The following is a 127,420-nucleotide window of genomic DNA, read 5'->3' on the forward strand; positions in this document are numbered from 1 at the left end:
TGGTCGGTTCCCACCTGAAACACATGTGACGGGCCTGTTAACAAAAGTCCAGCTACCTTTCTTTTAGTTTTGTTTTTTAGCCATGGAGACATGTTTTTTTTGTGTGTGTGTGTGTGTGTGCGTGGGACAACAGGAATTTCCTCCACAGAGACCTGATATCAATCTGTTCACATTAACTGGAATACAGACTGTGATTGTTGTTATTGTTCGTGTGCCTCTCTAGGAGCAAATCCCAGCAGCCAAAACTACAACTAGAGTAATGCTCGAGAACGTCCCCTGCACTGCAGATTTTTGTAAAATGATCAGCAATCACGTGGGTGCAATGTCCATATGTTTGACTGTACTGTATAGACACAAAAGATAGAAACTGAACATCATGATGAAACATACAGAATGCTGCTGTTCATGTACAATGAGCTACAACTATCTGTTTAAACACATGCAGCCTAACACGTCCTACATGTCATATGAGGTGTTCTATTTGTGGATTAATAATAATAATAGCTTATTGCATTGTGTCACAATAATAGGTGGGATATACATTTTTAATAGTTAGGTACACAAGTATTTCCACTTTTAAATTAGTTTATGCGTTTACTACTATTAATATTAAGATTTTAAGTGGTCAGAACAATTAGACTGAACTGTGCAACATTTTGTAAAACTGCTTAAATTTAGTTGCATCTTCAAAACAACAATTTTGTAAAACTGCTTAAATTTAGTTGCATCTTCAAAACAAAACAGGCAGCTTAGAAATAACTGAGGGCTTGTGCATTTAATGTAACTACCTCTTGTCTTTCATTCCTTTCAGTTGTAATGGAGTATTATCACACAGTTATAAATAATAGCTATAGCCTATGTATTTAGTTTCTTCCACTACGTTAGACCCCTGGATATAAAGGAGTGTTTTTAAAAATGGTTGCCCTACATCCTTTCACCAATTTGGATGGACCATCAATATTCATATTATATAAAATATTATATATTATGTGCAAAAGATGTGTCAGATACATCTTTTCAGATACATTGACCTAATGGTATATTAAAATAATAATAGGCATACATAAACTGCTGTTGAAAACGTGAACATATTAATTAACTTTTTCAAATGTTACACTGAAACCGCCGCCAACAGACTTTATTTTGAAATACACAACCGGAAACCTCTGTTTTGACAGAGGCGGTGAACTTCCGGTGTCAGAAACCAGGGAGGAGGAGCCAAACATCATCAGAGACGAAGAAGAATAAGAGGTCGATTCTAGTGGCGGTGCAAGTGAACTGATGGCACCGTAACAAAGAAAAAAAGCCGAATATATGTTGCACCTGCCCTCTTATTGGTAAGTCCCAAACATTTATAGCTTTATCGCAATTTTTCTACCGCGGCTTTCCCGCTCAAACGCCGCTTATTTAAGTGAAAGCAGAAGTAATGAAGTTTACAGGCCAGGAGTTTGCTAGTTAATGTGGCAGCTAGAGCTCTGTTGTATGTAGCAGGAAGAAGGTGACACAACTTCTGCTAAACACAGATGGGCAATTTTCATATGGAAATACAAGAAATGTTGAACTAATGCTTTGGTTCCTCAGCTCTGACCTATATACATTCAGCTAGCTAGCAAATAAGCATGACTGAGTGAACATCTGATGAACCTGTTAAGGGAGGATGCGGTTATCTTTGAGCATCATCATGTCCAAACTTTTTATTTTCTGAAAACTAATCTCATCAAGTAAATGAGACCCATAATATTAGCTGATGAATGTATTAGTTAAAAGGAAATAACTCAAGTGGTAGACCTGTCATTGAGCTATTTATTTGTTTTCTGTTTTTTTTACAGTGTGAAACTGAATATTTGAGCTTTGACTAAAAAATGTTAACAAAAACAAAATGTTAACTTGGTATTTGGGTACAAAGTGATCATCAAATGAATCATTAATTAAGGTTATATTTACCAAGAGAATATTTGCAAAGCTGTCTTAATAAAAATGCTTTAATCTCCCGATTGTTGTTAATATTATTAAATAAAACCGAGGTTTGAACTTCTGTATGTGCTGAATGTCTTCAGTTTTCCTTTAATACATTTTACATGATCATGACCTTATATTAGCTCTCAGCATTCACTGGCGTCTGACTGTACGCACATCATTGTGATCTGCTGTATCATCAGGCCGCGTCTGGCATGTTACACCGAAGTCCCCAGTGACCAGAGCTCGCTGTCCTCAGACCAGCCTTGACGGGACAGCAGGACGCAGATCAGGCTGCATCATCATGGCCGCCAGACAGAAGAAACATGTGGCTGCTTCAGACGGTTCAACTGAGGCCAAAAGGACGGACCTGAGAGTCAATGAGAAGAAATGCTGTGAGTGGTTTTGTTTTTCTGTTCTATGCTCTAAAGGTGAAATGTGAAAAGTAAGCCTCCGACCTGACGTCTATTAATGATTTAATCTTTTGCTTATTAACTGTTATTTAATATGATGCAGCAACTCTGGCGACACTGGGTTACAAATTAAAACGGTTCAGTCCCTACCCTTGTTGGCCACGAGTTAAGAAACATGATAAGGTGTCACCGTAACACCTGTCAGCAGGCACTGATTGACTTAGATAGGTGACATTGTTAAACCTTTGACGCACGTTCTGTAATTATTAGTGTATACACAGTGTGTGGGTATATTTTTTAAAAGGAAGGGACTACAACATACACTTGTAGACGTAGAGTAGTACTGTATGAGAAAAATGTCAGTGAGCTGGGTTTAGTTTTATCTTCTCAGTCAGGCTGTGAGGAATCTTTAATCAGGAACGTGGGACGGCTCTAAAATTCATGAACCTGCTCTTGGCAGCTGAGCCTAAAAATCTCTTTTAAGAATCTAGAGTCAAGTCTGTTCTCGCCAGGTCTTTGTTTTGTCAGATTTCTCTTCCCCGAGCTAAAGATGGTCTTCCGTAAACACAGAAAGAAAAGGGAGAAGAAACCCTGTCAGGATATTTTCCATTTCTTCTACCAGCAAACAAGGTCACACTGGATTACTAAACTGTGTTGCTAAGCAGCAGAACTTTGAGAAACATTAACCAGAAGCCCAGAGGTGACGATGGCATGACAGAAATGTTAGAAATTCACCAGCTAGTGGACGCTGCAGAGGTGACATTGGATTATTACACAACAGTCCCACGCCTTGCTGTCAGTGTATACAAATGTGTGTATACAGTATTCCTATCTGCCCTTTTATTCAGAATGTGACATTTTAGAAAAGACAGACTGGTGTTAAAGGATCCTTGCCTCCTTAGATTCTCAAATCACGATGGTGTGTGTCTGTGTTTTTGTGTGCTTGCTTCTTGTGTGCGTGTGTAAACTGCAGCCTGGGCCTCCTACATGACCAACTCTCCGACTGTGATTGTGATGATTGGGTTGCCGGCCAGGGGGAAAACCTACATGTCTAAGAAACTGACTCGCTACCTCAACTGGATTGGAGTGCCAACGAAGGGTCAGTATGGAGCCGAGATGGGTTTGAGCTTCATGCTCATTTGATTTGTCCACATGAAGACATCTCAGGGGTATTTCGTGTGTAAGCTACAATCATGCATGTGCAGGTTGATTAAATCAGGGTGGTGCTTTTTGAACAATGCAGTAGCTCTAAAGACACACAGTTCTATTCATAATTGTGAGCTCATGGAAAAAGCGATTGTATTTGTAGTTATGTTTGCGCCAACGCCTTACTACATAGCTCAATTAGAGGTTTCATGTCACACAGGAGAACTGGTTTGGCAGGTGCAGCTCAAATAAGCTGCACCTGACAGAGCATATTCTGTATGTCTGTCTTTTGTTAGTGTCGTTTCATGTCTTTCTCTGACTCTCTCTCTTGGTTCTTTTGCAGTCTTTAATCTTGGCGTTTATAGGAGAGAAGCAGTGAAGTCATATAAGTCTTATGACTTCTTCAGACATGACAATAAAGAGGCGATGGAAATTAGAAAGTGAGTAAGAGAGTTGCACTTTGTGTGACACTGGTTAGGAGCAGCAGACTCATTCTTCCTCTTCCATTAGCAAACACCTGGTTCCTCTCATATTGGTCAGTCATGCAAATTCCTTTTTTTATATTTTGACATGCATTTTTTATTTTTTTTCATATAATGTTTCCAGACAGTGTGCCTTGGTGGCGCTGAAAGATGTCAAGGCCTATCTGAGCAAGGAGGGAGGCCAGATCGCTGTAAGGACATGAATAATAACCAGTGTGTGTGTGCGGTCTTTGTTGATGCATCTTCCACTACAATGTGATTTATGCCGTGTTGTCTGTCAGGTCTTTGATGCCACCAACACAACCAGAGAGAGGAGGGAACTCATCCTTAATTTTGCAAAGGAGAATGCCTACAAGGTCAGAATTATACTGACGTCTTTGTTATCTGAAGTAAATGTATTCATTCATGTTCTGGTAACGGGAAACTCTGCACGTCAGAAAAACAACCCAACAGATGTTTGTTTTACCTTTTAATTCAGGAATTAAACATTCAAAATAATTAGATTCACAACAATTTGTTATTTCAGTATTTTAAGCTGAATATAGATTTCTCTCGATTTCTGTCTTCCATCAGGTGTTTTTCGTTGAGTCAATATGTGACGATCCAGACGTCATTGCTGAAAATATTATGGTAAGTGATATATTTTTGTGTTTTAATCGTCGACAAACTTTTGCCTTTTGAATTAAAAAACAAAAAAAACTCACGGTGAGTCTTCCCTGCAAATGTCTCGAAGGATGTGAAGGTGTCCAGCCCAGACTACCCAGAGAGGGACAGAGAGAGCGTCATGGAGGATTTTCTGAAGCGAATAGAGTGTTATAAAGTGACCTATCAACCTTTAGATCCAGACGAACATGACAAGTAAGAAGATATAAATACTTCTCACCACTATTATACTAATATACTTTCATCTGTTTGAAGTCGGTGTGGATCCTTGTGTGAAAGAACATGTACTTCCAGAAGTTGTCCAGCAGGTGGAAACAGGAGCTCATTTGTAATCCAAGCCAATGATTCAAAGGTCATAACTCTTTGAACTCATGCCAGCTGATTTACCTGTGGGTGGATTATTTGCTTATTTTATTGATTAACTAAAATAATTTGTAGATTTGTAGTAACTGTACAGAGACTTCAGATCATAAACTTCACTTTTATTTGGAATGAGAAGTAACAGCTGTGGACTTTGTAATGTCTCTAACTCGTGACCTCATGAACAAGCTACTGACACAGAATGTCCCGAGGTGTTTAGACTGCACCAAATGTACAAGATATCCCTTCTTTACCCTTGAGTTGCTTTTCAGTGTCTTCCGTTAAGTGCTCCTGGTAATAATATTGTCTAATTTTCTCTTATCTTTTCACCCTGACCTACAGAAACCTGTCCTTCATCCAGGTTATCAATGTGGGCCGCCGTTTCTTGGTCAATAGGGTGCAGGACTACATCCAAAGCAAGATAGTCTACTACCTCATGAACATCCACGTGCACTCCCACTCCATCTACCTCTGTCGACACGGAGAGAGCCATCACAATATGGAGGGGCGACTCGGGGGTGACTCGGAGCTGTCAGAGAGAGGGAAACAGGTGGTTAATTCATGTCCTTGAAAATCTTTTCTGCTGAAGTTAGAAGATTTAAATATGAAGCTAGCTGGTTAGCTCAGCGGTAGCTAACGGACTCTGGTAAATCCACCAATCAGCACCTCTAAAGCTGGCTAATGAACATGTTATGTCTCAAACTATTCCTTTAATATGAAGTTACAAATTGATGTTGTTCTACAACATATAACAGAGCTCATGCAACACACTGCAGAATCTCATTTTCAGTCATAAGTCATGTGGCTTCAGTAAAATTCTGTTGCATTAAACAGATTTCTTGGCCTTTTTGGAAGAATTATTTTATTTAATGCACTGTAACTTCAGATCAGTGTTGAGGTTTCAGTTCTCAAGCATGAAAGTCTTTTTCATGTATTGTGTTTGACAGTTTGCCGCAGCACTGGGGGGTTTTGTGGAAGAGCACCGGCTGACGGACCTGAAAGTTTGGACCAGCCAGCTGAGACGCACCATTCAGACAGCAGAGGAGCTGCGCGTTCCCTACGAGCAGTGGAAGATCCTTAATGAAATAGATGCTGTAAGTCTTCTGCTATGTCACTGATAGATAGATGAACCCGGTGAATCCTGTCGTTAGTCTCTCTGTTATTTCTTTGCGCTTCAGGGAGTGTGTGAAGAGATGACGTATAAGACGATTGAGGAGAAGTACCCAGAGGAGTTTGCCATGAGAGACCAGGACAAGTATCATTACCGCTACCCTGGTGGAGAGGTAAAAGGCTTCTCTCTCACAGAGAGTGACGTTTGACTGATCAAGTAGTTTTATAGATTTCTGAGCTACATAGAGCTGTGTGATTTTTTGATGACTTAAACAGTGAGTCTGTCTCGTTAAATAGGAGAATTCACAAGTTAGAGCCTGTTACAGAAGTTTAGTGTGAGTCAGCTGTAACCTGAGGCCATTAATAATACATTCTTGATAATTATTGCTAAGGGGTTTTGGAAATGACAATGCGGAGAGAAATGAGGGGAAGAGATGGCAAGGATAGGACACATTTATATTCAGGTCCAGCTCCTTGTTTATTTTTTTATGTAACTGAGAGAGTGATGCAACCAACCAAATAGTGAATGAACCTTCCCCTTGCTCTGTTGTTTCACAATATCATTTCTCTATCTCTAGTCCTACCAGGACCTGGTGCAGCGGCTGGAGCCAGTTATCATGGAGCTGGAGCGACAGGGCAACGTTCTGGTCATCTGTCATCAGGCCGTCATGCGCTGCTTACTCGCATATTTCCTGGACAAAGGCGCAGGTACAGAAACATGACACATTACAAATTTACAGTGCTGTGGGCTCCCAGATGACTGATGCCACTGCTGACTGTTCATATTGTTCATATTGAGTAAACGTAAAATATTTTTGCTCCTGTAGCGCTACATTTAGGTAATGTTGTGACCTTGGAATATGTTTTTCAAATGCACCAGCTACTGCTGTACTCTGTGGATGTGGTACGGTCTAAATGGCTCAGCAATGAAACGAGACCTTGCACCCAAATGACAGGAGGTGTTTGTACTTTGTGAAACATAAATAACAAGTTAAATGTCAGATTAAGGATTGTATGGTTTAGTAACAGTCTTTCAAAGCAAAACGCAGCTGCACAAGCCTTGTCCAGCCTGCATATCTTTTCTAAACCGTGCACAAGCGGCACCAGACTATTGCAGAACAATCACCAAACTTTTTTTACGGATGACGACCAAACTTGTTCTGTATTCCTGAGTCCTCTATCCGGATTATGCGTTCAGGCTTAACTGAGTGGTTTGTTAGCTGAATGTTAGTCTGTGTTTCTTCACCCTAAGCCTTAAGCTGCTGCAAAGACCCTCTAAAAATAGAGGAGTTTTAACAGCATTAGCTATTTGTCTGTCTCTACCTGCAGTAAACTATGGATAAAATGTGTCAATGCAGAATCACAGATGCTAATATTTTTGTTAAATTTGTTCATGGACGGCAAGAAAACAATCAGTTGCTTCAATACCACAGTCTCATTTGTTAACTCCACCACACGGGGGAGCCAAATTCAAAAAAAGTTGAATTCCATTTCTGTCATCATCTGCGCAGCAAAAAAAGCACAGACTTCCCATCACTGTGCCAGTGAGGCTGGGATTCCCAGAAATAATCAGACAGTTGTTTCATTGGTTTTTATCGTGATAAACGTGTGTGGGGTGGAGAGTCTCGAGAGAGCTGAGTTACTGTGGGTTATTGCTCCAGAGGTGATGAGCACATATCCGTCACCGACCACCAATTATACTCCAGGACCATTACAGCAAATGGCCAAAATGAGGCCCGGCACTGCTGACTAACATGCTAAATATCAAGGACCAGATGATTGGGTGAGGGATCGGAAATTGTTATGGTGCGTGTATTGTAGAGCTGTCAAATAAGTGCCCTATCGAGTTCATCATATTCGGCTGAATTATTATTATTTTTATATTATAACTTTCACAGCAGTGTCTTCAACAGCTGTTTCATTTAGTCATGTAGACATGACGGTGCCACTTTGGGTCAGTTGTTTTGCGCCACATTCACAATGACCTTCCACTGTCATATTCGCTCAAATAAAGCTGTAATCTGCCCGTTCAGAATAGACAATTCTTCCACTGGTCATTTGGATAAGTGTAGCTGTAAGACACAATTGAACTGTTATGAAGGTGCACTGTACTAGGATTATATATTAAAGATCAGGACGGGTATGCTTCAACCTAATGAGCACCAACTCAATGTGCTACAGCAGTCAATGATAGAAATGTCAAATAGACTGTAAAATATAAATCGCAAATCTTTCTTTTTTTCCTTAATAGAGAATTGTCTTATTTTGGTGCTACACCAACAGTATAATTACAACAGATCTGTGTTAGTCTGTGTAAAATAATGAAACAAATGTGTGTATAAATGTGTGAGAAACAACAAACATGAGCAGTAAACACTGGGTGTTCAGAGCAGAATACACTGTTATAAATCAAAGCCTTAATTGGGCATGGGCAGACAGCAGACGAAGTGGGCGCTGCTGCAGCGTCTGTGGGATGACTACAGAAACCAAAGTGTGGGTGCTGCTCTGACTGGCATTTCGTCCCACTGCGCCCCCTCCCATTGGGGCATGAAGCAGTGCAGACTTAACAGAGCAACATGTCCTCTACCTCAACCAGCAAAGCATAAGCTTTCCAGCTGTCCACAGGCGTGGACCTCTAACATCAGAGAAAAATCCACAAACATTTAAGAGAATTCAAAAACATGACTGAGTAAAACCACAGCACAGAAAGCCTCAGTAGTCATTCTTTATTTTTGTTGGCACAGATGATCTACCCTATTTGAAGTGTCCCCTGCACACTGTACTGAAACTCACCCCTGTGGCTTATGGTAAGTCCCCACTCAGCATAGAGTCCTAAACCTCTTCCTTTGTTTTTTGTTTCCTTGATGTGATGTGTTTTTGCCATGTCGCCCTCTCCTAGGTTGTAAAGTGGACATGTTTGACCTGAAGGTGGAGGCTGTCAACACTCACAGGGACAGACCATTAGTAAGATTCTGATCTTTTTAATGTGCAGCGTCACGCAAATGCTGTCGCTTTTCTCAGAGGTCGTCACCGTCCAGCCAGCTCAGTGTAATGTCCATTGTGTGGATCAGTTAAACTATTTTTAAGAACTCAGGCCCAAATTATATGTTACAGTTTTTTTTTTCAGTTTTCAGCAGCTACATCGCTAACATAGCAACAGTATCCACATGACTCCTTGCAGCTCCATGTCTAAAACTCTTTTGAAGGACTTTTTTTGTTTTCAAAATCTCAATTGGCTACACTTCCACAACCTCTGATTTCCATCCATAAATTGACAGTAATTCAGTATTAGAGCATTCTGTGAAACATTTTGGCAAGATTAGTTTCTAACAGGAAGAGAGTAGGCTGGATATAAGCCCCTTTGTGCTACACTACGTCTGTGACTAAATCTATGCCTACACACAGACATACAGCTGTAAAGTGAAATGTCTTGACCAGTTTTCATGGTTAAAATAAAAAAATGTAGAAACAATGCTGCCTGTATTATACAGCTTTCATGATCAGCAGGTATTCATGTGCCGAAGAGTAATGAGAGGCCGCCTTCACATGGAGATGGAACTTACTCAGAGATGTTTTTTTCAGGTTGCGTGCAATGTAGAAACGAACTGATGTTCAAGGAAAAATAGTGTAGCTATAGCTTTTATTAACTGACTGTTCCTGGCAGCTCTAGTTGCTTTGGCAACACCCTCTGCATCATCATCAGTTGCCAGATCTTTAAATTGTGGTGATGTAATTTACAGTGTTCGTATCAAAAGAGACCTTCCTTCACAACCAAGTCAAACATGAACACAACATAAAAATGGAAATGAAAGCCTCCAGCTGCAGAGGGAGCATATGAAAAACCTAAATATTTTTATGTTTACAGTCCATCTCTCACTTTACAAACCACTTGTACTTGTGTAGAGTACATATGAGATTGGTTCCTTATCATTACAGGTTTTGTTTTTACAAATACAGACCTTGTGTTTTTCTTCAGGACCAAACGTTGTCTTCCCTTGAGGGACTGTTGCTGCCCAGAAATCTCAGTTTCAAAAAATAAACCGATGCCTTTTGTTTTCATTTCCTAATCAGTGAGCTCCATATCTGTTCTCTGTTCGTAGAGTTTGTCCTGATTAGTGACAAAGATTTAAACCCAGACAGAGTGGGTGTGAACACATAAACACATTTACTGACAAACCCCTTGTTAACTGTGGGGAGGAATATCCTGTCTGCAGAGACCAACACGACAATGGCTTTTCTATTTATGGCTTTTGTTTCATTGGTTGTTTTTGTGTCGTATTCACACACACACATGGGACACCCTGATCTCAGACAGAGCAGAGGTTTATGTAGTGTAACTTAACAAATGTCTTAATCAGTCCACCTTCCCCCGTCTGTTTTTTTCTGCCAGAATAAGGTCCGAACAGACAATGTGCCGCCAGCTTTCCTCCGAAGGAACAGCTTCACTCCGCTGTCCAGCCAAGACCAGATTAAACGGCCTCGTCTTTACAGCATGGGCAACGTTTTACATGCCCGCATGTCTCAGCCCCCCACTTTACCCAGCATGCAATGCTTTGAGGCGTCCGAGGGGGCAGAACTGCTACAAAACGAGGTCAGTGTCTGTCACATTTGTGATAGAAGCGAAGACGCACGTAACAAAGCTTTCCTTGGAAATTTAGCCCCACACAACACACGACGACAAAAGTAAAGTTCATTAATCCACCTGTTTTATGTTGTTCTTTCATCTCGAATTAGTTTTTAATATTTGCATCTGAACATCGTGTAATGTACAATAACACAATTGAAGACATACAGAAAGCTCAGTACCCCTTTAAAATGTGACTTTACATTTACTATGAATGTCCAGTAAAAATAAATAAAAAAATAATGATAATCTTTGCTACTTTTTGATCGAGCCTTGCAGGTTGTAGCTGTCCGTTAACTCTTTTCCATTGACTATATATAAAAGATCGACGTAGCCTCAGTGACGTCACCACTCTGGATTCTGGATTACCATTTTGAAGCTTGTAGTTTAGATAGCTGTCACTATTGTTTATTTATTTATTTGTTTGGCAGCCAGAAGTGACTAAATTTGGACGAAAGGCAGACATACCTCTTTTTGGAACTGATATCTAATTACGGAATTATTTTTAAAACCGCTCTGGGACGCTGATCAGACGAATTGAATTTACGTAGCTAAACAAATCGCAACGACTTGCGGAAACACACTGACTTGGCATTTAATCAGAGAAGACGATTTCTGAATGAGTGTCTTTTGCACCTTGAGAGTTTTTGGAGGTATTGTCTATGGTATCAGACTTTAAACCACTCTGCATTGGCTACATTCATCTTTCGTCTAGTTTGAATCTGTATTCACATAAAGATCACTTGTATGTAGTACACACCCATGTCATTATATATATGAGGGCAAATTATTGTGTCTTTTTTTATTAATTGGTTGGCGGTTAAAAGAAAAGTGAAAATTAGAATGTATGTTTACACGCTACTTTAAATTATTTCCTTATGTTTGACTCACTCGGTCACATATTTATTTTACTTTCTCATCGTTTCTTTGAGGATCAGAGGCCACTTTAAAAAAAAAAAAAAAAAGGTTGTTCATGGCAAAATTCCCTGCACAAGCATCTTGGAGGTTCACGGTTTTTTCAAGTGTTTTTCCTTGTGCTGTCTACCATAAGGTGACCTTTATTAACATCACTGCACTTTGAAACCTGGAAAGAGACATAAAAAGAGTGTTTCACTCCAGCTCGTGACCTCAGATTTCAATATTAGCTCGGCTTCGGTCACTGCCAGTGAAAACAAATGCCTCATTCCTGTTTTGGTTTGGTATTTCCTTTTCCATTCTGCAGGACTCTCTGAACGGATTCAGTGCTGTGGACTCAGATGACTCTGTTCAGATTTGAGAAAGAAAGAGGTACTTTACTCTTCTTCCTCTTATCTGTCACGTGGAACATTTTTGGTCTTCCCTTTAAATCATCTGACTCTTTTGTTTCGCTGTTTGATCCAGGCTTTTCTCCACACTCCAGCACTCCTGAGGACCAGCAGTGAAACACCAACCAGCTTCAGCCATTAAGTTCATAAGAACTGTATTACACACCGCACCTGTGTATCCTTGTGTGTTGTTTGTTTTTTTTGTTTGTTTGTTGGATAGGGTTTGTACGTGCACATACAGTTAGGTCCACACACGTTTGGACAGTGACACATTGTTTTGCTGGTTTAAACTCTCTGCTTTCATTTGGGTTTAGTTTTAGCAATTACATTTGAGCCCCTGACAATAGGGGTCTGTGTATAAAAATGGTTGTAATTCCTACACCTTTCCTCCGGTTTGGATGTGAATACCCTCAAACTAAAGCTGAGAGTCTATATCTTCTTCAGGAACAAATTATTTTATTTTTTTTGTAAACGGCTAAAATAACAAAACTTGCCAGTGTCCAAACATATGTCCATTTCATTCTGGGCTGTGACATGTATGAATGACAGATTTATAGTGAAGACGCTCTGACCGTCCGTCCATTAGTTCTAACACACTCCACGTGATTATGATGGGTTCCAGTCGTATTTAGCTGTAGATGTAGAACATGTTGATTGTGATTAGTATACCTCAGTGGAAGCTACTGCCTTCATCTTCAGTGAATGAGTGCCTCTCATGAAGGAAGCCTTAAATTGTTCTGAGATTGTTTGCTTATCTCAAATTTAAACATTCCCCGGTAATGTGCATCGTTCCTCTGGTGATAATGACAAATGTTGTTTTGAAGTGTAATTTAGGCATATAATAATAATTGCAATTTAGCTTGCAGCCAAATTGTGGAACTGTAAAGATTAAGCCCTTTCAAAGGTCTTTGCTCTGTGATAATTATTTCTTTCTTCTCTTATAAGATGTCTACTTTAGTCTGTTGTTTTCTTCTTAAATAATATTAAATGATATATTCTGCCTCCTGCTATGATAATGTAAAGCAAACTTTACCTCCACAGCACTGATGCCAGCAGTCCACAGTGCGGAAATGTTCAACATAGAGAAAATATGTTGGTGTGATTTAATGCTTCAGTTTCCTCCCAAGAAAAAGCTAATCAGTTTGTGTATTGATACAACAAAGACGCTGTAGTGCTACCTTGTGCACAGTACCCAAATTGATCACATTCATTTACACGACTTTGATTTTAGGACCAGGAATAAAGAAGTGCCTTTTATTTAAAGGAATGATTCCCCTGACTCAAAGTATTGTAAATGCATTTGGACGTCTTGAAAAGGCTTTTTTGTTATTGCACACCCGTGTAATTGAATAAAGTAAAATTTGCACAGTCTTCCTGACTATTTAAGATTATTTTTGGCCTTTAATTTGATGTGAGCTCACTGGGAGTATCCTTCCTGTCTGCTAAACTCCAGAGCCAGACGCTCATCATCAGACACAAATGAGTGACTTCAAATCATCTGACAAAAAAAATGTTAAAGATGTAATATTAAATATATATATATATATATATATAATATCTAACAGTTTTTTTTTGTCATTCAGGCATTAAGTGATGTAACATGTGTAACCTTTCACCACACCCTGTTCCGTGTGTAATGATTTGTTAACATTATTCCGTCTGAGTTCTATACAAAAAAATGAAACAGACACGCACTTAAAGTTCAGAATTGTTTTCTCTTTAAATGGAAGTGATTTGCTGCTTCTGAGTCATCATGGAAATGGAAGAGGAAAGAGGGAAAATAATTGTCAGTATTTCAGAGAACTTAATCTTGAGTTGCGTTGGCGCTTGTTACCGTCCTTGAACGAAGATAACAAGCTCTGGATAAGATACACTGATTACAGTGACTGCAGATATTTGAAAGCTCAAATCATCACGAATCAGGTAGTCCTTCTGATGTTTTACTAGGAAAAAAAAGAAAATCAAATAATATTACAACTACACTAATCAGGCATATCATTATGACCCAATATTGTGTAGGTCTCTCTTGTGCCTCCAAAACAGTTGTGACACATCAGAGAATGGACATGGACCTTCTGAGGGTGTCCTGTGGTGTCTGACAACAGAATGTTGTTAGTGGGGGCCTTTGGGTCCTATGGTTTGAGGGGAGGGGCCTCTGTGGATCATCCCACAGATACTTGATCAGTTTTGGATCTAGTGAATTTGGAGGCCAGGTCAACACCTTCTGCTGGTTATAATGTTTTGCCAGGTCCAAAAGTTTCCCAGCAGAACATTGAATTGCCACAAGATAGTCAATGTTATTTACTTCTCCTGTCAGTGGTTTTATTGTTGTGGCTAATCAGTGTGTATTTTTAGCGAATGCTTCAGCTGCCATGATATTTTCCTACTTAATTAAATCACATTGACTCTGTGGCTGGCATTTAGTTCTAATGCTCTCAGACAGGACTACTGTTAATGAGATATTGTCTTTTTACATGCTGTGTTTAACATTCATTTACTTAGATTTCAGGTCGTTTATACTCGCACTGCATTACAAGGGTACTTTTCCACTCTGTAATGATCTGTCTAATGATCAGTTATTTGTGGATATTAATTGTGTACACTTCTAACATGAGGAACTCACGAAACACTGGTATCAAGCCTTTATGGTTAGCTTGACTTGTTAGTCTTATTATTTAAAAGCCACACTTCGTTTGTCCACAAGCTGTGAGCACTTCAGCCACAAACACTCAGACCGTTAATTAAATAGCATTTTAATAAATCTGAGAGGGTGTGTGTTGCAACAAAAAGAAAGAATAGAGAGGAGTCATAACTCTGAGTTACGCGTTGACCCTTCTGAGACTTGTTGACTCAACTGTGATGAAAGATGGAAGAATTTAAAAGATGTGAATGCTGCTTCCATCATCACTGGTGGGATGTACAGTCAGTCACAAAACTATGAGCTGTTATGGCTCTGCGACCAAAAAAATCATAACAACTTTGATGGAAGAGGCTGGAAACTCTGATCCGGACAAATTAGTCTACAAAAACCAAAAAAAACATGTTCCAGACAAATGAAATATAAATAGAAAATACAGATTCAGGGGAGAAGTCCAGACCATACAGGTTCTACATGCAGCTGACAGTTTATTGGTTAAAGACAGCTAATATATAATAGTCAAACTCAACAATACAGTTTTCCTGAAACAGTTTTAAGTTAACAGTTTTGTTGAGTCGCTGTTGAACTGTATTGTGTTATTTAGCCAACCCTCACTGACTTAAATGTGTTAAAATAGTAGATACAGGTATCATTATAATGAACGTTCAGCTATATTCACCATCATGAAGATTTGCTGCAGGTTTGTTTCATTCAACGGTGTTGGTATTTGCACAGTGTACCTAACAATAAACTGGTGACTGTCTCTTACAGCCCAGTTTGTACAATCAGTCTTGTGGAAGGTATAAATTAGACTGGATCAAGACATATCAAAGGACCAAATTAACAAAACTCTTACATAGGAAGTAACCTGTTAGAGTGGTTAGTGACAGAACAGTAAGGAAGACGTCTATTAATGGGCACACATGTCCTGCAGGATCCTCAGCCTTTCTAATCTTTGAAGGTTTCCTATTTCTGACATTTATAGGAAACCTTGAAAGATTAGAAAGGCTGAAAAAAAATGATGAGACTTCATCTCGATTAAAAAAAAATAAATAAAAAAAAAAGCTTGGTTAATATTAAGGTTGATTTCACTCCTGATTAAAAAATATATATCCTCCTGACTACCATGATTTTTATTTTTTTTTAAATTCCCCAATATTTGTAAGGTAATTAGAATACTGAAAAATATATATATATTTTTAAGATATAATACAACTGATGGGCCACATTTTCCTTAATGAGAAAGACAAAAGTTACCAAAGCCCCATCCCTTCACGTTTGGCATCCATGAAGAGCTCTAAATGTTCTCTGTAGATCAGGGATGGGCAACCTAAATGATGGAGGGGGCCACAATTTTTCATTGACACTACCAGAGGGCCACATAGGACCACGCACTTAACCAGATATGATAAAACTGCCATTTTAATTTTAAATTATAAGTATGATTATATATACACTATATTACCAAAAGTATTCGCTCACCTGCCTTTACTCATTCTATGAACTGAAGTGCCATCCCATTCCTAACTCATAGAATTCAATATGATGTCGGTCCACCTTTTGCAGCTATTACAGCTTCAACTCTTCTGGGAAGACTGTCCACAAGGTTGAGGAGAGTGTTTATAGGAATTTTTGACCATTCTTCCAAAAGCGCATTGGTGAGGTCACACACTGATGTTGGTCGAGAAGGCCTGGCTCTCAGTCTCCGCTCTAATTCATCCCAAAGGTGTTCTATCGGGTTCAGGTCAGGACTCTGTGCAGGCCAGTCAAGTTCATCCACACCAGACTCTGTCATCCACGTCTTTATGGACCTTGCTTTGTGCACTGGTGCACAGTCATGTTGGAAGAGGAAGGGGCCCGCTCCAAACTGTTCCCACAAGGTTGGGAGCATGGAATTGTCCAAAATGTTTTGGTATCCTGAAGCATTCAATGTTCCTTTCACTGGAACTAAGGGGCCAAGCCCAGCTCCTGAAAAACAACCCCATACCATAATTCCTCCTCCACCAAATTTCACAGTTGGCACAATGCAATCTGAAATGTACCGTTCTCCTGGCAACCTCCAAACCCAGACTCGTCCATCAGATTGCCAGATGGAAAAGCGTGATTCATCACTCCAGAGAACGCGTCTCCACTGCTCTAGAGGCCAGTGGCGGCGTGCTTTACACCATTGCATCCGACGCCTTGCATTGCACTTGGTGATGTGTGGCTTGGCTGCAGCTGCTCGGCCATGGAAACCCATTCCATGAAGCTCTCTGCGTACTGTACTTGGGCTAATCTGAAGGTCACATGAAGTTTGTAGCTCTGTAGCAATTGACTGTGCAGAAAGTCGGCGACCTCTTTGCACTATGCGCTTCAGCATCCGCTGACCCCTCTCCGTCACTTTACGTGGCCTACCACTTCGTGGCTGAGTTGCTGTTTTTCCCAAACGCTTCCATTTTGTTATAATAGAGCTGACAGTTAACTGTGGAATATTTAGGAGCGAGGAAATTTCACGACTGGATTTGTTGCACAAGTGGCATCCTATGACAGTTCCACGCTGGAATTCACTGAGCTCCTGAGAGCGGCCCATTCTTTCACAAATGTCTTGTTTCACAGTCTGCATGCCTGAGTGCTTGAATTTATACACCTGGGGCCAGGCCAAGTGATTAGAACACCTGATTCTGATCATTTGAATGGGTGAGCGAATACTTTTGGTAATATAGTGTATATATATATATATATATATATATATATATATATATATATTAATTTATTTATAATTGTATATATGTGTGTGTGTTTATTGAAGCAAACAAAAAATAACCACTTTCTGTGATTTTTTTTTTTTTAAATTATTAATTTGTGTATTTTTACACCAAGAAAGAGTTTAACATTTTCCCTGTGTACTCACTCTACCTCACCACTACCAGCAGTGGGCACTGGTAAAAAGCCGCCTTTGTTTGCGTACTTTTGATTTAAGGTCTGCTAGATAGCAGCCCTTGCAGCTTCAGTATACTTCTCGTAATTAGCTTTGTGCAACATGTTGTAGCGGCAACTTAAATTGAAATCTTTCATGGCAGATAGCGTCTCTAAACAGACTAAGCACACAGGTTTGCCTTTACATTCTTTCTCCTGAAAGACACGATTTTCTCGATTAAGCTTTCTCTCTCCTTCGCTCTTTGCCACGGCTCAACGCCTCTTCTTCACTGGTAGTGAAGACCAGGTGGAAGCGTGTGCGAGGCGGCGTCTGCATTAGAGGCGCCATCTAGTGGCCAACTGTGTCATTACAACTGATTCAGTGCCACAGAGGATACAGATTTATAATTTTCAAAAATGAATCTAAGGGCCACGACGAGTGAGGCAGCCCATCGAGTTGCCCATCCCTGCTGTAGATAGCAAAAAGAGTTCATTGAGTAGCATTAGGAAGCTAATGTTAGCAGTAGGGAGATGTTCAGGTTTACAAATGTCCTCCACAGACGACAAACTTGTGCCTTAAATTGCTCCCCAGGGACAAACAAAGTTTTCTGAATCTGAATCTGAATCTGAAATTTGAACTACTGATACTCAGGAGGACATAACATGATTATGTTTAATTCCTCAAAAATCACGTGCCACATCTAATGGTCTTTATTTGTCATATTAGGGATTTCATTTTATTTTACTGATTTAATAAATATTTGACACCTGTTCCTGAAGCAGCACTCTCAATCCCTTTATATGTTCTTGCAAAAAGGTTATTCTTGCTTAAGACCATCATACAGAACTATTCATGCCTCTGATGAAAACAACACCGGGTGATTTCAATCAGCTCCTGTCCTGGGCTGGGCCACCCCTCCTTTATATAATGCTTCCTCTCTTGTTGACTCGGAGGATTTCTTCGACGTTCAGATCAACACGGACCACAAACATGAGGACTATTCTAGTTTTATCGTTTGCATTACTCGCTTCAGGTAAATTTAAAAACATAAATATGAAATAAATCACTCCGATTTTCATGGTTTTGATATGTATTCTTTTTTTTATCTTAAAAACCAAACAAACAAACAAACACAGCTCAGGTACAGAAGGACTGCACTACGCCGACGGAGTATCCTCAAACCAGACTGGACACGAAATACACCTCCAGACAGAAATACAGCAGCGGAGAAAAGGTTTACTATGACTGCGCAGAGGACTTCACTCCATCCAGAGGCAGCCGAGCTGTGCAGTGTAAAGATGGAAAATGGACCAAACTGACTCTAAAATGCGAAAGTAAGAAGTCCACACATTTGCTTGTTTTATTATCTGAGGAATTAACGTCTAAAGAGGCGCTTTGAATGTTGTTTTGCAGCCAGAACATTAGATTTCACCAAGATATGAACGGATATAAAAGTGACTAAAATGGATTGGAAGCATAAGCACCATATCGCCCCCTACCGGACCCGTCGTGAATCGTATAAACAAGTATCTACCGGGATGTTTCAGAAATAGATTTTTATTTATGCAGCTTTTGTTTGGATTTCAATAAAACTAAATAGGTACACAGATTAAAGAGTGCTTTCACATTGTTCAAGTCTGTAAAACAATAATCCAACGTGCCTGTGTTCACATTGAAAGAGTTATTATAGGCGTCACCTAAACCGTTACAGCATGAAGTTTGCCCAGAAATAGGTGTCATGATACTGACATGATTTTTTATTGATAGTCTTCATCTAACTTTATAGTGTATGCCCATGTCTAAAATCTGAATTACATTGCACAGCTAATAGGCCTGTTAAATAAGGAAGCTTTTCTGTGATTATGAATAGGATTCGTCACATTGTCAGTGAAGGATGTAGACCATTTGCTGTAGACTTTTCTTTTTACAATAAATACTCTTTGGTTTATTTAGTTTCTTGTGTATTTTTCATGTTTTCATATGTAGTCCTTAATCAAACAGGCTGCTCTGTGGCCCAGTCTAATTGAATACTCCTGGAAAAGAGACCTGTTAAAACATACTGATATTCTTGGTATATACCTAAATATGTAAGGTCTCTGTGCCATGCGGCATAATGGAAAATCTTGTTTGTTCTTCCAGCCCTTTAGACCAGTGTTTGTCAAGGAGCATGGCATGGGGTCATTAACCTCCACCACCTATGTAGAAGAACACTACAGCCCCTTTAACTACACACTTTGTTGTTTTCCTCACCTGGAAATTCAAATTTCCCTCTTTATTCTTGTCCTGCTGACCCTTTACTTCCATTCTGACAGAGCAATCATGCGGCAACGCCGGTGAACTACTTAACGGGCAGTTCGAGTACGAGGGGAATACGTTTGTCGGGGAGAAGGTTTACGCTATATGCAATGAGGGGTAAGTTTTACAGATTAGCAGATTCCCTAGAATTTCAGAATGAGACACTGGATTTACATTTGCCTGTATATCCTTCACGACAGATACACCCTGAAAGGACTCAACTACATGATATGCAAGAAGTCTGGATGGACTGGAGAATTTCCATCTTGTGAAGGTGGGTAGTAATAAATTGGATTTAATACTATCCGTGGGCGGCACAGTGGCGAGGTGGTTAGCACTGACGCCACAGCGAGAAGGTCCCGGGTTCGAATCCATGGGCCGACTGGGCCTTTCTGTGTGGAGTTTGCATGTTCTCCCTGTGTCTGCGTGGGTTCTCTCCCACCATCCAAAGACATGCTCATTAGGTTCATTGGTGATTCTAAATTGGCCGTAGGTGTGAGTGTGAATGGTTGTCTGTCTCTCTCTATGTTGGCCCTGCGATAGACTGGCGACCTGTCCAGGGTGTACCCCGCCTCTCGCCCTTATGACAGCTGGGATAGGCTCCAGCAGACACTTAACAGGAATAAGCGGATACGGAAGATGAATGAATGAATACTATCCGTCTCTGAGTAATATTCCATAAAGTGCATCATTGCAATACCTGAAAAGGTGACGCAAGTGGGGAGTGTTGTGAAGAATGAGTAATTACCGTCTGAACTTGATGAACAATGAACTGTATCTCATTTAAATCCCCTTCAGCATATTTTTCAGTTTAGTAACAGGAAGAGCTGTTGTTCAGTGTAAAGTCATGCATATGTGGCAATATTGATCGAATGCATCAGAGTTAAGATTCCAGATTTCGTCACGTTTCTAGTGCGTCACCTGATGTCTTTTGAAGAAGTTTGCCAACAGCAGTAGTGGACCAAGTAATACAGATTTTAGGTGCTTGTGCTTTATCATTGACATACTGCATTAATTGACTGTGGTTACTTTACATATTATCGGTTTACAGTCAGAACTTAATGATGATAAATGTTATTTCTCAGTAGCATAAAATGGTTAAATTGCTTCACATCCACAACAGTAAAATATTCCATATGATACGATTTATTACATTTGCAGGCCCACCTTTGGTGCTCCATGAACATTTTGCTGACTTTTACTTTTACATTGTCATTGCTGTTTTTGTTTAAGTGTTGACAATATTGCAATTCGCCTCATGTTGAGGAGGAGGAGGAGAGGGGAAAAAGGCCTGTTTAATGAATTTGATCATTTTCTCCTCAGAGGGAGAGGCCACTTGCTCCCCTCCAGCAGTGGCCAACGCTGTGCTGCAAGGTGGAGATGTCTCGATGTATCGGGTTGGGGAGGAGGTGACCATCACCTGCAGCAAGGGTTTCCAGCTGGATGGAGCTCAGCAGATCAAGTGTGGCCCCAGTGGCCAGTGGCAGCCCCAACCCCCTCGATGCCTTCCCTCACCTGATGGTACTCGGCAATCATCTGGCAAAACAAGTGAGTTCCTAATTCTACTGGAAAGGCTGTCATGTAGTTTAGGCACGCTGACAAATGGTCGCCACCTCAGTTCTCGGCTGACCTGTTCCTCTCTGGGAAACCTGTGCAGCAGGTGGATGTGGCGTCCCGCTAGCTCCCGGGAACTCCAATGCCAGACTCGCTGACAAGTACATCACAAAGACCTCTTTTTCCTCTGGAGAAAAGGTCTACTACGCATGTGACATCGGACACGTCCCGGCAGGTGGCAGCAGGGCTCGACTTTGTAAAAATGGAAAATGGACACCACTGAGGCTAAAATGCGAAAGTAATGACATTTCAATTGCTTCTGTACATTTCGAAGTATTCAAAGATATTTGGCAAACAAATATTCGTCGCTATAGGTAACCGTCCCTACAGATAAAGGTGATACGCTGTACTTGAACAAGACAATGAAGACCATTTTTTTTAGTCACTTATTCAACAAGACTAAGTGACTAACAGATGTTATATTTCTGTCAAAAAAATCTTAAGACTTTTTCCTGGTACACCTCTCATTCCTGTGCAGATCCGGTTCATACTCCTCCTTTCAGATTGTAGACACGTGCACTTTGACCCCAACGAGTTTCCTGCAGATTCTGTGAGTTCTGGGTTCCTTTGAGGCTTCTCTTTGCATCAGGCAGTCTTCTCTTTGACTCCATTTGCAGGGTCAGCCAGTTGTTTGAAATCTATGCCACTTGCAGATAGATTTTTCCTTTCAGTAGAATGATTTGGAGATCTTTTTACATGCACTGGCAGACTCATAGATACCTCCAACCTTTTCTCTTAAGGCCTTAGAAGCCCTTTAGTTCTTGCCGTGATAACCCCACACACTGGATTCCACCTGTTGCTCTCTAGAGGTTCCACTCATTGGCACCGAATTGGACTCTAATTCAGTTTTTTTTCTTTTTCTTGAATTGAAGTTGTGATAAATATGAGGCTGTAATTACCTTTTCCACATGGCCTCTCAGATTATTTTTATTTATGAAAATTACAATAAAATGTCGATGTTGTGTGCCATTTGTTTGAGTCATCTTATCACCTTTTTATTTAGGGCATCAATTGACCAAATCGAGTAAAACCAGCCAACCATCAATGAGTTATACTTAACTTGGATTGTTAACTTAATGACTCGCATTGTTTTTAAATTGTGTTACAGTACAGACCTTTTAAATCAAACTGCACTCTCAGCTACATGAGGGTAGTTCAAAACCCTGGATTACCTAATCTGAGCAAGTTTTCAGTCTCATATAAATTGGTGAGAGAAAATGAATGGAGTGGTTGCGATGATATGCAGCATGATGTATGAGACTTGTGTTGGGTTGTGTCATTTCTGTTGCACTGGGCATAAATATTGAAACAGGTTTTTTTTGTGTGTGTGTCAAAAGGGAAGCTTTGTGGCTCTGCAGGAGAGATTCTAAATGGACATTTTGTTTATACTGGAGTGGAGTTTGGAGACACTGCTACAGCTGTCTGTGATGAAGGGTAAGGCATTTTAAATAAAAAGTTTTTGCACTCTGATTTCTTTTCAATCACTGAAAATGTGACTCTATACATTTCCTGCCATCAGGTACAATGTTGTAGGAAAGGCAACCAGACACTGCCTGAGTAACGGCTGGGACGGACGCGTTGCTGTTTGCGAGGGTACCATTATTTATTTTTTTTAAATACATGACTTATTATGTGGCTATTTGTTTTCCTGAATCACTTAGGCCAAAACTATTGTATTTCAGCTGTGGTGTGTGAAGAGCCTCCAGAGGTGACAAATGCAGAGAGAAGCGGCTTTGAGGAGCCTCCTTTCGCCTACAGGACTGTGCTTCAATACCAGTGTCGTGTGGGAACCCTCGTTGGACAAAAGCAGATTTGGTGCACCAAGGATGGCACATGGAGCGCACCTACTCCACAGTGCAAAGGTCAGAAATCCTCCGTCCAGTAACACGGTGACCTTTATACAACTTGTATTCTGCTTATGTCAGAAATGCTGAATAAAAGGTGGATTCTTTTTCTTCACAGAAATAACTTGTCCGCCACCAAATGTCCCCAACGCCTTCTGGATGGGAGCTCAGAATCGGGTATTTCAACACAGGGACGCCATAGCGATTGAATGTGCCAGGGGTTACACCCTGACGGGGCCGAGCACCATTACCTGTTATGAGGGACAATGGTCCCCTGGTCTTCCCCAATGTCGTCGCTCATGTAAGTAATAAATCTAATTTATTTTTAAGCAAGTTACTTAACTGAGTTTTTACTCACATAAAAATTGTCTTTTTTTTTTTTTTTTTTTTTCAGCACGTTACTGGAGGAGATATTAGTGAAAATATAAAAGCTCAGTATTCAGTTCAACCTGCGTAAACCAGCAACAGCAATGAGTGGAGGATGACAGTGATCTAAGCTAACTAGCAATGCAACACTAATATTCTTAAAACCAACCTTTAATAATGCACCGTGATATGTTGCTCCTAAAAACGTTTATATCATCGTATCATTATACAGACATTAAAATATGTTTGAAATGAAGCTGAAGTACAGTATGTTTATTTTGATAAGTGTTTTGGGCAGTGACAAGTAAAAACTTGTTTAATTCACCTCTGTACATAGTTTTTTTTTTTCTTTTCTTTTTTTTTTTTTTTAACAGTTGATAATGTTATGTGTATCATCTCTATAGACTAAACGGTGAGTGAGCATTTCATGAACAAACAAGCTACAAGAAAAATAAGAACACCAATTCCATTCATTTTAAAAAGACAATACAAAAAAAAAAAAAATCCAGACATTTCTTTACATGAGCATTAAACATTTCAAGTGCAAATATCATTATCAACTCCGATACATCATAGCAAACTCTCGTTTAAAAGGCAACAATTAAAAAAACAAATCAGGTTGCAGGAAAGAAGCCGATTCTGGTGAAAGAGGTGGCCGTTTCTTTTTTTCTTTTTCTTCAGAATTGGGGCACGTGGGTTGAGTAAACTTTTAGAATCACACTGAGACGTACACGGAGAATTTCTAGACACTTCCTTGGCCCTTTGTCATCCTAAAGTTTGAATTCTTAAAACACAATTTTTGTACACAAGACATAGTGAACCATCCCACTTATTTTTATTTACATGAGGGGACAACACCCCCTCTGATCATTTACATATAAAAGGGCAAGCACTGATTCAGTTTAGACGGTTGAATATACACGTTAAAAGTCACTGGCCCACTGACCATACAGTCTACACCAATCTGACTGCAGTGGTGGTGTCACTGACTTTAAAGGAATAGCCTGCAAATTATAGGGAAATGTGCTTATTCCCTTTCACGCCAGGAGTCCTGGTGTCACTGGCTTCGTTGGCACGGGCAATATTTCTTTAACACAGTTGAAACAATTCTGATTAGAGATTTCAATTAAACTGTTTTACACCGACTCCTGATTAAAATGATCTAATATATGTTTACATGTCACAAAACGGAGAAAGAACGAAGCCGAAATCAATGTGGGCAGAAACGCTGAGTTCGTCTTTGTCGCGTTTCACCTATTAAATAAATTCAAACACTTGTTTGAACAACTGGTTGTTTAGCGAATTCGGTGTTTATGTCCCCCCTTCAAACTCAACACGTCACCTGAAGTTTCGTCCATGTGGGGCAAACAGCATCTGCTCAAGCAAAGCACTGATTCCAAAAAGAAAGAAACATGATTACATGGTTATTAAGCACTTTTCTGTTCTTATTCAATAGATTACTCCACTTCAATCTGAACACTCTTTCCTATCGGGCCAGTCTGTTCTGTGACGTCTCTAGGAGGTTGTTTGCTGTTATTCTGATTGGGCCATTTTTCTTATTAGTGGAATAAGAGCATCCATGCAGTCAGATTGATGGGTGTGGTGTCAAACCTTGATACATTCAACAGGAAAATATTAGCACCTAAGTAAAAGCTTGATCCTATAGTTTTTCTGGTTGGAATAAATACATTCTTTCTGTCCATTTTTAAATATCAGGTGACAGGATTTTCATGATTCTGGGACAGATGGTAGCAGAACAAGTTGTTCAAACAAATGTACAAAGCCAGAATCTATGTGGGTAACGACACTAATGAAATGCGGATCCTTTGAAGGAATTTGGTGTCAATAAATTTGGGGGAAAACGTCTTTCTCTGCATTCATGTCAAAATGTCCATTTACATTCATCTAATTGGATAATTTTATTTAGCATCCATGTTATGTTGGAGTCTCTAATCAGGATTATTTTAATTCGTTTGGAAAAAAAAAAAAAATACCACATGCAAACGTAGCCACTGCACATGCTTAAATAGTCTGGCATCCAAAAGATCTGAAAACCAGAACTTGTTGTTTTTTTCCATGAAGCGGTTGGTGAGATTTAAAGATGCTGTAGACAGATTTTATTTTCTGGACAGAGACGGGCTACTTCCCACTCTTAACCGTCTTCATTGGATGCCAACACTCAACTGCCTCATACTTAAGAAGAGTTAGAACTATTTTCTCATTAATTCTCATTGAAAAAGCAAATAAGCAGATTTCCCAACATGTTGAAATATACTTTTATCTCAATTTAAATCACTTAATTTAAATTTTTTTACCCTGTTTTTTTTTTCTCCACACCAAATACCGTTCACTCTTTCTTTAACAGTAATCACGGTTAAGTTTTTTTTTTTTTTTTTTGCCTGTAGCGACTGATAAATATTTAATACAATGAGCCTCAACCAGACCGCAGCCCAAACCAAATCTCACAAGTTTCGTTGTGCGTCACAAATGAATTGTCATTCATTGCACTTCTATAAAAACGGATGACGCGTTCTAAATGTAGTGCACAAAACGACTTGACCCGCCTTCTCTGTGCGGTCTTTGGAAGAGCTGTCGTCATTTTGACAGAACTAAATGCGAGTGCAGGGGGTGGTGTTGGGCGTCTTTGGATTTGAGATGGGTGGGACATCTGGGGCAGAAAGTGATTTTAATTTTATTATTTTTTTCCTTTTCTTAAGGGGGTGGTGGGGGTCCTGCGTAAACAAATTAGGATTAAATAATTCAACCCTCGTCTAATTTATTTTCATTATTTACAAGACTGAAATAAAAAACAATAAAACTGATATTCCATAGACGGGCAAATGTGAGAATATTGACTTCCCGGGTGTAAGAACTAAAGTATTTCAGATTCGGAGCTTCCCTTTGTTTCAAACCTACAGATTATTAGTGTATAGAGTACATCAGAAAGACAATATGAGACTGAAGAATTAAAGTGACCTTTTAAAAGAAGCAGCAAACATAATGTCCCTCAAAGACATTTCTCTCTCTCTCTCTCGCTCTCTCTATGAGACATGTTCCACTAAACATCACATTATCTTATTTCTGTGGCTCTCACAACAATTAGTTTAATTATCTCCCAAATGTCCACTGTGTTCTCGGAATGATAAACCACCCTTTTGTATTTGCCTTAAGCTGAAAAGAGCAACAGAAATGATCTGAGGGCTGGAAAACGTTGGTACAGTCTAAACAGATGGAACAAAACATAGATTAACTGTTTTAACAGTGAAACCGCTCTAAGAGCTCAAATAATCAGGCTTTGAATGACCTGGAACGCAGCTGTGACGGGAACTTCACAACTGCTCCTCCTCGAGGACAGCACACAGACACCGAAGATGGAACCAGAGTTACACAACACTTGCACAATACGTACAGTCATACTTAATGGTAGGAGTTGGAGCTGGAACTCGGACCGCTCATTTAAGCAAACACAACAACAAGCTCTATCAAGCTCAAACCGCGCACACGCACACACACAAAACGTCAATCCTACCGTCTGAAATAGGAGTTCCTGTTGTTTCTCTCTGTGGTTTCTTTACACATCACAACAGAAACCAAACCCACTCACATACTTTACATCCCCACCTAATTGCTCGAGCTCGGGACTGCAGACCTGCGCTGAATGGAAACCGACAACAAATGGTGTAGAATATTTCTCAGGTCTGCATAGTGTTTATTGTCAAAGCCTATGGAAAATAAGAAGGTAAACATACTAGTATGTTCTGTGTTTTTAAGTCCTGCGAGTGTTAGGGGACTTGGCCTGTAAGGTGGAGGGGGATGTTGGGGGGAGGGGTCGCGATCCGGTGCGTCAGCAGCTGCGTGGTTTTTACTTGTATGGTCGCAGGAAAGCGGAGACTTTGCTGCTTATGAGTCGTATGAAGGAGCGGGGAAGCATCTCGTTGGACTCCCGAGTGGTGTACTTAAAGTAGTTGTTTGGGTGAGCCAGCACATCAAAAAGAGTCTTAATCAGTTTTTTGTCCTGTGGGGAAGAACAAACAGCGGTTAACCATTCAAACACATATTTGTGCTCTTAATAACTGTCTCAATTACGTTTGAACTTGTTACATAATACTGGAAAACAAGTTACACAACTGTAGGACAACAATTACAATATTAACGGACCATTTGACTCATACAAGTACAGATTTACTGGCTTTGTTTAGCCTTACAACGCCTTTGATGACCAATTATTGCTCAACTGAATCACCATTCTCAGGTTGTCTACCAGAGGACAGCGATACATGCTGTAGGAAGGGAGAAAAATGCTCACCTTGAGGATTTCTTGGTGGTTTTCTGAGGCGTAGAGTCTACCATCTCGCACGATGTCTTCTACGAGCTGTTCATAATCCTCTGAATTCAGGAAAAACACAAAGCGTAATTAGCGCTAGTCATCTTGAGTCGTTTGGAAGACACAACATGCACATCCAAAAACTAGGTACGTAGATTAATCAATACAATACACAGACATAGAACTGGAGAGGCACGGGCCTTTATTTGATAGCTAGGTTTTAAACCCGGGGTGTCAAACATCTGGCATGAATTTTCGTAAAGTGCAAAATTAACGTAGAAGACATTAACTGCAATTTTGCAATAAAAGTAACTGCTGTTCCTAATATGTCCACTGTTGTCCATTGTTATAGTAAGAGTAGCAGACACACAGCATCCAGAGCGAAACAGCAGACAGCAATGTGATTGAATTGTACTTATTTTTCTTAAGAAATTCCAAGTTGTTCATAAAATAAAAGGATAGTTCCTTAAATATAAATGTTTTCATAATGTACTTGTACTTCTTTGCACTAAAAACAAAAGGTGAATTTCTGAGTTGTTGTTATTTATAGGATATTTTGCTGTTTGCTGTTACTGGTCCGGCCCTCTTGAGATCAAATTTGAGCCTGACACCTTGGTGGTGAACTGTGTTGAGATTTAATTCAAACATTCCCTTGTTCCATCTTTTCAGATATGAATATAGGCAGTCTCTTTCTTCTAGATGGGCTCAGAAGCCAGGACTTTTATGCTAATTCATGCCCAGTAGGGCTGCATCGGCACATCAGTGCAATGACCGAGATGTAATGTATAAATACGTTGATTTGCTTTCCAACTATGGTGGCTGCCAGGAGTGATAAAACTTCATTCGACTCTATCCGGGTAGTATGGCAGCGCTGGTGTTCAGTGCTGTTTGCTCAAGCAGTTTGTTTATGTGCCTATAAACCTATAAAACTAAATAACGAGACGGATTTCCATCAATGTGACGTTCTAACTGGGTATTAAATCATAGCCAACACTACACTGCATAAATCTAAACTTTTGTTATGAATAGTCTCATCAGATAAAGAGTTAAAGTTTGAAAGGGTTTCTTCATTGATTAGATTTTATGTTATTACGAGAAACTCTTAGAATAAAAGGGTAATGGGGTAAGTTTAGGTTATCATTTAGTGCTACTCAGTAAATTATTCCAACAAATAACTGACAGATTGTTTGAAAATCCCACTGACAGAACAAACACACTGTGTCGACCACATCTGCCCAACCATTTCCTCGTCCACACTTTTTTGGCTCCTCTGCTTTGTTTAGTTTTTTTCTCACAGCAAACAATTATGAAGAAACGGCAACAAGAAACCGCTGTCTCTGCTCTGTTCACAGACACTTCCCGGTGAGATCGAGTGGTGTATTCAGTGCTCCCTGATCTTACACAATAATCTAAACAATATGTTGTGTTGTAAGTGTGTGTGTGTAAATTAGAGATTAGAGACGAGAATATATGAAATTTCTCCTTAAGTGTGAGATGAAGTCAGATTTAAAATCTTTAAGGATTTTATACTCTTGTAGTCTGCAGACAGTTGAAACTGAATATCTTTGTGTTTTAGACAAAACATTTTCCCTAATTTTATGAAATAGATTATTAAAAATAACAGTTTGTTGCAGATTCTTCGTATTTCTGCACAATATAAAACATATTTTTTATGTTATCCTTTAATGGAAAAAAAAAACAGCAATTGGCCGATGTACTGATGATAATTTATGAATTTTCAAATACTGATAGCAGTATCATTTTTCTATAGTTGTGAATATCATTTCCTCCAATTGGTTGCATGGATGGATATCTGAAGATCAGCTCAAATAAAACCAAAACAGATGTGTTGTTTTTCTTACAGTTCATAGTACAAGCTGTCTAATGAGATAACTGAGGACGTACCATCATAAGTAACGTAGGGGATCTGAAAGCCCCTGGCACTGTTGGCCTCATTGGACTTGAAGTTAATCCAGAGACGCCTGGAGCGAGCTGTGAAGGCGATGGGCCGCTCGTAGGTCTGACACGTCTCATAGGTGGTGATGGACGTAGCTGACCCTTGAAGGAGCACAGGAAGAGCAACAGTGGTCAGATTTACTGGTGCGCTTATAAATCAACACTAAATTCCACTGAAACATCAACCAGAAAGAGAGACACTCACAGTTCTTCCTCATGACCAGCACATCTCCACACTCATCCTCTGAAGGCAGGAAAATCTCTGGCACCACGATAAGGATTTTGCGTTTGCTGGGTGGATTGATGTTCCAAATACACTCCACGTTAGCAGGATAATTACCAGGATAGTTAGGTGACTCAATGTAACCCATGAACTCGCCCATCTCACCACCACAGTGCCTGTCTAGACGTACACAAGCACACCGGATTAGATTCAAGCTCACGTCAAGGAAATTTAACCACACGAAAACAGTAATTTTCATACTCACTCTTGCACTGTGAGACGCTCGTGGCACCATCAAAATCAGTGGTGGTGTTTCCCGGACAGGAGATGCAGTAGTTCTGTCTAAACTCTGTCTGATAGGTTCCCACAGGGCAGCGGATACACCGGTGCACTGTGGTATTGTAGTAATGACCTGGAGAACACTGAACTGTAGGGAAATAAAGAAAAAAAATATTTAAATCAAGAAGTTCAAGAAGAATCAAGAAGAAGTAGGAAGATTATTTGAGCATTATGTCAAAACAAAATCTGACCTTTGACTTCACAGTCATGGAAAGAGCTGGCACCTTCCCGCTTTGTGCTCAGTCCTCCCCCACAGGGGAAGCAGAGGGTCCGTCCCAAATCTGGCTGGTAGGAGCCTTGAGGGCACAGCTGACAGGGTTTGAACCCATCGCTGGAGAAGTACCCTGTTGGACATTGACCTGGATTTGATTTGAAAGAAAAAAAAACGATCAGGTTCGGTAAGGACAGCAGCCCCTCATCGGACTAGATATATATGTGCAACATCGTCCCTAGACTACCTGCACAGGATGAGATATTCCGTGCCCCAACAGGCCCATGGCCATCGCTGCCAGGGCAGAGGTCACAGGCCAGCTGTCCCTCCCTCTCCTGGAAAGTTCCGGGTGGACATTGAACGCAACGCTCCTGCTCGCCGTGGTAGTAAGACCCCGACAAACATCTGACTGAGAGAATATCCAAGACAATTCTGGTCAAAGACGAGCACACACTTAACTTTAATTGATCCAGTAACAACATAAAACAGGTGCATTACAAAACAGTCTTAAAAAACAGTCTTAATCTAAATTGCCCACACTGTATGCACACCATAAGATTACACTCCTTAAATCTAATGCCAGCTGCATTATGCCAGCTGCTCCCATCCGACACCCCCGGTCCAGCTCTCTGGTCTTACCACATCGCCCATTGTCCCTCTCCCAGCCAGGGCCACAGTTCTCCGGAACAGGAGCCGTTTGGGGAAGTTTTTGAGCCACCTCATACTCCAAACCAGCAACCCGGATCAGGAAGCGCTCCTGGTTGATGGACTTCTTCAGAGCCTTGATGTAAGTCTTAACCTGCTTCTCCATGCGCTGTCTCAGGCAACTGAGATTGCAACTCCCTGGTTATGGGTCAATAAATAACAACAATAATAATTAAAATCGCTCAACTGTAGAGTAACTGCACGAACAGCTGTCACAGTTTAGTTGGGATGGCTGACCTGTAGTGTCTCCAGGTTTGACCTCAGCTTCCAGCTCCAAAGTAATGCGCGTTACCTCTTTGTTAGAGGGGTTGCGAGCACGTCGCCCTTTGGCTCTCTTGGAGGAGTCACATTTGAGGTTAACAAACGTTACCAAGCAGTTGCTGCAGGGCTGCCCTCCCCCTGTAGACACAACATATCTCATAATGAATGAGGCATACCCCATTCTGACACCCAGGTCAGAACAACAAATTACGTATAAGGAGAGCAGCGGAGACAAAAGACAACAAGCTGCAGTCTGAGCAGCTTTGAAAGCTAGCAAGAAGTTAGTGTAGTGAGTTATATAGTTATTATGTAACTAGGTGATTCTGCTGTCATTACAGGAACATTACAAGGAAAGGACTGTCCTAAGAGACTGGCAAGATGAACTGATGAATCGTCTCGTAAGAATCCAGCTGCCTCACAAGGCAAATGTGACTTAGAAAAGCTCAAATTATACATTTATCTTTCAGAACTCGTATATGTATAACACAAATGACACAGATGAAGATTAACCTGGTCCTAGTGTGCGCCCCCTGTCCTCCGTCCGGCCAGTCACCTTAGGGTGCAGGTGACATTTGGCGTTTTTGATCTTGAAAGAAGCCGTCTGCTTCACCGGAGGGGCCAAAGTCTCTACAGACAAAGACAGCCAAGTGGGTAGGAGGACACTGAAACATCACAAGGACAAGCACTGCAAAGAAAGCTGTCTGTGCTGCCGTTATTGACACAGTAGTTTATCTGAAAATGATTTGAACCTAAAAAAATAAATAAAATAAAAGCACAAATGGCGGGTAACAAACCTATGCAGCTCTGACTGCTGCTGGAGTTGAGCCTGGCAGGAGACTTCCCTCTGAGTATAGGGATCCCGCAGCTGACAGAGTAGCTGTTATCAGACTCTGCACGAGCAAAATAACTTATTAATACACAGTATTTACACATTTGAATACACGGCGACCGGGGTCCACATACCTGCCAGATAGTGAGCCTTAGAAGCACAGGTAAGAGAGCAGCTCTCTTTCTTGCCCGTCTTGCTGCAAGTCAGAGTGGCCTTTGGTGCCACCAGACCAGGAGCACATTTCACCAGCTCTGAGAGAAAATAAACCCCACAGTGAGTCATACACTCCTTACAATGAGAGCTGAGAGGAACGTTATGCACTGTGTTGAGTGTGTGTCAGCGAATTAGCCACATGGGGGCAGTGCTGCTACATACCAACGCAGTCCTTCCTGTTCCAGTGCAGCTTGTGCCCTGGCGGACAGGTACACTCGTAGCTCCCCAGAGTGTTGATGCAGCCGTATTTGCAACCTCCTCGATTTATGCTGCACTCATCAATATCTGTGAAAAAGGGTGTCACAAAAGTTTTGTGAATAAGTCAACCAACTGCGCGTGCCTACACGGACTCTAAAATTTGAGAGAAGAACAGATTTTACTCAAAACTGGCATCAGAAACATCAAGAGAAAATCCAGTAAAATCACGTTGAGTTAAAGAGAAAACCAGCCTATAACAAAACAGTGCAGCTGTGAAAGGAGTTTCCGTGAGCTCAGTTCAATTGTTCCTGTCAGAGTCACATTCAAGGAAGATTAATGTGTTCGCGTGTAAACAGAAGTGATTTCTTGTTTTGAAGTCACCCACATTCAATTTCATGGTCAAAATTTCTCTGGTCTTCAGGGAGGAAGACTTGTGGTAAGCAGTAAAATATAATCACCTTTTCAAACACATGCTGAGCTAAAACCACTAAAAGCATCCGGGATCCAGATGCAGGCTGGCTGCAATCGATGCCAGACAGAAAATTAGTTTAACCGAGCAGAGCTGAGGATTCGGCAGGCTGCAGACAAGCGACGGAGACACCAGAAGAGAGACGGAGATAATGGCAGTGATAGATGATCTGGCCTGCTGATATGAAATGCTCTTCCTTGTCTGGTTCAATTATTCACCCTGAATAAAAAGAGTCTGCATGCCGCTGCACTCCCCTCAAGAAGATGATGACTTCATCAAGAGCGCTCAGGCGACGTGTAGCCAAAACTGCATGGAAATGTTGTGAGGGACGTGCAGCTTATCCTCCGCATCAAAGCACTCGATTTAAAGGACAAAGCACTCTAATGAATATCTGATGGAAGCGTAGCTCATCTGCCAGCACACTGTTGTTTTGAATTCTTTGTTCCTCCCATACTTGAAATGTAACCAAACAGACCCTCTCTAACATTTCTCCAGATCTCCTTTCCTCCGCATGCTCTTACAGACGAGCGCGGAGACGAGCCAAGCGAAGAAAAGGCTCAACAACTGCTTTGTGTCACGCGGAGGAATTTCAGGATGAGTTGGAGAGTTCGTGGAAATGTCGTCATCTTGAAATTTTAATCAGTTTTTCTGAGCTTATTCATCAACAACTCCCAGGCCAAACAATGAATCCTGATGGAGGTTTTTAAGAGGAATTTTCGCTGAGCGCAATCTGGGCAGCTTTTTCTATATTTTATTATTCCAATAAATCTTTAACTGTTAAGATATCAACTTGAGTCCTGTGTATGTTTTGGGGGATTAAAGAGTCTTTTTTCTTAGATCTATGTACACACATATTTCTCGGTACAACGAGAATCCGTTTCTGTTAAGCTGGTCGGATCAAATGATGTAAATAAAATAAAATAAAATAAAATAAAGTACTTGCATTGTAGTCGTAGTATTTAGTCGCAACGGCTCGGAGTCTATTTTCTTACCAGATAAGCAAAAATGAGCAGATTGTTTTGCTAGCTGAGAGGGAGAATGGCTGGATATACTCTCACTAGGGAAGAATGTTGACAGGCCTCGGCACAATGCTTGACAGCAGGTCAATGACCTAATTGGGTTTGTTTAGGGTGAGTCTATTGTTAAACACTGAACACAGCTTTCTGGGTTGTTTGGCAGCTATATTTCGGCTGATAAACCACACGGGGAATAACATAACCTTGCTTGTGGCCGGGAATGAAGAAAGTACAACGGGGAGCGCCATAAATCTCTGGGGTTATCCAACGGTTCCGACAGCGCTGATGAAAAGTGAGGGGGAAATCATTCATCACCGGCTCTCTCAACAATGGCACAGAGAGTCATTTACGCCTGACCATCCTCTTTCCTCTCAGCAGCTCAGTGTGGCCTGATCACAGTCCATCATGTGAGTAAAAGCCTTACAAATCCAATTCTCGCGCATTTATTCCCTCGGCTGACAGCTAATACAGCTGCCCATGTGGGGAATGGATGCCATGAACCTATTCAACTTTTCTGAAATACTGTATAGTGCTGTATGTAATTCAACAAATACATACAGCAGGTGGATGAAATGAAAGTAGCCCCATTAAATATATAATGAAATCCAACAGCACTGCAATTACCTCTCAGCAAAGCGTTCAAAAAGATGTTATTAAAAGCTGGTTCACTTGAATCAGTGGCATAATATTTTAAATGTCTAAAGACAGTGAGACAGTGAGAAAAAAAAAATATATAGTTGGTGGTAATTGAGATAATGGCAGTAAAGATTTGCATAATGAGCAAGAAAGCCGCTCAGTTATTAAAAACATGAAAGTATACCATATTACTGTCTGAGGGTGTAACCAAGGGCGCTGTTCTGTTTACATGTACAAGCTACCGCTCTCTAAATTCAGTCCATCCAGTTGCAACGTTCCTGATAAGCAGACCTGTCAAACTACACACAAAAACTACAGAGCAAATCACCAGCTCTGTATCTCGACTGCCTATGCCTCTCTATGTCTCAACTACTGTGAGTCCCCGAGGCGCTGGAGACAGCAGCAGATTCTAACTGGTGATACACACTCCATCAAAGCACCACCACAACACCATGATGTGCTCTGGCGGGCCTCTTGGCAGATCTGAAGCGCCCCCACACACGCCTCCTCCCGACACCAGAGGCTGTTTCTCTGCTCCAGAGTACAGTAGCTACCTGGTAATTTTTTGATGGACGTGGTCATACTCAGGCCTGACGAACCATAATTTTCATGACATTATTTCACATTTTAGTCCATTAAAGTGCAGCACAACCTGGCAACCTTTTACATTACTGCCCACTGTAGCGTTGGTCCTTAGATGAATTTCCTCCCTTCCAGGCAGCCACCTGTTTTAGCTCATTTGAGTCCATTTGAAAATCAACTTGCAGAGACTCAAAACTCACTTGTGATGGGCAATCCATCAGAGTGAGCATTTAGATCAATTTTGATTTAGAATGCAGCTGCACGCAGGGATTTTTGTGTTATTCCTAAAGGACGCTGTAGCATGCAGATTTAGGAGTCAGGTGGAGAAAAGATGAACTACACTGAGAAAATTAAGACATGTTAGCACTTACAGTGCTTGGACCCCTAAATATAGGCACATGTACTGGGTCTTGAAGGTTTTGTCATGGACAAATGTACACTTTAGTAAAGTTATAGAAGTCAAGAGCAATCTAAAATTACAGTTCATCCTGAGGGGAACATGAATGTCCTTACCTAATTCCACGGTAACCTACATAACAGTATTTAGGACATTTCAGTCAGAGTCACAAATGCGAACACTATGCCGGCAATATATGGAAAGTCCTATTCATTTTTCTGGAGATATTTTAGACGAGACAAAGTTGCAGACTGACCAGTATTGACATGCCTTGAGGTAAGATGCTATCATTAATACAAAATAACCAAAAAAACAAAATTAAAGTTACATGGACAGTTATTTCGTAAAGTATGGAAATAAAATCTACCATCAGTGCTTTATGTAAGCCTTCGCTACAAATTTAAATTATTTTAACCATCGATGAGCTTTCTAGTGTTGTGCTTTCCTGTTATACATAAGATTAATTAATGGAGGGTTAGCAAAGAGGAGTGGGGTGAATAGGAAGAGGGATTGATGGGTGATTTACAGCCATGGAGAAGGCGTGGGGGGTAAAAGACGTGCGTGCTCACCTCCGCAGTGTGCCAGGCCGTAGAGGACGTAGCCTTTGTGACAAAGGCACTGGAAACTGCCGGCAGAGTTGACACAGAAGTGGTCGCAAGCCCGGTCGAAGGAGCATTCATCAATATCTGTATAGACGGAAAGACAAACACAGTCAAGAACTTCTCAAACAGTCCAACACATCACAACAAAGACCTTTCAGTCTTCAATCAGGGCTCTCCTGTCGTCCTAGCATGGCGTGTTTTCCTGTTTTCGTCTTGTGCATTGTATTCATTGTTTGTAAAGAATTGCAGCGGGTCAAATCACGCTCTACAAAAGTGCCTGTTCAAAGGAAGATGTCTTCTATTTGGTGCTTGGTATAGCGATTGACCCACTGCAGTCACGCAGTTTTCCATTTCAATGCCCTGAAATGAAATTTTCCAAGCATTTTTGAAATAACGAGCGGCCACAGTAGGATTCAAAAGAAAGTCTTCTCTTCAGCTGATAATAGGAGCCGGGGGGCTTTTTTTCCCCCTCTCCCCATATAACCTGCCAATCATTTTCATTTTTCTCATCCATACCATAAGTGATACACACTTGTTAGAAACCCCATAATTATCACATTAAAACAACTGATCATTGTGATGTTTAAAAAATAATGAGAAATATGTCAGAGCGTGAGTGCAGATAGGAAGTCGTCAGTTTTCAGTGTCTGTGGTCTTTCTGATTAGCCTCATCACACCTGCAAATCTACATTTCAACAGCTCCTTCTTGCCTGTCAGCAGACTACTTCTCTTTTTTGGCTTTTCTCCTCTCATGCATCCTGATGGGTTGCTTAAATGTCATGGGCACGAAGACCATAACGACTGATACATGAAGCTGGAGGAGATTGATGACATTTGGTTTTGTTATGATCAAAGTTTCCTTTAATGTCAGTAATAATCTGTGTCAAGCCCGGGCAGCTCATGCTGGGAGAAAATGGGGATGTGCTTCAACTTTGTAGGATGTCTAATTGGCTAATTTAGGAAAGGTTCCCCTGGATTTTCCCAGGAATATCGTGCTTTCATCGGCTCCATCTGAACCTCCTCTGGGTTATGAGGTAGTGCCAGCTGCCATCAAACAGATGACGCAGGTTTTTCAGAGCAATTACAGGAGTTCAGTTAAATAATGGGCAGAAACCAAGAGGACGGACTGAGAGATGTCTGCGCAAACCTTGCATGGTTAAACAGGTTTTCACAAAAGATGCACACGTTCACACTGGGCATAATCCTTCATAGACAGCACAGGTGAACTCAGTCGCTGAGGTTAATACTTGGCAGGCGTGTTGTGTGAGCACCAAGAAGATGAAAATGTACGGAGATTAAAAACTTATTAATTTACAAAGTTGTGCTCGAGCTTTGAAGGAGATCCATACGCCCATGTTCAAAAGTTGGAAAAGCATCAAAATATCTCGATGCTCCACCTTTTTCTAGATAAACAGATCAACTTCTACAAAAATTAATACGATTTACAAGGAACTGCTAAAATGACCACAAATAGAATTTCTGAAATGTAAGAGAACAAGCTCATACAGTACTTGCGGTGTATCCCCTGTGGAGGCCTCTGGAGATTCCTGGGAGCGGTGGTAGATGAGTGCAACATGGGTTGGCACATGCTTTGTGAGGCATTATGAAAGTGACAGTTTGTTGGCATATTAAGGATAAACTTTACTCAAGCACACTTTTAAACGAAGAGTTTTAATACCCTCTGAGAATGAGGCGTGGTAGCCGAGTTTATCCTTCAGAAATGTGGCAATAAGTGACGCCAGGAGCAATTTTGCAACTGATCATTATATTGTTTTGCATTGTGCCATGCTGCAGATTAGATTATGTGCAGAGTGTCAAGACGTCTAGGACTCCTCTCCAGCCCTTATTTACAAGGTAGCCAAGGTGAGGTATGCAGTGGGTGGGCAAGATGACGCCATCATGAGGTGATGTACACTATGTACGAGCAAAGAGAAAACAGTCACGTCGCTGCCCTGCACTCTTAACCTGACTGACAAGGTAAGATGGAAATCACAAATCAGAGTTATCGCAAAGTGTTTCTTCTTTGCTGCCTTTCATTGCCTCCAACGTAACTCAAAACAAAATGGCAAGGCCTCCGGCACAGACGTTTCCACTGGAGAAAACAGTCAGCCACGTCAATGGAACATCTCAGTGGGTGCCTTACTCGGGATTAAAAAGATGAGAAGGAGACTGTGGAGGTTGTCGTGGGCGGAGGAATGCTGACAGGGTTCAGCAGACAAGTCCCATCCTGACGTCTGGGTCATGGTCCACTGAGAGCAGGGAAACACCATGACTATTTAAACCAAGATAAACCCAGAGTTCAGTTTACACATCTCAACACCTCGTGGAGATGGCAAGCGTCTATTTCAGTGTAACAGATACCCAAGAACGCCTTGACACCAAACCAAGAACCAGAAACTATTAACAAAACCATGGCTGTAAATTCGCAGCAGGTGCACCTAATCTGCTAAATCTTTCAACTCGGGATTTGTACTCATAAATAAAAGGCATGATGAAATTATTATAGAGTCTCTAGACGCAGTCATGTCTAGGAAGTTTAAAGGGTTATTTAAAAGGATTTTGCACAAGAAAATCGTTGTGTGAGGACAGGCTTACAATATCTACAGACTCCAATTTAAAAAAAAATTAATACTACTGAATGCTGGCTGCACTGTGTTGTTGCTGCAGCAGTGTAGTAGTGCAATTTCTAAACTATAGAAAATAAATGTAAGCATGTAATAAATTACAAATTATGATCACTATGAGCAGTTAAAGGGGAATTACGGTTTTTTACATAAAAAAAACGATAATTCGCATAAAATACCATCGTTTACTCACCCATATAACTTTGGTGTCATTTGGAGTCGTTCAGCCGATATTTCGATTCCACGTATATCCATATAGTGAGAGTGACTGGGGCACCGAAACGCAGTCTCTAAATAACGCATTATCTGCCGCAAAACTCATTCATTTCACCCATATTTTGTTATTGTACACTAGTGCTATTTCCCGTTGAGTCCGTAGTTACCTGGTATTATCATCCGGGGTCTGTAGATTGACCTACTAACCTCTGACCTGGATGATGTCATCTCTGAGCGCCGCGCACACCCGCGTCGGTTGGCTTGTTTACCTGTAATTTGCTACTGCTAGATTTTTGCAACATGGCTGAATATTTTTCCGATTCTGAGGTTGTAGACGACGACTTTGTTTATGATGGACGTCCTTACCGTTTTGAGCCAGAGTATACGGATGAGGAGCTCGTTGAAAGGAGGATGCGGAGGCAGAGAGAGGAACAGCTGGCCAAAGAACAACAAACCGCTGCACGTCAGCGAATAGATAACAGGTAACTCCGGACTCAACGGGGAATAGCACTAGCGTATCATAACAAAATATTGGTGAAATGAACGAGTTTGGTGGCAGATAACGCGTTATTTAGAGGCTGCGTTTCGGTGCCCCAGTCACTCACACTATATGGTTATATGCGGATCTAAATACCATCCGAACAACTCCAAATGACACCAAAGTTATATGGGTGAGTAAACGATCGTATTTTATGCCAGAAATAAGGTCCAGGTTGTAAAAAACGGTCTCAGATTTTAAATTCATATTAAAAGTAGGTGAGTTTCATGAACCTTTTTTTACTACTCAGACATATGACCTTTAATGACCTTGTTATCTTGCCTTGATTACTGAATTATGGGAAATGTAGGATCTAGAGCTTGCCCCACATTAAGAACTAAAAATAAGGATATATAGTCATAGTCCTTTCAGTATGTCTCTTATAGGTCCCCCAACTCTCAGGAAATGCATTTAAAAACCATGTATAACAATAACAGATGTGCATACTAGTACCAGGCGGCTATCAGAAGAGAAATAATTAAGTTTTACCTTTACCAAGAGGCATTTATTTTGCACTGCTCTTATTCCAAGAGTAAGAAAACAATGTCAGGAATGGGAAGAGAGTCAGACAGGTGACTTAGTAGTGCAGAGTGCGTGTGAACCTGGCAACACCTCACTCAACATTAAGTGAGCTTTATCTCAACCCTTCTCTCCAGACAAAACACACAGCACCAAACAAGGACAACCCTGACAACCCAGCACACGGCTGAGCTGGTTAAGGCACGGTGCCACAGAAAACAAGCGCAGATATACATTCCTACATGCACAGGCGACATTTTGTCAGCTATCCGTGGCATTTTGGCAAAGTAAACAGTTGCATTGTTTGCCTCCAAAAAAGCAAAAGAAAGGCACCACACCAAAAATAGATCTGAGGAGACAAGAAAGTGGTGGCGAAGCGCAGTGACACGGGGTATGTTTTCATTCAGCGCTCAGGCTGTTTGTGCACAGTGTAGAGAGTGGTGTGCTTCAGTGGAGCAATTCTAAACACATTGCATGACATTGATGTCTAGCAGGCTGGATATTGATTGACCACATCAATAAAAAAAAAAGAATAAAGAATTGCGAGTCATCTGTTTTTCCACTCGGAGAGAGGCTGAGCTCGGCTCCACAGTTCTCGCCCGCCTGTCTTCTTTCAGCAGATGTTTCTGTAGTGGCTTGATTTCATCCAAGAAACAGAAGTTTTAGAGTTGGAGCTTTAATTTTCCACACCTGTGTTCAGCCAGGGCAAACTCTTATTTGTTGTGGAGCTAGACCTCATACCTCCTGCTGAGCGATGGCTACCACCAAATATAACCGACAATCAAGCCAGGCCTGGTTTGGCTTCTCTGCAGGCAAGAAATCACTGGGAGCTTATTTTTGTGCCACTAGGAGGGCACAGCTGGTGTGCAGCTCCTACTAGTTCATGTAAAAAATGTCTCTCTATAAAGGTAGAAAAAAAAAAAAAGCAGCTTTGGAGCATTAGTTTTATTTAAGTGGCAAAAGCTAATGAAAGGGGTTACCTACCTTGACAAGTTCTCTCATTGGTTAGCAGCTTGTAGCCTTTCTTGCAGCTGCACTCAAAGCTACCCACTGTGTTTCGGCACACGTGATCACACCCCCCGTTGTTGAGGCGGCACTCATCAATGTCTGTGAACAGAAAGTCCTAATGAGTAGTGGGAACAATCAAATGAAAAATGAAAAGGACAAAAATTTTTATTTAAACCTGTGTGTGAGTTTTTTTGGGGGGGGGGGGGGGGGGTGGAGTGTGAGGTGTGGTGGAAACGAGCTGTGAACACAATTCTAAATAGTTTTCCTTGGTAGCACACAGTGGCCCATTTACAAATCAAGGAGACGTACAGCAACATTAATTTTTTCCTGCTTTTCCTGATCATTTTGAAGATGTTAAACCACTCTAGAGCTAAAAAGAACCGCAGCGTCAGGTCATTCGCTAGCGGTTCATCACCACGTTGAGCTGAAGTACAGCCACTTTTATATAACTTCATAAAAAAGCTGTTAAACCTGAACTGAGAGGTGGAGATATATGTGAACAGGGGTCGTTAGGCTAACGGTGCAAAGTAGTTCGGCTGTACTTGCAAAAACTGGAAATGAGCTTCAGGGAGTTCCTTACTGGCCCTTAGACGGACTAAACCCAGTTTGCGTGTGGCTTTAATGGGCTGCAGCTCTCGCACAATAAAGCCTCGCAGCGGTAAAGTTTCTGAATCATCATTGTCCACCTCCTCCTTCCGATTACTCTGCTTTTATTTCGTGGGGCCGATGCTCAATCGATATGTCATATGTTGGTCACATGTTGATCTTTGCTTTTGATGGTGCTCCCTTCAAAAGCCTTGCTGATTAATTCTTCATCATCATCATCATCATCATCATCATCATAATCACCAATGAGGCGTCTTTCTCTTGAGGGAGTCTTCATCATCTGGTTAAAATAACCGCATGAGAAATGGAATTAAATAATCTGTTCCTTGCTTCATCTTTGTATCCACTCCTCAGAAGTGTGTGGCCTGAAGCGAGCTCCTGTCTTCTTGTGCCAGTGCTGCCTGGGTTTGTTTTCCTCTCGTTTCCTCTCAGACCAAACTAATAGAAGCCAATGTACTTTTATCAGAGTTGTTAGTGCAACATTACGAGCCATAGAAAGCAGACAGATTTCTATCCCAGCTCTTCTGGAAACACAGATTGGCCTCATTCTCTCCCAATTCGCCTACTCCCCGTCAGTAGTGTCTTTGTTTCCCAAATCTGCTAACACGACACAGAGCAAGGTTTGGGAACGATTTAGAAGACAATAAATATAAAACTTTCTCCTGTAGGCAGGTTGCTTGTGAGGTGGATGCTGTGCTCACACTCTCAGAAAAGAGGATGACGATAATGCAGAGGAAACACTGTCAGGAAAAGTGGTGGCATGGCCAAATGTTGCTCAAAATATTCTGCTGGAAAACAGAAAGTAGAGGAGACTGGTGATGGATACAGACACTGTAAGAACAGTGGTGAGTGCAAACCAATCATAGTGTAGTTTATAGAGAGAATATAACTAGTGGAGAAAGATGATACTCTGGGGAAGCAGTGTAAATAACTATTTACTAATTTTATGTGAGATCCAGGCCGAGAAGGAAGCTCTAGTGTCCCTGGCAACACGACAAGCAGGAGATTAATTTGGTGACAGCCGGACAGGTGCAGCTTGAGCGCCGCTTGGAACCGTGGGCGATGGGCGGGTTACCTTTGCAGGTCTTGCGGTCCGGCTGCAGAGTGAAGCCAACAGGACAGCTGCATCGGACTCCTGTCACTGAATCATGACATGTGCTATCGCAGCCGCCATTGTTCACTGCGCAGGTCTCTGCAGGGAAACAAGCACTCATTCAGACAAACTCCACAGAAGAATGCACAGTGGATGGTGACCTAGTTATTTCTCCCAGTCGAAGCGGCATACATGCATACTGGCAACACTGGAAAAATTAGAAGACACACTATTATATGCACCCCATTACAGACCACTCTTGTTTGTGAGGAGATTAGAAGAACAGCAAGCTAATAGATGATCAGTGGTAGAGAGGAATAAAGAGGAAGTAAAGCCAGAACTGTCAGAAATGCAGCAGCTAAATGAGATTAACAGCAGGGGACTGAACAGTTGTTTATGACTAATAAAAGGAAACAGTCATTAGGAAATATTATAGTTAACACAGCCAAACATAGATTGTTCATTTGTACATGTGTAATAACCAGGTGAGCGGAAGCATGCTTCTCATTGGTCAAGGTGAATTTTGACCTCCAAACGTCTTCTGTGCTGTAGGACGTCCATCTCCCCTCCATTATGAAGGTACAGTTTTCACCTCCAGACACATGCAGACAAAGCCACCACATTTTCCCAGTTTTGACAAAACCTCCCAGGCATTTTGGGGGATAAAAAAGCAATTTCAGCTACCTGGCCCAGCGTTGGCTGACTGATCTGAAAAAGGGAGGTAGTCCGTCAAGACAGGAGAGCTGAGGTCTCTTCTCTGGACAGTGACAAATTTCACAGAGGCTTTCATTTTAAGCATCGGTACAGCAGGAATTTGCTCTCACATCAGAGAACAGTGCGTGCCTCACTAGCATTTGGCAGCTTTGAAGAAAGCCCCGAACACTTCAGGAAAAAAAACAAAAAACAAACACAAACAAAGAAAGTCTTTTGTGACCTGGAACAATCACTTTTATTTGCTGTAAAGCAACCGGTCATCTACACAGCTCATCACTTCTCTCTAATGGGCTGTAGGAGGCTGGCTGGCAGGCACCTCTAAAAAGAAGTCAGCGCAGCTGGGCTAGTCTACGACTTCACACTGGCAAGGGGATGGCAGCTCACACGTGGCACTGAAGAGGGAATGCAGCTGCACTGGTTTTTTTATAGACGAGGAACCCTTTGGGAAACACCTAATCCTCTTCACTTAAAACTAAAAGTGCCTGCAGGAGCCATAGGCAAACAAGCTCTTCCTCTCAAATACAGAACGTAACAGTAAAATTAAGTATCAAAGCAAAACAAGCGATGAAATATTATATTATATAGCTGTTTTATGATAGCAGCTCAAAACAGTCCAGTAGATGATGTTGCCTAAAGGCTAAACATGGTGTATCTTTATACCGGGACAAGCTTTTAAATGAAGAGGGAGCTAAAAAGCTAGGGTTACCTGGCCATGAAAAATTACTTTAGCCTGGAAATAACTCATAAACATTGCTTTAAAGGTTGTTTGCCATTAAGCTCTATTTGTGACACTCTTTTAAATCCAGCTGTATACATTTCTATATCATTGGCTTGTTCCAACATCTTCCTGCCGCTATACTGTACGCTGTCATGATTTAGACTGTTTTCCTGGATTTTTGTACCGCTGTTCCTGCAGATTAATTATTGACTTTAAAAGTCATCATTTATAGCAATTGTAAATACATGCTCCTAACCTTATACTCTACATGAGTATTTGTGTTTGAAGCGTGACTGTGCAACTTTTGGAAGAAGAACGACGTCAGCTCTGAAGGTACGGACGCAGCAAACCGCTATCAAAGGACTACTCAGAACAAAGGTCGCCTTCTGTGTCTGGACCAAAATGCTGCATTTGAACACATCGCAAGGATCTCGGCCAATGGCCAGCTGACACATACTGTATGCTCTGTGGCTAAGTGAAAGGAAATAGTTACTATCAGCCGAGAGGCTAGAATGCTAAGAAAACAAGAACCTTCTGTGTGATTCATCATTCATTTTTCTTCTCCTACACAGTTTCTCTAAGCTCAGCAGCCAATCAGTGTGATCTGCCTAACCAGCCACAGGTAGATGGTTAATCAGCTGAAAGCCGGTTTGACTAGCGCCATCAGTGCAGGACACAATACAGTATGACTACTGGATAAAAAAAAAATATTAGTCGGTATGCTGATTTCTGTCACTTTACGGTTCATCACACATAACATATTGAAGTAGCACCAAAAGGGGATTTTCAGATTTTAAAAAAACGAATTATCACATTGTTCACGTGAATTAAATATTGTAGTCATTTGTGACGGATAACAAGTTACACAGGTTCACTTTAATGTACTTCAAAGGTGATATCCTTTCTTTGTGAGCCGTCTCCAATATCCTGTCTGCTACCTGCAGTCTGCAGAACATAGTGATTCTGCCTCTGATCCTTCGCAGGAGAATAGTAGCTGGTGTGTGACACCCCAGCCCCAAACCAGACTTGCGAGTGTAGCACTGTGGGTTCACATAATTGCAAAGTGTGAGCAGAGACAGTTGGCAGACGAGACGATAAGACGGTGTCAGGACTTGCCTCCAAAACGCTTAGTCAGGCAGCCATCTCACCAAACTGTAATGATCATGTGTTAAGAGAGCAAAGAAACATTTTTGACATTATGGTTTTGTGAAGACAGGGGAGGGACGCGCGCTCTGGCATGTGCGTCAGCTTGTGTGTTTTGGATGCACACCAGCCACATCTACAGCACACTGGCTCGGGACGTGCAATTACAGCAACAGTGGGCCGACTTCTGTAAATATTCTCCGAAGTGACTCGCAGGACATTCGGTCTAATGCTGAGCCTCATAGTATGTGTTTCATACAGAGAGGTTCAGACAGTGTACATAATCTTTTAACAGAAGCCACATGATTTCTAGCTGCGGCACTTCTTGATTTACATCAGGACTGTTGACAAGCGGCTTGTCATCAGCCATTTATGACGACCGCAAACTAAATCCATGAAAGGGTGAGCGGACAGGATTCCCAAAAAGCCGCCAGACAGAGTCTCGCTGGGTGTGTTGATCGCTCGGAATAGATGAACTTGGTGGAAAACGTTTTAATATTTAAGGAAATACTGGATATACTTGACCAAAGAGCAAACATGCAGTTAGAATAAGTTCCCCAGAAGGAGTTACCAGATGAAAATCCAACTGAGGCACAGAGGTGAATGCTCTCTCATTAACATAAACCACACAATAAGAATATAAAGGTGCAAATACGATGCTGGATTTGGTAACAATAACAGTAAATCAGGAGACAAACCTGTTAGCAGCATACAGAATATATCTTCCTCCTTATGTTTCTATTTCTGACGTAAAAACAGAAACTAGGACATGAAATCTTGAAATAGGTCAGACTGTTTTATTGTAGCATGTGTGTAACTCAGTGTTCATGTACGTACAGTAGGACCAGCTAGTAACTTAAAACACTACTGTTTCACTTCTTACCTTGAACAGGCTACTCCTCTGAGAACAAGCCTCCTCCCTCAGTCTCTTACATGGTGTAATTAAATCGTAAATCTCTTTGATGTATCAGGGGTTTGATACGTCTTCACAGATTTATGAGCTTATTTTTCCTGGCATCTTTGCCATCTCTATTAAAACACGGCTCATCGTGAAAATTAGGCCGAACTCCATTAGCGATATTATCGAGTAAGGTTTCCACTGTTTCCGCCCCCCAAACACATGGGCTCCATTGTTCGTTTTACTGGAAATGTAGTGAAACTAATTACTTTTGGAAACAAAGTAGAAGGAGAAACTCCCCCGACTGATTATTTTCAGCCTTTCCTGACACAAGATTACATGCGTATGAAAAGGCATGTTGGGAGGGATTCTGTGTTTTATCTTTTGTATGCTGAATCACGGACACGTTATTGGCTCACTCAACGGCGCTAATAGGCCGTGACGATGGAGTTTAGGAACACCATGGCTAGAGTGTTTGAAACAGTGCAGGCTTAATTTCGCTCATTTCAGTCATGTCAAAACACAAATAAAGCCAAAAGTCTTTGGTCTGTCTCTTAAAAAGCCATCACAGTTAAACTGGTGATGTTTTGAAGCAGAGATAAAGACTACTTGAACTTATTCTAATACGTCCTTATTCAAACTGCAATTTCTTTTTATAGTATATTCATGTAAAAATAGTCCATTACAACTACAGCCCTGCATTGAAAGTCCTATTTAAGTGAAGTGTAAATTCTCAAATGTCAAATGACTGATTACGCGAGCGATTTATCATCATCTATCATAATATTAGATGTTTAATACAGATACACGCAGAAGCAGCATGTTTCTGCCTTTCCTGGTCAAGGTGAAGCGAGTTTCGACTCAATTTATGTTCATTACTTGGATTTGTTTTTGTACAAACATAGATAATTTAACATCTTTGAGCCTTGAACACTTATCTAAATGAAACCATCTGAGACGTTTAGAAGGGAAATGCCTCTATGTTGTAACCGCTCGTAACTCACAGACATCTGAAGTTTTTATGAGTCGTCTTAGCTGTCAGATAAATCTAGTCTTAGGGGAGAAAAAAACGTTACAATATTGCTTCTTAGAGTTGAAGAGTTAAATGCATTAATGAAAATACTGGAGCACAATCTATCCTTGAGTAGATGTGCTTAGTGACAAGATTAACTTCACCATTTGTCAGTATTAGATACAGTACATGTTCATCTCTTTAAATCACGCTCATACTGCGGGTCGGAGGCTCCCCGTTCACAGCTGTGTTTTGAAAAGGTGCGGTTTGACACGAGCAGTGGTTGTTATTGAGAGGGCATTCACAGAAGGAAGAGGAAGGTGGTGGAGGAGTCAGAGGTCGAGGGTCAGAAGGATGATGCCCCTGTGGGGAGGGGAAGGGCCTGATCAGTGTCTGCTAGGTTAGCTTCCTCTACTCCCCACACCCACAGACCCCCAGAGAGAGGAGTCAGAGCAACGCATATTTACCATTAGGGAACAGCTGTGGGGCAGCCTGGGACTGGACACTCCTCTCCCCTGCATGCACACACACACACACGCACGCACACATTGTAAAAACACCACTTTAGCTCTCCGTACACTTGAACCACACAGCATTCGTGTGTCATGTAAGAAAATAACTAATTCGATGTGTTACAGTGCGTGTCCACCTTATTCCCAGCGACATGGTGCTTTCTGTAGGACCACGTGCAGCTTCCCTTCTTAGAGATTTTTGGATAAATAAACAATGCATGAGCACAGATTCACACTTTAATGTGCACATACTTGACTTTTGCCATAGAAGAATGGGAGGACAACATGAAGAAGTGGCCTTAACACATTTAGAGCATGCAGCAACCGTCAGGGATGAAAAATAAAGCTAATGAAAAAGTGACAAATTTTGCAGTTCCTGAAGTGGCCACTTGAGGCTTGAACTCAAAGTGAGTCAATCCCTAAAGATCTTAATGTTAAAATGCTTTACAGCAGAAATAAATAAGTTTACAGGCTGGAAAAATAAATCAAAAATAAAAATCAGCTTTTGTCTCGAGCTCATGACACTTTAACGTTGGTCATATCAAAGCCTATTATTGTTAATAATTAAGGCTGGGGCTGCTTTCAGTGACAGGTGTGTATTGTGTCAAGTTTCCGGTTGGGTGCCTAGGTGTCACCAGCCAACTCATCTCTACCATCGCTACACCTCATTCTCTTCTGCTGTCGTTTCTTATGAATGTATGTACGTGTCCTTGAGTGCCAAGAAAGGCGCCTTTAAATAAAATGCATTATTATTATTACACATTTTTGAATTAGCCAGGAGTTAGGTGGAGTCGGGCACAGCCAAGATTGCAACGGCCCTGCAGGACGTCTGCAGGAAACCTGTACGAGACGTCACGGAGGCCTTGTCCATCATTATATACGGTTCACATTTAATTACCACTGTGATGAACAGTAAATCAAGAGTAGATCTGTGCCCATGGTAATATATTATTTAAATAATAATATCGTATTTATTTAAAACCAGACCTAGCAGTCACCGTTGCCTGAGCCACACGCTTAATTTAGCTTAATTGTTGGTGCAGCCACAACCAGCTCAGCTTGTACTTGATCTTCGTCATACTTTGGAAAATGCAAAGTTAGTTATCTTCAGCTCGGGCCACTTGTTCAGGTTGTCCACTCATCGCTCAGCTTCATCCCATTTATAGTGTGAAAAGCTGTATTTGCACATCATTTATTTCAGAGAAAGCTAAAAAAAGAAAAAAAGCTAAAAAAAGAAAAAGAAAAAACTGTGGCAGTGAAAAAAAAAAAAAAAAAAACATAATCCATGGGCAGGGAGTAAGGTGGACAGCATCGATAATAAGGGACTATTTCTCCTGCATTAAACAAATAATTAATGTTCATCTATGCCCGCAGGAGGTGATAATGACATGAGAGAACGACATTATGTAGTTGCAAAAGAAAAGAAAGCCTCTTACCCGTAACAACTGAACAGACAGCAGTAATTACTTTCCAAATCCTGACAACAAACTGGTAATGACAGTTCTTTGTCTAAATTGAAAAGGGTGACATCTCAAGACAAAAGTGTTACCTTGCAACATGCAGTCATGCAAATAGTCTGCACGCGGTGCAGGCAAAAGGGCAGTATTGTTGTTTGCGTGCGAGATGAGGCTTTCGCTAGTTAGTATGAGCACTGTGAGCCTCGACAGACAGAGCAAGTGGTGGTTAGTGCTGCAAGCGTAAAGTCAGGGACATTCATGTCTTTTATGGTCTCTTTTATGGTCAGATCATTTCAGAATTAATGTTGTTAGGTTGTTATGTCAAGTCTCTAAACACTGGCAGTGGCCCAGCAATGTAACTGATGAGCTGTCACTAAAAACCATCTCAGAAAGCATTTAGTGTCTCTTTTGTGTTCACCTTCTGTATAATTGATGTCAATTTGAGTCTGATTGACTGACTTTTAATTCAACAAATTGTACAAGTGAATCCTATTACTACGTACAGGCATACATTTTACTACACATGTCATGTACACTCAGAGATGACGTATTTAAGGTGGAGGTTTGGCCACATCGGTAAAACAGAAAATGGCCATTTGAGTGTCTTTAAAATACTATAAGGATCTTCCGTTGTTATCTGCTATATGACGCTTGAAAAAAATCATTTTAAAATAAAGACTGTAATTAAAGCATGTATTCTTTGCACTGGTCAGTCTGGCGTCCACGTCCGGCTCTTTTGAACGCGCCAGATGAGGAAGCAGATGCTCGAGTCAAACAGCAACACCACAAAGCATGCACAGTTTACCACCAACATGTCCCAATCCCAACATGCAGCATCCAGACGCAGCGATTCTCAGCAGATAGAGGACAGGGCACTGTGTGATACATGTGAGCACACCGGCATGAATGCAGAGACCACCCGAAATGAGAGCAATGTGTTTATGTTATGGGCATATGCCTAGACTACGTGTGTTTACATGCATGTGATGCATGCATGCGGGATATGTATGTCTGTGTGGTTGTTTGTATAGCTTTCAGTTTGTATTATAAAATGTAAGTTTGTGTGTATGTGTGTCTTGCATAGTGTGGCCAACTCTTCAGATGAATGAACTCCTGAGCATGTCTGCATCTGCCTGCTATTTGTGAATGTTTATGATTTGCTGTGCTAACAGCATGAATGCTTCCACATGAAGGCTGCTCCTTTCCGATATCTGAGCGTACTTGATACACACTCCATAAATAAACTTGATTTTTTTTTTTTTTTTAGAATTGTTTCAGTCAAGAAAATCTGAGTTTCAAGGGTGTGTGTTTATGTGTGTATGTTGACGGTCGATGTGCGCCACCAGTATAAGCCTTCCGGACACAAAAATGTCTACCGACAGTATGCACAGTATCAACAGAGGTGAGAGAGAGGAAGGGTAAAGAACAAACACTTCCAAACGTATAGGCATATGGCGCCTTATTATAAAATATATGCCCAAGCCTGGGTGAGGAGAATCACAACATAATGAATGAAAATGAAACACCCCGCAAGATGGACCGAAGAGTGAAGCTACAGCATACCCAATGATCCCAGCAGCCTAACGACAAAGCCACCGAAGAAGCAAAAGCTGTTTTGTAATCATGTGCCGTGTACCTTTTGGATGGAGTACGCTCAGACTAAATGAATCGTAACGGTTTCCAAATCAATACTGAGGCCTAAACAGGAGAGTGTTTTCACTTTGTGTTGTTTCTATGGATACCCTCAACACTCTATAGATCATTTACCGTTTCTGAATGCGTCAGCTGAGAGGTGATTATCACTACGTGTGTGTAAAAAGGCAGGGGCATATTTTTTTAAACTATGATGTCTTGGTTTCACAAGAGACCATGTGTTTTATGCACCAAAGTGTATATTTCTTTAGCGTCTGCATGTTGTTTGAGGAATGAAATCCCCATAATAAAATCTGGCATGCCAAATTAAAAGATCTGTTCTTCACAAAAGTTCCAGCATATATTGTTTTGGAATGATTTTCTTTTAACGGTGGAAACTTCTCAAGAGTTCGTCCTAGTTCACAGTAGTGGGGCCTAATTGAAGCTCCTACATCTTTCCTGTCAGTCACGCTCTCGTCAGTGGTTCATTTGGCAGAATGTTTGTTTTATTGAGGTTATATTAACTAGTCTGTGAGATGGAGCGCCCCCGCCTCAGCCACAGAGGAGTCCTCCTTCCACCACTGTAACCCCAGACTCTGCGGGGGGAAATCAGAGATCTTAACTGGCTGACTGCTTCCTAATCTGGCACACCAAGTGTACATTTGCTCTGCCTTGAATAGGACCGGAGAAGACATATAATTTGGTTGCGGTCGACTTTGTGGCATCGCCCTGACCTAGGAGGGTACAGCAATAATAACAGGTTAGCTGACCAGACCTTGACATAGGTCTGGCTCTCATCTCGGCTGCGGTTTCCAGAAACACTGAGCTAATCAGCCACTACCCAAACCAAGCTCTCAAACTTAACAGCCACCGAAACCAAGCAACCACCTCACCAGTCGGCTCTAAAAGCGCAGCTTCTAATTCTATTACCGTTTGTCTTCATGAAAATATGTCTTATCCAACTCACTTAGGCTCCCATTACAGGTTACTAAAGCCTTTAAAGTGCAGGGTAAATTGGTTTAAATGGGTTTGTACGGCAAACAGAAACTATTAATGACACTTTGTTCAAATAGGCGGATAAAATAAAAGCCTGTTGGCAATGCCCCTCTGTCCCACATTTTATTTTTAATGTTCCATGACTGTTGATGAAATATCTGTGCATTTCTGCATGGCTGAACTCTTCACTCCAGAACCGGCGCTTTGACTCTTCCGCACTTGTACGTACCATCTGATTTAAAACTGCCCTTCAGAACGGTTCAATATGCTTGAGTAGCTGAATGATTTTTACTCAACTTAAGTCAGCTCAGGCAAACACTGATAAATGCCAGTGGAGGGTTAGGTCAGGTGTGTGAGTGAATCCCCAATGGGAAGCAGTGGTAGAAAATGGCCCAAGGGCTAACAGAAGGTGTGTGTCTGACATGGCTGAGGGAAACGGAGGAAAAAGCACAGTGTCCAGTGAAAAAAAAGAAAAAAAAAAAAAAGGAGGAAGAAGAGAAACCAAAGCAGATGCAGGGACTGAGAGGTTACTGGAGCAGCAGGAGCAAAGGGGAAAGAAGCACAGTGGCTGGTAGCCTTTTGTCCTTGTATGTCACACATGAAGAGTAAAAAGGCTCAGGGATACAGTTACTCTAACAAGGCCTGTTTCTCAGCTCGCGTTTTATCACATAAACCTCATTTCAAACGATAATTAAATTTGCTGTCGGAAATTGGGTGCCGAGTTAATCGTTTGCAGTTCTACGTTTTCTCATTCAAAAGCCATTATTTCTTGCCCTTGGTGGAGGTATCGGGGTGAAATGACTCACCTACACAAGTCTTTCCATCGCTGTGCAGGACAAACTTCATGTGGCAGGAACACTTGGGGCCGTGGTCCGTCTCCTCGCAGATGTGCTGGCAACCGCCATTTCCGTAGTTGCACGTCACTATCAGAGGATACACAGTTAACGCAACCCGTGCTAACAAAATAATGCACACTCTATTTGGAGTAACTCCTGGGTATTTGAAAGTCAGTGGAGAGGAAATGAGGGGTGAGAGAGGGTGTGATATTGAGCTAAAATCCACACTTGGAACCTCAGGACTGTCTAATTCACTCTTTCTCTGCGCTATTTGCTCTTGACATTCAGTCGTCCTTCACACGGCTTCAAAGACATTGCATGTACAGTAAGGTTTACTATGGCCCTGACAACAAAATCACAACATGTCAACTATATGTTGAAATCAGTTTCAAATGCAAGTATTGTTCTTGCTTTTACAAGAATTACAGTTTAGACTCAAACACACCACAAACCAACGCAGCTTAAGGCATCACTCTGCGTTTTTGTTACTTATTAAAAGCCAGGTAGGTACTACCAGACTTGTGCTGTACCTGTGTCAGGAAGAAGGGAATGTATTGATTTACATATTCACCACCTCAAGTGCTGAATCTCTGTTAATTATTAAAAATGCTATCTTAGGTTTATTAATACTTCATCCCCAGACCTAATCATTTTAAACTTCTGACTACAGAATTACATGGACCTAGAGAGGGACTGAGAAGTCATATTTTTAAACAACAACCAGTAAGCAAGCGGCTGAACCAATGCATTCACTCTGCGTCACTGTGGATCAGGGCAGCAGTTTACAAGCTGCAGAGACAGTTTTTATTTTAATGCATTTAGTTAATTCTGCAGAACAGGCAAATTAAGTTTTACAGTTTATGACGTCTCTTCATTTACACACGAAGAATAGTACAATTTCTGGTCTATGTTTGCGCGTCGGTGTGTTAAAGTGCAAATACATTTATGTGCTAGGAGGCGAGGGGAGTATTAACCCCGGAACTTTTAACACACCTGTGATGACAGAGTGAAAAAGAGCACGAGCCGGCCGAGGCTTCTACCGCCATCCTGTCTGCACCCTACCATCCCAGCGCCTTTTGCCCTTTTCCTGGGCTGTCACAGAAAAACTATAGAATAACACTTCTCCAATCCTTATCCAAACACAGACAAATCCCCCATCAGCCCTGGCCCCAGCTCTGACAGGATGATCTCTGTTGCACAGCAACAGGAAGTGTGCGCTGTCCGTCAGAGCGGTCCCCTTCGAGTAACCTCCACACTTGCCCTGGTTGTGTAAATGATCACTCCTTATTTGATAAACATGTTTTCCTTTACAAGGACTATTCAGGAGATTAGTCACGGCTTGGTAATGCAACACGAATGTCAGAAGCCAACTTCAAATCTGCTGGAAAGCATTTGTGGACTGAGTGCAATTATCCATCATCGGCCAGTTTCCAAACCCAATCACCTTTTCATGCGGAGCCTATAAACCATCCCACTGATGTGTTTCGATGTGTGTGCGTATATATGGGAGAGTCTTTCACAGAGGAGGAACTGCTTTATGCTTGAGGCGGAGATGACTTACGCTTGCAGTCCTTCATGTTACGGGTGAGCTGGAATCCAGGTCGACACTCGCAGGAGATGCCACCCTTCTGCGTTTCCCTGCAGATGTGTGCACACCCGTGATTCTTGTCCATGCAGGTGGGTCCCTCCTTTGTGCCGTCTGCTTGCACTGTCAAGAAAATAGCAGGAGAGAGAGTTTATCTCTTAACTGCCACACAGATTACACACGGTTTTTGAAGTCAAAGACCATTCAGTAAACCAAGAGTGTGGCTTTGAATTAAATATCACAGAGACGCTAAGTGGACTAAAAATGCTCAAATGCCTGTCACGCATTCTGACCCTCAGTGGCTCATATGCCTACTGCTGGTGACTGACATGCCCAGTTCCCCTTTTACAAAGATTCAAGCACTTGTTGGAACATGCCCTGTCTTTTCAGGCTATAAAAAGAAGGCTGCCAAGAGAAAGGATAAAACTCCCAGCAGGAGCTGATCCCGTAGACCTGTAATTTTAATTGAGGTAATCCCCCATAAAGAAAAGAGAGGAGGAACACAGAGAAAAAAAAATACCCTGCTTGGCTAAATTCTCCCCGGAGAGACTGAGATCAAAAGGGATTGCACTAAAATAAGAGTGTCAGTGCTCATTTTCGTGAGTCATCAAGGCTGAAGCAGTTCAGCAGGAATGTGACAAACCTTTAATACAACACAAGATGAAGACGGTGAAGAAAGGCCTGTCATTGTTGAAAGCCTCACTAAACACGGCGCTAAATGCATAATTTCTGTGGGACGTATAAAAGCTTGATGAAGACGCACAGCAGACACCAGGCGAGGCATTTTACATGAGTGAAACCCTGGTGTCATGAATTATAACACAAATGGAAGCAGCTTTCCCTCTGCTTTGCTCCCTACTGTGATAACGCTGCTGTCTTCGCAGGAGTACACTGATATTTGACTTATTCATTGTGAAACCTTGCCTGCACTACAGCTGCAGTGACAAACCCCAGCTCTCTGCCTCATTAAAAGCCAAACAGATCCCTTTTCTTTCCCCGTGAACGGGGAGGCAGCGAGCAGGAAGATGTCTCCATTAATGTCTCATTAAATCTGCTGTCACACTGAAGGGTATTTGGAGGTCTAGCTTTCTTAATTAGCCAGCTTTCTGCTGTAAATTGAAGCGTTTGCGTGTGCATGTGTGCGCGGAGGTGTCAACACCTAGTAAAGCACGCACAACCTCGCGCACTCTTCCTGTAAAGTCTAAATGCAGTGCGTCAGTCTTCACAACTATACGCTGTCATACAGTCAATTCCTGCCTCAAGGGCTACAAAGAGAAATCAGTCCGAGTTTGACAGCAACACGTTTTCACATCATTCTGTCCTTAATTTTAACTTATTTGTGCACTTTAAATCCTGCCACCGTAACCTCCTCTTATTATGCTCTCTTGTTTTCCACATGTTTTGCCAGAAAAAGCTAATTTCCCCTTTTTATGTATTTCCACTCGTGGCTGATGTTCGGAATTCATTCCGAGTCTTTCTATATGTCAAGGAGCTGACAATTGGCGATAGACAATTCTGACCTCGTAGTTAAACGGTGTCCATCACTTTAAGTCTGTCAACAAGTGTCACAAGGTCATGCAATCCTCTCAGACTTTCCTGCCTGAGCTTCTGACATTCTTGCAGACGGGGTGACCTATCAGACACTAACGGCAACAACAGCCTTCCCGGCTACACAAAGACTCAGCGCTGAACAAACACTGGGCCAAAAAGGAAAAGGCACGGCAGGACTGAGTGAAGTGACCATGAATAAGCATCAGCAGGGCAACTGCTTTAAAGCGCTGCAAATTTCACAGATCTATTTTCTTGGCTCTGTCTCTGTCGGAGGCAAGAAACAGACATATACGAACTTAACAAAGGATTGAATTTCCAACCGGTCCCCAATGAACTAACGATTACTTACTATGGTTATATTATGCGTCCCAAACCTCACTTCACTCTCCCTTCATTTTTATGCAGCCCTTCCACACGAATGCTACAGACCCATCCATCAATAACATGTCGGGCCGGGGCCAAAACCTGGGCCTTCACCTCTCTGAGGACCAATAAAAGCCAAAGTGTTGACACAATGGCCCTTTTCTCCAGGCGGCTATCATCCACCATGTGCAGTTCCCTCTAACTTGCTGCCAAAAGACCTCCAGTTTTTATCATTACTAAATGGTGGGAAGCGTAAAGAAAAGCATCCTTTTACATGGAGGTGGATGGGAAAGTGAAGAAGAGGAATAATAAAAGGAAAAAAAGCTCTCGATCATGGACGCCATCAACAACTAAAACAATCCGCTGACCCATAAAACATAACTCTATATGCAGAAACTAATAAAAACAATCACCAACCACTTTGTAGGAAGAAAACTGGACAGGAAACAGAGTCCAGAAGTCTGAGAAGAAGCCATTTGGATGTCAGCTATAAAGAACAAACCAGAGTGGATATGGGTTTTCACACAGCTCAATAAAACTACTGCACTTGGTGGTAGAAACGGAGCGCGGCAATTAACCAAGAAAACAAAAAAGAGAGTAACCACAGCTTCATCCTGCCAGGACAGGTCATGACCTCTGTACCAAAAGATCAAAGGTGATTCTGTTTCAAGAAGCTCGTAAATCCCTTGCTAAATTTGGACCCTACAAGTAATGACCCGTGTATGTGTAAGGCACGGTTTGGCATTTGAGAAAAACATATAGTCCATTCAATAAAAATGAAGTGATAGAAGTTTAATCTATACAAACCCCCCTGGCACAGCTACAACATTTCACACTTTTGTAAAAATCAGCCTAATGAAATACAAGATGTTAATTAGTGAACTTTAGAGGCACCACCGAGGCAGTTACCTGTGTGCGTGTGTGAGTTGAGATTCTTCACTGGAACAAAACATCACCTTGTTCCAACTGAGTATATTCAAATTAGGAAACCCTCACATGAAATAAAAATAAAAAAATAAATGGAAAAATATTGTGTTTTTGTGAAGGATCCCCTGACTCATGATATTAGGCTGATAAAGGAAACTGTTTTAATTTATTTAAAGAATAGGACATAAGGGATATAGGTAAACTTTGAGACAGGAAAACAACAGCAGGATCCTGAGGGATAAAGTGACCACGGTTCTTCTTTGATGTCCTGAAGCGGAGTCCATTTGTGCTTGTCACTGAGTTAGTGGGACTTCAACTAAATATGTGGGCTCAGCAGCCTTTGCCTGCAGGACACTTAAGGCATTAAGTGTAGGTCACATCAAACCATTCTGATAAACGTCAGGTCAGGACAACAGAAGACTGAAGGTAGCTGAGGATTTATCAATGACAGAAGCTTCTGTGGACAAGACAGTCTGAACGGATGGAGAGAGACGTGTGGATAGACTGACTGGAGCTCAAATCACCATCTAAGCCAGAAGCTGGTAATATAAACTCAATGAACAAGCAGTTTTCTCCTGCCCTCTCCAAACCCGCTTTTAATAAAATGCAAAAACTTACTGAAAACATACTATTTTCTGACACAGTAAAACATCTGTATCTTGCTAAAAAGAAATCCGCTGGACCGCATGTTACACACAGGAGCTGCAGGCTCTGTATGACTTTCCTTCTGAGGTGAAACCTGTCTACCAAGAAAATAAACAACAGTAAACTTTCAACAGCAGCGTATGAGTTTTAACATAACACGAGAAACTGCACAAAAAAAAAAAAAAGTTAACAACTCCGGCTAAGATGCCAACTCCTGTGATCCTCAAACAAAAGATCCAAGGAGGCCACAAGTTCTTCACCACAGTGCTGCGAGCTCTCTTAAACCTGAGAACCATGTATTGGGGAGACTGAAACAATGGGTATGAAGTAGTGGAAGGCATGCCAAGGGTTTATAGTCTGCTCTGAGTGCTTGGGGCAGTGAAAAGGGGGCTCATGGTCCGTGCTGAGCCGCTGTCATACGGCTCAGAGGGGAGACGGTCCCCTCTTTGCTGGAGAACATTAAGCAGCCAGTAAGTTGTTGGGTGGATACAAACTGAAAAGAAGGGGCCTACGCATGGAGCCACCACACTATTAAAGCAACATTCCTTCCTCTTAGATAATGGGCCCTTAAAAGTTTTAATAGGAGGATAAAAATGTCAGCGCATGGAAAGGAGAATGGGAAAGAACCGGACTGGGTTGGGCTGAGCCGCAACGCAGATGGTCAGACGGAGCAACGGGGCAGCGAGTCGGGTCAAGGAAGCAACTCTTCCCCGCTGACTCCATTCATAGAGAGCAGAGAGAGTCCATCCAAGTGCTACTGTTCGGTTTGTCTGATTTTCTGCTGCTCCCAAAGGCCTTGTTTAGGCTGATAGTTCCCCTCCTTAGTTCCAGAGAGGAGCCACTAAAGGCATAAACAACTAGAGAATGGAAAACACAGAAGAGGTTCTGGACTGTCAGATTTATTTTAGTATTTTGTGCAAAGAAATAAAGCACATACATACTCTATTAGCAGAGACTAGATACAACCCTTAAGACTTTAAAGAACCTATTGGATTTCTAACTTTATTTGTAGTGACAACGGTAACAAATGTGTGTTTTGTGGAAACATATATAAGCATGCCCGAATTAAGTTATGCGTATGCATTGACACAAAAGTGCATTTGCATAATGTACGCATTTGGCACACGTATTTGTGTCACAGACAATTGTGCAGCACCTGCTGGGGACGCGCCACTCTCCCCTTCACTCTTCCTCTCTTCTATCAAGGTCGCCTCACTGTGCAGTCCCAGAGGAGCCAGGCAACCTCCCAGCAGAAAAGACAACACAGCGGAGCACTTCCAGGCCGCAAGTTTCTTCAGTAACGAGCTACAAAAGACATGAGATCCATGTCATTACAGAGCCGCATTCTTTCCAAAAAATCAAAGCAAGAGGCAGCAGAAGAAGTCATCTGTCTGTGCAGACCTCCATCTGAGTCTCTGGCTGAAGCCATGACAGCCAAGTGTTAGTGGAAAAACCCCACTGGCACTCTGGCAGTCCACAGCAGCATGTCGGGCTGGCCAGCTTAGAGATGGCCTTCAACAAACCCACGAGCAAAAAGGATGCCCGTCTCAAATGAGGTACGGAGAATTCAGTGGCAAGGCAGCCAACATTTGCTAAAGCCCAAGCCACTGATGTATATTTGTTAAAGGGTGGGGGAGGTTGGAGGGGTGAGCGGAGGCTTGGGGCCTGTGAAAGTCTGGACAAAGAAGATGAGGGGAGATAATGTAGGAGAGAGGCAGAGGGAGAGAAACGAGCAAACAGGAGGGGTGGAAAGAAAGACAAAAGGGACAAAAAAGTGTCCCGCATGTCTTCGTCTCTGCAGCGAAAAGCCTTTGCTCCACTTCCCTAGAATAGGAAAAGAGCCTGGTTATACGCTTGGGCTGCAGAGCAATGGAGCAGCGACTCCTGCACTTGTAAAAACAGTTCTGTGGCCAATGCACAGACAGACAGGCAGGCAGGCAGGCAGGCAGGCCTACTGAGAACCAACGGGGGAACATGTTATAACCATACTGGCTCCTTCATGATGGGACATCCTACATAGCAAGACATGAACATACGTAAAAAGAAAATCAAGTACTGATATTATATAGATTTGAGTCTTAGATACTAAAAGTAGCAACAATGGAGTGAATGAAACTGGCCCTTTATCAGTGCGTTACTTTACTAAATTAAATGTGAAACCGCCAAATCGATATTACAGTCGTAGAAAGTAGGTTACTTTATCCACAGAAATAAATAAAAAACTTACACAGGGTTCCGATTCCAAATGAGGATGAATGTCATGGCTTGACAGGAAAAACTAACTGAGAGCATGATACGGCCATTTATTGTGGATTTGATCACAGTTATTGGAAAATTCCTCATCCTGCTGCTGAGGCCAGCACTAAAAAAACCCAAAAAAACCCACACTTCCTGAAAACGTCACGCCACAGTCTGTATCTAAATGTCATAACAGTACGTGTCTGAATGTGCCTCCAGCAGGATTAAATTGAAAATTATTGAGCTGTGAGCTTGTGTGTGCAGGTGCGTGCGTGATTGTGTCCATCTTGGCCATTGTGCTCTTATTTGAATTTGAGAAAGAGCGAGCGAGAGAGAGATTAGCTGCACCCCTGTGGGAAGCTAATGAAAGTTATAAACATAGGAAGAGGTTTTCAGTGGCGAAGTAAACAGTCCCTGGAAAGAAAAGCTCTACTGTACAGAGAAAAAGGAACCCATGCATGCACAAGGGGTGACTGATAAGAAGCAATGAAGCTCATTTTTTGAAGGAAATTGCTCCTTTATGTTTTTTTCTCTAATATCCTAGGTAAAGGCTGCGTTGGTAACCATGACTTGAATATCAAATGGAAAGTACTGTGCTGCGGTGTAGTGGATTCTGTGGACACAAGATATATTTTGCGTGACTCCGAACCCTGCGCGCTGCTGATTCATGTCCATCTGTTTCTGATTGTGCACTTTGGAGATGTAAATGCAGAGGCCTATTGTCGATTCCTGCGGAAGTGAAAGGTGACCGTAAAGCCTCGGGGCTCATGCAATCAAATTATTCTCTGCAGTGAGCTTGTACGTAATCATCATTCCGGTGTGAACTTTAAGACCCCTTGTTGCTTCTCTGCAAATTTCCCTACAATGCCAGCCACGCTTAACTGCGAGCCACACTGATTGGCAGTGACAGGAAATTTAATCCAACGAACCCAACTCCTTGTTAAATGTTATACCTCTCCTTAAACTTGCCCCTTCGGCCGCACAGCCTCAAAATGATCATTCTGGTCATTTAGCTGTGATTTATGTGTTTTAAGCTGAAGACAAATGGACTGAATGTATACATCTCAGTGGCTATATGTGACTTCCATAACCGCCCATCAGTGCACACTTTTGTAATTGCCCTACCGGATATTCAAAAATGTACAGGACTGAAATTATGGACGTGTGGGCTGACTGAGCCTGAAATTCCTGAATTCCAATGTGCTGGATCCCGTCTCGCACACATACGTCCCTGTCATCCTCCTATATAAAAGAGATAATAAATCAAATGCAGAGCAGGGGAACCCTTCTTGACCTAAATGGCATTCCTATCAACCGCTAAGCACCTTGGCTGGCCTTTGAAAGGTTTTATTTCATGACTGGAAGAAATGTTTGGGGAGAATAAATGAACTGTTACGTTTTGGCCAGCTAGACGATGAAGCCTTCATTTGGCCAAAGTTATTCCTGCCGAGGGGGGCAGGGGCAGGTCTAATAAGAGACAGGCCAGCAGCAGCCTTGTCATTAGCTGAGAGGCTGGCAGACCCCTGCTGCCTAATTGGCACAGGCTCACTGCTAACAAGGGCTTGCTACCAGCAGGGGAAACAGACTGGTAGCGGCGGGCGCTGCAATGACCAGCTCTCCACTGTCCTCAGAAAGCCCGCAAGAAGTTACCCAGGGAACACCTGACCCATTAATGGAAGAAATGGAAAGCTGATGTCTTTTTAATGAGAACAATAAAGCTCATGAGCAAACTGCACCCCAGGCTTTGCTCTTTAAGAGGAGGCCTGGCAGAATGGATGGAGGGCTGCATTTAAACTGACTTGGCAGGCAGATTAAATCAGCTTTCATTTTCTCAATAATTTTTTTTTTTCTGAGCCAATCGTGCATAATTTTTCAGCAAGCAAGCAGAGCTTTAACTGCAGCAATTCTGCAGCATTGTTGCCCAATAACTCCGCAAAGGTTCTTCCTCACCACTTCCCTTTCCCCTCAGACACACACACTGTTGTAATAAGAGAAGTAACAATAAGCAGATGAGCAGTTGTTCTGTCTCTTTCACAAATAATGAAACAATGACAGGGTGGCGGATCTGATGAGTGAAGGAAGACTGCAGATTTACGGCAGCTTTAATCTCTCGATCCAAACGCGTCTCATCTGGAAGCAATAAAGAGAAAATTAATATTAAAATGGAAGATGAACAGGAACTGCGGGCATTTATCAAGAAAAGAAGGGTAAATGAAAGAGAGACGGGGAGCTTGGTGAGATCACATCGCTGCACACAGTCCGTTTCTGACAGCATCAATATAGTAGTAGGGCTTTGAAACACATGATCCGGCTTTTCACTCCACTCAAAAAACACTGCGTTTATGAAATGTAAACATTGACAGTTCACTAGGCCAGACTGATCTCATAAACCAGACTTCCAAGATCCTCATTTCACCATCCAGGGGACTTAGGAACATCGCCATCTAATGAGTCCCAGCACGAGCAGTTATCTTGCAAAAGACAGAGGAGAGACGAGGAGGACAGAGACAAAGAGGCACTTGGATCCCGCTGCATGCGTTTCTGAATGAGAAAGAAGAACATATCTGCAACAAGAGGAGGAATCTGATGACAGATGGATGACTGCTCATTCAATAAATGTGTTTTATGGTAACAATTGCTTATTTTATCTGATGTTACTTGTAAAGAAATATCGTTGCAGAAGAAATGTGCTGAATAAAGAACAGAGGGAGCGTAGGCCGTGAAACCTATCGTGCAGAGCAACAGCTCAACAAAGAGAAGCTCTGGAAACTAATTATTTTTCCATCAACTGAAATATCCACCATTACAGTGTGTCTGCTTTTAAAGTTGAACTGAAATTCATATTTTCCGAGAAGTCAGTGGTGTTTGGTTCGGCTTATTTGATCAATGAAAACTGTATTTATCTCTCTGCAGTTAAAGGACCCAAACCGGCAGAAAACCACAACAACAGCGAGGGTGACGGCAAACCCGTCAAAGAGTCAGCGCAAACAGCAGCAAACTAGGTTAACTAGCTTCTACTTTCCAAGGGGCATCACGTCTTGATCTTATAAAAGCTACAAACAAGTTAAGATGTTAAAATGCGCGCTGTCGAAAACATTTCTCCTTTGCTTTTAACAACATCTATTTATGGAAACGCCCACCCAGACGACTGGAGACTTTCTTTAGATTTATCGTCTTTCAGAAAATATAAAATTATGTGTAGTAGGTAGTAGTGGTATTGTAGATTGACAAAAACAGCAAGAAAATAACAGGAATTGAAATTCTGCAACCGGGAAAAATTACAACTCCAGAAGAAACAGGTTGAAACCAGTTTAAATGCAAATCAGCAGGTTTTTGAAAAATGCTGCAAACCAAAAAATACTGTTTTGGGTAATCCACTAGAGTGGACCTCTTACAAACTACAACCACAGTGTTTCGTGGATACGGCCATAAAGAAAATTGCAGCAAGATGGTATGCAAACCAGAGATACATTTCCTGACAGCTCACTTAGCTTTAAATGCAGCTATGACGTTACGTAAATGTATGCATGTCCGCGGTGCTCCCGGGTCTGGTGAGTAAACCTCAGAGCAGGTTGGCTCTTCTCCTCCTGTCACGTCTCCATCCCACAGGAACGCTCTATAAACAAGAGGTGTGTCTGCCCCAGGCTACACCTTTAATTGTTTTCTCTGCTCTCAGTCCCCCCTAGGCCACTCTCATACCACAGATACCTTAAAATGCTGCCAAGCAGTAGATTGGTTCAATTTGAAAGGGTGGGTGGAAAACAAAAAAAAGATTTATCCCCCCTCTTCTTCTTCTTCCCTTTTTTCCCCCCCTTTCAGACTGGAGACTTACCTTTTTTCACCTTTCATGTAGGCCTGTCAGGGCTGATCCCATTCTCAGTTTAAACAACTCATCGTATTTTTTAAGAAGAATTACCGTCTCGTGCTTTGTTTGCCTCTACCAGCCAGTTAAATAGTAGTTTACATCTGAGTCTGTCCAGACTCTTATAATACATGTTAATGTAGAAACGTTAAAGGGATTTAAGGGTTTTTAAATAAGTTTTGGTGAAATGAAAGTCATCACTGTGCTGATGACCTGTACTGTACTGACATTTATAATGTTAGGGAATAATCTTATTTATATAGAAGAAGAATGTGCCTTTCTTCACCTAACATCTTCATACGGCAACAAAATCCACCTGAAGCTCGGTTTAAACAAAACCATGAGCTGGTAGTGGACTACCAAAGGAACAGGAGGCCTTCCCTCCCGGTTGTCACCAACAGAGCGGAGGGAAGAGAGCAGACTCCTGTTAGTTCATTTGTGGGAAAATTCGGTCAAAATTATTGTGTGAATTTCCAAGGTCAAACATTTGCTTTGTGAGGTCACAGTGACTTTATACTCTGACTTTTGAAGACCAAATTCTATCTGACAAATTTTGGGACAGCAACCTCAAAACATAATGACTCCGGCCAGAGCGGCCGCCACATACAGATACGACAGTCGAACATTTGCATTTTGCACTATTATCATCCCAATATTACTTCAAACTCGCACTTAAAATAAACTAAAAACGTTACAATCAAAAAAAACAAAAAAAAAACAGTCATGTTTCCCATTATTTTTCCCCACATGTGTGTGTCTGCTGTGAATAACCTTTAGGTCTCTGGATGCAGGTATGCTGGTTGTCACTCAGAAGGAAGCCTTCTCGGCACCGGCACTCGTAGCTGCCCATCATGTTGACACAAATCTGCTGGCATCCACCGTTGCCTTCCGAGCACTCGTCCACATCTGCCAGGAGACAGAGGCAAAAAAACACGAATTATTAAGAGCGGTCCGCAACAAATATTACACGGACCTGTCTGAAGGTCGTCTGGGATCAAATTCCAGACCCATTTAATGTTAAAGCAAATCAGAAACAGACAGTACATTTCAGTAAAAGCTAAGTTCGGAAAATTAAACATACCTGAAACGAGTGTTAGCATATCGACATTTACAGGTATTAGTATACAGGAAATTACAGCAATGGTGCTATATGGGTAGCGACTGGTCTCCACTGATGATCCTGTGAAGAACACCAATGTAGCTACACAAATGTCATGGCAGTTCACTCTCAGCATTTTTCAAGATATTTTTTTAAAACGTAAGAGAAAGAGAAAAAGTAAGGAAACACTTAGGGATGTGTGGGGAAGCATAAACATATGTACCAACTGTTATGAAGAAGATGTCAGGTATTTTTATTGATACAAGCAAAAAACTTGTCCAGCCCACATCTCCAGAGGAAAAAGAGGGATATGTTAGAAGAGCTCGGGGGCAACTTTGTGCAAGATTTCACATCAGTCAGTGTTATAATTGTTAAGATATTTCACTGTGTGTCGACATGGTGGACTGACGCACTACACCGGGGACACAACATTTGAATGGCTTAAAAAAAACTGCTTGCCCAAAAGCATAAAGTGCTCCTCCTTCCCTCTTGATATAAAGTAATGAATTGAAATTCATTTATTTATCAAGAAATCCAGTGTGTTGAGTATTTTCCTTGCCTTTCAGGACTGAGTTAGTCTGAGTGCAAATGTCAGGCAAAGAGAAAACTCAAGGCACAAAACACATGTTGTGAAAAACTAGAAGAGTTCGCCTTGAGCTGTGTGAGGAGGTCGCCTAAGTCTTAATGGTTATCTGACATGGCAGCACACCAGAGCTGCACTGAAAACCTCCAACTGTGCAGCACTAAGCCATAAAAAAACGCACATGCAGCACAAACCCCTGGCTAGTGGGAAACCTGATCCACCTGGGCCAGAGTACCTGCTGATGACGAGTGTCTGTCAGCCCCATGACAGGAGGAATGCAGGGAGAGGGAGGAGAGGGAGGAGAGATGGAAACAACAGGTTTTTTTTTTTTTGTTAAATTGATTTATTTCTTTTTTTTTTTGAGGTGGGTGTGAATCCACCTCGAGTGGAGTGTATACAACAACAGGGCTGACGCCTTTTTCTGCCACGCGGCAAGAAAGGGAAACCGACAACAAACGAGACTTGCTAATGAATTATGTTCTTCCAGCTGTTCTCTCCCAGTGCCACAAAACTCCCCCAACTAACTGTGGCAAAAGAAAACAAATGGAAAGCGGTGGACCATCTATTAATCTTTTGACATATTTGTTTATTTTCAAAATAAAAGCCCTCGCACAATATCAATCCCGGAACTGTTATTTTGTCTGGCGCGCAGCACCGATTTCCCCTGTGCGTGACTGAAGTGCAGCTCTGGAGATGACACTCCATATTCTTCCTTCCCCCGGAGACCTGGGCTCCGGTCCCTTCCTACTGACCACACTGGAACCTTATCCATCCCTCTGCTCAATGCATTAATAATCCGCTGTATATACAAGGCTTTTTTTTAATAAACTGTCATGCGAAACTAATTTACTGTCTATTTGTCCAGTCTGAGAAGGCCTCTAGATTAAGTTTCCTTTCTGGGGAATTCTCAGCCCGGGCAGAGTTAGAAATTAAACTTCTCTCTATCCTCTTCCTTTTTCCACGCAGAAAGTCCCAGACATGTGGATTCACCAATGTATAAACACACACAGAGCGCATTCACAAAGTCACACCTGACTAGAAAGAAACCTCTGAGGCTGATAAGTAGGTCAGTGGCAGGTAGCACTCATGACCCATGTCAGCCTGCCAAGTCTGCTGTCCCGTTCTCACATTCCATCAGAGAAACTGTCTCTTTCCACTGAAAACAGTGTGTTGTGTCGGCTGACGTAAATGGGAAAAGCATCACTCTGCAACCAAGTGAAGCAAAGCCTTTTATAAAAAAAAAGGGAAAAAAAGAAAACTGTCCTGCAAAGTTAACATTCAGACGTAAACACAGAGTAAAGGGAGGACAATTTGGGGAAAAAGGGAGATGGTTAGGCTTTCATTCAACTTTGTGGCTGCTTGGTGTTGACCTCATGGTGTCATCTCTGCATCATGAAAGTGGCAGCAACAGAGAGAAGACCTTTGAGCTGACGAAAGCTGCCACCAACCTACAGCTGCACCTTTGCAGATAAAGTGTGAGCAGGTACCAAAAAAAAAAAAAACCTCCACAACTCAGAGGGAAGCATCCCGACATACATATAACATCTCCCTCTTTCAGTCTGCTTCCCTCCCTTTACCTCACACAAACCTCAAAAATTCAAACATGCAAAGGCTACAGAAATACAACAGTCTTCAACGCATGCACAAAACGCCCATGAGATATGCAACCAGCCTCGGAGAGAACCGGGGGAATTCTCTTTCCATACCCTCAGCGCATCAATGAAGGTTTCATTTCCTGATTCCTTCATCCCTCCAAATGAGGCGTCGCCTGTCAGTAGATCTCTCCTGTTTAAATAGCTGCCATAATTGCCTGTGTTGTGTGCTGGGCAAGGCTGGCGTCCAAAGCAAATATTTCCAAGCGGAAAGGGGTTCTGGCATGGCCAGGAGAAGTGCTCATGTTATTTGGACTTAAAACATTTTTTAAAAATTCTCCAGAGAGGATTTAAAAAAAAAAAAGTGTCTTAATCAAGTTAAAAGGGCTGCCTCACTCCTGAAAAATGAGACATGTCTCTGTTCTATCCTTGCTTCACTTGAGGGGACGAAGGGAAAAGGAGGGTTCAAACGGAGAGAGATTAAGAGATTGGTTGTATTTGCGGAGGCCATGTCCGCTGGTTTCTCAGATAGCCTTGACTGTATATATAACATTTGGCCTTGCGCAGAGCTTTAGAGCCATGTAAACACGGTGGTTGCCTTACAGAAACTCCTGAACCCTTATTTTAAAGAAATCTTTCTTTTTCCTTTTTTAACATGTTCAGGGACTTTAGGACTTTTTTTTTGTTTTGCAGGGGAGAGAGTGAAAAACGGCAGCTATCTGTCCGCGCATTCATCCGACTGCTTGGCTTCTGTCTGAATCAGACAGAACCGTCTCTGTGGTCTAGACAGAGCAGAGACAAGGAGGTGAGTGGACGGACACTGGCCTCTTTGGGCATTTCATTTACAGGAGCTGAAGGGGCACACACTCTTTAATAAGGCAGCAAAACGGAGCCATGTGCAGCGACGGGCAGCAAAACAGCTGGGGGACTGTAGGAGCCGGCTCTTGTAGATGAACAGGCGTCGGTGAGGAAGGAGTGGCACATACGCAGCAAGCTCCAATTAAAACAACGTCTTATTTTAAACAGGATTATAGGATTTCCTCTTTCTCTTTCTCTCTGTCGCTTCTGGGGTTCAGTAACACAACAGTGGCCGCGACAAAATGAGGGCACGCACGCTGAAACTAGCTGTGTTAAACTTTGAGCCTCGCTCTGATCTCACCTGTCAGCTGAGTGTGTATGAACTGATATGTAGCAGGAAGTCCTGATCTTTCATCTGCCGAGCACACACTCTCTTAAATCATTAGAAGTGTGGTTGACTGGTGCAGACTGCGAGTCTTAGACACTTACAGTATTTAGCTTTGAACAATTTATTAGTTCCAGCCCTTCCTGTCTGCCTGACCCGCCGTTTCAATACAGCTAACAGATTCACATCTGCTGAGCAAACATGAATAAAATCTATGTTTACTGGAGCATTTTGTCCGTAACTCAGCAGCCAGACTTGATCTTTATGTAAGTGCATCGACAAAACCTGTTAAGGTTTGACTGAATTTGGAGTCTTTCAGCTCTGGGCCTGACTCCCAGGTAATCATTTAGGTAAATAATCACAGACTTCGATTCCACGTCCAATCTCTCTCTGAGTTCTTTCCTAATTGAAAAACTATGATCTAAGATCATGCTAAATGGTATTCCGCTGTTCTTCCAAAACAAGTCTGGAAGTATTTTAAAAACAAAACCCCAGGATAAGCATTTGGGTGGACAGTGCTATGCCAAGAAGACGAGAGGCCCTGCAGTAATGTCTGATAGCTTGCAGTCTGCTACATGCTTACATCCCTAAGACCAATCTCAGTCTTGAGTTTCCCCCAAAGCCCCGCCAGTGGGCTCAGCTGGAATTGTTCATTTCATGGTGGATGGGAGAAAAAGAACCCCAAGAGAAGAAAGAAAGAGATCGACAGAGAGAGAGAGAGAGAGAGAGAGAGAGAGAAGAGAGAGAGAGAGAGAGAGAGAGAGAGAGAAGAGAGAGAGAGAGAGAGAGAGAGAGAGAGAGAGAGAGAAGAGAGAGAGAGAGAAGAGAGAGAGAGAGAGAGAGAGAGAGATAGTTGATAGTTTTCAGGAGCCAGCGAATGCACCAATCTCAAATCTTTTAACTCGTCACTCCTGCGCCCCCGCTGAGCTATGGAGAGACTCTCTTGTCCTAACCCGATCTGTGCATGTCACAACAAAATAAAAGTGACTGCTCACTGCTGAGAAAGCTGGCTATTTACATCTACAGCGAGAAAGTCAGAGGGTTTAGTGCTAAGCCCTAGCAGTGAACTGTCCCGAACATCCTCTGGGCGTAAACCTGATCATCGCTGCCCTGACTCAATCCTACACAATCAGGAGCTAAAGGTTATAGTAGCAGGTACCCCGTCCTGTTACGAATATTTCCTGCCAACGTGAGGAGTCTGGAGGTTATCCTCACCGCTTTGGAAGAGTGGCCAATGTACTTAAAAGGAATGCATTCAAAAGGCTGCAGAGCAAATCAGCGTGAAGGTCTTTGATGACTACTTTTTTCCCCATCAGAACCCGGTCAATAACACATCAGTCTGAAACCTCCGATTTGATTAGCCTGCCTTGCAATATGATCCCAAAGGATTACAAGAGCGGCAGTTCGGCTCAGCCAGGCGACAACTCAGACACTTTGTGTTAGATAACTGAGGAAGGTCTTCTATTAAAAGACTGTGATGTCTCTCATAGTGAGGCAAAACTCAAAAAAAACAATGCCTCTGTACAATTACAGCCATTAGCAAAACACTAACAGTGTTAACTGACATGACCTTTTTGGAGTTGCCCCTTCAAAGCTGTTCTTCAAAAGCCCATTGCAAAGATGTAATGACATTGCTTTTGTGTTATAGATCATGTTGCGTCTTTGGGGAAGGTTAAAGTAAAAGGGCATTCATTTCCCTATAGATTGCGAAGGGAATTGAGCTCTGCTGAATCAATACAAACCAAATCAGTGTTGGTCAATAGAAATCAAAGGAACCCGGCCCCTAAAGCCATGTGTGCGGAGCCCCAAATCAGTTCTCCGGCAAAAGGGAACAACATGTTCTGATTGACTGAATTGCCAGAATGATGAATATAAGTAAACAACGCATTGACAAAAGCTCTTCCTGTGGTGCTCTGTAAAACATCTGTAACATCTATTTCAAGCATGCCTTTGTTTCTCCCAGTGACTCAGACTCAGGCTTCATGTGGCATTTCTACTTATGGGAGCATAAGAAACATCTTTATTCGTGTCTGTTAGCTCCATATAGACGTGAATGCCACTTGCGGTGGAAAGGAATGGAAGTGTTTGTGCACATGCGTATGATATTAATGGACTTGAGAGAGTTTAACGAACTAGCAACGGTAAGAGAGTGAATTTGGGTTTCTGCAGGACCCTAACCAAAACACATTGGTCATAAATGCGGGGACGCTAGCGCTACAGTGGGGAACTAATAGCCTTCCCGCATCTGGTTTTCATTCTAAAGAGGATGTGTGTTTTGGATTATATTGACACTGATTCCTCTGTTTTTCCTGAAACTAAAAAAAAAAATCCTTTACAGCCTTGCCATGCCTGCTTCACCTCTGTGAGATAATAGTCGTGACAGTTAAAAAAAAAAAGATGTAATCAAGTTCTTATATGCTTCACTTCTCCCCTCTGTGAGTTTTGGGCGGAACAATAGCTACGTGTGCGGTGAATTGTAAAGGGAGGGACATCTCACTCCGCACAGGCAGGAGCAGTGTGCTGTGATATTGCATTGCTTCCACCTTGCTGACTTTCTGACATCTTTGCGGGGTTTAGGGCAGACAGTGGAGACCTCAGAAACCGGAGCGTCCCCACTGAGGCACATGAGGCAGTGTTCTGCTTCACGCTCCGCTGCCTTCTGCCACCGCCCAATGTCATTATGCTGCCAACACATCCAATTACAAGGAGCCGTGTGGCACGTGCGGCAGTGAGCAAACAAAGAAGACGCTGACAGGGATGCGTGTGCGCTGGCCTAACTCGTTTCCCGGACGTGACAGTCACACACACGCACATTGTTGAAGAGGAGCCACAGAGGGCTGAAAGCAGGAAGTTATGTACACCACCGGTAGAAATGCAAATTAAAATCAAATCACTGGAGCTTTGAGGAATAAAAACATGAGGTAAATTCAAAGAGAAGCACCTTAGAGATCTCAGACTCTAAACTCACTGTGAACTTTTGTGGATCAGGTGAATGTCTCCTTCTCTGCAGCCTCAGGCACATCTGGCCTATACGGACTCTGAGGGTCTGACCCTGTCTGGGAACCAGCTGCTTAGGCTCTCTATTCCAGGGCCAAGGGGACTAATCTTTTCTCAGGGGCCAAAAAGAGCTTAAACCTGGAAGAGGAAGCCGGGGCCTTAACAAGAAACCTTTGCTATACCTCTTCCTCTCCTCTCTTGTGTTTGTGCTGAGGATTACTCCCTTAGCGGAGCGCAGCAGGGGCATTACAATGAATTAAAATCTCAAGAAAAAGAAGTCTTTAGAGTGTTTTCAGGTCTTAAGGCAAGAGTTGAGATTTGTACTTGACAGCTGCATATTTATACCATCCAGGGCGTCTTCAATCTCCGTTTGTCACGATCAGATTAAAAAATATTTTCCCATTTAATAATTGATTGGCTTGACATCTTCACAGGAATATAGGAGAACACCCGAGACAGATCTTTCCAAAGAAGTCTCTGCCCTCTTGCATGCAGGGCATGCAGAGAAAAAAATAATAATAAAACACGGCAGATGAAGAAAAATACTTGAAAGCTCTCTCTGTGTTTGATCGTGTGTGTTTCACTATGACAAATTATATCAAAGGGATCGATGGATGCGGCTCCGTTTGATGCAACAGCCACACAACCATATATCGCAATTACACACCTGCACGCAAGGCGGGAGCCGATGCACGCCACCGCAAATGATCCACGCACAACTGAACGCTGTTGCTAAATGGCTTGGAAAATAGCCGTGCTTTACACTGTCGGCACAAGCGCGCAAGCGACGGGGAGACAGGGGGCGAGGGAGAGGGAGGAAGAGAAAGACAGAAACACAGAGAGAAAGAGAGTCACAGGGGCACCGTCAAGTCAGAACAGGTTTATTATCGATCTAAAGACGTGAGTGTTTTCCATTCCAGTGTGCCTTAATCCCAGCATTACATGCAGCTCATCAAGTAAATGTGGGGTTGATATGAGCATGTTGCTTTGTGTGCCCGCATGTTAAGGCAGATTTCATAGTGAATCATTGTTAAGTGCTGATAAGCTTTTCTGTCATCTCTTCACCTGAATGTGCAGGTCGCCACTTTACTTTCTTCCACAACAAAACTCACAGCAGCTACCGCCGTATGCTGGCTTTCAGTGTGTAGTGAAAAGCATCCGGCTGAGGTTGCAACCAACAGGGAGATGGTTTCTGAGGAGCAGCAGGGTTTGACTTGGGGGTTTCAAAACAAAACAAAAGGAATGCAGGGCGGGTGGGGGAGAAGGCGAGAGACAGAAAGATGGAATGGGGGGTGGGTGGATGAGGTCTATGTTTAGTAGCAGCTACTAGTAGCAGGAAGAACAGATATTTTCCCTTCGTTTCATAACCTTTTAAGTGTAATATTTCCTCTGTGAGGCTAATATGAATGGCACACTGGTGAAATATTAAACCATGGGAAAACTCGCAGACTGACGGCTCACTCAGAGCTCTCAGCTCAGGGTCAGGCTCTTCATAAATTTTCCTCTTTTTCATCAGACTTCCTTTTGTGAAAACACATGTGGAGGCTACCTGCTACATGAACGAGGAAATAGCTAATACCTGATGCAGCCGCCTAATGGGGCTCAGTCCATATATTACCATTCAGGATGTGACATTAGACATGCAGAGAGAAAAGATTTATGCGCCCACATGGGTTACGTCAGTCTGAGTTTGAACACATGCGGCCTGACGCATGTATGCTCCCCTCACAAAAGCCCCTTATACAACGTTTACCTGCATAATTAAATCAGCGGCGAGTCCTCACACACGGCAACGCGACACACTCACCTAGACAATTATGCCCGTCGTGCGCCAAGCGGAAGCCATCGTAGCACGTGCACCTGTAGTTTCCAGGGATGTTGATGCACTCGTGGACACAGCCACCGTTGTATTCCGTCGCACACTCGTCAACATCTGCAGAGAGGATATAAACAAGGATGTGAGTACTTCAGTAACTGGAAGCAAACAAGAACCGGTTAGGATTTAGGGAGTATAGAGAGGCTCAGAGGAAAAGTTGAACAATTTGGAAACTATGCTAAAAATGGATGAGAAGATTAATGTTTTTTCCATTAAACTTAAACCCACCAAACACAGCTGAAGCCTACTAACTTAACCTGGTTTGTTTAAACACCAAAGGATAAAAATGACAGGGAGCAATTTGTGGAGCCAAGACCAAGGAGTTGTTGGTAGAAGTTTCCAGTAAGTCCAAGAAATAAAAACACATCCCAGCAAAACAGTTACATTTTTTCATTTTCTTTCAGATCTAAAAATACACGATTCATTTGTGACCTTTAGTTAAGCTGGCTGATGCTAGAGGGCTTACATGATCCGTCTTTTTCCACCTCTGCGTCGTGAGGGGTAAACGTGAGTTAGGCAACCGATGTGGTAATCGGTCGATTCACCTGCCGCTGATGTCACTTGGGTGTAAGCCACACTTTTATAGATATTGTTTTGTTTTTAAAGCCCAACACTGATATCCATGGTTTTATGCAATATTTAATATCCTAAAAATTTGACCAGTCTCATGCCAAGACATTGCGTTTCCCGTTGGAATTTTATTGTTGGCAGGAAGCAAATGTGTTAAGAGCATTTTATTCAGTGCAGCACATTAAAAACCTTTCTACCGTGACCAAGAGAACAAAGTCAGCGGTGAAATATGCAGCTATTTATACAAAACACATACCTGGCCAGAAAATTAAGTTATTTGGGTAAATTTATGTGCACGTGTGTCATCAGAAAAGAATCTTTGACAAATTTGCTCCGACATTATTGACATTAGAGACGGACTGGTTGTCAGTATGCTTAATAAAATGCAAATATTGACCGACACATCGATCTAACCCTAAAGTTCATCAGTCCTCACAGGTAAAACTCAAAAAATGTGACACAGGTGAGACAAAGGGCGGAAAGATAAAGAGGGCCTGTAGACTGGCATGACAGCTTAAGAGAGGTTGTCTTTTATATTTATGATGATGGTTGAGTGGTCCATACTGAGGAGATCCAGACAAGGTGGATTGAGAACACAGAGTACTTCCTCTCAGCACTTACTGGCCCATCTAGGGCCGATGATCCTGGTTGTTCAGCGCTTTCTTCTTTGAGGCTGCCTCTCTCAGGGCTTAATAGGACTTGACAGCAGCGGGATGGGACTGAAACAAAGAAACACTCTCCTGCTCCCCACTTATTCACTTCCCACACATGTCTGTCATTATCAACTCACAGCAAGCAATCACCCATCACTTTTCTACCCCGCTCTAAACCTGAAACACCCATTACATGTTAATACAGCACTGATTCTCTTCACCTAGCTTTGGGTTTGTTTATATTCAGTGCCTGTCACATCCAACAACTGCAACTCCAAGGTTTTTGTCTCTTTAATAAAAACGTAAATGTATTTCATTTTAGCCACTTTAGGCGTTAGGAATTGTATCTAACAATACTGTCAGCGGGGGATATGAGTAGAGCCAAATTCATTTTTCAGCATTAAACCATAATCCCATATAGAACGTTCTTCAGTGACAAGAAGTTCTGCAACAGATGATACGGTCTCCATAGAGCCCTGATCTCAGCATCATGAAGTCAGCTTGGGGTTACATGAAGAGACAGAAGACACTGAAGACAAAGAACTGCTGTAAGTTCTCCACGATGCCATAAAAACTATGCTGTTTTAAAAGCAAAGTATGAACTTTGTATGACACTACATGGTAAATAAAACTATTCGTGGCGATAATAATAATAATAAAAAAATTCACTTTATGAGGCTTTTTTTTTTTGGTTAGGTTACAGTAGATGAGGGTCCAAGGACTATTTCCATAATTTCCATAATAGCACTTTTGCTTGATAATAAAAAGATACAATTTTTATTTTCAAAGAGAAACACATTAATAAAAGAAATCTGAACAAAAAAAATGTGAAGCAGAACAAGATAACTGAAATCTAATTAATTTTTAAGAGAATTCAAAATAAAATCAATTTAAAAAATAAAATAAACTTCAAAAAGGGTTTATTTGCTGATTTTATGGGGGATTTATGATGATATCGTGCCTAAGCTCATATAGAAACATATACATTAGAAGCAGTTACATGTTACACTGAACCAAGCTCTTAGATCAATAACTAAAACTAAACATCAGTTTAATCATAGACTGTACACACTTGCTTTGCCTTTTAAATTTCTACTGTCTTTTTTTTTCAAATGGGTCTTGCTTGGAAACTGTAATCAAAGGTGACAAAACACAGCCAGCCAGTTATTTTCCTTAAACCATACGACACTTATCCGTATTGCTTTTGCTGACTTTAAAATCAGCCTTGAGGAACCATCAGCTTACCTTCATTTCAATGGAAATCCAACCTTGAACATGTTTTACAATAGACTCAACAAAGCAAACTTTTATGACCAACAGGCAGAAGGCCATGAAAAGCACTCGGTCAAGTAAATGAAAGAATAATAAGAATAAGGGGGGAAAAAAGGCATTGTGAAATATGGTTTTGTAATAACAGTAATAAAAATTGTGGGATATAACGATCCGGAGGCTTTGGGCACACTGAAAAAGGCTAGAAAAACAGACTTGTGTCTGACAGTCTACAAGGCCTGCCTCTGGCTGTGGAAATATCCCTGACGGCTTGGCAGGGCCTCCGACTGCCGTTTCAGTCGCTATCTTAATTTTCTCCTCCAACATGTGTAGGAAATTTACTGCTTCATTTCATCTTGTCACAAAGGAGCACTCTGCACCTGGCTTTTCCTCTCCTCTGTTTGTAGCTCTCTCCCTTGTCTCTCCTCCCTCTTCAGGAAAGTCTTAAAGCTAATGAGTTATGTTAAGTGAGACGGGAGCTCTTATCGAGGCTGCCACTGGCCCAGGGGCTCCCGTTCAGAAATATAAGTCAAGTCAACCTGATGAAAACTGTCTTGTACTTTAATGTAGCATAAAAATCTTCTCCGTGTTCACACAGAAGGGAGCAGAAGTTCATGCCTCCAAGCCACAGGTGAAAATGAGTGCACTGACACTGTTATACTTTTACCTTCACAATGTTTGCCATCTCCTTTATAGCCTGACTTGCAGATACATTTGTATGACTTCAGGGTGTTCTGGCAGATGGCATCGATGCTGCAGTTGTCGAGCGCCTCTGCGCATTCGTCCACATCTAGAAAGGAGGAGGGACGGAGCAGTTAGTAGATGAAGATGGCGTCAGGTTTATATCACGTTATATTTGTCAAACTCACTGACATACAGATGACAAATAAAGATCACCCAAACACAAAGACGCAAGAAAGGACATTAGTTCTGGAAAAAAAGGGACAAACACAAATACAAACATTTATTTGTATGCACGTTTATTCTGCAGTGTCGGTTTGTCAGTTGAACATCTGGCTCATCTAACAGCCTGAATAACAAGTACAAAGGTATGGACCATGACCCATAACTGAACCCCGGCTCAGGTTCACTCCTGGACCTTTGTTGGATGTCTTCTCCCATCATAATCTTTCTGCTCTACTCAACAGAAGAGAACTAAAATAAAATAAATAACAAGTCTGGTAATTGGCCTCCGGTAAACAGGTTTAATAAGGCAAAGTCTAGAGTGTTTGCATAAACACAAACTCATCAGTCGGTACTTTGAAAAGATATTTGGTCAAGACATGTTTTGATGGTGGTGCTAAAGAAAAAGGGAATCACATCTGCACCATATTCAAAACCAAATCACAACCAGTGTCAACTTCATAGAACTGCTAGAGGAAAAGCCAAAAACATCACAAATATCAACAGGATACGGTCTGCAAGAAATTTCATGGAAGGTCATCCAACAGTTGTTGAGATATGCTGCCTTCCAGTAGATTTATGTTTACCATGTTCACAAGGAGAAAACGCATCAACAGCCCCTCTCGTGGTATTTACAACCTTGCAAGGGCACATTTTTAGGAAATGTCCATGTTCAGAAGTTGTGACGTACAGCTGATGCTGCCACTTGAATGGGAAGTATTTTCTGCACACGACTTCCTATGCCGTAACCGTGAGCTTATGAGTTCCCTTTAAAGGCTGCAGTATGTACCAACACAGCCATTCCTGATGTTAAACACTGAGCCAGTAAAATTGTATAAAATGATTTTTGATCAGAAGACTGGGCTCAAGAATTCACATTTCAATATGAACTTCAATCAAAGACATATATTCAAGTCCTGAGTACCAAACCTACTTACACTTATCCAGCACTCAGGCATGAATAACTGATATGGCCAAAGATAAATTTGCTCAGTAGAAAGGGTAGCTGTTGTGTAACTTGCCGAACTGAGTTTGAATCACAAAGAAGAGAATCTGAAAAGATAAGAATGGAAATGGACTTAACCAGAAGCATGATCAGGTTTGCCTTGACGGAGCCCCTAATCCCACCAAATCCCAGTTAACCAGCCCAGGTGTTTAGGATTACCCCCCTGCACACAAGGGAAGGGCAGCTTAACAAGGTTTACATAGCTTCCAATATCCACTCTTATCACAAGCCCTCTGCAGGAGCCAGCTGATCCTACTGGGAAATGACCTGTAATATAAACCCCAGAGCTTAGCATATTGGCTATATCTGCCTATTCCTGGAGGACATGAAGGCTGCCGTGGAAAGGAGGACAGTGACACTGCAGAATGCCCTAATATAGTGGAAACACAATGGCATTATTGGTGCTGATGTTTCTACAGGAAGTGCTCAAAGCTACAAGAACAGACTGCGGCTGAGGAGCCCGGTATCCCTTTGATGCCAGTCAAACACTTCACCAGCAGGTCTGCAGAGACTCAAGTGATATTTGATGATTATGTGAATAGTGTTAAGTGTCTGAATCAAGGTTGTGTTTAATAAGAGTTTGAGCTGAAGAACTTAAGGTTCAGAAGTGAGAAATTTTTATCGAATTATAGAGTAGTTAAACAACCAAAGAATCAGGCTTGGAAGAGAGCCTTTCTCAACAATATGCTGCAAGTCTGTGCACAGGAAAAGATAATAATTAAAAGAAATCCAATACAGTGGCATCAACATTTCTGGGTTTTACAGCCTTTGCCAAATACTTTTTTTTTTTTTTTAACAAGCTTGTCTATTAAAAATCATGGTACAAGAGAAAAAAAGGGAAGTTCACAGGCAACCCAAAGAGTGACAACAGAAAAGAGTAAATTTAACATAAACTATGTGGATGTATTATTAAAAAACAAAGACACAGTGCACTGTTCTAGGTTCTGGCTTTGCTTCCGCGTTGCACAACCCGCTGCACATGTGCACCATTTCTCTCGCTGGACTCGCCTACATCTTCCCTCCAAGTTCAATGATTTTAAGTGGAATTTAGGCTGAAAAACCTGGTAACTTTTGGGACAAATTGGCAGGCTGAAGATGAGTTTATACTCCTGCAACGGATCTATGCAGAGTCTGCATCATAGCATGCAGTATGTGAGGTGCCTACACTGGTGTAAGCATTTATACCTGTGCTCTGGTGTGTCGGTATCATTTTGTAATCACACTGCTAAAACACTCGTTTGCTGTGTTTAGTTTCTCTCTGTACTTCAGAAAGTGGTGACTGGAACACTTGTTGTAGTTGATGCAAAAGAAATATTGAACAACCTTTCCTGAAATCTGCGCAGAAAAAGAGAGACGACATCCGAGTAGATGGTGCACAGGAAGCAGAAGGGGCGTGAACTTTTCTCTGCTTGTCCAGCTACTCAGAGACGTCGACGAGAAAATGCATTTTACACTAATCGCTGCTGTTGCGGTCTGTGTCGCAGCAATGCTCGGTTACATTTCTGAGAAGGAGTTTAAGCTACAGATCTGGGTACATAGCTACATAGTGGATCAACTGAGTAGAAGCATAAATCTATCTTGGTAGCTGGAGCCGCACCCAGGTCCCATAAAGAATATTTTAGACAGCTGAAATTACAGCTAATAAATTGGGAAAATTAAATTTAAAGAGAGTTTCGGTAAGTATTACGACCAGGGACAAAATTAAGTAACACGTTTGTGATATTTGTTAACCTGCGTTATAAAAGAAGGTGGATGTTAGTCTGGGTCTGGACTGTGTTTAAAAATGAAAACACAGAGAGTTCAAAATGACACACTGAACATCAGCCTGCCCATCTACCTGATACGAAAACAGTGGATCAGCACTGGCCCATCAAAATAAGGCAATAGCAGCTTGTGTTTTCCAATAGCAGTTTCATTCGTCAAATGTTTGTCACATTTCATGTGTCTGTTGGGTATTTCAGTGTCTGTGCAACATTCAGTATGGAGTACCACCTTGGAGGGTGGAGGCTCATTTCGGCAACTTTCCACAAAGCCATTTAGTGTTGCAAGAGTGCTGTATTGATTTATATTATGTGAGAACAATATGAATTCTCCTGTGGACCAGTCTGGCTCCTTTCTCCTTACAGACGGCCTTTCAGGATATGAGCAGGAGAGGCCGTGTGAGGAAGTGTTTTTCAATAGCGGAGGTATTAATCACAACAAAAAATCCATCTTATTGTCGGGTTTTTTTCCTGCCAAATCTCTGTGGTAATTAATAATCATTATGACAGAAACTCAAAGAAGCCCACTTTTCATCTCGTTATTAATGTTCCCATCTGGAGCTTTGGTCCACTTTATCTTCCCAGCCCGCATGGCTGCCGATTCTCCCCCTTTTTCACACATATATGTAGAACAACTGCTAATTGTGCACCTATGTCTTCACCACGGCTCTGTGTTTCTTCTTGAGCCAAATTTGACAGCGTGATGGTGTTTCTGCTTCGGGCGACTGATGAGCGTGAAGGATCGGCACCAGATCTGGGGGACTGTTAAGTGTCTCAAGTGTTACATAACTGCCATGGTGTGATACATAATAACTTTAGAGAAATTATAAATGATGACAGGCAGCAGCTTGCTCTGCATTTGAGGTTTTAAACAAACAAACCACCCTCTATGTTTGGTAAAACCACTGAAACTGGTGAAATTATATAACTAACTGTGCAAAACCTGCTCCCTCCTCAAAAATGTCCCTCCGACCAGTCTATGAAAGTTGTCAAATTGGTACTACAGCGGCATCTTTGTGCAAATATCACAGATGGCAGATTAACAGCTGGTGCAAACTGTTTGCCTACAGTGAAAAATCTGGAAATTAATAGAGAATAAACAGGGAAACAAGTCATTTCGTCAAATGATCAAATAACACGCTCACATTCCCATTGCCTTTTGGTATGAGCAGCACAAAATGAAATAAATAGATATGTCCCAGCCTACTAACTACAATAATCTATGTGTGTTGAAGCACTGTTTAAAAATCCACCCATAAAAGTTCCTGGTAGCATTCCAGCAGACACATGGACAACAAAAGCTAAACGCGCTGGTCTTGTTGGAAACACAAACTTCCTTTGCCATAGAAATAAACATGTCACAATCAATACATTCTTTGGGTGAGTCCAGGGGACGATGCTCTGAAGGGGGGTGAGGGGGGAGCAGCGTGTTCAGTAAAGCTGGCCTGGTAATTGACTCATGCCCGAGATGAAAAGATTGTGTTTTTCATTGAGAGCGTCTTTCATTCTTTTGTGTTGAGGAATCGCAGTTGTTGGGAACAAGTCAAGGCAGCAGAGAATGGAGTCGGCGCTTCGAGACAAGGATGAATAAACAAAGTCAAAACAACAAAACCGAAGAAGAAAGACATGTTGGGCAATGCTCAGATGTTTAAACAGCTTCCTCCAGGGAATGTGTCATTTTGAATATTGCTGCTCTTGTAGCTCTCCTAAGTTCAGTTCAGGCACTTGAGCACATTAAAGCCACAAATAGCTAGAGTCTGTGTTTAAACCCACTGACATTCTCGGAATACTGAATTCAATGACCCTGCTGGATGAAACCAAGACGCACGATAATGAAACATGTTTTCTGTCCCCTGAAACTGATTCACTCCATGCCCTATTGTATGCTCAATAAAACTTTAAACTTCGCAGTGAGTCAAATTTCTAAATCTCTGCATGCATCGTTAGAGCCCTTAACTCAGCAAATCTGGCTTTTCATTTCTGAATGGTGGAGGTAGAAGGGTTGCAGGGTAGATAAATGGGATTTATTATAATTGTATTAAATTTGCTGGATAAAAGCATCCTTATGTCCTTGGAGGTAGTGATTAAGAAAGTTTCTCTGAAAAGCCATTAGTCCAAAGCAGGCTCCACATGTAAGTCAGAGCTGCCGGCTAAGAGCTGCTGGCCGTGGAGGTGAGACCTTGTCAGAGGTGCGTTTCCTGCCTGATTTATGGAAGGCCCTGGGATAAGAAGTGCATTTAACTGGGCCGGCTGAAGGGGTGTTAGCAGGAATAAGACTCAGAGGAGAGTGCCCGAGTGTGTGGGAGAATAGTAGGGCCGAATGTGTGTAGTTCAAACATAGGGCAATGTTTACTTTGAGTGTTGAGACCCTCGCTGTTTGCTTTGCCCCAAACCTGCCCCCCTCTCAACCCATCAACTTTCCTTCAGATACAGAAATAGACTGATTGGAGCTGGGACACCCAATGGTGTAGCTTTACTTGTGCTGGCCGCAGCCAACTCCGAAATGCTAGTTAAAAATACGGACCAAGTGATGCATTCAGTCAGTCAGAGTTCTCCTGAAGGGACGATTTGGTGAAACATTTCAACATTTGTGGTTAAGAATCAGAAACATAACCTTCATTCTTGACAAAGCCATTTTCTCATAAAATCCTTCATTTTTATGAGCACCCGGCCGGAAGGGTGCTGGGTTCAATACCATAAAAGTGTGTTCTTAGGATCACAGTGTTTGTCATCCTGTGTATAATTACAAAGGAAAGCATTGTAATTATCCATCTCAGAACCACACTTACACTATAGTTTGGGTTGCGGTTGAGCAGGATGGGGTTAAGGTCAGGATAATTGCTTTAGGTACAGAGCGGCAGTCTGAAGGCAGTACGAAAAACATACAGCAACACCTCTTTAATCTTCGCTCCCATTTGTTCCAAATGATCCATATGATGTTCAACTCACATGCAAACTCTGCTACAAAGAAAAACAACAGGAAATGGAAACTGTACTCTTCTCAGTATCTGTGAAAACTCTTTCTGATGCTTAAAACTCTTTCTGATACATAATAAAAATGTAGGAAGTCATCAAAATAATGTTATTATTATCATCATTAATCATAATCTGTTATTAAACTAGCTCAGTTATATCTTTACACCATCTCCCTCTGAAAAATCAATACAATTCAAAATACACAGATCAGGCATAACATTATGACCACCTTCCTAATATTGTGTAGTTCTCCCTTGTGCCTCCAAAACAGTTGTGACTCATCAGAGACAAGACATGGGCCTTCTGATGGTGTCCTGTGGTGTCTGGCAACAGAATGTTGTTAGTGGACGCCCTTGGGTCCAATGGGTTGATGGGAAGGGCCTCTGAGGATCATCCCACAGATACTTGATCAGTTTGGGATCTAGTGAATTTGGAGGCCAGGTCAACACCTTGTGCTGTTCTTCATGTTTTTTTGAGTTGTTCCTAAACCGTTTTTGTGTGTGCGTCTGTGCCAGGCTGCATCCTGCTGCCATCAAGGAGTGTCATTGCTATGGGGTGGGGGTGCTTGATCGGTGTATATGTAAGCAAATTAAAAAATTCATTAGTGTGGACATACGTACTACTGTACTGAAAAGTCCAGTCTCAGTCTGCCTGATGGACATTTTAAGTCTGTAACATCACTCTGGTGTAAGGCCACATTTATCTTACTGGATGTACTGTACCTCAGCCTACGCTTTAGCCTGAAGTGCACCTCCCCACAACAAATGTAACTAAACGCTGCAGTGACGCAGAAAACAACAGCTGTGATTGGTCCAAAATGCATTGCCTCATCCATGTCTCTCAGTGGTCAAACATTTATTAGCTCCAACTCCAACATGAGCCGCTCAGTTCCAGTCGCCACTGCTTGAAGTACACGAAGAAACACAGCACAGCTGACTAGCTGCCGACGAGCAGCAAAATCACAGAACGATGGCGATGCACCAGTGCGTAAGTATAAGTCCTTACAATGGCGTAGGCCACACAAGGCTACTACATCTGCGATGATGCATTGTGGGAGTATGAGCCAAGTTTAAGTTGCATGTGGAGCCAAAATTAGCTTCCCAAAAAAATCATGCTACTACATATTGTACACGTCTTAAAGTTAAATGTGAATACATCTATCTAGTGTTATATATAATGCATATAATGCAGTGTGATTATTTTCTTTTATCTGTCTGGAGAAGACGTGAGGTTGTGGAGAGGACAGGAACTATTGCTGGCTGTCGCAACACTGTGAAACTGTCATGGATTTTTAAGTCGTGCAGGGCAGCAGACAAACCGAGCTCCTTCAAAAAGAAAAGAAAAAAAAGGGTTTTGATGAAATGCAGACGTCAACATTAACACAAAATTTAGCATCCAGCCACCCCGCCCGCCCAGATCTCCCCCTCCAGTTAATGAAGGGACACAGTGTTGGCTGTCCGGCAAGCCTCTAAAAAGTTGTGAATAAAAATATCCACTGCTTCCATTCGGGATATTTACACTCATCCTTCACACACTCTAAATGTTTAGGAATCATGACCACTGACTGATCCTGGGCTTTCAAAAACTGCGATCGCAAACTTCAAAAGCCCCCCGGGAGCCTCCCTGCCAACGTCCACCAACCATGAAGCCTCAGATTAATCCAGGCCGACGGGAAAATGAGACAAGAACATGCAAACTAAGTTTCAGGACAGCCAACTCATGTTAAGATGTTGACAAGCATTAACTGTGTCCAGATCTGTGCCTTTGACTTGGTTAAATACCCATGCATGGGCCCTCAGATGCTTTCTTTTATGTCCACCCACTGTTGGTTACATCGGTCACATCAGCTGTAATGGTACAAAGACAATAAGCTGGTTGTGTTCCTTGAAGGTAATGTTAGATAATGTTGTAAAGGCTGTCTCAAAGCTTTAAACAAAAGACAGGATAGAGTGAATTCATAAAGTATTTGATCCAATAAACCAATAATAAATAATATTTCTATTTGTATATTCATTTGAACTCAATTTTCTCACATTTAAGAAGCTACACTATAAAATAGCTTACTGTGTTTACTTCATTCATCCATCACTTAATTTTACATCTTTTAAATGTGGCTATTTCACTATAAAGTAAAGATTTACCATAACAGTTTCCCCTTATTAATTAAGTCATCTAATCCGATGCGTGTTAACTGTGTACTCTTTTAATTTGCAGCAGAACAGGAGTGGATATTATGGAAGCAGAGAGTTGAACTAGTAACCCTGTAATATTCCAGCTTCTCTTCTAAAACATCCAAGAGCTTCTTAAAATCCAAAACAATATTGTTCCCTTTCAATGTTTTATTAGAGCTTCTGTATTACACAAGTGCTCATATATAATGGATGTACATTTGGGGTGTAACTCGAGCCAGCACGTATAAAAAAAAAAAAGCAAAGAAACTTTTTGTAGCTACTTCTTCCATCTGTCATTCCTTCGTGTTCAATACGTAGCTCGTGTGCTTCCCAACAAAACAGACAGCAGCGGGCTTGGAGACTGCCAGCAGACTCAACTCGCGTCATTTATAAAACATTTCTCAAGGTAGCCCGAGCTCAGGCTCTGTGAATAAATCAGGTCCGTTGTCTGCGATTTTGATCATAGACCGAGCATCTGGTGTTTTGGGCACTTCCTTTCGCATGTGTGGCCTTAATAGACTATGACTCACAGACCTCCGGACCACCTCCAGAAGGAAAACACTTATTACAGTAATTAAGTGAATCATAGAGTAATACTGAGAGAACGCAGACAGAGAGAGGCTGACATGACACACTCCAAGTGTCAGAAGTCTAATACATACACCAGTGAATAAGTGAGCGTAACTTGTACCCGTTTCTCATTAGGAGCCGGAGTGACAAGAAATTCATTTGTACCTTTCAAGTGATTTTTCACCCTTCTTGGCATGTGTCCTCAGCTGTTAATGACTTCTTGGCCTCATGCAGCATATTTTATATGCGGGAAGGGTGGCACTTAGTCCAGCTGTATACCTTATATTTATACAACCAGAGCTAACTGACATGACACTCTCCCCGCTGCACACAGCAATTACATTCATTGGTGGTTGCTGTAGCCAGATACAGTACCAACTATAAAGATGGCAATGTAGCAATTACAGCACAAGTGTGATATTTTTAGTTGTTTCCTGTCAAACTGAGGTATAAAGTGAATGGTTCTCTGTGTAAGCTGTGAAGCGGGCATTAACTACTAAAGCTCAGAAATGTGAAGCTCAGAGGGCTGGAACTGACTGGACGTATACTTCATTTAAATGCTGAGAGACAGCGCTCGGTTCGTTTCAGTCATTCAGACACAGCAAGTGTTTAATGGCCTCTCAATCACTGCTGCCGCTGTGATTCAAATCAGACCGTATGAGTGTTGATGAGGAGAGTAGAGCATAAAAACTTTAACATTTAAATAAAGGGGCAAAAGAGCAGATTTTTCACAGGAAACACAAAATTAAGCTGCGTGAAAATTGTTTTTTTCTATAGTGGTTAATCTTTTAACAATTTTCTCGATTATACAAATCATGAATTTGCTCGGTCAATTTCAATGTCAAGGAAAAGTAAGAAAATCTTGAGAATGAGAAGCTCTGCTTTTAAAGAATGACTTAAATGACAAATCAGTTATTAAAATACTATAGTAGCCAATAAACATGTTTCCATCTCAACTCAACCAGTCAGAAATGAGAAGATCAGACAGGTGACCCGTGTTCAAGACACATCAAGATCCTTACATTGCACAACCTCAGTTCTGATGATGACAGTGAATGGTAGGAGTACAACTAACAATTATTTTCATCAATTCATTATCTACTCAGTATTTTCTTATTTGATGGTTTTGCCAATAAGACGTCAACCTCATTAATATATACATATATAGAACAGGACTCCGGCAACACTTGTAGTGCACAGAACTTTATTAGACGTTTTGGCTCATGGTCGGGCTAATAAAGTTGTTCCATACGCTACAAGTGTTGCTGGAGTCGTGACTTTTTTGTTTTGTTTTTTTCCTTTTCCTCCTCCGCGCACAGAAGGTGAAGCTGCTCCAATAATAATTTTTATTTAAACTACAATAAATGCTTCTGTGTTATTGTCAGTCAGCTGAATAATAAATGAAAGTGCACTTCATCGCTGAGGCATCACATATTTTCTGTGAAACCTATATAGACCTTTATAAATGACTGAACCTCAGTATCTGAACATGTCTCTACTAGGTATGTGACTGACGATTTTCTTTAACTTTCTTTTATGTAATTTACTTTGAAATTGAATAATCACACAAAAGAACTAGAAAAAAAATATAAATATATTTTTTAAATACATTTTCAAGTATTTTTAGTTTTTAAATTACAGACAACCCTGCCAAGTAAATCCTAATGTAACATTTTTAAATGAAACTAAATTATACAGTATTGTTAGGTGCAGTGCTCCAAAAACCTAAACTCAATTAGTTGCCTTTTCTTATTCTTCTGTGACAGTATTGTAAATGGGTTTTGTTCTGTTGTTGGACAACTAAAGATATTTTATCCGCAGTTTTTGCTATTTGTTGATAATCAAGAAAATTATTGGTACATTAATCAATAATGAAAACAATCATCAATTGCACCCCGGCATGCCAGTGTGATGGATGGTGTAGTGCCTGCAAATAAAAGAGCCATTTGCCATTAATCAACAGTATGCGCTATTACAGTCTGCAATAAATTTATATGAAGAGTTCACCGGGGGTGACTAAATACTGCAGAGGATCATATGGTTTTTCCCATGCCTCTGTCCATTTAGGAAGTCTCAAATTCATCAGTGAAGTCATTCCTCTTTCTACCCAGAATGCACTGGCCAGAACCCACCAAATAAATAACTTGGCCTTTTTTCATCTGGATTCCTTGATGTATTGGGCTGTTTTTTTCCATTACTAAGCAGAATAAGAGCATTTCCTTTCACTTCCAGCAGTCTCTAAAGCTGGCGCTCACCATCAGGAATGTAAACACACACAGTCTGTAAACAAGGCTCTCTCTGACCCCCAACCCCCCTCCGACAACGCTGACCACCGCAGACCAGCCTAATGACGTCCCTCCCTGACCCCGCCAAACTCTCAAAGACAGACGCAGCCCCATTATTCAGCTAAGAGGTCACAGGAGGGAGCTGGGAAGAGGGTGAAGAAGGAGGAAGGATGGTGTAGAGTCGGCCGTAGGTTTAAGAAAGTACAGACACAAGAGATGACAGTCTCTCCGGTATCTTCTCCCGAATCACAGTATCTCTAATCAGTGAGTAATGGAACAGAAAAACAAAAGTGGGCTCTGTGGTGGGGGGTTAGAGGATTAATGATCTAAGCTGCAGCTGGCTGAGGGACGGCACTGAGGTTCCTCCGAGAGCCATCAGCACTTGTGAAGGGGGCTCTAGAGGTGAGTCAAAGACTGGGAGGGGGGTCAGAGTGCCGTCAACACTGACTCCATCCTCCCCCGAAACCAACGGGGATGTTGTCAGCACAGCGCCGCATCTGCACAGAGAACAAAGGCCAGCGACAGGGTGAGAGGGAAAGAGAGCAAGAGATGGAAGCAGGAGGGAGAGTTTTCTAATTTTAACCGCAATGCCACAGTTGAAAGAAGTATCACAGGCCTCATTTGGAACATATTGTTCAGATTAAAGCCTTGATAAATAAACAAGCCCCAAACAGGCAATGCGCTCCGTACTCCTGAGTGCGAATGCTTTTTACCAGTGGATGCCGGCGTTGCATACAAAGCAGTTATCCAGACGTTCTCGTGAAAAGTTGGGGTGATTTAAACCACATTTCCACCTTCCTCTGTTGCACCTGAAATCTAAAGCTTTGTCAGCCCTGCAACCATTCTAAATGAGGTGACAAATAGTGGTCACAGGGGCCTCGCTAGCTGCTGATAAAGTGATTTTCTGCTCCATGAAGGAAGAAAAGGCACCATGACAGAGGGGTTTCAACGGCTGATGGATTCCCCTGGGCAGCAACAGGGAATCTGCAGTGTCCACGGGTTATGGTTTTGTTTGGCTGTGACCTAACAGTTGTGCTGTTTACAAAATGTGCAAAAGACTGCATGATGGTGAGAGGCGGTGGTTGTCAAATATAATCAATGCCACACAGAGGGATCTGATCGTAAAACATACAATGCACAAACACTAACCATTTCCTGGAGGCTTGAAAGTAAATGTTTGATATTTTTTGGGGAATGTGTATAACTGTTCTCCATCAGAGTTAGCTTAGCTTTTGCATAAGGACTGCAAACTTGGCTAGCTTGGTACTGACAGTGCAACTAACGCTTACCAGTTACCTTATTTGATCGATCCACGTACAAACCAAAGTATAAGAACAACCGTTCTGCATGTCCCAGGGTGTCAAACTATTTCAGGGCTCTTAGTAGTTGCCAGGCAACCAGTTGAAACTCCAGGAAGATAATTAGTCGAACGAGGTACAACGTGTTAATTGGTGAGAATAGGTTCTGGTAGGTGTTCTTTAAAAACCATGTGACAGAGCCAATCTAATATAGTCTAAATTACCTGCAAGGCTAAGCAATCAAATCAGCTGTGAAGTGAATAAGTGTATTCCCAGAGTGTATTTCACTATTCATTTCAAATTAATGCTCAAAAAGTATATATATTTATTTGATGCCGATGGCTTTCGAGTTTTCATTTTCATAAAGGAAGTTATTGTAGGAAATATTCAGCTCATTATAAAAAAGAAATCGCCAGGGAAATACACCGACTAAAAGGTAATCATTTGGCAAGTGCACTTATCAAGGTTTTCATTTAGATATTTTGAGATGGGAAGTGAGGTTTCTGACGGCCAGAATCTCTGACACTCCGTTGCAGGGAGGGAAAATGTCTTGGTTTTACGTTCCGCCGGCCGGGATGAAGGTGAGCAACTGTCCAGAATGAATCCACCACCGAATCTCTAAAGGTCACAGCTTGTGCTAGACAGCTTTGACTTTACCGTGTGCCTGTAAACACGGTACTCTCGCTGCAGCTTGTCTGACCTAAAACAAACTTAAGACGATTTTTATAAAGTTGCCGGCTGGTCACACAGAAGCAACGGATTTAAAAAGACAAGGCAGAATAAACCTGAACTGTGCCCTCTTTTCTCCGGCTATAGTGGAGCCGCCTCGATTTGGGAGGTGAAAGCACTTCTGCCTGCTAAGTGCAATCATTAATATCCAGTCTAAAATCACTCATCCCCGTCATCCATGTTCACTTATCCTCACAACACACCCATGGATCAAAGCCATTTCTTCCCTGATTCATACTTGCGTTGCTCTTGGTCAAAATTGTTATCAAATGTTTTCACCACTCAAGTAATGCCAAGATTATAATCTCTCTGCTCTCTGCGCTGCTCTGTAACAACTTGTACGGCGGGCGTTGGAGCACCACTCGTCAGGCAGATGCTTGCCGAGTGTGTCTGCTGAGTGGTAAAGTGAAGCCGGATCAGCCCCCGCCACACACTCATCAGGGAGTGACCGAGGGCTACCCCGAGGCTCAACCCGCCTCAGACTCTCTGATCATGGTGAGAACGCAGCTATCTGACACTGCATGCATGCTGCAGAGACAGAAGACAAAGTGAGACAAGCTCGGCTCTTACCGTCACAAGAGAGTTTTTTTTTGTTTAGGAAAAAAAAAAAAAAACACATTTGCAGGTTAGAAGCTCAGCTGCTTTAACCGGGCTCAGTGTCAAGGAATTAAAGGGTGACTTTAAGTGATCCAAACTGCACAGTCCTGATCTGCTAAGTCGCACAGCATTTCAGTTTTCTCTTCCTAGATGACCTGAATACATCTTCCAGTAGCCGGCTGTTAAAAATGTGCCGAGCCAAAACTTGTGCTCTCGGCACCTTGGCAGACAAATAGGGACTTTTGCGTATGCACATTTTAAGACACATCCAGTCTCTGAGGGGATAAGCGTAACAACTCAACAAATACCACTGCAGGGGCTCGTAGGGAGCAAGGGGGAAACCGTGCAGCCTGAGAAATAAGACCGAAGGTGATGAAGGATAAATACCAAAGTGGTGTCAAAATGTCAAAGCAGAGACGCCGGGGCCATGTTCACAAAGAACGGTGCCACCGTCTCTGGGCTCCTTCTTTTTCTTTCCGCTAAACAGCACACACTCAGAGAAGTTCAAGGCTGAAGGGATAGGCAGAAATAAAAAAGCGGCATCTAAGCGGTTCTTTCATGTGGCTCCACATACAGTTTCAAAGTCTCGACTAAATTACCACAGACAAAGCCCATGCGTTCTCTCGCTGTCCCAATTACACATGCACCGACACTTCCACGCTCACCCGGACCCGCTGCACATCCAGCCTTCTATCAAGTAAGTTAACTGGGCTGGACAGGACGGAGGTAAAGGGAGAAGGGGGCACACCTTTTTCGGTTGACAGAGTATGTGTACTGCAGTTGTTGCTTATGGCTGACACAGAAAAAAACTTCAGCTACTTCATTAAGTGCAAAAGAAAGGAAGCGAGGACAAAGCAAACAAAGCAAGAGTTGAGTGAAAAAGGAAAGGGGTGCGTGAGTGTTGGGGGATTTCTTCTTCTTCTTCTTCTTCTTCCCTACAGTCTTGGTCGTAGCGGCGGCTCGGGCAGCCTCTCTAGGTAAGCCTCCCCATCACTCGGGCCTCATAGTGCCAGGGCTGCTCGGTTCCCACAGTGTGTCAGGGCCCCGTATGTGGCCTTCCTCCCCGCTCCGGCGGCCCTGCGTCTTTAGACCCCCAGGCCCCGGAGCAGAGGTTACACCAACACAGCCAGCCACAGCAGCATGTCAGCCCCACACCAACCGTTGCCTTGGTGCCGCTGCATTAGCAAAGAGCTCCTGACTCTGTTCGAGGGAAAGTGATTTGCCATGACGTCTATGGCTCCCCTTCTTTCCTTCCCTTCTCCTTGCTTGTTGCTGCTCGCTCACTGAGAAACCTCCTCTCTCACCGTCTCTCTCTCTCTCTCCCTCTCTTTCTCTTTCTCTCTGCACATTTAATCTCTCCTGTTTCCCCCGGTCTCATTTTTCCCTTCTTTGTCATTCTCTCCACCACATCCTCAAATCTTCCCTCCTCCGTCATTCCTCTCCGCTCTCTCTCTTTTTTTTTTTCTTCTTCCTAGAGTAATGACTGATGCCTGAAACACAGTGCCATGATTAGACTGACACTGATGAAAGACAACATCTGCGTTGAATAAATATTGAGCTGACAAATTGTGCGTGTGCTTTATTTTCAGTCATTGTTCATCTCTCCGTTTCTCCATTTTTCAAAATTGCTCCCAGCTTGCAGACTTGTCAGTGCCACGGAGTTGCCACCGACATCAAACGCGATATTTATTCCCGGATAGGAGCACAAAATACGGTCACAAATGACTTCGGAGTCAAACGCAGATAATCTGGGAAGCCTATCAAGCGGCTGTCCACTGCTTTTTCTCTCAGTGACCAACAAACAGGTGCATGCCATTACAGACCCCACTCCAACAGCAGCATTCCACACTACAAGGAAGTGTGTAATCGATGTTGTGGAAAATAAAGTGAGAAAAAAGTAGTTCTAATTGCAAAATGTAAATATTGAGTTTTCCCACAAGTGGGGGCAGACCACCCAGGATGCAAAATAGTCACCCACCCCCTTTCTCTTTTTGCCTTGTCGACCGCCCGAGAGATGTCTTTTTGTGAGTGCAAAACATCACCAACCACAATCAACACTCACACAGAAAACCATGATGTGTCTTTGCATGCAAATACTTCTGGCAGCTCCGGCTTGGCATTTGTATTGTGGGAAAATTAAGTGATGAAAACCTGGAGAGGGAGGCTGAGAGAGAGGATCAGAAATGCGAGCGTGTAACGCCGCGTCTGTCTTGTATGGTGGCAGAGTTTTGGACACAGACTGCCCCGACTGTCTGCTCTGAATAAATTCTTACAAGAAAAGAGAGCAAGAGGGCGGCCGGCTGGGCAGGACGGCACTGTAGCTGCAGTGTCTGACAGACAGAGGCTCCTCCATGTGTGTGTTGCAGGCCGGTGTCAAATACTTGTCTGGACTGTGACAAATACCTCCTGGTAGTCTCACTACAACTACCTGCAGGATTAGCTATGAAACATAACTGTTCACACTGCTGATGCTGTTTGAAGATCAAAGACAAATGCTTCTTCTCTTTTTTTTTCAACTCTCAGAGAAACTTAATTTGAGCCTTATTAGGTTTCCTCTCTTTTCTGACTTGGAAGGACAGCTTAAACATAAGTAACTGAGCACTGACACAACAAGAAAGCAATTAAATGATTGCAGAATGAGGCCGAATCAACAGAAGGCATTCGCTTGAATCAGACTTGAATGTAATTGATGGATCAAAGTCTCCAAAAACTTCACATCTGGCCTTTACATTTGAAATATTCTACTTTTAAATTAACAAACATTTCTAGCTTTAAAGGGGGATCCAGACTATCAGTTAATTAGGCTTCCAGCCACACACTACGGGGGCCACAATGAGTGAAATAAAAAGGTGAAAACTTACCTTGAGTGGTTTTACTTCCTGAAGCTGATTGTTGGACAAAGGCGACCAAGCAGAAACCTACAAATCCAAGGCTCGCGCGTATCAAAGCGTGCACATACATGTTAACTTTCACTGTAGTTGAACACACGAGCACTTTCTAAGATCTACGATGCGCCGGGGCACATACAAGGGTGTGTGCGGTATAAAGGTCTCTTGTTATTCCCTCTGAGCACCCGCTGACAGGATACTGTGCGATCCCCTCTTTCCTCCCAGCGCCTGCTTATTTGAGTTTCAAGTGATCGGGGTTGAGGGCAGCCCGACAACGCGGAGTGGAAGAAGGCTTTTCTGTTATCATGTTTCGAGCTAGACCAATGTCAATTTAAGAAAGGGGGAGAGAGAGAGAGAGAGGGAGAGAGAGAGGCAGGGAGAGAGAGAGAGAGAGAAAGAGAGAGAGCGATGAAGTGCAGCGGCGGGGTCTGAAGGGGGAGGAGAGAAGAAGGAGCGTCCGCGCTGCGCTCCGGACTCCTCTGCTGCTCCTTCTCTTCTCTGACTGGCTCTCGCTCTTTCTTTCTTTCTTCCTTTCTTTTCTTTTATTTTTTCCGTTTCTTTTTGTTCTGCAGGAATTTACACACAGGTGTATGGAGGTAGATTTGTGTCTTTATTATTCAATCAAAAAAAAGGTTGCTTCAATCAAAAAATATATTTTCAATCAAAAAAACCCGTTTCAATCAAAGAAAAAAAGTGTTTGAATGCAAAAATATATTTGAGACTCAAAAAAATGCATTTGAACACTATTTTTTTTTGCTTGAAAATGTTTTTTTTGATAGAAGTGAAGGTTTTTTTGTTTGAAGCAACTTTTTTGATTGAAGTATTGTTGTTTTGTGTTTGGGCCATATTATGGGTAGGACATTTGTGTCTTTATAATTCAATCAAAAAAGAAGTTGCTTCAAACAAACAAAAAATATTTTCAATAAAAAAATCACTTCAATCAAAAAATAAACCTTTTCAATCATAGAAAAAATGTTTTTGAATGCAAAAAAATATTTGAGACTCAAAAAATTGCACTTGAACACTTTTTTTTTGATTGAAAATGTTTTCTTTGATTGAAGTAATCTTTTTTGTGTTTGGACCATGTTATGGGTAGGACATTTGTGTCTTAATTATTCAATCCCAAAAAAGTTGCTTCAATCAAAAAAAAAACATTTTCAATCAAAAAAAAAATATTTTCAATCAAAGAAAAAACTGTTTAAATGCAAAAAAAAAAAAAAAATCATTTGAAGTGTTTTTTTTTTTGATTGAACTTTCTTTTTTTTTGAATGAAGTGAAAAAAGTTTTGAAGTCGTTTTTTTTTTTGAATCATTTTGACACAAACGTACCGCAGTGGGCGGGTGCTTCCCCATTGGTCAGACATGTTTGAGTGACAAGTGTCTACACCAACGACGTCTTTCTGACAAGCAAGTCATGGTCGCCACTCGCCAGCGAGCCAGGAAGCAGTGGTGGAGTTGTTGGTAAGTAGATAAAAAAGTATTAAAATGATTGGTGTCACGTTATTAGCCTACTCTGTTTGATATTTCGATTAAACATACAGCTTGCTAACTTAGCTCACGTTGACTAATTTGTGTGATGGTGTTAGATATCTGACGCCTCATATTGTCAGGCAGGCTAGCAGGGTGCGCTAACGGCTAATTGAATTGTTTATTTCACTTAAGTAACGTTACAGAGGCTTGCTATGTGCTAGTGCTATATTGTGTTATAATACGTAACGTCATTAGTGGTCAAACAACAGTCCACAGGCCAACTGTTGCCCACAGCGCTGCCTGTTTAGCAGCAACAGGTCATGCAGAGCCTGAGTCTATCTTCTCACACAGCCCACAGGATTACAGCTATTTGACCGTCCCGCTCTCTCTCTCGCTCACGGGTAGTGGTCTCCCCACCATCACACATACAGGCAGTCAAATGCTCGCAGACACAGAGGCAGATGCTGTTATTTTGAGAGCGGGGCTTACATATGCCGTCCCGTACGGAAAATAATGTTGCATACCACCGGTAACATGAATATATATTCCGTTGCTCGGTGCGCAAACTAGCTGTGTCAGGCATTATTTATAAGTAGCCTAATGTCCCGCACAACTCCACATGGAAAACTGGCAGTTCAATGAAGTGATGCTTATTGTCTGACATAGTGTACAAGTAGTTACTAGCTTAAAGTATTGTGCCAATAATGATCCTTCTGGTAAATTTGGCATTCAGTTGAGACACAAAAGCTCTTAGTTTAATGAAAATCCTTGGAAAAGAAGACAAGATGGTTTGTTTAATTAGTAACTATTCATTTATTTAGATTTCTAATATCATATAGTATTGTCCTGTCAACCCATTACAAGTCTTGCCTTATTCAGTGTTGATTTATTGACATGTTTATGTAAGATGTTTTATTAGAAGGTGTGTGAGTGAAAGTTGTCTGAAGTTGTATTTTTCTATTTTATTGCAATGCTGATTGATAATGTAGGACTCTGGTCCTGGCTTGGCCTAAGTTTTGGTGTCTCTAGGTGCTGTGCTCTGTAGGCATGACACATTCATTTCTTTATGTGATGCTTTATTTTTTGCATCAAATTATTTGAAGTATTGATAAGCAGTATTGATATCGATACAGGTATTGCTGCACTCTCAATTATAACTGCTCAATAGTGTCGTATGGTTACTTTTATTATACAAGCCATCAATTTTGATGGCTTGTTAGTGTAACCGTTAAGCATAATGGCATTAATGCTATATATAGCGTACACTTAGCCAGATATTTTTTATTTTGTTTTGTTTTTTTTAAAGTAGCTAACTAGCTAAAGCCTTAAGTAGCTGAAATTAAGTTGTCTTGTGTCTCTGTCTGCAGCAACACACACACACACACACACACACACACACACACACACACACACACACAGACAACGATAGCTACCTACATTAACTGCAACATCTTTCCAGGCAGCAGATGGACTAATTGTTTTTCCTGTTGATCAAATTATGTTTTTTTAGGCCAAGAACTCCAATAAAACTTTTTGGAACAGGATTGCTTAATAAAGGTAAGAATGGATGGGTAGATTTTATTTATGGTTTTGCTCTTTTTATGTGTCTGGTGTATTGTAGGTCATAACCATTTTCACAACAGCCATCTTTTCTCCCTCCCATTTAGAAAGACCAATACTACACATCACCTCTGCTGCTGATTCTCCATTTTGGGGTTGTGCTCCCCATTATCTATTGCAGGTAATGCACTGACTATCTCATACAAGTACACTTATACATGAATTTCAAAATTGCTCCTCTTATAATGCTAAATTTTAATTTGCAGGCATCCGATGGCACAACAGCTCTTACTGAGGTTAAGGGATAGGTTGGTTTCTGTCATCAATAGAGTACCCATTGATTTTGAGTACCTCCTGTTTGTGTGCACTCAAGAGTTGCAGTTTATTCAAGCTGGCACACAATACATGGATATTCCCGCAGAGCTGGCTGATGGTCTGCAACAGTTGACTTTAGTGCTCAGTTCACATCTGTCACAGAATCCTGTTCCTCCACTATTTAATGATGTAGCCACCACTTGTTGGAGTGGGAATGTAGGACGGCCAGAACTACAAATGAGTCGTGACACACTACAGACGTTGCTGGATACCTCTTTACCTCTAGTTCATTTAGTAGAAATGCATGGCATTTCACGGTCAACCCTTTACAGAAGAATGAAGGACCACAACATGTCAGTGAGGGCATGCTATTCTGTAATTTCTGATGAAGAATTAGACCAGAAAGTCAGGGCTATTAAGGCAAGGATGCCGCATGCAGGCTACAGAATGGTCAAAGGAAGTCTCCAAGCAATGGGCCTTCGTCTTCAATGGAAAAGAGTGAGGCTGTCTTTGCAGCGTGTAGATGGTGCAGGTATCATTGCCAGGATGATCCAGCTTCGTTGCATTGCTCGACGAAGCTACTCTGTCCCTGCTCCCCTGTCTCTCGTCCATGTTGATACAAATCATAAACTGATAAGGTAAATTAATGTCTTGTCTGGCAGAACTTATTTTACGTTTGTATGACGTTGCTTGTTGACCAATTTACTGTGTTGTATGATGTGGGAGTTCTACATACATGTAATACACAATGAATTATATATTTTTTCAAATGCATTTTTTAAAGGTATAACATCGTCATCTTTGGAGGAATAGATGGATTTTCCAGGAAGGTAGATATTTTATTTTCTATTCATTCACAACATATTTACCCTTATGAACAACTCCAAAACATACATGGTATGCGTCTACCTCTTTCATAGATTTTGTATCTGGACGCAGCAGCTAACAACAAAGCAGCAACTGCTTTTGGCTTCTTCATGGAGGGTGTTCAGAGAAATGGATGGCCCTCAAGGTATATATTCAAATTGCAGGAGAAATAAAAGAACGACGTGCTGCTGTACATTATGAAGTTATGTCATATATGGGGGGGAAAAGCATTTGCTTTTCTTTCAGAGTGAGAGCTGATCAAGGGGTGGAAAATGTCGACATAGCCAGGTGCATGTTTACTGTCCGAGGAACAGGCCGTGGAAGCTTTATTGCAGGCAAAAGTGTCCATAACCAGAGGTAATTAAATGAACTTGTCGCATCTACACTTGACATCTGCTTTTTTGATAATCCTTCTCAGAGTGGAGGAGTAAGCAGTGCTCTGCTGCTTAGCAACAATAGACCATTTTTTATAGCAGCTCCTTTGAGAGAACTGAAGGTAAACTTGTATTGTATTAATGTGACTAACAGGAAGCATTAATTACATTATCAATTTGTGTCAATCATGTGTCAGTCTGACCGGATGTTGGTTTACCCTCTTCTGTCAAGATGGCTGCTTTCAACAAGCTCCATGGTATGCTGGTTATAGTTGGCAGTCATCTTTTACATTGAACAGTGGTCACAAACCTTGGCACAGATTTCAGCTTGCTCTCTCCTATACTCTCCATTCCTGATTGAAATTTCCTGGTGTGAACTGGCGGACACACACACACCGGCATAAAAGTGGCTGCACCACTTAAAAGCCATAAATGCCATTTACTTATGAACAGACAGCACCAGTGTTTCTTATTCTAACCATTGTCTGTCTGCCTTTTTTCAGGGTGGAACGCTTATGGAGAGATGTTTGGAATTCTGTAACATCAAAGTACTACAACGCACTACACAGCTTGGAAGAAGAGGGCTTCATTGATCTGTCTAATGCGATCCACCTCTTCTGTGTGCAATATGTGTTCGTACCTCGTCTGCGGTCAGATCTACAGCATTTCACAGACAGTTGGAACAACCACCCGATCCGCACAGAGGCAAACCTTACACCTCAACAGATGTGGAACATTGGAATGCTCCAAGCACCTGTGCCTGAGCCAAATTATGCAGAGGTGGGCATGTAATACTTGATTGGCATGGCAGTTTTTCCCTTAAGCACTTTGTCTATTATCATTAATTTGTTTGTTGGGCCATGCAGCTGCAGCACATAGACCATCAGGAGGAGGTATCTGAAGACACTGACCATGGGATTGTTGTTCCTTACATTCCATCCCCCCTGTCTGCAGAGAATCTTGCTCTGCTGCAACATGAAGTGAATCCTAACTCTGACTCCTTATCCTTTGGTCAGGATATATACCTGCGTGCTCTTCAATTTGTAATGAGTGAGTGACGCTCCACACTATTAAGTGCTTAATGATTATAGCAAACATGTTTTGAAACAATACAAATACACAGCTAATCATTTCAATGTTATGATTAAAAAAGGGGCACTAAGAAAATGTCTTTACTTTTTACAAATTCCTAGAAATAAATTTTAAACATATTTTTCTAAATGCGTTCCAAAAACCAACCCAACCTTTGTATGTTGAAACCCACAGCCCATGCGTAAATGGACAGACACCACTCAGCTTTGAATGAAGGTAACTAACACATGGTTACTCACATACACCATGAAACGTTACACTACAGGCATTTAAGTATTTTCTGTCAATGTCCAAAATTTAACCTATATATAATAATCTAAAACCTGATTACTATAACATATAAAACTATTTGTTCTGCTAGACCCCTCCCCCTTTCAACAGCATAAAGAGCAACAGTATAACCCACTGCAGCCCTAACACGCCTGGGGCTGCATGATGGATCACTACACCACCTTACAGATCACCTCCACAAGTTCATCAATGTCCTCTTCTGCCTCCCCGGCTTCCTGTTCCTGTTAAAGAAGTCCTACACCACTTCCTCCACCGACCGAATGAGGTCTTAAAAGTATTTTGAGGTCTATAAAAAGTCTTATAAAAGGTATTGAAATAAACTTTTGCATTCCTGCATATACCCCGTATAATAAGTTTGAAAATACATTTTAAATATGGAATGTTATTGCATGTCTGTTATATTGATTTATACGTGAATTTTTGAAATGTGAAGCAGTTGGAAAACATGTTTTTAAAAATTGTTTATGTTATTGCTAGTAGTTTTATTTTTGTTGTTCATAATAGCACAGTATTTGGAAGTGGTCATTTTTGATCAACAATGAATACGTCCAAGGATCTTTAAACCCTAAAATGATAACTAGTGTTGGTCTTTCATTTCCACATTGTGATGTTTCCCCAAACCATATTTTATTTGCCATAAATCAGAAAGATAATGTATGGAATGTGTGTTGTGGAGCTCTCAAAGCTGCTGATCCTGCTGCTGCTAGCTGTCCATATGAGAAAAACATTCATAAATTATGATTAAATGATAATTAGAGCATTAAAACATAATCTTCAGGAAATGGTGATTTTGAGGAAAACTTGCAATGATGTAACAGAATATGTTTCATATAAAATGTAAAATTGTTTCATATAAAATTCCCATATAAATATGTAATTATACAGCAGGGGAATAAACGTAAGGTGACAGCACAAACAGCTGGTTTTACTGAACATTTGTTTTATATAAAGATTTTTAATTATCTGTTTTCGGTAAGTAGAATCATAACAATATGTAGGTCGAAACAAAATCCCTCTCTGATCAGCTGTGTACACATGATGATACAGATCAACCTGACACGTAAGGGGCTCTTCAATTCAGTGGTGCAGTGGTAGCACACGTCTCTCAGCTGGGACATGTGAGTCCAAGTCTCAATCTTTGCATTTTCCTTCTGTCGCTTCCACGTCGATTTGCCGGCGTTTAATCATCTGTTTGAAAAACGACCTAAGAAAAACTTTCATTTCAGCCCCTCTATTGCCTCAAATAGACGACAGGATGAACCTAACTCCAAGCGACGCTGAAGTTAGGTTCCGATTCGTCAGCTTCCGATTCAACCCGATTCGGTTCGTAATGTACAACATTAATCAGACGTGAGAAAGACATCAAAATGTTTGCTGGGTAATCATATCTGTATGTACACACATCTCTAAACATGAAAAATGCATAAACAGAAGGAGCATCAGACCCTCGCATCCTGACGAGAACCACTTTAATTCAAATTATTTTATTGCTGGAACAAAATACAGAACATTAATGACCTTACAGTAGATCCTGAATCGTCCTGCCGCCACATAGGAAGATTTGAATAGCCTAATCAATTAAGTTTGCTGCCTGCTTGTTGTGTGTAAAAACGATCGGTGAAAAATACAGTATATTCAATATAACAAGAATATTTAAAATGAACATTATCATATGACAATGAATTACATTATCGGCTCAAATAATAATAATTATTATTCTTATTATTAACAACAATTCTTATTATAGTAACAAAAGACTATAACTTTAACAAGATTTTTAACACCTCTATGGCACTTTCTGGTCTCTTCAGTGGTCAACACCTAATGTCAAATGTCAGACTTATACCCACCCTTCTCTGGGAAACAAGCAGAAATGCAAAGAAATACATCCCTCTTTAAATTTTGCTTTGTATAATTTTGAGCACAGTGTATCAGACACATGAGAGCAATAGCAACTGTCCAAACATTCAGAGCTTTTGAGTGTGTTGCCAATTGAAATTCTGCTGTCATGTTATCAGTTTCTGCTTGTTTCCCAGAGAAGGAGGGGGTGTCAATGCTGGTATACCATTAATTGTACAGTATATTTCAGAACGTTTCTATATGCAAGACTGATTGCAAGAAAATAACAGAACACCCAGCAGACAACAGGAGACATTTTGCAGGAGTGGTGATTACTAGTAGTCTGAGAGGATCAGGGTTGAACTAAAATTAACTGACTAAACACATCAGGTTTAGTAAAACAAAAAGTTAAACTCTATCAAACCTGGAACCATATCGGATTGCAATTTCAAGGTTGGACTTAAATGCATCACTATCTTTCAGATGTGCTGTGGGGAATGTTATAGTGGTGCTGCATGCACTCACAACAGCGTAGCACACTGTGTGCTTTGGCATGCGTTCAAGACAAGTGTGATCGAACAGGACTGTGATTTTGAAATTCTCCCTTTCTGAGACCAGCATGTGTCTGTGAGCCTGCCCCGTGAGCCACTGCATCACTCGAGGAACCGAGAGCGGTGCTCCATTGTCTTCTTCATCAGGCTGACTGGTGTCCCCATCTTTAGTTAAGCATAGTCAAATGCAAGAAAATGGTGAAAAAGTTTCATATTCAGTTTGATGGATGACATTGACATTGGTGCAGCTCAGTTGATTTGAAAGCAAAACGTGATTTTAGAAAAATTACCAAAAGCGGGGGGGAGTAAGCTGCACTAGTAGACCAAGCATAAATTGCACAGATTGTAGGTCGCTCATGTAGCGTACCCAGACTCCCCACAATGTCTGTGATTTACTTGCATATGACCTTAAACCAGCTGCTGTAGACATGGAGTAGCTCTGCTACCAACATGTAAAAATGTAATGCCAATACATACCCTCCAGCTCGAGAAGGAAATCTTGAAAGAAGTTCAGTATCTGCGTCTCTGTCCTTTGTTTTACTGAACCTGTCTCGCTCATCACTGGAGCCAGGCTGGAGATGATGTAATGTGAATCAACCTTGAAACATAAAGTACATTGGGCTGGTTAGTTTGGATTGCATCTTAGAAGTCAAGACAGACAAGAGCATAGCTAAAACCAATTATATTTAGCACACCAAACAGTATGAGACGTGATATTTAAGTGGGAGTCTAATTCTAAAATTTCATGCATTTCAGACAAACGGAAAGTCACTTGCCGTTAGATCACGAGTAAAATAGTGGGGCGAGGAAATAATGAACCACTTTAAATTGAACAGTAGAGTTATTATAGGTCGGAACCACCAATCAAAACAAAATCCCACTCCATAAATTGTCTAAGAGGGGGACTAAAATGGCTGTCTCTCAACTGAAGGTAACACAGAAAGCCATCTCCAAGTGTGGGGTGTGAGACAGGTTTTGGACTGGTTTTGGACTTAGGCATTCATGTTACTATTTTATAAATGTGGATTCTATATGCAGATTTTTATTTTACTGTGTAAAGCACTTTTAATCACTTTGTGCTTAAAATTTGCTATTTCAATACAGTTGCCTTGCCTTAGGCTCGTTAGCAAGACTGTGTTTTATGAGCACCCGTCTTGTTTATTTTACCTTGTCATCATCCCCAATCACGAAAAGATTCCGACATTCCTTGGGCTGCTCTAACAAAAAGATAGACATTGGACATTAACTTTAGTGCCTATCTTACTGCAGACTTTTTGAAAATATTGCTGAATCCCAGATTTGTGTGTCAAACGATTGTACGCAAGGTTTAAGCACAGATTTGTGCGTATGCACTGGCTGTGAATGAGGCCCAATGACTTTAACTTGTCATCTGTAGACCATGGTTGGCTCACTGCACCTTGGTAAAAATCCATGAAACGTTTGGTGAGCTATAGAAAAAACAATGCATACCTTACTATGCTGTCTTTGTGCTCCAAGGTGATGGGGCCCGTATATCCACAGTTAAGAATTTCCTCTGTGTACTGTGTCACGTCAGTTGCATTTTCAATCTGAAAGCATATTTTCCAAACATAACTTCCAGAAAAAATATTTTTCACACAAGACTTTCATAATGGGAAGGATATGCGCTTGAGATTTCAACACACCATTTCGATTAATGTGGACAACTCTGCATCATGCACATTTTCTTTTGTGATGTCCTTCAGTGTCCCGGTCACCAGATACTGGTAACACCACTCTTGAAGAAAGCTTGGAGGCGGTCCACCTTGGCCAAGGCTCACTGCAAATATTTCACCAGCAACTCTGGATATAAGAGGGGGAAATAAAAAAGTGATGCTATGACAAAATTATGTATTGACCTCCCTGTTCATTCACACCATTACCATGGATATATTTTTTTCCTCTATTATCTAAAAACTATGCTAGAGAAAGTTGCTTGTTGAAAATACTTCCATGTGAGTATATTCCTCCAGCAACAAGAGTCAGTTTGCCATTTAGGCCAACATCCTCTGTTTACCCCATGTGGTGAAGGCTGAAGGAATATAATTTAAATATGAAAGTGAATATTTAGGTTAATTGTGACTAATTTATCAATCCATCCCAAAGATCACATTCTTCAGACTAAAACCACCTTGTGAGATCACAGTGACCTTAACCTTTGAACTCCAAAATCTAATTAGTTCAGAGTCCAACTGGACCTTCTGGCCACATATAATCAAATTCTGCCAAGCTGTTTGTCCTGAGATATCCAGTTACAAAGAGTAGGAAGTACTACACAAGTCCTTGCTTGTGTTGTAGGAACTCTCAATGTACGTCGCTTTGGATAAAAGCGTCTGCTAAATGACATCGTAACATTGCACTAAGCCGGATAAGACAAATACAATGCACGAGGTGAAAATATAAATTCATTCCTATGTACCCAAGTCCCTGTGACATACCAGCATCATGTCAGGGGGGTGCACTTGTACACCAAGGTGCCTCACGTTACAGAATCAGGAGATAAGTTCCTGGCTGGAATGGCCAGGAGCCAATATTTGGAATGGTTACCTACTATGTACCCAAAGTCACAGAGTCAAAGTGTCTTAAGACAAGATATGTAGAGGTGTACCACGAGCAATATCTTTTTAATGTAGTCTATTCCTCTAGCAGTGAGTAGTTGTACACACCATTATAGTATACACCATTGTGTAAATGCAAGTAAATAAGTAATACTGTTGATTAATATGAGAATATGAATAAGAGTAACAAACTTAAAATAGTTTTTGTCCAGGTCAGTGATGGAGTATTTTGGGATCTTCCCCTTCTTCCCCCCTTCAAAGAGGCGCGTCTCTATCCCAGCAACCATCTCTGTGGACATAAACAAACCAGAGAACAGCCTCAGTCACAGGGTTTTATTGTTGATTTGGAAGTATTACACACTTGTGACTGGCTTACTACTTACCAGACAGGAACTCCTTCCTTAATGCCCCAGTGTCGATGCCAGCTTCTCCTATGAAGGTAATTTTCAGTTTGTTCGCTGGGCCTCCAGTCTTCTGGCGCTGCCAAAGCTTTAGACCTCTCTCCAGCATGTTGTCCCTCGAGACACAAATGTTGAAGGTCTTCCCCGTCTCAACTTTTGAGTCAACCCAACGCAGAACATCTTCTTCACTGTTAAAATAAATTATTACATCTTAAAAATCTAAAGATATTTTGGCAGCAAAATCAAAGTTTCAAGATCCCTTTTCTTTTTTTTTTACCATGAGATGTCATCTATTGGATCTTGTGTTGGTTCTTGCAGATCATGGGGACTTTCAGGTCCAGCATCTGGGCTCCATACAGGACTACAACTAAGAATGGAAGTTACAATGAATTCCATCTAATCACAGCAAACTAAAAAATGTGATGTTATTATATGCAAAGGACATACACCACTTGTCTGTTTTATTTATTTATTTATTTTTTTACTCTTAAGCACATTGAGTCTGCACCTGTCGCACGAAATGTGCTATATAAATAAATGTGACTTGACTTACCTTGTTCCACAGATACTGGCGTGGAACTCAATGTCCTGGCTTGGGAAGTATTTGTAGCATATCGGGCATTTTGTCTTACTTTGCTAAATGGGAAGATGTATGGACAGGATTAGTTCCAATTTTTATAGCAACCCTCTCAGCATAAATGGTAAATAGTAAATGTTCATTTGATCATTTATGGTTTCACTCAAAATCAGGAGTAATAAAAATATAAAACATTATATTATTATTGCAATAAATATTATTCTGTCCTACATAGAACCATACCTTGTTCGATGGTGGCACATCTAAAGTCGCAGGAACAGAAGAATCAAGCTCCTCATCTTCTTGCTGAAAATGCAGCCAAACAATGTGTCAGATAACTAGATAACACTCTGATTGACAGTTGTCAGTCATTTAACATTTAAACAGGCCAAGAGTTGTTTAATCTAAACAGCAAAATTAATTTTTTTAAACCAGGTTTTCTTATAGTTATGGTTATTTTCACTCAGACTTTTGTGGATGCTTAATCAGACACTCGGCTTTGATATAATATATGTATTTTTAATATTCAAATTCATGTTTCCAGGGGCTTTTTTAATTTATTATGACTACACTTTATTTTCTCATAATGATGTTTCTGTTTATCTTATGCCAATAACAGACATAGATGATAACAATTAGAGAAGAAAAAAAACACAAAAAAAACCACCATTTCGATTTTGGGACAGTTTACATTCACTTTGGGATGGTTGAGACCGTTTTTCAGGAATGTCCAGGGACAGTTTTAAAAAAAGTTAGTCTGGAGGCCTGGTGGCAACATTCACCTTTCACTTGCATTAAGTGGAAAAATGTGACAAGAAAGGCGTCTCACCTCTGAATCACAAAGAGCTGTCCAAGACGTCCCTTCACAATCACCTTGCACATGAAGGGCTAGCATTTGCAATGGCATGACCATTTTGCACTGTGTGCATGTAGCCTTTGGCATGAGACTGAACTCTGGAGCATCCACTGGCAGTGGTGTCAGATCAATCTTCTCTTGGAGAGGAGCAATATATAACATAAACTTCCCTCCTGCGGAGGCGCTTCTAAGAACAGAGCCAGTGTATCCCTCTGACTCTAAGGCGACAGCGGTCATTCTCCTCCTTCCATGTCCACCTGCAAATTCAAGTTTTATGGGAATTAAAAGTAGTGCCAACCAAGTATATTAACATCAGTGTGCTGAGCATGGCATTCAGCCAGTGTAAGTTGACCCATTCATGGCATACTTGTAAGTGAAAAATAATGACATGAGGAAAAGTATTATCGACTGTAATGATAATGAAATCGAGGACAAAAAGTTAAAACGTGCACAATCAGGTGTTCTGCATTATAATAATCTACAATGTCATGTTTCAGAAAAATATATTAGATGTTTTTATGTTTAGATACGAGCCTCTATGACATCTCTTCTTGAGTTAAGCTCTAACATTATTCACTAAATTTCCCATATCTCCTTGCGGCAAGTTTGGTTATCACATTATGATCACTGTACACATGGATGTGCCCACTTAAAAAAAAACAAAAAAACTGTCAAGTCAGTATTTTCGAACAGCTTATTTTGGGAAACTCTGGAAACTCCTTTTGAACTCGGAAAAGCCTTGTGTAGTGCAGGGCTCCACACTATTTAAAGATTCTATTCAAATAGCCTTATGTTAATCTAATGTCTTGTTTAACATACCAGCTGCTTTGTATAGAAGCCATCCTCCTTCAAGACTTGCCATTTTCGGGTAGGTGCTCTCCAGTAAAGTGGACAACTACAGTAATAAAGACAGAACATTTCAGGAAGGTATATCTGTAAAAATCGATCGTGGAGAAGGCAATGATAGAGGAGGTAGGGGGAGATAAAGAAAGATGCTGCTCCTCACCTCTTCATGGCTTAAGTCTTTAGTGATCGAGAGAGTCCTCTTTCCCAGCCCTGCCTGTAGTAGCTCCAGTTCATCTTGTGTGGTCGGGGTTGTTTCTGCTTTGTCACTCAATAAGAAAAAAGCCATGTCAAATCCTTTCCATGGTTTATGTTTCTTGTCTCTGTGTTTGTCTGCAGATTTTCTTTTGAAAAATCCAGGGAATGATCTGCAAAAAAGTAAAAAAATGTGAGACCCTTGTTTGTAAAATAGATTTGTAATATTTTACAAAAAGGGGTCAGTAAAAAATGAAATTTGCATGGGATGGCTGTGTATGTGGAATAACATTTCACAAATCCCCTACAACCTGCATGTCATGACTCGGTCCATGTTATAGTTCTGTTTCCTGTGTCATCTTGTTGTATTGACTTCTCCTCTCGTTTCAGATTCCCCTTCCCTCCTCGTGTGGTTTCGTCCTCCTCCTTGATTGTCTGTCCCCACCCTCAATACTTTCACCTGTTCTGTGTGTGTGTATATATAGTCCCTGTGTTTCCCCTGTCCGTTGCCAGTTCGTCTTTTTGTCCCCGTGCGTTACTTCATAGCCTTTATTGCTCTGTAGTATTTTCTAGTTCCTTGGTATTGACCCCTGCCTGTGTTCTGGTTGACCTCGCCTTTGCCTGATCCCTGTCTGGTTTGTTTGCCCCCGCTGATGGATTACTTGTGTACCGAACCTGTTTTTCCAGTAAAGACTGTTACCCTGCCTAACGCTGTGTTTGAGTCGTGCATTTGAGTCAAGACTATTGTTGCTACACCCTCAGCTCTGATACCGCATGGCTGACTTGAAAAATAAATGCACTACTGCTGGCTGGCTACACTACCTGGACATCTCGTTTTGTACAGTTGAAGGAGTAGGCATGTCCTGACTCCTCTGCCTGGGTTCTTCTATGGTGCGATTAAGCACTGACAGAAAAGTCTGCGCAGCGGCAGTGGCTGCCTGCTTGTCATACTGGGATGAGAGATTAGATCCTAAGTTAACCACTGTTATCAACAATAACACCATCAATCACTTTAGATGAAGCAGGTAGAGTCTAAAAAGACTAATAATTTTTTATTTTTTTAAAAAGATTAAAAAGTGTGAATCCAGTCAACAGCAAGTGGAGTGTAACCTGAGTATGTGATAATCGCCTTGCCATGAAGACATGCACAAGAGGTGATGTGTAGTATTGGTCTTTCTAAATGGGAGGGAGAAAAGATGGCTGTTGTGAAAATGGTTATGACCTACAATACACCAGACACATAAAAAGAGCAAAACCATAAATAAAATCTACCCATCCATTCTTACCTTTATTAAGCAATCCTGTTCCAAAAAGTTTTATTGGAGTTCTTGGCCTAAAAAAACATAATTTGATCAACAGGAAAAACAATTAGTCCATCTGCTGCCTGGAAAGATGTTGCAGTTAATGTAGGTAGCTATCGTTGTCTGTGTGTGTGTGTGTGTGTGTGTGTGTGTGTGTGTGTGTGTGTTGCTGCAGACAGAGACACAAGACAACTTAATTTCAGCTACTTAAGGCTTTAGCTAGTTAGCTACTTTAAAAAAAACAAAACAAAATAAAAAATATCTGGCTAAGTGTACGCTATATATAGCATTAATGCCATTATGCTTAACGGTTACACTAACAAGCCATCAAAATTGATGGCTTGTATAATAAAAGTAACCATACGACACTATTGAGCAGTTATAATTGAGAGTGCAGCAATACCTGTATCGATATCAATACTGCTTATCAATACTTCAAATAATTTGATGCAAAAAATAAAGCATCACATAAAGAAATGAATGTGTCATGCCTACAGAGCACAGCACCTAGAGACACCAAAACTTAGGCCAAGCCAGGACCAGAGTCCTACATTATCAATCAGCATTGCAATAAAATAGAAAAATACAACTTCAGACAACTTTCACTCACACACCTTCTAATAAAACATCTTACATAAACATGTCAATAAATCAACACTGAATAAGGCAAGACTTGTAATGGGTTGACAGGACAATACTATATGATATTAGAAATCTAAATAAATGAATAGTTACTAATTAAACAAACCATCTTGTCTTCTTTTCCAAGGATTTTCATTAAACTAAGAGCTTTTGTGTCTCAACTGAATGCCAAATTTACCAGAAGGATCATTATTGGCACAATACTTTAAGCTAGTAACTACTTGTACACTATGTCAGACAATAAGCATCACTTCATTGAACTGCCAGTTTTCCATGTGGAGTTGTGCGGGACATTAGGCTACTTATAAATAATGCCTGACACAGCTAGTTTGCGCACCGAGCAACGGAATATATATTCATGTTACCGGTGGTATGCAACATTATTTTCCGTACGGGACGGCATATGTAAGCCCCGCTCTCAAAATAACAGCATCTGCCTCTGTGTCTGCGAGCATTTGACTGCCTGTATGTGTGATGGTGGGGAGACCACTACCCGTGAGCGAGAGAGAGAGCGGGACGGTCAAATAGCTGTAATCCTGTGGGCTGTGTGAGAAGATAGACTCAGGCTCTGCATGACCTGTTGCTGCTAAACAGGCAGCGCTGTGGGCAACAGTTGGCCTGTGGACTGTTGTTTGACCACTAATGACGTTACGTATTATAACACAATATAGCACTAGCACATAGCAAGCCTCTGTAACGTTACTTAAGTGAAATAAACAATTCAATTAGCCGTTAGCGCACCCTGCTAGCCTGCCTGACAATATGAGGCGTCAGATATCTAACACCATCACACAAATTAGTCAACGTGAGCTAAGTTAGCAAGCTGTATGTTTAATCGAAATATCAAACAGAGTAGGCTAATAACGTGACACCAATCATTTTAATACTTTTTTATCTACTTACCAACAACTCCACCACTGCTTCCTGGCTCGCTGGCGAGTGGCGACCATGACTTGCTTGTCAGAAAGACGTCGTTGGTGTAGACACTTGTCACTCAAACATGTCTGACCAATGGGGAAGCACCCGCCCACTGCGGTACGTTTGTGTCAAAATGATTCAAAAAAAAAACGACTTCAAAACTTTTTTCACTTCATTCAAAAAAAAAGAAAGTTCAATCAAAAAAAAAAACACTTCAAATGATTATTTTTTTTTTTTTTGCATTTAAACAGTTTTTTCTTTGATTGAAAATATTTTTTTTTTGATTGAAAATGTTTTTTTTTTGATTGAAGCAACTTTTTTGGGATTGAATAATTAAGACACAAATGTCCTACCCATAACATGGTCCAAACACAAAAAAGATTACTTCAATCAAAGAAAACATTTTCAATCAAAAAAAAAGTGTTCAAGTGCAATTTTTTGAGTCTCAAATATTTTTTTGCATTCAAAAACATTTTTTCTATGATTGAAAAGGTTTATTTTTTGATTGAAGTGATTTTTTTATTGAAAATATTTTTTGTTTGTTTGAAGCAACTTCTTTTTTGATTGAATTATAAAGACACAAATGTCCTACCCATAATATGGCCCAAACACAAAACAACAATACTTCAATCAAAAAAGTTGCTTCAAACAAAAAAACCTTCACTTCTATCAAAAAAAACATTTTCAAGCAAAAAAAAATAGTGTTCAAATGCATTTTTTTGAGTCTCAAATATATTTTTGCATTCAAACACTTTTTTTCTTTGATTGAAACGGGTTTTTTTGATTGAAAATATATTTTTTGATTGAAGCAACCTTTTTTTTGATTGAATAATAAAGACACAAATCTACCTCCATACAGGTGCCGGTTGGGCTCAAGGTGGACAAGGGTTATCACGTGCACAGTGGGTCGGGCCCGTGCGGTCACCTGGTTGTCGCCACCTGCGCAAATAAATAAATAAAAATAAAGAGGGGCGAGTTGCCCGTCAAGGCGACGTGGTAAAAGAAATGGCTGAAAGGGGGGGGGACAAGAGGGTGGATGGGCTTCTAAATGACTCAGATGGAAAAAGTAATGGCCTGGAGATTGCATTTTGTTCGGGCTGCGGAGCTCATCCGGGCCAGCTAACAAACCAATGTGTGCCTGTTTTCATTGGATCGTGGGTGCAGCATTGATGTGATGATCTCTGCCATCTGATGTGAGCCTAACCTTGCACTGAGGCCAGTTGCGAGCAGCACATTTTGACATTTTAAAGTCAAATCAAGACTGAAATATCTTGAAGGGTATGCATTTAAAAAAAAAAAAAATCCTTTATCCTATCTGTCTAATATCTGCAGTGAGTTGAGATAAAAGTTCAACTTACAAACACTCAAGTACAAAAAAAATGAAACTTTATTATATACCACAACTGATTTTCTTGCATATCATGCAATCATGTCAGTTGGGGGCCTTAAGCAATTTCATATCCCTATTATACCTGGTCAGGCATGAAGAACTGAAAACCAGGTGAACCTGTAACTTCCATAAGAAAACATTCCCCATAAAGGAAATTCAATTTTTGATAAAAGGCCTTGTTGATATTAAGTAAACTGGCTGATCGAATGAGCTGCAGCAGCTGTTCAAAGTACAGTTCAAGATGAATCACTTCCCCAGGTATGATATCTCACAATCAGTAATTGTTAACAGGAACATGGGCGGAAGCTTTATGAGAATCATCTGGTATGGGAACCAAAAACAAAACCTGGATGCAAATTATATTTTGTGTCATCCGGTTCCAAAACTGTAACCAACACCACATTATCCGCTTGTCAGTACTGAGCCTTTCCCCTGCAGGAGATTTAGCTCAACTGCCACATTTCCCTCATTGATTTTCGCTCCTGGCTTTGAATAACTAAGCCAGGAGTCAGGAGTCAGAAATCAGTTTTATGGAGATTCACTCGGCTATTCGTGAAGCTCCTTGTAAAAAAAAAAAAAAACTACATCAATCCTAAAACCGAGTAACAGTTTTGAAGTGGAATTCGAGGAGTAAAGATGCTCCACCATCAGCCATTCCTGCTGATCACGACTCACTCTGTGTGCACCATTACCCCCAAGACCTGAAGAGGAATGAGGCTTGAGGAGTTGCATGAATCAAAACAGACCTCTCTCACTTTACCAGGAGCCCAGCCCACTACTGAGCTACTGTGACACATTTCACCTGCAATGACAAATGAATCATTAGTTCTTGCGGCAGACTGAGGAAAAAACATCTGTATCCCACCACACCTGCTGCCTCCCTTCCCTTCTGCATTATCGCCTAAATTAATCAGCTGTGTTGATGCATTTATGTTTGCATTTCAAGGTACGGGCAGATACGCTATAATTATCACGGCAGCTCCCATGCGTCATTTTTTTTTTCTCAATCAAATATAATTAGGGGCTCACAATGAGGCTGATTGGAGATAACAACTCTTCTGTTCTCTTCAGATGATGCAGAGACTGTGACACACACATGATCCGAAATGGCTGATGGCAAAAAAGGATGGGAGAGGATTGTTTTTCATCATCTCATGTCTTATCAGATTGTTTGCCATTACTTGTGCGTTAAAGATTACTTGTGAAACTGTGATTATCTCCGGATTCAAAGACAGGAGAAATTGCATAAACACTGTAATTTAATATGGTTCCCCCTGCTGCACCACGTCGGAGACTGGCGACCTCAATAAATAAGAGATTCAGCACAACAGAATAACCTTCCCTTGCATCCACAGAAGAAGAAAATACATGTAAATCCACAGCACAAAGTCAAGCAGTTCGGTGTAATTAAAATAACATCCGTCAGGGATATGGAAATATCCCATGTCCCTGTGTCCAAATCTCTGGGTAATTGTGAGCACTTGTATAACCAAATGAGCTCAGAGTCACTCTGGGAGTTTGAGAAAGTCAGCACACGGTTGCCACAGAGCCCGAGCACAAGTCGCGCTGGAGGATCAGTACACTTTTTATGGCAACACTTCATTAAAGACAGGGGGCTGTGCACAGGCATTACACTGTGCACCAAACCAAGCTATTTTTACACCAACAGCCACACCAGGGAAACCCAGGCAATGTTTAATTTATGATTCTCGTCGTGAAAAGGACTTTGGCTGTAAGGAAAAATGGGAGGACAATGTCGAGAGTGCAGAGAGGATCCTTTCATAGACAATAAGTCGAATTAAAGTGCAATTCACGGAGACTGAGAGGCTCTTTATGGAACAGATTTGCTGCAGAGTGACTGACCACAACCTGTCATGACTTGTTTTGAATGGGGTGAATGACTGTGTTTTTGTTCTCGATTCTACTGAATTTGGAGGCAATTTCCACTTGCATCTTGTTCTTTAAAAAAAGTGCTGAAACAAGGTGTTGTTTGGATCTATATAGAAAATGTACGACTCTCAGAGATACACCACTTTTAACAACAGCCACAGCTGTTCCATTTGCAAAAGCAGTTACTTGGAAATGTCAACATTTCCCGCTTTTCAGAAATTAGAGGGTGGGGAAAAAAAGTATATGGCAGCCAGTTGTATTAGAAAGTGCTGTTATAAGCTCCTCTTTATTTCAACTCCAAAATATGAAAGTCAGACAACACTCCAACAGCTGTTGCTGTAAGATAAATGCAAGATGGATGCACGTTGGGAGGCAACTGTGAGAGCCACCACTGCACTAAGGCTGCATGCTAATGAACTGTGGAGTCACGAGCCCTGCAGAGAGCCTAATGTTCACTTCCAGATGGTCATACACAGGGACATATCACCTCAGCTGCTCATTTTCTTTCCTCCACTTCGACATTTATGTCCCCCAATTGTCTGTTGTGTGTGAAAATGCCTGGGCTCGGAGCGAAGAACTTTCCCCTGTTTCTTTCCTCTTTCTTGGTAACTCTCTTCATATGCGAGGTTACCAACACCACCGCAGGCCCAGCAGGATGTCTTGGTACTCACCATGCCAGCACCACAGGGGAGCAGAGTGGCTTGCAGAGTTCCACACTTTAGTACAGGAATCCCAGCGAACGCTGCGGGCTTGCCCCAGGAATGCCTCCTGACCACAGCCTCAGTCACTGGCACTAAGAGGGAGCAAGTGAGGGAGAAAAAGAAAATGCACTTATCAAGTCAGAAGAAGAGACACACACATAGATATCTTAACTAAGTGAAATACTTATTCCTGCCTGTCAGAAACGTCTACTGCCTCTCTAGGTGGTACAAGAGGAATTCAAGTTGTGTTGCTCGTGTGTAGCGTCTCACCAAGTTTCTAATTAGTGTTATCACCACCGTGCTGTCAGGGTCTGGGTTATGGCAGCTTGTTTCCCTCTCAAGTGTGAGTCCTAGTTATAGTGCATTATTGTTGCTGCAGCAAGGAGGTAGACAAGACATAACATTATGACCACCTAACTAATATTGTGTAGGTCTCCCTTGTTCCTCCAAAACAGTTGTGACTCATCAGAGAATGGACATGGGCCTTCTGAGGGTGTCCTGTGGTGTCTGGCATCAGGATGTTGTTAGTGGGGGCCTTTGAGTCCTATGGGTTGAGGGGAGGGGCCTCTGTGGATCAGGCTTGTTTTTTGAGTTGTTCCTAAACCGTTTTTGTGTGCGTGTCTGTGTCAGGCTGCATCCTGATGGGGATGGCTGCTGCCATGAAGGAGTGTCATTGCTATGGGGTGGGTGTGCCTGGTCTGGTCTAGGTGGGTGCTACATGTCTAAGTAACATCCACACAAATGAATGCCAGGTCCAAAAGTTTCCCAGCAGAACATTGTATTGTCACAAGATGGTCAATGTTATTTAATTCTCCTGTCAGCGGTCTTAATGTTATGCCTGATTGGTGTACAGACAGGCTTGTTGGCTGCATGAGTGAGCGTGCAGGCAATAGAAGAGATAGAGATGTGTGCTGCATGTCCTCTGTGAACATCTGTAATCACCAAAATCAAATGAGAGAGAGACGAAGACGATGCCAACAATCATTATACAACTAAATTGTGTTAACTTTGCTGACTGCCTGTCTGCAGACACACAGAGGAGAAAATATATTACACATGTATTTTAAGTGAACTCCTTTGAACTGGACTGGGCATGCTTAAACCTCAGCACACCCGGCAGTGGCTCTGAGCCACTTTGTCTCCACTAATCCGCAATGATCAGCCAGTATGTGCAGAAAGGGACAAGGCTGTTGGTGGCCTCTTTCAGACAGACACTATGTAAGTAGGTGAGTACAGAACAGGACGAGGACAGCGGGGAAGTCCCATGAGCTCACTGTCTAGCCAGATAGTGCAGAAGCTACGCCTACCTGCTCCTGCTGCTGACACTGGAGAAGTGTCTCAGTTTCTGCTCTGCTGTGCATCAAATTTGGAAACATTCAATATGTTTAACTAATCTAACCCGCTAAATACCAAACCTCACATCCCCTTCAAACCACTGAAGGCCCTCTAAGCTCAGTAGTTGTGGTGATTATGTTCGAGGGTCATCGTGACACTTTGATGAGTAAAACCTTCCCGTAAATCGCCCACATTCAGCTCTTACATTCTTTTCTAAAACTCTGACCTGAATCATTTCCTCTGAAGGGAGCGAGACAATGCCATTTTGTTTTGGAAAGATAAAGACCGCAGCTCAGGACCAAGTTCTCAAAGTAACGCTGGTTCAGGTCTAGTCTGACCTCATGAGTAGCGCATTGAGAAAAACTGCAAAAACCTTCTTCTCTCCTCAGATCAGACTAAACGAATAAACGTCTGTGAAGAAAATAAAAATAAAAAAATCTAAAATGCATCATGTCCTGTTTCCACTACAAAAGATGGTTTTATGAGACATTTCATGGGTCAACAGCTGAACCGGATTCTTTTTAAATAGTAAAGCAAATTTTATTGCTATAAAGGCAATTTTAGTTTTAAGCGACTGGGCTGCAGAAAGACTTGGAAGAAACTGAGTTAGAGTTTTTGGCAGTAAACAATCTACTGATGCAAACTTCCTTTTGGCTGAGTTACAGGGCTAGCTTGTCACTCAGCTTTTGTGTGAAAACAAAATTATATATTATAAATTAACAAATCTAAAACCAGAACGAAAGCAAATTTAGTTTAATATTCATTGTTGTGCTTCAGCAACAAATTATCTGCTGTTATGACCTCATGTGATCATAAATTCGTTCGGTGAGAGGACTTTCCAAGAACTCATCACGAACATAAAACAATTCTGCAAACAAAAGACATATGCTCGTTATAATAATAAATCACTGACGCGCAGAAAAATATGCTGTCCTATTTTCACTTGAATTCAACACCGTGATCTGTGTAAAGGGCCGAGTTTGTTTGCAGGGTGTTTATAAGAAGGAGATGTGGAAACATTTGCATGTGTGCACAATATTAAACGTGGTCCAACATAGGAGCCCTCAGCCACAGTGGACGTCCTGTTAGTTTTACTGGTTAACAGACGTGGATCTAGACTGCCCCCTAGTGGGGCAGGGGGGTTTCAAAGTCTGACACTGTGGGGCCTAATTTAAACAAAAGTGAGACAATAGACTCTTTTTACTGCAAACATGTTGGCACACAGCAGGAAGAAGTGTCCCAGTTAACTATGAACCACGCACAGTAGCAGGCATCTTTAATACCTGATCCTAATCTGTATCTGAAATAATTCATTCACCTTCTGTAATGGTTCGTCCTGTTAAGGGTCGCAGGGGGGCTGGAGCCTATCCCAGCTGTCATCGGGCGAGAGGTGCGGTCCACCCTGGACAGGTTGCCAGTCTATCACAGGGCTAACACAGAGAGACAGACAACCATTCACACTCACATTCACACCTACGGCCAATTTAGAATCACCAATTAACCTAATGACAATAGGAGGAAGCCGGAGTACCCGGAGAGAACCCACGCAGACACATAGAGAACTCCAAACAGAAAGGCCCATCTGAAATAATTTTTGCATTATTATTATCAGTATTGGTCTTGTTTTGGAACAACACTTAACCTGAGAGCTTTAAACAGGAACTATTACTAATGCTGCCACAGAGCTCGTTAGCTTTTATTTTTAGCCTACATTTGTTTGCATTTTGGCAAATAAGCACCATTACAAGCAGACCGGATTTGGAATACAGAAGAAAACGTACAGTGATTCTCAGGTAAATTCTGGACTTACAAGGCAGGTGTTGTCTCTGGGTTTTATGGACATTTATTATTATGTGTAGATAGATACTGATATACACTGATCAGACATAACATTATGACCAGCTTCCTAATACTGTGTAGGTCTCCCTTGTGCCTCCAAAACAGTTGTGACTCGTCAGAGAATGGACATGTGCCTTCTGAGGGTGTCCTGTGGTGTCTGACAACAGAATATTGTTAGTGGGGACCTTTGGGTCCTATGTGTTGAGGGGAGGGACCTCTGTGGATCATCCCACAGATACTTGATGAGTTTGGGATCTAGGGAATTTAGAGGCCAGGTCAACACCTTGTGCTGCCATCAAGGAGTGTCATTGCTATGGGGTGGGGATGCCTGGTCTGGTCTAGGTGGGTGGTACATGTCTAAGTAACATCCACATGAATGCCAGGTCCAAAAGTTTCCCAGTAGAACATTGTATTGTCACAAGATGGTCAATGTTATTTACTTCTCCCATCAGTAGTTTTAATGTTGTGGCTGATCGTGTCTATATGAGTTAGTGACAGTCAGTCTGAAAATATGTGCACGGTGTATTTATGTTCAGATGCAAGTTACATGTCTTTGAGAAGCAGACATTTTGACTGAGGCAGTCAGGTTTTATTGTAACTTTATGGTCTTCTACATCACATACGTCTGCTCCAACCGTTAACTGAGCTGATAAACACAATAAAAATCAACAGATGTCCCTCTCACCTCACGCTACTTGTATCCTCACTCTTTGTATTCTTCTGCAGGTTGAATTATAAACAGGTGTTCACAGTGTAGCCATCATGCCACATTATTGAATAATGATTATATAAAAAAAAAACAAAGTTTGTTTCCATTTTAGATTCCACGCAACCTATTAAAGCTGAATTTAGTTAAGGAATGGGTGCAGTCTGTGAGGCTATATTATTCTAGCAGCTAATCTACGATACCTGTGGGGGTAACAGTGAAAGTGACAGGAGCTGTCACCGAGTCCTCGTCAGTCAGGTCTTCTCTCAGGTGAAACGGTAGCTCACATACCGACATGCCACGGAGCGAGCACAAAGATGCCTGTGTTCATTTGTCAGCACGCGGCTGCTTCCTCTTCTTCTGACTCTACCATGAAAGAGGATGTTTGCCGCACGCCCATGAAGACCACGGACCACGGATACATCACCTACGAGTAAATTTGCACTAGTGTTGAGGGCATATTATTCAAATAACGCTCACCCGCTTTATCTTTTTATCCAAAATATTCAAAACAAAATTCAAATCTTTTTCCACTTCATTCATGTAAAACCCCTGACAGATACAGAACAAGAGTTTATTTACAAAAGATATACACAAAAACAGAAACTATTCCGTTTATAGATCATGCAAATTTGATTCTGGAAAAAACTTCATGCTGCAAAGATATCTTGGGTGTGGTAAAGAAACAAATACGTTGATGCAGTCATTCAGAGACAGCACACCTTAGTATTAATGTCTAATAAAGTTAGAGAGGAGTCACTCAACAGTTTCAGTACACACTAACTGTACTAACTACATTGTAACTTGGCAGGTACACGTGGCAGCCTTCCAGCATTGCGTCTCGTCCACAAACAGACAAATGACCTGACTCATAACTGTTGCAGTGTTCTCCGCTGACTCAGATACAAATACAGATTCAGTGAAATGTCTTTCAAATCGAGCCTAATTTTCCCAGCAGTAGGTGACCTTAACGGCAAATTACAGGAAAGAGCAAATCTATTTGTCTCTAAATGCCTGCGGCCGTGATAAAATGTTTTTCAGACAGCCACGTCTGCTCGTAAATGAGCCATCATGAGCAGAAGAAACGTTCCATAAAGTCTAAACCATCAGGTAAAAAGAACAGGTTGCACCAGTTCTCTCACCATCGCATCAGATAAAGGTGCTGAAGCTGTGCCAGAAAACTTTTGTCCCAATTTGTGATTTGAGGTGACACACGGGAGCTGATGTTTCGTAAATACCAGAGGAACGCAAAACAAACATAACATTTTCCAAATGTGAAGAAGCTTGTGTCATTATAAAGAAAGAGTGTGATCCAAAACCATTTAATAATGTTTGAAAGTCAGAGACCTATAGCGACTCCAAACACGGCCGCTCTGGAACAAGCTATGAGTTTTGACATGTGCGTCATTATGCAGCCATGCAAACCACATATTTCAGATTCTTCGAACTAGTGATCAGTGAGTTTGTGCTCAAAGCTACAGTAAGGTATGTTCTTAAAATGCTGGACATTTTTTTTAATAAACATCCTCCAATTATGATGCAAGCTACACAGAACAGGCTGCACAGTCCATAATAAATACACACAACTGAAAACCAATGCTTCCTGAAAAAAAACAAAGCCAGACTAAACGTTCCAACAGATTGTAGGAAGTGAAAAGTACTATTGTCAGTGACATTTGAACGTTTCTAAAAGGAGAACTATAAAGAGAAGCAGCCACAGTGTGATATCCCTGATACGAATAACATGAAAACAGGCGGCAAGATCACAAGAGCAGTCCATCACCTCCTCTTTAAGGTAGTGAAACTGAATTTAAAAAAAAACAGTCAATATATACCCTATGTAATCCTTGACTTATATATTTTGGAGAAATAAACTACTGTAAATATGGCTGTACAATCCATGTAACATGTAGATGACTGATTTGCATTGAAGTCATGTGATGTTATAAAACTGAAAATGCTTCCTGAAAGTCCTGTAACGTCTTCAACCATCACGTACAAATATCTGGTAAATTCCTTTAAATACAGTGTCTGAACGGAGTCTGTGGCAGTTAGATGAAGTGTAAGAGGAGGCTCAGTCTCTGAGCAGTCCCAGCTTCTTCAGGGCCTCGCGGCGGTTCCCTCCATTTTCTGCCCGAGGGCAGATCAGTACACTGATGCCTTGTGATCGAGGCAGTTTCTGAGGCTGCTGGAAGGCTGTGGGAGCATTCAGGAACCTCCGTGAGTCCAGGGTTTTGCTAGTGGCAGGGCCAGCCTGCAAACCCTCTCCTTGAGCATTAGAAAACTCTTTCCCGCACCCCAGAGAGGCGGGACGGGGCCGGTTGTTACGCAGCTGATTCATGCTCTGCTCACCACTGGCGCCTTGTCCGGGCTCACTGGAGTTTTGACCGGACATATAACTGCTTAGACCCAAGCCGGAGCGCTCCAGGGTGGCTGATTTCGTATTAATGACCCTGGGAGGGGTTAGCTGCTTAACTAGGGTGGGAGGGGTTAGAGGAGGGGTATTAACAGTGGCATCTTTGACAGCGGACAGTTCATTATCCAAAGGCAGAGGTCCAGTGAGGTCACTGAAAGCAGCAGGTGCTGGGAGAATATCAGGAGGCTGAAAGGAATCAGCTGATGTTGATACAGCTGCAGGAGACACAGACTGGGTAGAGACTGACGTTCTAGGTGGGCTGCTGAACTGAGAGTCAGACGGCGTTGTGGGAGGTGTGTGAGGAGTTGCTGGGCTGATTGGAGGAGAAGGAGTTGCCCAAGATCTTCTAGACTTGGGAGAAAGTTTCGGACTCAGGGCAGGGCCTGAATCTGTCTCGGTGCTTTTAAGCAGACCAAGCTTTCGGAGGGCCTCAATACGAACCTTCTGAGGGTCCAACACATGGCGATCACTGCTAGTGGGCACCGAATGTCTGGAGTTCCCATCGGAGCCAGCAGCTGAAGTCTTGTGTGACTTTAGGATAATGTTGGCAGGAAGCTTCTTGGGCTTCGGAGCCACAGAGGGTGGATTCCTGGGCTCAGCAGCCTCAGGAGGAGGACTCATTAGGGGACCTGGGGTGACAAGGGGTGGGCTTAAACAGGTAGACTCGTCAGATGAAGGATTTCTTGGAGGCGCTTCAATCACAATGGAGCTGATTGAAGTCTTCTTTGCAGAGGCTCTCTGGCGTAGCAGCTCCAAGTCAATAGTACGCCCTAGCTTGATGCTAGGCCTTCCTGCTTCCTTTGGCTTTGATGTAGACTCTGGTTCATCCATGAAGTCTGAGGGTGGAGGGATTACACCCACATCAAGCTCAGAGGACTGTTCTCCATCTCCATCTGGTGCTGAACTCAACCCCTCAGTCTTTGCAGCTGACGGATGGGTTGGGTTGTCAACATGTGATTCAGTAGCTGGAGGATTGGTCTGAATCATGAGCTCCATTGTTTCAAGATCTGTCTTGTTGGCTTCCAAAGCAGGAGTCAACTGTGGCTCAGAGGTTTCATTCAGACCGTGATGCACGTGTTTGCCATCAGTGGCTAATGCAGCGGTGGTAAGTGAGACAGGCACGTCACAACTTCCAGTGCCATCAGACATAAAGCTGGAAACGTCTAACAAAGAAAAGCACAATTACTGCAGTTAGTATGACAGTCATTGACGCATATGCACGACACACACACACACAAGTTAGAAAACATGTCATGAGCGTACCGTTTACTCTCATCTGGTCCGTTTTTTGCGCCTGTGACCCAAGTTCTGGTTCATCATTGGATAAACCGCTGTCCTCCTGCACATCCAGCGCTTCAATTGTTTCCTCCAGATACATTAGACAAGCCCGCTCCTCTGCCGATAGGTACTCCATACTGTCTTCACTCTGCTCACAATATAAAATAATAGGAAATGCATTACAGGTTTAAAAAAGAAAACATGTCTCATCTCTGCAGTCACTGTCCTCCATTTAAACACAACAGTAAGAATTCAGAGTTACTAAAGCAAAGACTAATTACACCTCCCTTGTCTAGTTTTCATTTTGTATTAACAAGAATTTATTTCAGATGTCTACAGGTGCCTCAGAACAGTATGAGATCTTCTCCCCTCTTCAGCTAATTTCACAGCTTCACACTGGAACATGGGTTTTTCCCCTCATAAAGATTTACTTCCTCTTATCGCTCATTTAACCCACTCACTGTAAACTTGCATGCAGAGGTCATTACAACCTGACGCCAAGTCTCTGTTCTTTATTTCCCATTTCCAACTAAAGAAAGAAGTATTCTCAAAGGCATGTCTACTCCACAAAACCACAAAAAAGTCCCCGGGACAGGCGACTGAGGTGGGGGGATCTGCAGCAGCACTCACATAGCCAGAGTTCATGCTGATCACACTGTCGCAGCTTCCTGCACTGTCCACATTGCTCGAGGATTCCATGGCAACGCCGCCTGGCCACGTTTTACTCTTCGGCATTGCACGGGGAAAACGCCAAGGGCCGGACTTGCGCTCCGCAGTCCTTTTAGGGTTGTGTAGATCTCAGGGAGGAAGAATCTGAAAGGTCAAGGAGGGAATCTAGATGAATGATTTCTCTAAGAAACCTAACAAGTCTTGCAAAGAATGAGCTCCTACAACAAGTGAGAGCCAGCCTTCGGTTTGAAACTAAACATTAGCAAACAAAACAGCATCTTTCCATTAAGGTGATAAATGAATCCCACAGATTACAGCTGATAGTTAAATGATCCTCATAATGCAAAAGCTGTCTTATTAATGTAACAAGAGTTATGCTAATTGAGTCATTAAACAAAAACGATGATTAAACTAGTAAACACTGAACTGCACACAAGACATGGCCTGAATTGAAATGAATTCATTAACATGATGGTGAATAGCCGTGAAATGAGACGTCTGTCATAGATATTGCTCCCTGCTCAAGTTAAATCTTCAATATTCCTTCATCTGTTGTCTTTATTCATTTTTCAATTAATTACTTGCAATTTATTTTACATTAAAGTTTGTTATTTTTAATCTTAGAGGTCAAAAGTTACAAATGCAGGATATTTCTTGTTTTTGGCTTCTCAAATGTGAAGATATAACAATATACTGGATATCATCATCATTCATTCATCATGTCATAATTCTCTGAAAATTATATAAACTGTTAGGTCAAGGGAAAAATAATCGACTAATAATCTATATTAAAAATAATGATTAGTTGCAGTCTTGAACAGAGCATTAACTTCAATATGCGTATTTTCTTTTAGCATTAATAGCTGTAGGAACCTGCTTTCTTAATTAGAAACCATCGCATGCAGGATCACAACCGCACAAGCAAGTTCACGCTCAAACCACCATTTATTAATTGGTATTTCAATTATTATGTTTGACATTCTTCACATTGCGTAAAATCTGCGTAAGGAATGTTGATACGCCGGGTTACACTGCGGCGCTGCAGTGCGCTCTTGAGTGTCCTACCTATTATGCCGTGCGTATTACCACGGGCAAAACAGGCACGAGGAAAGCATGCCAATGAAAAAATAGAAAGGGTAGTAACCCTGATCTGCTGAAGCAGCACAAAGATGGGGATTGAAATTCTTCACAAATAGACGGCTGATTTAGAAACAAACAGGGCAGGAGATTAATCTAGAAGATAGTGAAAATGCAGCTTAAAGAAGGCCAAAGCAAAAGAGAAAGTAAATCTTTGCTTTCTGTTTTAAGTGTTTAAAATGCATTAGTGAGTGCCAACAGCAAATACCATTTACAATGAATGAACGACTGAAAAAGTACTGTATCTAATCTGCTCAGGTTAAAACTCTGCAGTGGATCTAGTCTAAATAGGTCAGACAGTACTGCAGTATTCTCTAAAAACAACCTTTACAACCTGTTATATGACTAATTCATCACATAGCTGCAGCTGCTCCGTCAGATTAAGATGTGTTAATAAAAAAAAAAGTGCAAAACTTTTAACTTCACTGTTCTCTTATCTTTGGGAACATTTGATTAAACATATTAGAACAAGAGAATTTAAGCTTCCCTTTACAAGCTGGTGTCTGTCTGTCCAGAAATTAGCTTCCAATATGACGGAACAAGGGAGCTTATCATATCATACCATATAGTTTCAGCTACATTGTAAAATGTTAAATTACTGGACAGGAGGTTCTGCTGAAGTCAAGTCAGAGTCTTTCAGTTCAACAGCATGTGTCTCAGTCAGAGAAATGTGGTTATGTTTGATAGACAACATGAAAACAGATTCTGAGAAGTTCATTCTAACTGACTGCTGGCACGTTCCGCAAAAACAGATGAATTCAGTTGAGTTTTAATAATGAGCAAAACGTCAGTGAGGGCTGGCGCAAGAACAGGTCATGTTGTCAATTTTCTGCCGCAGCAGGCATTGTAAATATTTCGACACAAAATAAAATGAATGCCAAAAAATGAATTAATACATACATGATTTAGTATTTCTCAATCAAATGGATACTGTTTTTTAGAAATAATAAAGTAGTAAAATCGAGTAGTAATAGAGTACGAAAAACAGAAATGTTTTTGATGCCTGATGAAAATTTTAATATAATAGATTTTAAATCTGTTTTTAAAATCTTTCATAATAAACATGGATACACTACAGTAAATGAGAGGTCTACTCCTCAGACTGTTCTATTGAAGGATTTTTTGAGCCCTTAATAGGTAAAATCCAGTATTTGACATCAATAAATAACTCAAAAAGCATGAGATCTTTTTTTTTTTTTTGTCCCTTTGATTGCCTCATAAATTCTGATTTTATAGTTCAGATCAGCTCCATAAAATCTCTTTTACATCATGAAAGGATGAGGCTGGCTGCTGCCATAGAATAAAGAATGTGAGACTTAATTTTCTCTTAAAGATCATTAAAAAAATAAATAAACACAATATATTTAAATCACATAAAAATATGGCTTGAAAAGAGGATTTTTCCATAAATTCCATAAATGACCCTTCAGGTATAGCTTGTGATGCATTTCAGACTGGAAACCAGTGACACGGGACAATGACTTTTGACCTGTTGGCATGACAACTCAGCGAAGACAGTTGGGAACAAACCTGATTACCAACACCCACATTCACATATGTTTGCTGGAAACAAAAACTGGTTGACAAAACACACGCTGGCCTCTCAGTGAAAGCTGTAATAGCTGCTAATTACTCCTCCTCCCATTAGGCCGTCCTGATCAGCAGACCGAGAGAAACGTTCAAACCTGAGCGGCCAACACCTCTAAAACGTGCAACATACCTGGAAAGGCGGTGGTGGCGGAGCTCAATACACCCTAAGCTGAGTCAGGAATTAATAGTGACAGGAATGTCACTTTACTTGCTTCCAAGAGAGAACTCTTAAATTCAACCAAGCGCTCTGATGTGACTGGGCGTTGAACTACAACTGAGCACATCAGACACTTTACAACTTTAAAAGGGGAGGACGGCTCCAAGTCTTTAATGTGAGAACAGCTGCACAGTTTGTGAGCCAGACTCATTACACACCCAGGGTTCCTCATTTATAGATGACAAATTACAGTGTGCTGGAGAAAAAAGAAAAAAGAAAAAAGAGGGTCCAACAATGTCAAGTATGTATTCAAGGGCGACCTGTCAGTCTGAACTGGTTTAATGATTAAAAGTAAACAAAAGTTCACAACGAACATTATGTTGTGCAACCTTCTGCAAGAGTGAACAGAAACATTTCATTAATGTTTAGCTTGTCCCAATGAAATGACTGTTATCGACATGTATGAGCAAATATTTGTATTCTCTCTGACTCGATGTGTATTCACTAATCCACCAAACATTCAATGATTAAACGCTTATGATCAATGTTTGAACTGTAAGCTTTCACGGGGCATGGAAATGATTAGTATCCCTGGATATATGAGGGAACATTGTGGGAGTATTTTACCGGTCTCTCCATCTTATTAAGCAATACTTGGCTTACTCTGAGGCAGGAAATGTCAAAACCCATCGACTGCATGAAACAATTAAATAAACAAAAAGTTAATCTGGTGTAATTAATTAGTATAACATTTGCAGAAAAGCACAGCTTTTTAACGTTTAGTAAACAACTTCTTCTTTATTACTCGTGACTCCTCTGGATTAAACATGCTTCAATTCCCCGAGAGAGTAACTTCCTGATAACTCACCGGAGATGTTACCGAAATGAGGTGTTAAGTTGTACAGTCGTCCGAATGAAAAGTCACCTTTTCAGATGTCAGTCCATGGCAGCGGTGCACCTCACTCGTCCGTGAGCTGCTCTGTTCCTGCAAGTAAAACTGTGCAACGACTACTGACCGAGAGAACAGGTGGGAGAATCTTTCAGCGGCAGACAGGTAGGTGAGGTAATTAACTTCCGGATAGGTTGGTGAGTGTGGCCAATCAGCGAGCGGCTGACCGAGACGGTTTTCAGGAGGAGCCAATAGAATGACACGAAAGAAACATATTTTTTATTTATTTTGTGTAGAAAAAACCGACAACAAAAAAACAAATATATGACAGTCATCTTAAATAAGTCATTAACTACATATTAAAGTTATTTCCAAAAATACAGAGGTGCTTTAAAGTAAATGCTAACAAACACTGATGCTAGCGTGTGGATTTTAGCAGGTAATTCCTGCTATCACAGTTTAGCATGTTACCATGCCAACAGTAGCATAGAGCTAAGGCTGAATGAATTGTGTATTTGGCAGCCATTTCGCTATGAACGAAACTGATGGACAAAATTACATTTTTAAGCGATAAAATTACCAAATGAAAAGTAAGACGGAAATAAAAAAGTAAAAATGTCAACATGCCAACCTCATGGTGGCGTTACAGAGAAGGTTTAGCTACAGTATTGGCCAGGAATTTATCCCTTTGGAATTTAAATAGCAACAGTTGTTGATATTTCACTCCACAAACATAATTTCTTGTTGGTGCCAAAAGGAAAGTAAGCTAATCATAGAGGATTGTAGTAGGATCTATCCTCTGGGAACAATTAGCGTTTGTACAATATTTCCTAGGAATCCATCCAAAGCTGTTGAGATAAAAGCGGTGGATTCAACATGAGTGTTTAATGGCAAGTCTGCATGTTGGAGTTAGAAGAACTATCTGCTCATCATTCTCAGCCATCAACAACAGTAAACATCTGTTGTCATTTGTGACAGATGTGTAAATATCATCATCTTATCTGTCCTTCTGTTGGTGTTTTCAGTGAGGAACTCTGACGCCGCAGTATAAAGAGTGCATTTTTTTCTACACCACCTGTCAGATCAAAGATATGTATCAATATTAGGACACGATTCAAATGTGATTTCAGGTTACACAATAAACTTATTGAAACTCTGCCAGCAAAATGTGTACCAATTTTAAATCCTTTGAATATACAAATACATTCCAACGACACTTCTCAGCCCTATTGACGCATGACTGTCAGAAAAGAAAGAATAAAACAAATCGGATAAAAGCAACACGTGACTTGTAGTTGTTGACATTTGAGTTATGAAAATTGTACTTGGAAACTCTGCTTGCTGCATGAACCTGTTGTTTAGGCTGACAGGAGAAACCATTAGCTG

At 41.5% G+C, this 127,420-nt stretch overlaps 6 protein-coding genes across 12 annotated transcripts; 3 read left to right on the plus strand and 3 right to left on the minus strand.

Moving 5' to 3' along the window:
• Positions 1–1,168: 1,168 nt before the first annotated feature.
• LOC311494223 (6-phosphofructo-2-kinase/fructose-2,6-bisphosphatase 2-like) lies at positions 1,169–13,423 on the plus strand. Its single transcript, XM_084553160.1, has 17 exons — positions 1,169–1,337; positions 2,160–2,351; positions 3,343–3,468; positions 3,859–3,955; positions 4,122–4,188; positions 4,279–4,353; positions 4,571–4,627; positions 4,731–4,855; positions 5,363–5,570; positions 5,968–6,114; positions 6,199–6,303; positions 6,709–6,838; positions 8,875–8,937; positions 9,030–9,094; positions 10,521–10,721; positions 11,977–12,041; positions 12,135–13,423. Exons 2-16 carry the CDS (start codon positions 2,261–2,263, stop codon positions 12,028–12,030), a joined length of 1,611 nt encoding a protein of 536 aa, XP_084409286.1. The 5' UTR covers positions 1,169–1,337; positions 2,160–2,260; the 3' UTR covers positions 12,031–12,041; positions 12,135–13,423.
• A 5,059-nt stretch (positions 13,424–18,482) lies between these two features.
• Positions 18,483–23,973, plus strand: LOC311494429 (complement component receptor 1-like protein). Of its 2 annotated transcripts, XM_084553477.1 has the most exons (11): positions 18,483–18,625; positions 18,729–18,926; positions 19,905–20,004; positions 20,088–20,161; positions 21,211–21,435; positions 21,545–21,739; positions 22,839–22,935; positions 23,021–23,094; positions 23,184–23,363; positions 23,464–23,646; positions 23,740–23,973. In XM_084553477.1, exons 1-11 carry the CDS (start codon positions 18,520–18,522, stop codon positions 23,760–23,762), a joined length of 1,455 nt encoding a protein of 484 aa, XP_084409603.1. In that variant the 5' UTR covers positions 18,483–18,519; the 3' UTR covers positions 23,763–23,973. The 2 variants fall into 2 exon arrangements, with proteins under 2 accessions (XP_084409603.1, XP_084409604.1); XM_084553478.1 differs by lacking the exon at positions 21,545–21,739.
• Positions 23,859–93,690, minus strand: scube3 (signal peptide, CUB domain, EGF-like 3). Of its 2 annotated transcripts, XM_084553475.1 has the most exons (23): positions 93,344–93,690; positions 76,855–76,977; positions 73,627–73,752; positions 65,137–65,271; positions 54,756–54,902; positions 53,165–53,281; positions 48,229–48,276; positions 43,259–43,375; positions 41,554–41,676; positions 36,640–36,756; positions 32,935–33,057; positions 32,694–32,810; positions 32,525–32,620; positions 32,241–32,357; positions 31,707–31,868; positions 31,404–31,607; positions 31,012–31,173; positions 30,745–30,912; positions 30,480–30,641; positions 30,197–30,394; positions 29,941–30,093; positions 28,018–28,097; positions 23,859–27,726 (listed from the first exon to the last, which is right to left on the minus strand). In XM_084553475.1, exons 1-23 carry the CDS (start codon positions 93,441–93,443, stop codon positions 27,574–27,576), a joined length of 3,048 nt encoding a protein of 1,015 aa, XP_084409601.1. In that variant the 5' UTR covers positions 93,444–93,690; the 3' UTR covers positions 23,859–27,573. The 2 variants fall into 2 exon arrangements, with proteins under 2 accessions (XP_084409601.1, XP_084409602.1); XM_084553476.1 differs by lacking the exon at positions 48,229–48,276.
• Positions 93,691–96,350: 2,660 nt separating this feature from the next.
• On the plus strand, positions 96,351–99,526 carry LOC311494493 (uncharacterized protein). The gene is made up of 10 exons (XM_084553565.1): positions 96,351–96,396; positions 96,507–96,580; positions 96,666–97,352; positions 97,499–97,544; positions 97,635–97,726; positions 97,828–97,938; positions 98,459–98,735; positions 98,822–99,005; positions 99,222–99,263; positions 99,409–99,526. The coding sequence occupies exons 3-9, from the start codon at positions 96,673–96,675 to the stop codon at positions 99,230–99,232; spliced, it is 1,401 nt and encodes a 466-aa protein (XP_084409691.1). The 5' UTR covers positions 96,351–96,396; positions 96,507–96,580; positions 96,666–96,672; the 3' UTR covers positions 99,233–99,263; positions 99,409–99,526.
• Positions 99,527–101,560: 2,034 nt separating this feature from the next.
• On the minus strand, positions 101,561–110,165 carry LOC311494492 (uncharacterized protein). 4 transcript variants are annotated; one of them, XM_084553562.1, is made up of 13 exons: positions 108,463–110,165; positions 107,145–108,352; positions 106,958–107,033; positions 106,112–106,395; positions 105,526–105,588; positions 105,259–105,341; positions 104,983–105,072; positions 104,688–104,893; positions 104,497–104,593; positions 103,393–103,549; positions 103,204–103,296; positions 102,206–102,326; positions 101,561–101,893 (listed from the first exon to the last, which is right to left on the minus strand). In XM_084553562.1, exons 2-13 carry the CDS (start codon positions 107,268–107,270, stop codon positions 101,586–101,588), a joined length of 1,704 nt encoding a protein of 567 aa, XP_084409688.1. In that variant the 5' UTR covers positions 107,271–108,352; positions 108,463–110,165; the 3' UTR covers positions 101,561–101,585. The 4 variants fall into 4 exon arrangements, 3 of the variants coding, with proteins under 3 accessions (XP_084409688.1, XP_084409690.1, XP_084409689.1); XR_014699285.1 differs by having other exon boundaries at positions 101,759–101,893; positions 103,199–103,296; positions 107,145–110,165; XM_084553563.1 differs by lacking the exon at positions 101,561–101,893 and adding an exon at positions 102,896–102,945 and having other exon boundaries at positions 102,211–102,326; positions 103,199–103,296; positions 107,145–110,165.
• Positions 110,166–117,806: 7,641 nt separating this feature from the next.
• LOC311494613 (specifically androgen-regulated gene protein) lies at positions 117,807–126,381 on the minus strand. Of its 2 annotated transcripts, none has more exons than XM_084553741.1 (4): positions 126,071–126,381; positions 122,223–122,405; positions 121,578–121,740; positions 117,807–121,477 (listed from the first exon to the last, which is right to left on the minus strand). In XM_084553741.1, the coding sequence occupies exons 2-4, from the start codon at positions 122,325–122,327 to the stop codon at positions 119,973–119,975; spliced, it is 1,773 nt and encodes a 590-aa protein (XP_084409867.1). In that variant the 5' UTR covers positions 122,328–122,405; positions 126,071–126,381; the 3' UTR covers positions 117,807–119,972. The 2 variants fall into 2 exon arrangements, with proteins under 2 accessions (XP_084409867.1, XP_084409866.1); XM_084553740.1 differs by having other exon boundaries at positions 126,014–126,381.
• Positions 126,382–127,420: the final 1,039 nt, after the last annotated feature.

The sequence above is a fragment of the Chelon labrosus genome (genome assembly GCF_963514085.1).
Source record: "Chelon labrosus genome assembly, chromosome: 10".
Taxonomy (NCBI): domain Eukaryota; kingdom Metazoa; phylum Chordata; class Actinopteri; order Mugiliformes; family Mugilidae; genus Chelon; species Chelon labrosus.

Coding starts and splice junctions, on each gene's coding strand:
- LOC311494223 (XM_084553160.1), top strand. CDS start 2,261: ATGGCCGCCAGACAGAAGAAACATGTGGCTGCTTCAGACGGTTCAACT. Junction 4,856..5,362: donor GATCCAGACGAACATGACAA/GTAAGAAGATAT, acceptor CCTGACCTACAG/AAACCTGTCCTTCATCCAGG. Junction 6,839..8,874: donor TTTCCTGGACAAAGGCGCAG/GTACAGAAACAT, acceptor TTGTTGGCACAG/ATGATCTACCCTATTTGAAG.
- LOC311494429 (XM_084553477.1), top strand. CDS start 18,520: ATGCTTCCTCTCTTGTTGACTCGGAGGATTTCTTCGACGTTCAGATCA. Junction 21,436..21,544: donor GCAATCATCTGGCAAAACAA/GTGAGTTCCTAA, acceptor AAACCTGTGCAG/CAGGTGGATGTGGCGTCCCG. Junction 23,095..23,183: donor ACGCGTTGCTGTTTGCGAGG/GTACCATTATTT, acceptor ATTGTATTTCAG/CTGTGGTGTGTGAAGAGCCT.
- scube3 (XM_084553475.1), bottom strand. CDS start 93,443: ATGTATGTGCACGCTTTGATACGCGCGAGCCTTGGATTTGTAGGTTTC. Junction 76,978..93,343: donor AGGAAGTAAAACCACTCAAG/GTAAGTTTTCAC, acceptor CCTCCTTTCTAG/ATGTGGACGAATGCGCAGAG. Junction 73,753..76,854: donor AGATGGCAAACATTGTGAAG/GTAAAAGTATAA, acceptor TCCTCTCTGCAG/ATGTTGACGAGTGTGCGACG.
- LOC311494493 (XM_084553565.1), top strand. CDS start 96,673: ATGGCACAACAGCTCTTACTGAGGTTAAGGGATAGGTTGGTTTCTGTC. Junction 97,353..97,498: donor ACAAATCATAAACTGATAAG/GTAAATTAATGT, acceptor CATTTTTTAAAG/GTATAACATCGTCATCTTTG. Junction 97,545..97,634: donor TAGATGGATTTTCCAGGAAG/GTAGATATTTTA, acceptor CCTCTTTCATAG/ATTTTGTATCTGGACGCAGC.
- LOC311494492 (XM_084553562.1), bottom strand. CDS start 107,270: ATGGCTTTTTTCTTATTGAGTGACAAAGCAGAAACAACCCCGACCACA. Junction 107,034..107,144: donor AAGACTTAAGCCATGAAGAG/GTGAGGAGCAGC, acceptor TTATTACTGTAG/TTGTCCACTTTACTGGAGAG. Junction 105,342..105,525: donor ATGTGCCACCATCGAACAAG/GTATGGTTCTAT, acceptor CTTCCCATTTAG/CAAAGTAAGACAAAATGCCC.
- LOC311494613 (XM_084553741.1), bottom strand. CDS start 122,327: ATGCCGAAGAGTAAAACGTGGCCAGGCGGCGTTGCCATGGAATCCTCG. Junction 121,741..122,222: donor TCAGCATGAACTCTGGCTAT/GTGAGTGCTGCT, acceptor TATTGTGAGCAG/AGTGAAGACAGTATGGAGTA. Junction 121,478..121,577: donor GGACCAGATGAGAGTAAACG/GTACGCTCATGA, acceptor TTTCTTTGTTAG/ACGTTTCCAGCTTTATGTCT.